The 144,179-nt window shown below is 48.4% G+C and overlaps 2 protein-coding genes across 5 annotated transcripts; both read left to right on the top strand.

The window, feature by feature from the left end:
* The first annotated feature begins 48,850 nt into the window (after nt 1-48,850).
* On the top strand, nt 48,851-121,015 carry LOC140410599 (b(0,+)-type amino acid transporter 1). 4 transcript variants are annotated; one of them, XM_072498880.1, is made up of 6 exons: nt 48,851-49,610; nt 78,951-79,084; nt 91,639-91,768; nt 111,748-111,872; nt 113,362-113,446; nt 120,461-121,015. In XM_072498880.1, exons 1-6 carry the CDS (start codon nt 48,912-48,914, stop codon nt 120,500-120,502), a joined length of 1,215 nt encoding a protein of 404 aa, XP_072354981.1. In that variant the 5' UTR covers nt 48,851-48,911; the 3' UTR covers nt 120,503-121,015. The 4 variants fall into 4 exon arrangements, with proteins under 4 accessions (XP_072354981.1, XP_072354984.1, XP_072354982.1 ...); XM_072498883.1 differs by having other exon boundaries at nt 48,852-49,610; nt 120,429-121,015; XM_072498879.1 differs by having other exon boundaries at nt 48,853-49,610; nt 120,269-121,015.
* Nucleotides 121,016-125,366: 4,351 nt separating this feature from the next.
* Nucleotides 125,367-127,169, top strand: LOC140410598 (rho-related GTP-binding protein RhoB). Its single transcript, XM_072498878.1, has one exon. It carries the CDS (start codon nt 125,482-125,484, stop codon nt 126,145-126,147), a length of 666 nt encoding a protein of 221 aa, XP_072354979.1. The 5' UTR covers nt 125,367-125,481; the 3' UTR covers nt 126,148-127,169.
* The last annotated feature ends 17,010 nt before the right edge of the window (nt 127,170-144,179 follow it).

Raw genomic sequence — 144,179 nt, 5'->3', positions numbered from 1 at the left:
GCAGGTGTTGCACCTTCTGTGATTGCAAGGGAAGATGGCTTGGGAAGAGGATTGGGCGTGATGGAGGAGTGGACCAGGGTGTCACGGTGGGAGCGGTCCCTGCAGAATGTTGATGGGATGATGAGGGGAAGCCTTTTACGGTAGCACATGCTGGAGCTGTGGAGGTTGATCCTGCGTGACAACTTCATGGAACACCTTCGCTCAGTCTGCAAGCATGACCTGTTGCTCTCTTTGGTTGGCTCTGAATATGGCGGTCAATATGGTCACCTTCCTTAATTCTAATTACGTTTGCTCTAGAGTCGCCAGGTATCTTTCGATACCGCCACAAGGTTCAAAACCGAATACTGATCAAAGACTCGATACACCAGTTAGTTAGTTCAAAGTCAATGCTTATTTATTTACATACAAAGTTAAATGTACTCATGCACGAAACTCTACAGACTAAACTATCACTATTGCTAAAGCCTATACTTAGCTTTGGGCGCCCACTCTGTCAGAGGAACAATGGCCGTTGTTCGGTTCTGAGGCTGCTGGGGTCAAACTGGTACAGGGGAACAGCTAAGGTCGTCCGTCTGGTAGCGAGCGTTGACCTTGGACTTACTTGCTTCTGGTGCAGCTGGTGGGCGGGTCCCTCCTCGGTGAGAGCCGGGTCCAAGAGAACGATTCTCTCTTGGGGGCTCCTTCTTATACCCAAAGGGGCTTCGTGCTCTTTTGGGCAGGCCTTGAACTTGGCCCCAATCAATTGGGCCATTTCTTGATCATTCCTATTGATTTCATCCAATAAAGAGGTCGGTGCCCTGATGGCTGGACGTGTCCTAGGTGGCCGTTGGCCTGCTTTGCTTTGGTCTCCTCTGGCACCGGGGTGTCTGCCTTAGTATCGGTTACTTAATAGTTACTCTTTTGTTCCCAGAGATGGGCCATTAGTATGCTAATGGGCCTACTGTTTTGGTCTTGTCTAGGAGCTGCGGCTCCAATATACAGACAAGCTCTGAACCTGCTTGTTTTCTCAGTATTGTCCATTTTCCCTGCAATCTTTGCAAAGTGTCCATTTTGTAATCAGGAAGTGGCTACACACCCTCCTTGTGATCCTCAACGCGAAGCGTGAAGGATCACATAACCGCGTCGTCTTCGTTCTCTGACCAAGCTGAGCACCCATAAGCACTTCACAGGCTCTATACTGCTTTGTCCTATGAATTGCAACTTTACCTAAAATTATTTTATATACATACATTATTATAAAACTCTACGGGGCGCTATGACATTCAGGCATGCATTACAAAATAAAAAACTAGAACCTCTAACTAGCCTCAATAATCTATCCTCACTTAACCAATCAAAAATAATCTACAACATTTTAAACTGTACGAATAGCGGCAATACAAGTCTCTCTGGCTTGGCAATCAAGCACAGAGTTTTACATTTCTTTATTAAATGAACAAAACACACACAAAAAAACGAATGCACTTTAATTCACTTAAAGGGGTTGGGGGGTTTGTTGCAGTCTGAAGATTGGGGATCTAAATGTGTATACCGGAGTGCGGTAGCAGGAGGCTCTCCTCCGCCATTTTCTGAGTCTAAGTGTCTGCACCACACTGCAGAGTATCGCCAGTACTAAGAGTGTTCCTACAATGTAAGATAGTGAATACCAGGTAATAAACTTGCCACACCAGGTCGGGGTATCGATAACTGTCTTGGGGGTAACTATCTCGGGGTTAACTATCTCGGGGTACAGTGTATGGCAGGGGTGGGAATCATTCATGGCCTGTGTGGTAGGGGTCAGGGGGGTAGTGTCCGCGCGCAACTGAAGGGATCCCGCTAAGGTTCAGGTGAAAAACATGAAGGTTGTCTTCACCTTTTCTTTTGTCGGTCTTCTTCTTTTTCTTCCTCTGGGGTTCCTGAGGTTCCGGAGTTCTGTGGACACAAGCATAATATTTGTTATTATCTTGCTTAAGATCTCGTATGTCTGTCTGTCTGTCCTTTGTTGCTAATTACCCATTATAATTGGTCACCATCTGTGACTCCCTCATTTTAATTTTTTTTAAACCGAACATTTGGACAAGACATCCGAGAAAAATACTGACACAGTGCGAGCTGTCTCACAGCCTGTGCAATCTACCATCCTAGTGTTTGAGGATGGAAATAGCATTCAGAAGCAACCCGAGGGTCGCCAGAAACAAACAAAAGAATTTAGAACTGAAAGTACCAAAATGGGGTGCGAATGGGTCGCGGCGGGTAAGAATGGGTGGAATCCCCGGGTAGGACGGTGACCAGTGCCGTTTGTGCTCTACCCAAGCGTAGCTGACCAGAGCGGGTCCTCAGGCAGGGCGGGGACCAGTGCCATTTCCCCACTACCTGAGCGGCCGTCAGGAACGGGTAAGAATGTGGTCATCGTGGGGGCTGCCTCTCGTGATTACCTTTAAATCAGGAGAGTAGTTATGATTGATGTTTGCCGACAAACTAGTTCCTCTGAACAGTTGTCTGTCGACAAACTTGTTCCATTAACTGCCAGTGGGTTTTAAAAGAGTGGTGGTGTGGGGCCATGAAAACGTTTAAATTCACAAACAACATTTAATATGTGCATTAAACGAACAAACATACGACAAACATGATGCAAGTTCCATCAGAAAGGACACCGTATCTCTCCATCGGTTGTTTTTTACCATAATGTGGACCTCATTGCTCAGTAGCGAACAGGGTCGCAAAGGGATTTGTTTGGTGGGAGTCAGACTCAATGTCATTATCTTCTCCCAGCTGCCATACTCTTGAGTGAAGTAGTTTGGCTAAAGCTGCTTGGGGCGAATTGGGGTCCATCTCATCATTCGGGATGAGCCTGAATGAATTGTCTCGGTGCCAGAATTGTGTGTCGAGTGTGGAGCTACAATGCTTCAATCTGTAATCGTCGGACGGTGGGTCTGGGTCAGGGGCTTTGATGTACGTGATTTCAAAGGGGTCACTGGAATCATGCTCGGATTCGCTGGGAGTGGGGCCTGGTGCAGGGGTGTAATCATAATGTGGTGTGCTGGGGCTGTCGTTATTGCTATCGCTATTACTATCGCTGTCGCTGGTTGAAGGAAGGGAGAGGCGGAGTCGTGCCACTGGGGGTGGAGTTGAAGATGTGTCTGAGGACGGGCTGGACTGGCTGGGGGAGGGTAGCAATGCATCATCTCTGGGCGGGGCATGCTCATCTGCTGCTGCGAGCGAGATGTGGTGTGCATGGTTGTTCTGCGAGCCATAAGCCTTAAGCTGGTTTATATGAAACCACGCAGACTTGCCTTTAGGATATGTGATCTTGTATAACGAGCGGCTGACTTTGTCCGAAATGGAGTACGGTCCGGAAAATTTTGGAGAAAGGAATGAACTGGGGTTGTACAGGGATAGCATCACTTGCTGCCCTACTACAAACTCGGTGGCGTATACCGTTTTATCGAAACAAGCCTTGCTTTGTTTCTTCCTGGTCCCAAGTCTCACAGCTGCTGCGAGCTGGGCTGCCTTTATATTCTCAATAAGCTGCTGTACAGCATTTTCATGCGTGAGGGCGGTGACTGAGGGGCTGGCCAAATCCAGTCATAATAAATACTCTGTCCCTTTCATGGGGCGTCTGGTCATGAGGGTGTGGGTGGTGTATCCTGTGGACGTGGATACCGTGTTCCTTATAAACATTAAAGCAAATGGGAGAACTGAATCCCAGGTGCTGTTGTTCTGTTGTACCATTTTCCTGAGAGTGGCTTTTAGAGTTCTGTTCATCCTCTCTACAATGCCGCTTGACTGGGGGTGGTAGGCTATGTGAAACGTCTGCCTAATTCCGAAAATTGTGAGTACGTTCTTCATTACTCGTCCTGTAAAATGGGAGCCTTGATCAGATCTATACTGCGTGGGAGGCCCCATCTTGTAAAGATGTGCTGTGTTAGGATTTTAGCCTACTGGCCGTGTTCGTTCTGGATGGAAAAGCTTCCACCCATTTTGTGAAGGTGTCGATGACCACCAACACATACTTATAACCATTTCTGCAGGGGGGTAGGGGTCCTATGTAATCTATCTGCAAATTCGTTCAGGGGCCATTTCGGGGCGGGTGTGACTAAGCTGAGCCTTTCTTGCATATCTGTCCGGATTGTTCTGGGCACAGATCAAGCAATTTTCAATGTAGTGAGTGACATCGGCTTTTAAATCAGGCCACCAGCGGAGAGGTCTGAGGTGGGTTAGAGTGGGTGCAATGCCTTGGTGTCCATGATTGTCATGGAACTGACAAATAATCTGGTTCCTGTCCTGGCTGGGAACTACATAAATACCGTCTTTCAAAATCACACCGTCGTGTGTGGTAATTGCGTTCTTAAACTTATCGTTCGGGGCTGGGAAAGATCCTTTTAAAACTACCCTGAGCTTTTCATCTTCCTTTTGGGCTTTGACTAGATCCTGAATGTTGGTCTGTGAGACCTGAACCGCGAGTACTGGGGTGCTCTCGGGGGGGGTGGGGTTCCAAAAGTAACCATGTCTGGAACCTATCTTCGCTAGGGCGTCTGCTTTAACGTTACCAGGGGGGGGAAGAACGGTGATGACTGCGAACCTTAATGATACCATATTCCCTATCTTTAACTGTCTCTAGGATATGCCGGAGTAATGGGGCTGAGGGTAGGGGCTTTCCGTCTGCAGAAACAACCCACAACATTTCTACCCACAGGGGTAGAAATTCTGTTAAACTATTGCAGACATATAAACTGTCCGAATATATGTCTGCTGGGGTCGGAAACGAGTCAGGGTGGTCTACAATGTAAGCTATGGCTGCCAGTTCTGCTGCCTGCGAGCCTAGATGTCCTGGCAACTTTAATTAAATCTCTTCTAGGGCACGTCACTGCGCGTCCTCTACATAAATGCCGGAACTGGTGATTCTCTTTCCATTCAAAACTGTGGAGGAGCCGTCCACATAAATTTTCAGGGGTGCGCACGTGTCTGTGGGCTAGGGTCTCTGGGGTGCATTACCTGCTTTCCTGGGAGCTGACTTAGGTATAAATGGGCCCGTGTTGTGCTTTGTGGTGATGATCTCACACTCATGTGGGGTACCTTCACATTGCAAATTGTCGGCTAGGAAAGTGTGGGTCTTGGTTCTTTTAACTGTAATGTCCCGTCCCTGTAAAAGAAGGGTCCAACGGGATTTGGCTGACTGTGCCATCTTTAAGTCGACCGTCTAATAATAGCTGTGTTTGGGTGTGTTCAGTGAGAATGCTGATGGAGTTGAGTCCTGTAATGTAGGCGAAGTACTGTACTGCCCCAAAAACTGCGAGCAGGTGCCTTTCGCAGGCAGAAAATCCTTGTCGACAGGACCTAACACACGTGAGGCGTATGCTACGGGGCGTAATTGGTCAAGGCCTTCCTGGAGGAGCACAGCCGAAAGGGTTTGGTCGGTGCTTGCTACTTCGGTTGCGTACGGGGAAAGTGGATCTGGGACCTGTAATGCGGGGGCTGTGCTGACGGCTCTCTTTAAAGCATCCACGGCATCCGTGTGCTGTGGAAGCCATTCCCAAAGTGCCTGTTTCTTGAGAAGGTCGGATAGGGGCGCTGCTTTTGTGGCAAAACCGTCGATATGGTTTCTGCAGTAGCCAACCGGTCCTGGAAATGACCGGATGGCTGAGACATTATGAGGAAGGGGCAATTTGAAGGGGTCTGAGGTCAGGACCTGTAATATTCACTAAGCCAGCTATCTTGCCATAGTCGTGCTTGTGCTGTGAAAATGCTGCTTTGTGTTGCTGTAAGACTTCCCTAACCTGTTTGTCCTGACTAATGGCTCAAGGGTCGAACCAGAAGTCTCCTACTGCGCTGATTCTGTTTGCATAGTCTCCAACTGTGAGCGTGGCGGGGGCTCGTGCTGCCTTTGCTATTCTCCATACACATTTATTTTCCAGATCAAATGAGAGGTTGTGGGAACTCATAAAATCGATTCCTAGGATGTGTTCAGCTGTCTGGGGCAGATCGACCAAAACTACGGGGTGTTTAGTCGTAATGTTCCCTATTTGTATCACTACAGGGGCTGTGATGTGTCCTTGTTGTAAATGATCTGTAAAGCCGCTGAGTGTGATGGTGTCTGTTGTGGGCCACGTGTCTCGTTGAAACATCATTGAGGAATTGAGTGTGGTGCGGGACCCTCCTGTGTCCCTAAGAAATTCTACGGGGTGTCCCCGGACTTTGCCTGCTACTACCGGTCTCCCGGACTTGTCCCAAAGGGTGTCGCAGACCCAAGTTGGGGAGCCCGAACACCGTCAGTCAGTGCTGTTCATGTCTGTGTTCTCTGAACAGGCGCTAACACTATGGATTGGCTTTGCCCTATTCTTATTTCGGGTACCTGTCTGTTGGTTTCTCTGCTGCTTTTGGGGCACGTTGCACTCTCGTGCATAATGTCCTAATTGTCCACAATTGTAGCATTCCTGGGATTTAGGCTGCCGTGGGCTGTTTCTGTCCTCATTTACCCATGCAGGGTTCTGGTGCGTCCTAACTGGATGCATGTCTGCCTGCTCTTCCTCTGGTTTTGCAAATGCGGTTTTGGACAGATTGTTCCCAAGGGCGGGGCGATCTTTTCAAAACCTATTTCTCGTTGTGGGCCTCGGCTGAGGGGTCGTAATTTGCGCAAGGTCTCTGTCCTGCCTCTGTCGCATGAGAGACTAGGATTCAAGTCCATTTGGCCATATTATCCGCGGACAAATGGGCGCAGGCTAACTCGCCAAATACTGCTGTGAAATGTATCCACAAGCGTCCAGCAAATGCTGTGGGGTGCTCTGTTTTCTTTTGCCTACACTTGTTTAGGCCTTCAACGGGGTCTCCTCTGTTATAGCCGATCGCATCCAGGATCGCTGTGTGCATTTCTTGGAGTGTGCCTCCTCCTACATTCTGTGGGTCGGAAAGGGCTGCCACGACTGAAGGGTCGAGGCTTGAAACTGGCCGTACATGGTAGCCTGCTGTTTAACTCTAGCGAAAAACTGGTGGGGATCTGATGTGGGAAGGAACGGTGTAATTTTTCCACAAGCGTCCCGTAATTTGGTCACAGTTAACGGGGTTGTATAAAGGAAATCTGTGTTTCCTTCTGCTGCGGCCCTGCAGTGTGTGGTTACAGGGTTCATGGGGGGGTGTTCTGCCTGTTCAGTCTGGGGTTGGGGTGCTTCCCTTTTTTGTGGTTTTTCTTGCGTACATGTCCCATGTACGTATCTGTGAGCTGTTTCATTTAACTCCTGCCAATCGGGGCCGTTTTCCTGGTCTAACTGGGGTCCAAACGTACTTTGAAACCCATTCTGGACAGAAAGCAGAGATTGCAATTCTGCAATTTGCTTCTGGCACTTTGTGTGATGTACGGAGCTCTGCCTTTGTTCAGTCGTGAAAGTGTGGAGTGCTCGGAGGGCTGTCTTTAAATCATTGCACTGTTTCTGCAATTGCTCTATCTGTTGCTCGGCTTCTTGTCTTACCAAGACCGCGCGTTGTGTGTCCTGGTAGGCCTTATCGTACTGGGTCTAAAAACTACTCAAATAGGCGAGACAAGACTGATGTGCCCGCTTGGCATCATCCACCTCTCTGTCCCTCGGTGCTAACTGTTCTCTTAAATCCTTATTCTCCTTCTCAAATTCGCTCACATCTCCCTCACTATTTCTGTCTCTCTCCTCAATCTCTCTACGGAGCGTCCTAACGACTTCCTCTGTGCCTCGCAATTGTGCCAAGCAGGACACGATTGCCATCGGCTTGCGAGCTTTCCCCAAGCTCTTCTTATGAATCTCTGACAGGTTCTCCCACCAAGTATGTCCTATACTCCCGGGACCTGTTTCATCATTGGCGCAGAATTCACTCCAAAGGGGCCATCCTTTCCCTTTGAGATATTTTCTGATCTCTTCTTCCCATACGGGACACTGTCCTACTCTACTGGTCGCTGCAACCTCGAATTGCTGGGGGTTCATAAGGCCTTCCATTGCCTTCATTGCCATTTTCTCTCTATCTCTGGGTTCTCTACTGATTTTGGAACAGGGGGTGATAAAGTGGTGACACGGGTACGGCTTACGTTATTTTCCAGCCTACAAAACTCCCGACAGTTTTACGCAACAAAATCTCTCAGATTTACCTTATATCCCTGTTATTACGCATGAATTAACACACTTCCGAATCTCGGAGGTTTGATCAGTATCGTTCTCACACTTGTGGTTTTTCTGTTTCCAATTGGATTCCAATTCAAATTTAGGTTCTCTCGGAGTGACTAGGCCACTTCTAGGTCGAGTCCCGTCAGAGGTCGCCAGTAAATGTTGCTCTCTTTGGTTGGCTCTGAATTCGGCGGTCAATATGGTCGCCTTTCTTAATTCTAATTACGTTTGCTCTAGAGTCGTTAGGTATCTTTCAATGCCGCCACAAGGTTCAAAACCGAATACTGATCAAAGACTCGATACACCAGTTAGCTAGTTCAAAGTCAATGCTTATTTATTTTCACACACACAGTTAAATATACTCATGCACGAAACTCTACAGACTAAACTATCACTATTGCTAAAACCTATACTTAGCTTCGGGCGCCCACTCAGTCAGAGGAACAATGGCCGTTGTTCGGTTCTGAGGCTGCTGGGGTCGAAGTGGTAGAGGGGAACAGCTAAGGTCGTCTGTCTGGTAGCGAGCGTTGACCTTGGACTTACTTGATTCTGGTGCAGCTGGTGGACAGGTCTCTCCTCAGTGAGAGCCGGATCCAAGAGAACGATTCTCTCTTGGGGGTTCCTTCTTATACCCAAAGGGGCTTCGCGCTCTTTTGGGCGGGCCTTGAACTTGCCCCCAATCAATTGGGCCGTTTCTTGATCATTCCGATTGATTTCATCCAATAAAGGGGTGGGTGCCCTGATGGATGGGCGTGTCCTAGGTGGCCATTGGCCTGCTTTGTTTTGGTCTCCTCTGGCGCCGGGGTGTCTGCCTTAGTATCGGTAACTTAATAGTTACTCTTTTGTTCCCGGAGATGGGCCATTAGTATGCAAATGGGCCTACAGTTTTGGTCTTGTCTGGGAGCTGCTTGTTTTCTCAGCATTGTCCATTTTCCCTGCAATCTTTGCAAAGTGTCCATTTTGTAATCGGGAAGTGGCCATCCCAGATGGCTACAGACACCAACCTTCCTGCTGCATGCCATTTCAACCCAGCACCCCTGCTCTCATGCTCACATGTCCATCCTTGGCCTGTTGCAATCCTCCAGTGAAGTCCAGCGCCAGCTGGAGGAGCAGCATCTCAACTTATGGTTGGGCATGTTGTAGCCTTCGAGACGCAACGTTGAGTTCAACAGCCTTAGATTTTGACCTTTCTCCTCCATCTTAAACTCCCCCCTTTTCATAGAATCATAGAATCCCTACAGTGCAGAAGGAGGCCATTCGACCCATCGAGTCTGCACCGCTCCTTCGAATGAGCAGTCTACCTAGGTCCACTCGCCCATCCACCCCGCCCTATCCCCGTAACCCCATAACCTAACCTGCACATCCCTAGACACTCGGGCAATTTATCATAGCCAAACCACCCAACCTGCCACATCTTTGGACTGTGGGAAGAAGCCGGAGCACCCGGAGGAAACCCACGCACAGACACGGGGAGAACGTGCAAATGTCCATAGTCCTGCAGTCACTTGAAGTGACATCATCACCAGTTTCAACTCCAGGAATTTTTAACATGTGGGTGTGGTTACTATAAACTACTCCAAGCTGGAAAATCAGCTCGAAAGTATTAAGATAATAGGGACATTACTCAATTAAAGTTACTTCATTTATTTGTAAACATTATGCTCTGGTTATATTGATGTGTAACCAATTCACTGTTACTTCAAGAAGAGCCAGCCTTCAAGTACAGCGTCAGCTATTAGCAGGCAGGAACCAGAGAGAGAGAACTTGCACTAACCACATTATAATGACCATCATCTCACAAGACGTGTGAAGAATGGTATTAATAAATCATAAAATTATAATAAATTGCAAATTCTAAATGAAGACAGTCAGGTCGGTCCATCTGACAGCATGCAATTCAGCTCCTCTAATGTCCATTCTGGCAAACAATATTTGTATGTATTTTGTACTTTTTTTCCTACTATTTAATAATAATATTTTTTATTATTGTCACAAGTAGGCTTACATTAACACTGCAATAAAGTTTCTGTGAAAATCCCCTAGTCACCACACTCCGGCGCCTAATCGGGTCACAGAGGGAGAATTCAGAATGTCCAATTCACCTAACAGCGTGTCTTTCAGGAATGGTGGGAGGAAACCAGAGCGCCCGGAGGAAACCCACGCAGACACGGGGAGAACGTGCAGATTCCGCACAGTGGCCCAAGTCAGGAACCGACTCTTTGAGGGGGCAGAGGATGTTTGTGAACGTTGCGGGGGAGGGCCCGCAAACCATGTTCATAGGTTTTGGTCCTGTCCAAAGCTGGAGGGATATAGGAAGGAGGTGTTCAGGATAATTTCGAAGGTGGTACATGTGAGGCTTGAGCCGCGTCCTCTGGAGGCCATATTTGGGGTATTGGATCGGCCCGAGTTGCTGGGTGCGGAGGCAGATGTTTTATCCTTCGCCTCGCTGATCGCCCAAAAGTGGCTGCTGTTGGGGTGGAGGTGGGGGGATCTGTTGAAGTTTTTAAACACTCGAGAAGGTGACGTTTGAGTTGAGGGGTAGGATGGAAGGATTCTACAATTCATGGGCTTTATTTATTATGCACTTTCAAGAATTAGATGACATCGAACATAAGGCGGGGTCAGGCTGGGTAGGTGGGGCTGTTGGACTGTGTATGTTGTTGATGACTATGTATGGGGTGGATGTTGGATTCCTGCTTCCTTTTCTTTGATGTTTGTATTTAAAATGTTGAAGGTTATTTGGGGGTTGGTGTGAGGGAGGAATTGTTGACCAGGGGATTGACGTTGTATTTGTTACCGTTGATTGTTTGTTGGTGGGTATAAATTTGGGTGAAAATGTGAAAAAGGTGGAGAATAAAAATATTTTTTTTGAAAATGTACTATGAGTAATGATTTTTATTTGCAGAACCAGAAATAAATCTTTTCATTGATCAAAAGAATAATATTGGCTAGAAACCATTTCACATAATAGCAAACAAACATTTAATGTGATTCTGCGACATTCACAAGTTTACTATCTGAACTATCATACTGGAAAACTTTGGTCAAGTATTTGCCCTGGGAGGTTGCCGGGTCCAAACCAAAGAAAGTTGGAGCAGAGAATATACCTGTAAACATAATTGTAAGTAACAAATCTGAAAATATATGCTTATTATTACAAGGTGTCCACAGATGACCTTAGTCCCAGTATAAAAGATCACTGTACCTTGGCAATCCTGCAATCAAACTCTGCTGGAGCAGTAATTTGGACTTTCTCCACTGATAGTGTTGGACTTTAGACAAGCTGTTTTAACCGCAATAAACAAGAGTGTGTCATTTCAAAGAAAGGCCAAGACTTAGTAACGAGATGAGGAGTTTGTGTCTTCCAACCACCGAAGATTAGACAGAATTATTAGAAATGACACGTAACACTTAATCTACTGAGATTCCTTTTCAGAGAATGAAAGAAATTTCAGTACAGCAGAAAGTTACTTACCCTATCTGTTTGTGCTGGTGCTCTGTACTCAGGTTTTTTGACTTTTGCCATGGTATTTTTTGCTTATCTGACTCCTGAAATATTGTGACTGCTGCAACTTCAAAGCACTTTCAGTAATGTGTGCCATATTGCAATAACCTTTTAATACTGTTTTATAGTCCAGCCATCCACCAGATATTTTCCTGTGTCCAGCACCAAGAGTCACTCCTTCAAATAGAAAACTCGGGGCGGCATGTGCCGCAGTGGTTAGCCCTGCTGCCTCATGGTGCCAAGCACCCGGGTTTGATCCCGGCCCTGGGTCACTGTCTGTGCGGAGTTTGCACATTCTCCCCGTGTCTGCGTGGATCTCACTCCCACAACCCAAAGATGTGCAGGGTAGGTGAGTTTGCCATGTTAAATTGCCCCTTAGTTGGAAAAAAATAATTGGGTACTCTAAATTTATAAGAAAAATAGAAACTAAGAGCAGGAAGAGGCCATTCGACCCTTTGACCCTGCTCCACCATTCATTGTGATCATGGCTGATCATCCAATTCAATAGCCTCATCCCGCTTTCCCCCCATATCGTTTGATCCTCTTCGCACTAAGTGCTATATCTAACTCCTTCTTGAAAACATACAATGCTTTGGTCTCAACAACTTCTTGTCGTAACAAATTCCACAGGTTTATCACTCTGTGGGTGAAGAAATTTCTCCTCATCTCCTAAATGGTCTACTCCGTATCCTCAGGCTGTGATGCCTTGAAGTTTTGTTCTCTACAAACCAAAATATTATGACATAATATACAGTGGCCCAGAGCTGAAGAGACTACCATTGCTACAGTCATTAGTACTGGAAAGGACACAGCAGCTTTGTGGTGGATGATCCGTCCAGCGTGCCCGAATCGCGAATTGCGATCAGGCAGAACATCAGGCATCAGCCGGAAATTGAGGTCAGTATCGGGCAACCAAAGGAGCGCCATGCTCTGGTTCCACGCACCGCCCAGGAATGGGCATGCAAAATGTACAGTAGCATTCATTAACATATCATTAACGGGCCCAACCCCGTAGTCTCCGGCCTCCTGCGATGCTCCGCCTCCACCAGGCAGAAGTGATGCTGTCACGGTTCACTTGTGGTATTTAAAAATGGGGACCGGGTGCCTTGGCTGCTGAGGGAGAGAGATAAGGTAAGAAAAATTTCCAAAGGCATAACAACTGCGCTGACAGTTGTTCCGCTGGCTGGGGTGGGGGGCTCTGCCAGGGCCAGGGGAGCGTAGCAGGGGGCAACCAGGAGAGGGGCCTTGGATCCGGAATGTCACCCCTCCCGGGACCAGGGTGTTCGGGCACGGAGCGCCATTGCCACAGCCTGCAAGGCAGCCAGCTGCTGCGCGCACCGACGACTGCCCGCTGTGACCTGTAAATGTACAGAGCGCCACCATGATCAGTGGCCTCATGGACCATGGCCTTTGCTACCCACACTGGCATACTGCCCCCTCCAGGGCTGATGCCTCATCAGCTAGCCCACCCTGCAGGACCACCAGCTTGTTGGTGGTAAGTTCACTAGTTTTGAGGAGTGGCTGAAGAAGTATAAGCTTCCAAGAGCTAACCAATTTAGGTCCTACCAGGTATGAGACCTTGCGCACAATGAGGTCCTTTCCTTTGCACCGCCCCCCCATCCTTGTTTTTTTTAACAAACAATTTTAATTCGGGATTTTTGGCATTACAAGCAACAACAGTATAAAAAGTGTACAAAGAACAATAAACATAGTGCAAACACCGACACCTGTCCCTCCAAGACCCGCCTATTTAACCTCCTATTCTACGCTAGCCTCCCCTCCCCCGTCCCCCCCTGCTGATGATTAATTCTCCGCGAAGAAGTCAATGAATGGTTGCCACCTCCAGGCGAACCCTAACACTGACCCTCTCAAGGCGAACTTAATCTTCTCCAAGCCGAGAAAGCGCGCCATGTCGGTTAACCAGGCCTCCAACTTCAGGGGCTTTGAGTCCCTCCAAACGAATAATATCCGTCTCCAGGTTACCAGGGAGGCAAAGGCCAGAACATCTGCCTCTTTCTCCTCCTGGACTCCCGGATCTTCCGACACCCCAATAATCACCACCTCTGGACTCATTGCCACCCTTGTTTTCAATACTCTGGACATGACGTCTGCAAACCCTGCCAATAGCCCCTAAGTTTTGGACACGCCCAGAACATGTGGACATGGTTCGCTGGTCCGCCCGCACATTTTACACAGCTGTCTTCCACCCCAAAGAATCTGCTCATCCGGGCCACTGTCATGTGGGCCCGATGGAACATCTTTAATTGGATCAAGCTGAGCCTTGCGCATGTAGCGGTCGTGTTGACTCTGCTCAACGCGTCTGCCCATAAGCCATCCTCCATCTCTCCCCCAAGCTCCTCCTCCCACTTACACTTCAGCTCCTCGGTCTGCATCTCCTCCGCCCCCATTAGTTCTTTGTAGATGTCCGAGACACCCCCTCCCCCACCCATCCCCTAGACACCACCCTATCCTGGAACCCCCTTAGTGGCAGGAGTGGGAAGGATGATACCTGCCTGCGCAGAAAGTCCCACACCTGTAAATATCTGAATTTGTTCCCTCTTGTCAACCCAAACTTCTCCTCCAGCGCCCTCAAGCTAGGGAAGCTCCCTTCCAGGAACAGTTCCCCCATCCTCTCAATTCCCGCCCTTCGCCATACTCAAAACCCCCCGTCCAGGCTCCCTGGTGGTTGTCACATATTGGGGACCAAACCGATGCACCCACTGCTCCAACGTACCTCCTCCACTGACCCCAGATCCTCAAGGCCGCCACCACCACGGGACTGGTGGAATATCCCGCCAGCGGGAACGGCAGAGGTGCCGTTATCAAAGCCCCCAAGCTGGTGCCCCTACATGAAGCTGCCTCCAACTGCTCCCAAACCGACCCCACCCCCACCACCCACTTCCTTATCATAGCAATGTTGGCCGCCCAGTAGTAATTACTGAAGTTTGGCAGGGCAAGCCCCCCCCTCCCCCCGATTTCTCTCGAGCATCACCTTCTTCACCCGCGGGGACTTACCCGCCCAGACAAAGCCCAAAATGATTTTGTTAATCCTCTTCAAAAAAGACCGTGGGATGAAAATTGTGAGGCTTTGGAATACAAATAAAAATCTCGGTAGGACCGTCATCTTAATCGTCTGCACCCTCCTAGCCAGCGACAGCGGTAGCGCATCCCATCTCCGGAACTCGCCCCTCATCTGCTCGACCAACCGGGACAAGGTCAACTTATGTAACCGGCCCCAGTCGCGTGCCACTTGTTTCCCTAGGTACCTAAAACTGTCCCCCACTAACCTAAATGGTAGCTCCCCCAGCCGACCCTCCTGACCTCTTGCCTGGGCTACAAACATCTCGCTCTTTGTCATGTTCAGTTTATATCCCAACAACCGGCCAAATACCCCCAAAGTCGCCATGATCTCACCCATCACGCATCCCTGCCCCTGGATCTGCTACATATAAGAGCAGGTCGTCCGCATACAGCGAGACCTTATGTTCCACTACCACCAACCACCCCCCCCCCACCCACCCCCACACCCCCAAAACCAGCCCCTTCCAGCCGCTTGAAGCTCTTAGAGCAATTGCCAGCGGCTCTTTAGCTAATGCAAACAGCAGTGGGGAGAGAGGGCATCCCTGTCTTGTCCCCCGGTGCAGTCGTGCAGTCTAAAATAGTCCGAGGTCGTCCTATTCATCCTTACACTAGCCTCCGGGGCCTGGTACAACAGCCTAATCCAGTCGATAAAGCCCCTACCGAACCCAAATCGTCCCAACACCTCCCATAGGTCTTCCCACTCCACCCGGTTGAACGCCTTCTCCTCATCCATTGCCACCACTACCCTAACCTCCCTACTCTCCGGGGGCATCATAATCACGTTGAGCAGCCTTTTTATATTGGCCACCAACTTCCTGCCCTTGACAAACCCGGTTTGATCCTCCATAATCACCTCCGGCACACAATCTTCAATCCTGGAGGCCAACACTTTGGCCAGCAGCTTGGCGTCCACATTAAGCAGTGAGATCGGCCTATAAGACCCACATAGCTCCCGGTTCTTGTCCCACTTCAATATTAACAAAATAGTGGCCTGTGACATCGTCGGGGGCAGCATCCCTCTATCCCTCGCCTCATTGAAAATCTTGACCAGCAACGGCCCTAATATACCCGAGAATTTCTTGTAGAATTCCACCAGGCACCCGTCCGGCCCCGGTGCTTTACCCGACTGCTTGCCTTCAAGCCCTCAGCTATTTCTTCGGCCCTGATCGGAGCCCCCAGCCCGTCCACCAGCCCCCTGCCCACCCTTGGGAAGGTCAGTCCGTCCAAATAGCACCTCATCCCCTCGGGCCCCGCGGGGGGTTCCGAGCGATAGAGTCTGCTTTAAAAGTCCCTGAATACCCTGTTTAGCCCAGCCGAGTCCCCTACCTGATTCCCATCCCCATTAACCACCTTTTCCATTCCCCTGGCCGCCTCCCTCTTCCTAAACTGCTGTGCCAGCATTCTGCTGGCCTTCTCCCCATGTTCATAAAATGCCCCCCTCTCCTTTCTAAGCTGCTACACTGCCTTGCCTGTGGACAACATCCCGAACTCAGCCTGCAGCCTCCGACGTTCCCTTAACAGTTCCATCCCCGGGGTCGCCGCATACCTCCTATCTCTCTGTAGGATCTCCTTAACCAGTCGGTCCGTCTCTGCCCTATCCGTCCTGTCCCTATGAGCCCGGAGCGAAATCAGCTCCCCTCTCACCACTGCTTTCAGCGCCTCCCAGACCACCGCTGCTGGGACTCCCCCCGTGTCGTTGACCTGCAGGTAGTTCTGCATGCACTTCCTCACTCTCTTGCACACCGCCTCATCCGCCAACAAGCCCACGTCCAATCTCCATTGCGGGCGCTGAAAGCTCTCCTCACTAACCTGCAGTTCTACCCAATGTGGGGCATGATCCAAAATAGTGATGGTCGAATATCCCGTGTCCACCAACCCCGCCAGTAAATCCCTGCTCAAAATGAAAAAATCAATCCGGGAGTAAACCTTATGCACATGCGAATAAAAAGAAAACTCCCTCCCCGTCGGCTGTCTAAACCTCTATGGGTCGATGCCCCCCATCTGCTCCATGAACCCTATCAGTTCCTTTGCCATTGCTGGCACCCTCCCCATTTTCGAACACGACCAGTCCAGGCCGGGGTCGATGACCGTATTAAAATCCCCTTCCATCACCAACTTGTGCGAGTCCAGGTCAGGTATCTTCCCCAGTACCCTCTTTATGAATTCTACATCGTCCCAGTTTGGCGCGTACACGTTAACCAAGGCCACCTTCCTCCACACCAGCTTACCGCTCACCATGACATAACGGCCCCTCCCGTCCGAGACTATACTGCCCATCTGGAATTGCACCCGCTTATTGATTAAAATCACCACCCCTCTGGTCTTGGTGTCCAGCCCCGAATGAAAGACCTGACTGACCCAACCCTTCCTTAGCCTAACTTGATCCGTTACTTTCAGGTGTGTCTCCTGCAACATCACCACGTCCGCCATCAGAGCCCTCAGATGCGCGAACACACGTGCCCTCTTGACTGGCCCATTCAGCTCTCTAACATTCCTGGTGATCAGCCTGGTTGGGGGGCACCGCGCCCCCCCCTCCGCCGTTCAGCCATCCCCTTTCCTGGGCCCGCCCCGCAGCCCATGCGCCGCGCCTCCATCGGCCCACCTTCTGGCAGCCCCGACCTCCTCTCTGTCCCAAAACCTAAGTCCCTCCCTCGTCAGCAGAGTAACTCCCCCCTCTCCCCCTAGCAACACCACCTTGTAACCTAACCCCTGCCCTATATTGAACATATACACCCCCCCCCACCCCCCACTGTGCTTCCGTAGACTAGCTCCCCCAGCTAGCCTGGTGACCCTCGCCTCCGGTGCCAAGAAGTCTCCCACCTATTGTTCCCTACTCTCTCTCTCTCTTCCACGCCCCCCCCCATCGAAACCACTTCCCTCATCAAACCGAGACCCAACAATCTCCCAATTACCATAGGAGACAACCCAAAACGAAAAATCCACAAAGAACCCCCCAATAGTGCAAATCAAAGTAATAAGATGTAAAAAGCCCCCACCAAAACACCGAGAACCCATAGAAACTGAATACGTTTTACTTCCCCATCTTTACCCAAACTTAAAAGCAGAAGAAAAACGACAGTCAAAACCTATAAACATCACTCAGAAAAGTTACAACTTAAAACCAAAAAGTTCTCAGTTCTGCGCCATCCCCTACTTCTTGGCGAAGTCCATCGCGTCTTCAGGCGACTCGAAATAATGGTGCTGGTCCTTGTGCGTAAACCACAGACGCGGCAGGTAAAGCAGCCCAAATTTCACCTTCTTCTTAAACAGGATATCCTTCACTTGCCTGAAGCCTGCCCTCCTTCTGGCCACCTCCACACTCAGGTTGTGATGGACAGGCAACCCATTTACAGCTTCTAGTATGCTTGGCCCACTGGAGAACACAGTCCTTATCCAAAAATCTGTGGAATCGGACTACCATCGCCCTTGGAGGGTCCCCCAGCCGTGGCTTCCTCGCCATCGCCCTGTACACCCTGTCCACCTCCAACGGTCGGGAAAAGCCCCCTTCCCAGACGCTTCTGGAACATACTCGCCACAAACGCGCCAGTATCAGCCCCCTGAGCCCCTTCAGGGAGACCGACAATTCTTAAGTTCTGCCGGCGAGCTCTGTTCTCCAGATCTTCTACCTTCTCCAGCAGCCTCTTTTGCTGATCCTTCAGCATACCCACCTCCAGCTCGACCACCGTTTGGTGCTCCTCCTGGTCCGCCAGCGCTTTCTCCAACTTCTGAATCGTCCAATCCTGGGCATCCAGCCTGCGCTCCAGCCGCTCGCTCGACTCCTTCATCGGGTCCCGTTTCTGTCTGGCAAAGCCCTCCTGGATGACCTGCATCAGCTGGTTCGTCGATGGCTGGGCCGTCGCAGCAGGGGTCCGAACATCAGCCATGTTGTCTTCAGCTGCCACCTCCACCCAGCCCTTGCTTATCCTTTTACTTCTTCCTTTTCGGTCCCTTGGGGTTCTCCGTTCCATGCACCACTGTGTGGATCCAGAGCCTCATTGTCTGCGCCTTCAAAGCCAAAACTCAAAACCACGAAAAAGTCGGGGAAAAAGGTCCAAATGTCCGGCCAGAGCGGGAACCACCAAATGTGCGACTTACTCCCTCATAGCCGCCACCGGAAGCCCCCCCCATCCTTGTTGATGGACGGAGTTCTCTGTGTTTTTTTTTCAGAAAATATTTTATTGAGGCATTTATAATTTTAATAATTTTAAAACATCAAATTTCAACAAGAACAAAAACACAACACTATAACCAACAAACCCCCCCGAACACAGACCCCAGCCAACATGGCTTTCATAAACAGTGCCACCTTTCCCATCCCCCCTCCGTTGGTTCTCTTGCCCTCACTCGTCTCTCCCATGCCTCCCCTTCACACCCCTCCCCCCCTCCCCACTGCTGACAGCTTAATTTTCCTCAAAGAAGTCGATGAACGGCTGCCACCTCCAAGCAAACCCCTGCAATGAACCCCTCAAGGCAAATTTAAGTTTCTCCCCGCCATGTCGCTAACCCACAACCCCGAATTCGGGAGTTCCGAGTCCCTCCATCCTAGTAAGATCCATCTCTCACAGTGGTTGATGTTGGAGGGAGATGGATCAAAGTTCTATGGGCAGCTGGTGAAGATGGAGCAAGTCCTGTTGGACGAGATTAAAAGGAAATGAGAGGAGGTGTTGGGCCTGGAGTTTGAAGGAGTGGTGTGGAGCGAGGCTTTGAATAGAGTCAACTCCACTTCCTCAGGTGCCAGGCTTAGCCTGATTCAATTCAAGTTGGTGCATATTGCACATTTGACTAGGGCACGAATGAGTGGGATTGTTGCGGACATATTGGCCAGGTGCGAACGGTGCTCTGGGGGCCCGGTGCATCACATACACGTGTTGAGGTCCTGCACTAAGCCTCTGAGCTTCTGGGCCTCCTTCTTCAGCACCATGTCAAGAATTCTTAGGGTTGATTGGAACCATGCCCTTTGGTGGCTATATTTGGGATCTCAGACTTACCAGAGTTGCAGACAGTGGTGAAGATGGAGGCTCTTGCCTTTGTTTCCTTAATAGCCCAAAGGCAAATTTTATTTGGTTAGAAGTTTTTGTGAGGGCTACGAAGGATCCAGCACGAGTTGTAAGATAGAAAGAAATAACATTTATTTACAATAACATGTGTGTATATATATATATACACACACAACAGCAGCAGTAACTCCCTTGCTGCTCACTCCTCTCTAGCTGGTTCCACACTGGCCAGCTCCATTTATGCAGGGACCTGCGAATGATTTCTCTGCCCACCTCATTGGGGAAGCTCATACTCCCTTAGGATTGTGGGATTGCCATTAGTCCCCAGCCAATGGTAAGCAGGCAGGTTATAACATCCCTCCACCCCCCCCCCCCCAAGTCCAAGGAATCCACCGAAGACCCTGGCGAAGGGGGGCATCGGACTCGTTGTGCTGCTGGCCGGACACCATTTGCACGAGGCGCTGGATCGGGCGGCGTGTAACGAGACGGAGAATGGCGCTTCTGTGATAAACGGTGTACCGGTTGTACATCCACAGCCCGTGGGCCCGAGAACTCCCACTCTGAGGCATCCTGTGTCTCCATCTCGGAGTCGGAGTCCACTGCCTGCATCATTTCGGCTCTCTCTCTTTAACTTCACTAAGCCAATCCAAGAGATAGACTTTTATCCCCCTCGAACCCCCAATTTGTCGTGAGCCAGGGTTTAGGGAGCCCCAAAGTGTATCATGGAGTTCACCTGACCCACAACCTTTAATAGATTGTGGTATGGGGAGCACATGGCTCACTCTACAAGTGTGGTACAGCAGAAATGGAATAGTATTTTTTAAAGCAAAGCCATTTTTATTCTATTAACTCAAGTTAACCTTTTTAAAACATCCAGTGAACATCTTAGCAACCATCAATTCAAATACAACCCACAAAGAATGCAACACTAAGTAATCCTTTAAGCTTTCCTTTTAACATCCATAAGACTTTAAAAACATTTTTAACAAAAGCACATCAGGTTAAAGTCACTACTGAGAGCAGTTATTAGTTTTAAATCACCAAAGGATCGATTTACAGTCTTTAGATTACAGAGAGAGAGACTACTACCCCTTCTGGCTGTGACTTCAGCTATCCAGCTCTGAAAACGAAACTAAAACACACCCTGCAGCAAACAGCCTAAAACGAAAGTAAAAAGCTGGCAGACAGCCCAGATCCACCCACACTCTGACATCACTGCAGTAATACACTCCCATTTCTTAAAGTTACTCTCACGTGACACTACATAGTACCTTAATCACAATCATATATCCAAGGCACTTCACAAGAGCATTATAAAACAAAATATAATACTGGGCCACATAGCTGAACAAAGGTTTGGTTAAAGGAGTAGGCTTTAAGGGGTAATGAAGGACATGGAACTGAAGCGAGCTGGAGATGTATAGGCAGGGAATTTCAGAAAATATCTGCTCAGCAAATGGAAACGATTCAGTGTGCTATGCCATACAAATTTATGCATGTCGGGAATCACAATAGATTCCATCGCGAATCACATTATCAGGCTGCCCTTTTGAGCTGCCCCCCCTTGGTAGCTGCTCGGCGATTGAAGGCGCAACACCAGTGGTGGAGTAATTAAAATCAAGGATATTCAAGGGGCCAGAACTAGATGAGGACAGAAATCAAGGAGGCTTGTAGGGCTTGAGGAGACTTCAGAGATAGGGAGGGATGAGGCCATGGAGGGAATTGAAAACAAGGATGATAATTTTAAAATCAAGACATTGCTTGACAGGGAGATAATATAGGTCAGCAAGCCTGTACATGATGAGATAAGACATAGGCAGCAGAGTTTTGGATGACCTCAAACATATGGAAGGTGGAATGTGGGAGGACAGCCAGGAGTGTATTGGAATAGTCCAGTTTAGAGATAGACACAGAAATGAGGGTTTCAACATCTAGCGGTTAAGTGCTTTCACTTCCTTTCTTTATCTGCAGAAAGCACTTAACTGCTTTTCATGCGATCATGAGGTGTCAGTCATAGCTAAATATTTATAAACATTGTGGTTAGTTTCAAAGCAAATTATTTGAGACCCATTCAAGCATGAAGAGAAATGAAATTAATCAATCCAGACATCTGGCTGCCTGAAAACTGTTAATTACAGGCTACTAAAAGCTATTTATCTCTGAAGTAAATATAGAAGCCTTGCATATCAAAAGATCTGAGAGGGTTTAAAGCCTTGTGATATAGTTTTTGACTTTCAGCTGCTGCTGTAAGGCTCCGGTGAATTAGTTTTTTTCACTGTCTCGGCCTAGACTTCTCTTTAGCTTCCAAGCAGGGGTGACTGATGTTGGGGGGTTGGGGGGGGGGGGGGGTGGAGTTCTCTGCTATGGGAGGGGCAAGGATTCTCTGCTATTGGGAGATCCCTATTATGGGGGGTTCTGCACTATGGGAGGTTCTCTGCAATGGAGGTTCTCTGTTATGGGGCATTTCCTGCTTTGGAGGATCTCTACTATGGGGATTTCTCTGTTATGGATGTTCCCTGTTACTGGGGGGTTCCGTATTATGGGGGTTCTCTGTTGGGCAGTCTCTGGTGGGAGTCTCTGATTGGGGTGTCTGATGGGGTTCTCTGATGAGCGTTCTCTGGTGGGGAGTCATGGGGGGGGCGGGGGGTCAGGTCACCCTCATACATGCTTTCTGTGGGAGAGGAGGGCATGACCCAGCAATTCCTGTGGTTGGGGGTGGGGGGGGGAATGCCGCTACTTGTCGGGGGGGGGGGGGGGGTGCAGCATTTGCATTGCGGGGGCGAGGGGGGGCAGCTCAAAATGAGGCCTGATAATGTGATTCACGATGGAATCTATTGTGATTCCCGGCATGCATAAATTTGTATGGCATAGCACACTGAATCGTTTCCATTTGCCGCTCCCAGCACCAGCACAAAACAGAAATAATTCAGCTCCAGCAGGAGAACATAGTTTCCATAATGGGGAATCCAACCCCCATGTTTTTCCAGTTTGGTGTAATCTCTACTGGATCACTCAACCAAATGGGGATTAATGTTTCCTTGTAGAACATTTCAATTTGTTAAGTGTTGCCTAGGTGTATATGATATTTCTTCTGGAGGGAAAATGAGGTAATTAGTTCCCTTCATTTAATATTTGACAGAAGTTGGGCAGCATGGTTGCGCAGTGGTTAGCACTGCTGCCTCACAACGCCAGGGACAAGTTTTTGATTCCAGACTTAGGTGACTGTGTGGAGCTTGTACTTTCTCACCGTGTCTGTGTGGGTTTTCTCCAGGTGCTCCAGTTTCCTCCTACAGTTTAACTAATTAACTAATTCCTTCTCTACAATCCCTGCTAAATTTGGTAAGGGTAGTGACAGAGAATGATAGACAATTTGGACTATATCATTTAACCATTTGGTCTGAAATCCCCTCCTCCTCGTCTGAGATGGTGATTCCTTCGCCACTTGCTGCGTTTCATACGAACATAAGAACTAGGAGCAGGAGTAGGCCGTCTGGCCCCTCGAGCCTACTCCGTCATTCAATGAGATCATGGCTGATCTTTTGTGGACTCAGCTTCACTTTCCGGCCCGAATACCATAACCCTTAATCCCTTTATTCTTCAAAAAACTAACTATCTTTATCTTAAAAACATTTAATGAAGGAGCCTCTGCTGCTTCACTGGGCAAGGAATTCCATAGATTCACAACCCTTTGGGTGAAGAAGTTCATCCTAAACTCAGTCCTAAATCTACTTCCCCTTATTTTGAGGCTATGCCCCCTAGTTCTGCTTTCACCCGCCAGTGGAAACAACCTGCCCGCATCAATCCTATCTATTCCCTTCATAATCTTATATGTTTCTATAAGATCCCCCCTCATCTTTCTAAATTCCAATGAGTACAGTCCCAGTCTACTCAACCTCTCCTCGTAATCCAACCCCTTCAGCTCTGGGACTAACCTAGTGAATCTCCTCTGCACACCTCCAGTGCCAGTACATCCTTTCTCAAGTAAGGAGACCAAAACTGAACACAATATTCCAGGTGTGGCCTCACTAACACCTTATACAATTGCAGCAGAACCTCCCTAGTCTTAAACTCCATCCCTCTAGCAATGAAGGACAAAATTCCATTTGCCTTCTTAATCACCTGTTGCACCTGTAAACCAACTTTCTGCGACTCATGCACTAGCACACCCAGGTCTCTCTGCACAGCAGCATGTTTTAATATTTTATCATTTAAATAATAATCCCTTTTGCTGTTATTCCTACCAAAATGGATAACCTCTCATTTGTCAACATTGTATTCCATCTGCCAGACCCTAGCCCATTCACTTAGCCTATCCAAATCCCTCTGCAGACTTCCAGCATCCTCGGCACTTTTTGCTTTACCACTTATCTTAGTGTCGTCTGCAAACTTGGACACATTGCCCTTGGTCCCCAACTCCAAATCATCTATGTAAATTGTGAACAGTTGTGGGCCCAACACTGATCCCTGAGGGACACCACTAGCTACTGATTGCCAACCAGAGAAACACCCATTAATCCCCACTCTTTGCTTTCTATTAATTAACCAATCCTCTATCCATGCTACTACTTTCCCCTTAATGCCATGCATCTTTATCTTATGCAACAACCTTTTGTGTGGCACCTTGTCAAAGGCTTTCTGGAAATCCAGATATACCACATCCATTGGCTCCCCGTTATCTACCGCACTGTTAATGTCCTCAAAAAATTCCACTAAATTAGTTAGGCACGACCTGCCCTTTATGAACCCATGCTGCGTCTGTCCAATGGGACAATTTCCATCCAGATGCCTCGCTATTTCTTCCTTGATGATAGATTCCAGCATCTTCCCTATTACCGAAGTTAAGCTCACTGGCCTATAATTACCCGCTTTCTGCCTATCTCCTTTTTTAAACAGTGGTGTCACGTTTGCTAATTTCCAATCCGCCGGGACCACCCCAGAGTCTAGTGAATTTTGGTAAATTATCACTAGTGCATTTGCAATTTCCCTAGCCATCTCTTTTAGCACTCTGGGATGCATTCCATCAGGGCCAGGAGACTTGTCTACCTTTAGCCCCATTAGCTTGCCCATCACTACCTCCTTGGTCTTGGTGATATCAATCCTCTCAAGGTCCTCACCTGTCATAGCCTCATTTCCATCAGTCACTGGCATGTTATTTGTGTCTTCCACTGTGAAGACCGACCCAAAAAACCTGTTCAGTTCCTCAGCCATTTCCTCATCTCCCATTATTAAATCTCCCTTCTCATCCTCGAAAGGACCAATATTTACCTTAGCCACTCTTTTTTGTTTTATGTATTTGTAGAAACTTTTACTATCTGTTTTTATATTCTGAGCAAGTTTACTCTCATAATCTATCTTACTCTTCTTTATAGCTTTTTTAGTAGCTTTCTGTTGCCCCCTAAAGATTTCCCAGTCCTCTAGTCTCCCACTGATCTTTGCTACTTTGTATGTTTTTTCCTTCAATTTGATACTCTCCCTTATTTCCTTAGATATCCACGGTCGATTTTTCCTCTTTCTACCGTCCTTCCGTTTTGTTGGTATAAACCTTTGCTGGGCACTGTGAAAAATCACTTGGAAGGTTCTCCACTGTTCCTCAACTGAATCACCATAAAGTCTTTGCTCCCAGTCTACCTTAGCTAGTTCTTCTCTCATCCCATTGTAATCTCCTTTGTTTAAGCACAAAACACTAGTGCTTTATTTTACCTTCTCACCCTCCATCTGTATTTTAAATTCCACCATATTGTGATCGCTCCTTCCGAGAGGATCCCTAACTATGAGATCCTGAATCAATCCTGTCTCATTACACAGGACCAGATCTAGGACCGCTTGTTCCCTCGTAGCTTCCGTTACATACTGTTCGAGGAAACTATCGTGGATACATTCTATAAACTCCTCCTCAAGGCTGCCTTGACCGACCTGGTTAAACCAATCAACATGTAGATTAAAATCCCCCATGATAACTGCTGTACCATTTCTACATGCATCTGTTATTTCTTTGTTTATTGCCTGCCCCACCATAATGTTACTATTTGGGGATTACTCCTATCAGTGACTTTTTCGCCTTACTATTCCTGATTTCCACCCAAATGGATTCAACCTTATCCTCCATAGCACCAATGTCATCCCTTACTGTTGCCCGGATGTCATCCTTAAATAACAGAGCTACACCACCTCCCTTACCATCCACTCTGTCCTTCCGAAAAGTTTGATACCCTCGGATATTTAACTCCCAGTCGTGACCACCCTTTAACCATGTTTCAGTAATGGGCACTAAATCATAGTCATTCACAATGATTTGCGCCATCAACTCATTTACCTTATTCCGAATACTACGAGCATTCAGGTAAAGTACACTTATGTTTGCTTTTTTACCTCTGTTCTGAATCTTAACACCTCGATCAGTAACCTCTCCTAAGTTATATTTCCTCTTAACCTTTCTCCTAATTTTCCTTGTCGTCGAACCCATATCTTCCTGTAACAACCTGCCGCGTCGCTTACCATTAATGTTTTCACGTCCCGTTTTATTACTTTTAGTATTCCTGATCCTATTCACTGAGCTCCCCTCAGTCTCTGTACCTTGTACTGTCGCCCTTTTTGATTTTTGACTATGGCTTCTCTGCCTTACACTTTCCCCCTTACTGCCTTTTATTTCTGTCCCTGTTTTACTACCTTCCAACTTCCTGCATCGGTTCCCATACCCCTGCCACATTAGTTTAAACTCTCCCCAACAGCTCGAGCAAACACCCCCCCTAGGACATCGGTTTCAGTCCTGCCCAGGTGCAGACCGTCCGGTTTGTACTGGTCCCACCTCCCCCAGAACCGGTTCCAATGTCCCAGGAATTTGAATCCCTCCCTCTTGCACCATCTCTCGAGCCACGTATTCATCCTCTCTATCCTGACATTCCTACTCTGACTAGCTCGTGGCACTGGTAGCAATCCTGAGATTACTACCTTTGAGGTCCTACTTTTTAGTTTAACTCCTAGCTCCTTAAATTCAGCTTGTAGGACCTCGTCCCGTTTTTTACCTATATCGTTGGTGCCTATGTGCACCACGACAGCTGGCTGTTCACCCTCCCCCCCCAGAATGTCCTGCAGCAGCTCCGAGACATCCTTGACCCTTGCACCAGGGAGGCAACATACCATCCTGGAGTCTCGATTGCATCCGCAGAACCGCCTGTCTATTCCCCTTACAATTGAGTCCCCTATCACTATAGCCCTGCCATTCTTCTTCCTGCCCAGCTGCGCAGCAGACCCAGCCACGGTGCCATGAACCTGGCTGCTGCCGCCTTTCCCTGGTGAGCCATCTCCCTCAACAGTATCCAAAGCGGTATATCTGTTTTGCAGGGAGATGACCGCAGAGGACACCTGCACTGCCTTCCTACTCTTGCTCTGTCTTTTGGTCACCCATTTACTATCTCCCTCAGTACCTTTCACCTGCGGTGTGACCAACTCGCTAAACGTGCTATCCACGACGTCCTCAGCATCGCGGATGCTCCAAAGTGAGTCCATCCGCAGCTCCAGAGCCGCCAAGCGGTCTAACAGGAGCTGCAACTAGACACACTTCATGCAAGTGAAGGAGCCAGGGACAGTGGACGTGTCCCTGAGCTCCCACATCGCACACGAGGAGCATGACACGGGTCTGAGATCTCCTGCCATGTCTTAAACCTTCGCTTAACTTCAACAATTTCAATTTCCTCCCCAAAAAATTTAAATAAATAAATAAACAATGAAGAAAAAAATAAATAAATATACCAATGAAAAGAAACAGAAAAACAGAAACACTACTTACCAGTCACAAAAAGCACTTCCTCCCCACCCAGCTTTGAATTCCCACCTCGATTCAAATTCCCAAACTCACTCTTTGCTGTCTCACTCCTGGCTGTCTTCTCTGTCTCACTGGGAGAACTCACTCAGATGGTTTCAGATGGTGGGAATGGGGGTCTGGATTTCCTTTGTGTCTGCTTTCAAGATGCAGATAGACCCTAGAAAGCAGGGCAGTTCTGAGGTCCACCCCACTGACTATTACTTCATAAGAGCTTGATTCCTGCTGAAGTCTACAAAACAACTCATGGCCAGACCTTTAAGACATTTCTGCCCATTCAATCTAATGGCTGCCTCTTCTGCTATTGTAGCGGCTGAGATTTTGTGCTCCAAGTAATGGCAGACTCCTCACAACCACACCAGTACGTGAGGAGTATTGAGCACCAAATGTATTTGTAATAACATATCCGTTTACCTAACCATTAATTTCAAAAACAATTAATTGGGGGAAACTTTTTGAGACCTTTGTACAGATAATGATTATATAAATGCAAGCTTATTATAAATCTCCACTTCCAGGCTATCCATTTGATTGGCTGCCAAGTGTAAGGTGGTACTACCGAGGTCCTGCCATTAAGATTGGTATCGTCTCTACTTTCCCAGCCTTCAAGGTTCTTTCCCTCCCAGCACCCATTGATATTGGAGCTACAATACACCCTACAATTGGAGGGTGGAGTTCTCAGTGATTTTAGACTCTGCTGTTACAGTGGGACCATTAGCTGGTCAGAAACTCGTTAGCTTGTGCAGGATTTACTGAACACAAGAGCTGACTACTTAGCAGCCCTCAGCCCCTGTGGTCTTAAACCCTTGGAAGGTCCGCCATTGTCTGTTGATAGTCTGATTGGCTCTTTATTTAGTGGGTCATCCCCAAAGATGGCAATGCAGGTCCATCGCCTGCTTTTTAAATGGCAGCTGTGACCCCTGTCACCTCCATAAATTCTCCCCATGGTCTTCAAAGCAATCAGTTCTGCTAATGCATGCAAGTGGGCTGTTGTTGGTTGTCAATCTGGTGTGTGCTAGTACCTGGGGTGACGTTGTTTCTCTGGGGAATGTTGCTGCGTGATGAGTGTGATTGTTAGGTGGATTTGCAATGATCAATGCATGGGGTTACGGGGATAGGGCGGGGGAGTAGGCCTAGGTGGAGTCCTCTTTTGGAGGGTCAGTGCAGTCTCAATGGGCTGAATGGCCTTGTTCTGCACTGTAGGGGCTGGTTTAGCACAGTGGGCTAAGACAGCTGGCTTGTAATGCAGAACAAGACCAGCAGCGCAGGTTCAATTCCCGTGCCAGTCTCCCCAAAAAGGCGCCGGAATGTGGCGACCAGGGGCTTTTCACAGTAACTTCATTAAAGCCTACTTGTGACAATAAGTGATTATTATTATCGGCATTATATGGATTTCTGCTGCTGCTCCATTGCATTTGTTGAAGAATGGTTGATATCTGGGCCTCGTGGTCACATGGTAGCACAGTGGTTAGTACTGTTGCTTCACAGAGCCAGGGTCCCTGGTTCGATTCCCGGTTGGGTCACTGTCTCTGCCGAGTCTGCACATTCTCCCTGTGTCTGAGTGGGATTCCTCCGGGTGCTCCGGTTTCCTCCCACAAGTCCCGAAAGACATGCTGTTAAGTAAATTGGACATTCTAAATTCTCCCTTTGTGTACCCGAACAGGTGGCGGAGTGTGGCGGCTAGGGAATTTTCACAGTAACTTTATTGCAGTATTAATGTAAGCCTAATTGTGACACTAATAAAGATTATTTAGTTTCTTGCTCAATTGGAGAAATCAAATCTCCTTCATCAGCAATCTTCTGTGAAATTGAATCACCAGTTTCACATATATATCTGCAGTTACAACATTAGATTTGGTCATTCACTTTTACCACGCATGATTGAGCTGACCAGCTTTCTACACAGGTCACAAGTTGCCAAGTGGGTTGACTTTTAGTGAGTGCTTTGCACTCAGACCGGCACTCCAACTCTTAGATCTGGCAAAGGTTTGGCAGCTTTACCAAAGTGGAATTTGTCTTCCTTTTGTTTCACTTTCATTTTGTCACTCGCTCCTGTTTCTGCCTCTGGCTTCAGTAATTTCTCAGCTGTTGGAAGAGTTGTTTGAGTGCAGCACGACATTAGTTCTTGAAGTAAACCAGTCTCCATTATTTTAGTAGATGTATTTCTCCATTCTACGATTGCCATGTACACATTTGTGCTGGATCTAATCCATTTATTGACGATCCCTTTGGAAATTTTCACCACTGCCTAAGGCTTTCTATTTGAGTGAGGATAGGGTAGAGATGTTGTGTAGTACGTAATTTCCCAATCATTCATGAAGTGCCCGATTCTTCACTCATGAACTGAGGGCCATTGTCGCTGAGTGTTATGTCGGGAATGGCATAATGACTAAAATGTACATTCAGCATTCTCCAATCTCACTGGTAGTCATTGATGTCAGCTGGTCCAATCACTGTCATCTGATTAATTGTGATGTGGTAACCAGTTCCAAAGAGAGTGAAGAGGTCTACTCCAAGCTTCATCCTTGATATCATGGGATGTCATGAATCATAAGCAGTTCTTTATCTTGCTTAGCTTGATGTTCATTACAAGCACTGCAATGGCTGATATGGTCCTTAATCTCATTCTCATGTTTTGCTAGTAGAGCACTTCTCTTACCTTCCTCAGACGAGACTCAATTCCTTGATAGCTTGCTCAGGTGAGCTTAAGCATCTCTTTTCTCATCTCCTTAGCACTGATGGCTCTAATTCCTTTATACAAGGTGCCATCTTGGGTGATTACTTTATCCCTGTATGCCCAATATGCTATTAAAGCAACAAGTGTGTCATTGTTGGTTTCAGGCCATCCATTTATCACAACTTCCTGTATCACCTTTTGGCGGGAATTCAGCTGTCGGAGTGGGCGGAGCTACAGAGTCGAGCGGTGAGTATTTAAACTAGCTGCTTCGCGGATTCGAGTCTTTTCGACGGGAATTCAGCTGTTGGAGTGGGCGGAGCTACAGAGTTGAGCGGTGAGTATTTAAACTAGCTGCTTCGCTGCTTAAACAGCGGCCACAGGGTCTTTGAGGATAAATTTGAAGAGTGACATCACAGCAAAACAGTGACCTGATTGGCTGGTAAGGAAAGTGCTCCAATTAGCAGTAGCTGGGAGAAATTTAACTCTTCGTGTGTTGGTAAGTATTGTGATTGGTAAGTAAAATCTTTATTCCTTTCATTTATTCATGATTTGATACTATATTTGTAATCAGTTAAGGTAAAGTGTAAAAATGGCAGGAGATCCCAGACCCGTGTTATGCTCCTTGTGCTCAATGTACGAGTGCAGGGACGCGACCAATGCCCCTGACTCCTTCATGTGCGGGAGGTGTGTCCAGCTGAAGCTCCTGTTAGACCGCATGACGGCTCTGGAGCTGCGAATGGACTCACTTTGGAGCATCCGCGATGCTGAGGAGGTCATGGATAGCACGTTCAGTGAGTTGGTCACACCGCAGATTAGGGTTGGTGAGGGAGACAGGGAATGGGTGACCAAAAGACAGGGAAAGAGCAGGAAGGCTGTGCAGGTGTCCCCTGCGGTCATCTCCCTCCAAAACAGGTATTCCGTTTTGGATACTGTTGGAGGAAGGTGACTCACCAGGGGAAGGCTCATAGCACCGTGGCTGGCTCTGCTGCACGGAAGGGTGGGAAAAAGACTGGCAGGGCTATAGTCACAGGGGATTCAATCGTAAGGGGAGTAGACAGGCATTTCTGTGTTCGAAAACGAGACTCCCGAATGATATGTTCCCTCCCGGGTGCACGGGCCAGGGATGTCTCAGATCGGCTGCAGGACATGCTGAAGGGGGAGGGTGAACAGCCAGTTGTCGTGCTGCATATAGGCACCAACGATATAGGTAAAAAACGGGGTGAGATCCTACAATCAGAATTTAGGGAGTTAGGAGATAAGTTAAAAAGTAGGACCTAAGGTAGTAATCTCAGGATTGCTACCAGTGCCACGAGACAGTGGGAGTAGAAATTCAAGAATAGTCAGAATGAATACGTGGTTTGAGAGATGGTACAGGAGGGAAGGGTTCAGAATTTTGGGACATTGGAACCGGTTCTGGGGGCAGTGGGACCATTACAAATCAGGTGGTCTACACCTGGGCAGGACTGGAACCAATGTCCTAGGGGGTGCTTTTGCTAACACTGTTGGGGAGGTTTTAAACTAATGTGGCAGGGGGATGGGAACCAGATTAGGAAGTTAGAGGTCAGTAAAGAGGCAGCAACTAAAGCCAGTAAGGTACTAGATAATAAACTCATTGTGACTAAGGGGAAGAGTAGACAGGGAAGAGATGATGAATGCAAAGGGACAGCTGGTCTAGGTGCATTTGTTTTAATGCGAGAAGTGTAGCAGGTAAGCCAGATGAATTTAGGGCTTGGATTAGTACCTGGGCATATGATGTTATTGGTATTACTGTGACTTGGTTGAGGGAAGGACAAGATTGGCAACTAAGTATCCCAGGGTATAGATGCTTCAGGGGGGGTAGAGAGTGTGGTAAAGGGGGTGGAGGAGTTGCATTACTGGTCAGAGATGATATCACAGCTGTGATTAAGGAGGGCACTATGGAGGATTCGAGCACTGAGGCAACATGGGTAGAGCTAAGAAATAGGAAGGGTGCAGTAACATTGTTGGGACTTTACTACAGGCCTCCCAAAAGCAAGCGTGAAGTAGAGGTACAAATATGTAGACAGATTATAGAAAAATGTAGGAGCAATAGGGTGGTCGTGATGTGAGATTTTAACTTCCCCAACATTGAATGGGACTCATGTAGTATTGGAGGCGTAGATGGAGCAGAATTTGTTAGGAGCATCCAGGAGAGTTTTTTTAGAGCAGTATGTAAATAGTCCAACTCGGGAAGGGGCCATACTGGACCTGGTATTGGGGAATGATCCCGGCCAGGTGGTTGAAGTTTCAGTCAGTGATTACTATGGGAATGGCGATCACAATTCTGTAAGTTTTAGAATACTCATGGTCCTAAAGGAAGAGTGCTAAATTGGGGAAAGTATAACAAAATTCGGCAGGAGCTAGGGAATGTGGATTGGGAGCAGGTGTTTAAGGGTAAATCCACATTTGAAATGTGGGAGTCTTTTAAGGAAAGGTTGATTAGAGTGCAGGACAGACATGTCCCTGTGAAAATGAGGGATAGAAATGGCAAGATTAGGGAACCATGGATGACGGGTGGAATTGTGAGACTAGCTAAGATGAAAAAGGAAGAATACATAAGATCTAGGCGATTTAAAACTGATGAAGCTTTGGAGGAATATCTGGAAAGTAGGACAAGTCTCAAACACGCAATAAAGAGGGCTAAAAGGGGTCATAGAGTCATAGAAAAATACAGCACAGAACAGCCCCTTCGGCCCACGATGTTGTGCCGAACCTTTGTCCTAGAATCATAGATTATCATTGAATTTACAGTGCAGAAGGAGGCCATTCGGCCCATTGCGTCTGCACCGGCTCTTGGAAAGAGCACCCTACCCAAACTCAACACCTCCACCCAACACTAAGGGCAATTTTGGACACTAATGGCAATTTATCATGGCCAATCCACCTAACCTGCACATCTTTGGACTGTGGGAGGAAACTGGAGCACCCGGAGGAAACCCACGCAGACACGGGGAGGATGTGCAGACTCCGCACAGACAGTGACCCAAGACGGAATCGAACCTGGGACCCTGGAGCTGTGAAGCAATTGTGCTATCCACACTGCTTTCGTGCTGCCCTTAGGAACAAATAAATCTACACTATATCATTTTACCGTAATCCATGTACCTATCCAATAGCTGCTTGAAGGTCCCTAATGTTTCCGACTCAACTACTTCCACAGGCAGTGCATTCCATGCCCCCACTACTCTCTGGGTAAAGAACCTACCTCTGACATCCCCCCTATATCTTCCACCATTCACCTTAAATTTATGTCCTCTTGTAATGGTTTGTTCCACCCGGGGAGAAAGTCTCTGACTGTCTACTCTATCTATTCCCCTGATCATCTTATAAACCTCTATCAAGTCGCCCCTCATCCTTCTCCGTTCTAATGAGAAAAGGCCTAGCACCCTCAACCTTTCCTCGTAAGACCTACTCTCCATTCCAGGCAACATCCTGGTAAATCTCCTTTGCACCTTTTCCAAAGCTTCCACATCCTTCCTAAAATGAGGCGACCAGAACTGTACACAGTACTCTAAATGTGACCTTACCAAAGTTTTGTACAGCTGCATCATCACCTCACGGCTCTTAAATTCAGTCCCTCTGTTAATGAAAGCTAGCACACCATAGGCCTTCTTCACAGCTCTATCCACTTGAGTGGCAACTTTCAAAGATGTATGAACATAGACCCCAAGATCTCTCTGCTCCTCCACATTGCCAAGAACTCTACCGTTACCCTGTATTCCGCATTCATATTTGTCCTTCCAAAATGGACAACCTCACACTTTTCAGGGTTAAACTCCATCTGCCACTTCTCAGCCCAGCTCTGCATCCTATCTATGTCACTTTGCAGCCGATAACAGCCTTCCTCACTATCCACAACTCCACCAATCTTCGTATCGTCTGACTTTTATTTACTGACCCACCCTTCAACTCCCTCATCCAAGTCATTAATGAAAATCATAAACAGCAGCGGACCCAGAACTGATCCCTGCGATACGCCACTGGTAACTGGGATCCAGGCTGAATATTTGCCATCCACCACCACTCTCTGACTTCTATCGGTTAGCCAGTTTGTTATCCAACTGGCCAAATTTCCCACTATCCCATGCCTCCTTACTTTCTGCAGAAGCCTACCATGGGGAACCTTATCAAATGCCTTACTAAAATCCATGTACACTACATCCACTGCTTTACCTTCATCAACATGCTTGGTCACCTCCTCAAAGAATTAAATAAGACTTGTAAGGCAAGACCTACCCCTCACAAATCCGTGCTGACTATCCCTAATCAAGCAGTGTCTTTCCAGATGCTCAGAAATCCTATCCTTCAGTACCCTTTCCATGACTTTGCCTACCACCGAAGTAAGACTAACTGGCCTGTAATTCCCAGGGTTATCCCTAGTCCCTTTTTTGAACAGGGGCACGACATTCGCCACTCTCCAATCCTCTGGTACCACCCCTGTTGACAGTGAGGACGAAAAGATCATTGCCAACGGCTCTGCAATTTCATCTCTTGCTTCCCATAGAATCCTTGGATATATCCCGTCAGGCCCGGGGGACTTGTCTATCCTCAAGTTTTTCAAAATGCCCAACACATCTTCCTTCCTAACAAGTATTTCCTCGAGCTTACCAGTCTGTTTCACACTGTCCTCTCCAACAATATGGCCCCTCTCATTTGTAAATCTAGAAGAAAAGTACTCGTTCAAGACCTCTCCTATCTCTTCAGACTCAATACACAATCTCCCGCTACTGTCCTTGATCGGACCTACCCTCGCTCGAGTCATTCTCATATTTCTCATGAAATATCTTTGGCTAACAGGGTTAAGGAAAATCCCAAAGCCTTTATTCGTATACAAGGAGCAAGAGGGTAACTAGAGAAAGGATTGGCCCACTCAAAGACAAAGAGGGAATTTATGCGTGGAGTCAGAGGAAATGGGTGAGATTCTTAATGAGTACTTTGCATCGATATTCACCAAGGAGAGGGACATGATGGATGTTGAGGTTAGGGGTGGATGTTTAAATACTCTAGGTCAAGTCGGCATAAGGATGGGGGAAGTTTTGGGTATTCTAAAAGGCATTTAGGTGGACAAGCCCCCAGGTCCGGATGGGATCTATCCCAGGTTACTGAGGGAAGCGAGGGACAAAATTGCTGGGGCCTTAACAGATATCTTTGCAGCATCCTTGAGCACGGGTAAGGTCCCGGAGGACTGGAGAATTGCTAATGTTGTCCCTTTCTTTAAGAAGGGTAGCAGGGATAATCCAGGGAATTATAGACCTGTGAGCTTGACGTCAGTGGTAGGCAAACTGTTGGAGAAGATACTGAGGGATAAGATCCATTCACATTTGGAAGAAAATAGACTTATCAGTGATAAGCAGCATGGTTTTGTGCAGGGAAGGTCTTGTCTTACAAACCTAATAGAATTCTTTGAGGAAATGACAAAGTTAATTGGTGAGGGGAGGGCTGTAGATGTCATATACATGGACAGGCGTTTGATAAAGTTTCCCATGGCAGGTTGATGGAAAAAGTGAAGTCGTATGGGGTTCAGGGTGTACTAGCTAGATGGATAAAGAACTGGCTGGGCAACAGGAGACAGAGAGTACTGGTGGAAGGGAGTGTCTCAAAATGGAGAAGGGTGACTTTTGTGAGGGCCACAAAGAATCCAGCATGAGTTTTAAGGATACAAAGTAATAACATTTATTTACAATAACATATATATATAACAGCAGCAGCAACTTTCCTTGCTGCACACTCCTTCCTGCTGGTTCCAAACTGGTCAGCTTTATTTAAACTTGGAGTTTACTAATGGTTTCTCTGCCCCCCTCATTGGGGAAGCTCATACTTCCACAGGATTGTGGGATTGTCATTAGTCCCCAGCCAATGGTAAGCAGGCAGATTATAACAGTGACTAATGGTGTTGCACAGGGATCCGTGCTCGGACCACTGTTGATTGTGATATACATAAATGATCTGGACGAAGGTATAGGTGGTCTGATTAGCCAGTTTGCAAATGATACTAAGATTGGTGGAGCTGCAGATAGCGAGGAGGACTGTCAGAGAATACAGCAAAATATAGATAGATTGGAGAGTTGGGCAGAGAAATGGCAGATGGAGTTCAATCCAGGCAAATGCGAGGTGATGCATTTTGGAAGATCCAATTCAAGAGCGGACTATACGGTCAATGGAAGAGACCTGGGGAAAATTCATGTACAGAGAGATCTGGGAGTTCAGATCCATTGTACCCTGAAGGTGGCAACACAGGTCGATAGAGTGGTGAAGAAGGCATACAGCATGCTTGCCTTCATTGGACAGGGTATTGAGTACAAGAGTCGGCAGGTCATGTTACAGTTGTATAGGACTTTGGTTAGGCCACATTTGGAATACTGCGTGCAGTTCTAGTCGCCACATTACCAGAAGGATGTGGATGCTTTAGAGAGGGTGCAGGGGAGGTTCACCAGGATGTTGCCTGGTTTGGAGGGTGCTAGCTATGAAGAAAGGTTGAGTAGATTAGGATTGTTTTCGTTGGAAAGACGGAGGTTGAGGGGGGACCTGATTGAGGTCTACAAAATTATGAGAGGTATGGACAGGGTGGATGGCAACAAAGTTTTTCCAAGAGTGGGGGTGTCAATTACAAGGGGGCACGATATCAAGGTGAGAGGGGGAAAGTTTAAGGGAGATGTGCGTGGAAAGTTTTTTACGCAGAGGGTGGTGGGTGCCTGGAATGGAGGTGGTAGAGGCGGGCACGATAGCATCATTTAAGATGCATCTAGATAGATATATGAACGGGCAGGGAACAGTGGGAAATAGGCGACAGGTTTAGATAAAGGATCTGGATCGGCGCAGGCTGGGAGGGCCGAAGGGCCTGTTCCTGTGCTGTAATTTTCTTTGTTCTTTGTTCTTTGACTTGAAGAGTTGCATCTCATTGTGCAATTTGATTGATCTGAGCAAATCTGTCAGATGTTTCTGCTGGATTGATTTCCAGCTGCTTCTAGTTGAATCTGGATTCACATAATCAACTTCCTTCATTGGGAGTGCTGCTTTCGACAGAATGTCAGCAATGTACACCTGCTTCCCTTGTTTGTACTTCACTTCCAATCTCTATAAACAAAGTAACATTATTTGCAAAGGCTTTGGGACAGTTAGAATCAGTTTGAAAAAAAATGCTTTGAAGTGGCTTGTGATCAGACTCTACTGTGACTTATTCTCTCCCAAGCAGGTTCTGGTTGAAATGCTCACAAGCAAAGACAGGCACTCCTTATCAACTGGTGTATAGAGTTGTTCTATTTGCTTTAAGTAACTCTCTGGAGGACTCCCGGTGATGTAATGTAATCAGAGGTCGCGAGTGGGGAAGCTCCTACCTGAAGTTTTGGTTTTTCGATCTTTCTGGCCCGATCCCAGGGGTGTTTTTGCATAAATTGGTGTTGGAAGGTTTTAGATAGGGGTGTGATGTCAAAGGCCCAGGGGAAGAACAGCAGAAAGAAGGGAGCGACTGAAAATCCCTCATCGAATGAGTCGTGTCTCAGGCAGAGGAAAAGATGGCGGGTGTAGGAGTACAATGTGGCTTTGTTCCCCGCATAGCGGATTCTTTGATCGAAGTGATGTCCAGTGAATTTGAAAGGCTGTTCACCAAGCATATGGAGGTTATGCGAAGGGAAATGATGGCTGTGATGAAAACATGGGTGGAGGAGGCGATGGCTCCGGTAAAGGCGGCTGTGTCAAAGAATGCGTCCGAGATAAGAGAGCAAGGAGATAATCTGAAAGGAATGGAGGAGGCTATGTCGCAGCGCAGCGACTAGATCACTTTGTTGGGTGAGGAGTTGCGGAGGCGAATAAAGAGCTCAAAGCTAAGGTGGAGGACCTGGAGAACAGGTCAAGGAGACAAAAGTTTCAGATCGTGGGTCTGCTGGAGGGGGTGGAGGGCCCACGGCCGACTGATGCTGGCGGAGTTGATGGGGGAGGGAGAAGAACCCTCCCAATATGAGTTGGCAGGGCACATCGGTCACGAAGGCCGAAGCCGAAAGCGAATGAGCCGCCAAGAGCAGTTATACTTCATTTCCACAAGTATCGTACCAAGGAAAAGGTCCTAAACTGTGCGAAGCAACGGCGAGAGGTGAAATGGGGGGATACTGATATATGAATTTACCAAGATTTGGCGATAGATTTGGTGAAAAGGCGGGGTGGCTTTCAGACAGGCGAAGGCGGCGTGGTTCAGAGCGGTCTATCCTGCGAAGTTAAGAGTGACATACAACTTGGAAGATCTCTATTTCAGAACGGTGGAGGGGGCCTGGGGCGTTCGGATTGGGATGAAACTGACAGATGGGACTGGAAATGTGATCTGGACTGAAGTGAAGGGGACTGTGCTTAGTCTTTGTTTTTCGTTTATGGTGTTTTACATTTCTGTACTGGGTGGCAGGAACGTCGGAGTTGAATGTGAAAGGGTAGTCTAGCTGTGTTTTAATTTGTTATCGGTATTTTGGATTTGAAGGATATGTGCACTAGCTTTGGTGGGGGTAGTTTTTTGGGGGGGGGTAGTTTTGGGGGGGGGGTTTATTCCTGGGATTGGGCTATGGAAGAGGGGATTGGAAGGAGTGGGTTCGGGTAGGTACCCCCGCACTAGCATGCAGAGTTTGGCTAGTGAACGGGAGTGTGGTGGGGGATGGGGCATGGCCGTCGAATTGTGGTTGAGCAGGATTTAATGGGCCTGGGAGATATGAAAGATGGGGGGAGGGAAGTCATACTGGGGTGGGGTTGATATGGGGAAGCATTTGGGGAGTTTTTTTGGGGGGGTTGGGGGGAATTCGCCGGTAGCAAAAAGATGGGGCAGTTTAGACTGAGAGGTAGGACCCAGGGCTTTGATGATGGTGGATAGGAAGGGCAGGGTGGATGAGAGACCCCCAGTCAGAATAGTAACTCAGAACGTGAGAGGGTTAACGAGATCAGTGAAGAGATCAAAGGTCTTCACTCATTTGAAGAGCTTAAAGGCTGATTTAGCAGGAGACACATCCGAGGGTGAAAGATCAGGTGAGGCTTCGGAAGGGCTGGGCTAGTCAGGTATTTCACTCGGGATTTGACAGTAGGGCTCGGGGTGTAGGCAAGAGGGTACATGAGGGATGTGGAGGCTTTGGAGAGAGTACAGAAAAGGTTTAAAAGGATGTTGCCTGGTATGGAGGATATTAGCTCTCAGGAGAGATTGAATAAACTGGGATTATTCTCCCTAGAATGACGGAGGCTGAGGGGCGACCTGATAGAAGTTTATAAAATTATTAGGGGTATAGATATGGAACAGTTGGAGGTTTTTTCCCAAGGTGGAAATGACAATTACAAGGGGCCACAAGTTCAAGGTGAGGGGGGGGAAAGGTTTAGTGGGGATGTGCGGGGGAAGATTTTTACACAAAAGGGTGGTGGTGGCCTGGAATGCACTGCCAAGTGAGGTGGTTGAGGCAGATATGTTAGCGACCTTTAAAACTTATCTAGATAGGATGGAGGGGTCTGTTATGCATTGAATTATGTTTACATTTGTATTTATATTTGTAACCATAAATGCCTTAGTAAAATGTTTGTTAAAAAAAAAGGATAGCCGCACTAAGAGTATCCCCTGAGGAATTTGAGTAACTTTGTATGTATATAAATCTGTTAGTTATCTTTCCACATGTTTGATAATAAATCATTGTTCTGGTTGAAAAAAAAGACTTATCTAGTTAGGCACATGAACAGACAGGGTATAGAAGGATACAACGTGATCGACGCAGGCTTGGAGGGCTTAAGGGCCTGTTCCTGTGCTGTACTGTTCTTTGTTCTTTGTACGGTTTCAGATGGAGAAGGTGGTGGTGGTCCAGGGGGGCAGGTATGTAGTAGTGACGGGTGCACTGGAGGGTAGGTTGGTGGGATTAGTGAACACATATGGTCCCAATTGGGACAATGCGGGGTTTGCAAGAAGGTGATGGGTACTATCCGGGATCTGGATACCTGTGAGGTGATAGTAGGAAAAGATTGGAACATGGGGTTAGATCCGAAGGTGGGCAAGACCCAGCCACGCTCGTTGTCCCAAACATGGGGTGGAGGGGGGGGGCAAAGCATTGGCTGGGCTTAGTGGGGAGCTAGGAGGAGTAGATCCATGGAAGTTCCTACGTCCAGAGGTATGGGAGTGTTCTTTTTACTCCCATACACTTTTTAAAAATAAATTTAGAGTGCCCAATTCATTTTTTTCCAATTAAGGGGCAATTAAGCATGGCCAATCCACCTACCCTGCACATCTTTGGGTTGTAGGGCGAAACCCACGCAAGCACAGGAAGAATGTGCAACCTCCAAGCGGTCAGTAATCCAGAGCCGGGATCGAACCTTGGACCTCGGTGCCGTGAGGCAGCAATGCTACCCACTGCACCACCATGCTGCCCTTCATACACAAGGTGTACTCAAGAATTGACTTATTTGTCGTGGGAAAGGCACTATTGGCTGTGATTCAGAGATCTGACGACTCAGCAATCGTGATTTTGGATAATGCCCCGCATTGGATGGATGTGGTACTGGAAAAGGGGTTAGCTCAGATGCCGGGGTGGAGAATGGGTGTGGGGTTACTAGCAGACTGGAGCTTCTGTGAGAAGATTGGGAAGGTGATCGAGGGGTATGTGATGTCTAATTGTAGGGGGGAAGGTCTCGCAATCAGTGGTCTGGGAGTCATTGAAGGCGGTAGTAAGGGGGGGGAGGTCTACCCCAGTGTCCTGACAGATCTGGATTCTATGTCCTTCCTATGTGCTTGCCTTTGTCTGTCTAGCCCACCGCAGGATCCTTTCACGGTCCTGGTATCGGTGCAGTTTTGCTATGATCGCTCTGAGCTGCTCGCCCGCTTTGGGCTTCGGTCTGAGCGGCCTATGTGTTCTGTTGAATTCTGGGGGGTTGGGGAGCTATCCCTCCCAGCTAGGTTGCCCAGCATTTGGGCGATATAATCCTCGATGCATTCCGGTTGGCCCACTATCTGTACGTTCTGCCATCGGGACCTGTTTTCCTGGTCCTCGACCTTTCCCTTCAAGCTCCCCTGGGCCACTACCAACCTTTTCACCTCTGCCTCCAGAGCGACGATCCTGTCATTCTGGTCCGTCAATCCTCTCTCTTGGTTTTGAATCATCCTCTCTTGCGCCTCCATTTTCTTTCCCAGACCGTACATCATTCGTTGTAGTGAGTCCATCGCCTCCGTCAACACCACCTTCAAAATCATCTGGATCTCAATTCTATTCACCTCCTTCATGGCAGCCAGCTCCTTCTTTAGGAAGGTCCCACATCCGTCTCCTGGTGGAGAGGGGGCTGGCCCTCGGGGCAATGGTCTTCCCCTCTTTTGGGCGGCCGGGACCTCCTCATCTCGTGGGTCCACAGGTTCATCTGCCCGTTGCTCGTGGCCCTTTCCACCACTTCTGCCCTCTCGCCGGCCCCTTGAGCTCCCATTCCCGGCATCTTTCCCTCCGCTGTTCCTTTTCGGGGCCCTGGTATTGAGGACTATTGTGGAGGATGTGTTGTTGTTCATTCTTACTGATTGTGGTCTGTTGGTCAGAAAGTCGAGGATCCAGTTGCAAAGTGGGGAGTCAAGTCCTAGGTTTTGGAGCTTTAATATGAGTTTGGCTGTGATTATGGTGTTGAAGGCAGAGCTGTAGTCAATAAATAGGAGTCTGATGTAGGAGTCCTTGTTGTCGAGATGTTCTAGGGATGAGTGTAGGGACAGGGAAATGGCGTCTGCTGTGAACCGGTTGCGGCGGTATGCGAATTGTAGTGGAGCAAGGCGTTGTAGGAGTATGGAGGTGATGCGCTTCATGACCAACGCCTCGAAGCACTTCATTACGACTGAAGCCAGGGCCACCGGACGGTAGTCATTGAGTTCTGTTTGGGAGGAGAGCCACCTGATGTGCGTCAGCTCAACATATCACCGTCACCGGAAGTCTACCACTTGTGATTTAATAAAGATCCTGGACAAATCACAAATCGTTTGGTAGATTCCTTGCTGGGCATCGAACACATTGAAAAAAAGCTTTCCCCATGCTGGATATAATTTATTTTCTTTTTGTGGTGTCCTCCACAGTATTTACATCCAGTACTTTGACTGTGATATTTCTACTGGCCTTCTGTGAGTTGTCCTTGCTTTCAATAATTGTCTTGTGCTTGAAAGGCTTAGACTGTCACTTAGATCAATGCTAAACTTTGTCAGTTCTCCCACCAATACAAAAACAGAAATTGCTGAAACGAAAGAGAAAATGCTGGAAAATCTCAGCACGTCTGGCAGCATCTGTGGGAGAGAACAGAGCTAACGTTTTGAGTCTGATTGACTCTTCGTCATAGCCAGAGAGAACTAGAAGTAGGATGATATTTATACTGGAGGGAGGGGGGACGGGGAGCAATAAGGGCTGGATCAAGGTCCAGTGATAGGCAGAGGCTAGGGAGAGATCGACAAAGATGTCGTGGACAGAAAGACAAAAGGAATGTAAATGGTGGTGATCATGACTAAGAAGGTGCTGATAGTGGCACATTGATGCACAATCAATACTCTCGAGACCACAAGGAGTCATATCGATTCAGCTTTAATCAGATAGAACTGTACCCAGCAGCGATGTTACAGAAGTGAAGGCTGATGGGACGGCATTGGTTCTTATACCCCGCCTCTCAGGGTGGGGCTATGTACATTGTCAAATGGTAGACCCCGCGGTCTAGCCAATGGTCATTCACCTCTCAGGTGCTGCAATACCTGGTATTACCACATTCACCCACTGTTAAAAAAGGACCCAGCGGTTTGATGGCCAGTGTTACTGTCGCCTTTGCATGGTAGGACCAGGTATTGCAGGTACCATGCTGTCGAGGGTAACGGAGAAAGTTCTTGTGTTTTTTTTCATGGTGCTGCAATCAGACGATCGGGCGGCCTGGTCGTCCTTCGGGTGCGTCTGAGTTTCGGCGGCGATCCTGGTGAGGGCCCCGGCGGTTGTGGCTCCGGGAATGTGGTGTCTTCCTCCCAGGCAGTTTCGTCACCCCTAGGCGGCGCTGTAGGGGCGAAAAATGGGCAGGGGGAGGGGCGCCGGTAGGGGGCGTCGGTGCCTGTTCGCCGCTGGGTAGGGGTTCCGGCAGCAATACTGACCCTCCGGTCAGGTGCTGCGGGGGCGGGGGGGGGGGGGGGGGGGGGGGGGGGCAGTGGCGCGGGTGCGCTTGGAGCTCTGGCGGGCGCCAGGTCCCGAAGGGAGACCGTACCTTGGCGTCCGTCGGGGAACACTACGTAGGCGTGCTGGGGGTTGGCATGCAGCAGGTGGACCCTCTCGACCAACGGGTCCGACTTGTGCGCCCTCGCATGTTTCCGCAGCAGGACGGGTCCGGGTGTCGCTAGCCAGGTGGGGAGCGAGGTCCCGGAGGAGGACTTCCTGGGGAAAACAAGGAGACGTTCGTGAGGTGTCTGGTTTGTGGTAGTACTTGGCAGCGACAGAATGGAGTGAAGGGCCACTGGGAGGACTTCTTGCCAGCGGGAGATTGGGAGATTCCTGGACCGAAGGGCCAGCAGGACGGTCTTCCAGACCGTTCCGTTCTCCCTTTCTACCTGCCCGTTTCCCCGGGGGTTGTAACTGGTCGTCCTGCTCGAGGCGATGCCTTTGCTAAGCAGGAACTGACGCAGCTCGTCGCTCATAAAGGAGGACCCCCTATCACTGTGGATGTATGCGGGGAAACCGAACAGTGTAAAAATACTTTGGAGGGCCTTGATGACGGTGGTTGTGGTTATGTCTGGGCAGGGGATTGCGAATGGGAACCGGGAGTACTCGTCAATCACGTTCAGGAAGTACGTGTTGCGGTCGGTGGAGGGGAGGGGGCCTTTGAAATCCATGCTGAGGCATTCAAAGGGACGGGAAGCCTTTATCAGATGCGCTCTCTCTGGCCGGTAGAAGTGCGGTTTGAACTTCGCGCAGATTCGGCAGTCCCTGGTAACTATCCTGACCTCCTCGATGGAGCAGGGCAGGTTGCGGGCCTTAACGAAATGGAAGAACCGGGTGACTCTCGGGTGGCAGAGGTCCTCGTGGAGAGCTTGGAGGCGGTCTACTTGTGCGGTGGCACAAGTGCCGCGGGACAGGGCATCAGGAGGCTCGTTCAGCTTCCCGGGACGGTACAAGATCTCGTAATTGTAGGTAGAAAGTTCTATCCTCCACCGCAAGATCTTGTCGTTTTTGATCTTGCCCCGCTGTGCATTGTCGAACATGAAGGCCACCAACCGTTGGTCCGTGAGGAGAGTGAATCTCCTGCCGGCCAGGTAATGCCTCCAGTGTCGCACAGCTTCTACTATGGCCTGGGCCTCCTTTTCGACCGAGGAGTGGCGAATTTCGGAAGCATGGAGAGTGCGGGAGAAGAAGGCCACGGGCCTGCCCGCTTGGTTGAGGGTGGCGGCCAGAGCTACGTCAGACGCGTCGCTCTCGACCTGGAAGGGGAGGGACTCGTCAATGGCGCGCATCATGGCTGTTGCGATGTCCGCTTTGATGCTGCAGAAGGCCTGGCGGGGCTCCGTCGACAGGGGGAAGGTTGTGGATTGGATCAGGGGTCGAGCCTTATCGGCGTAATTAGGGACCCATTGTGCATAGTAGCTAAAGAAGCCGAGGCAGCGCTTTAGGGCCTTGGGGCAGTGAGGGAGGGGGAACTCCATGAGGGGGCGCATGCGTTCAGGGTCGGGGCCTATGACTCCATTTCGCACTACGTAGCCTAGGATGGCTAGGCGGTCAGTGCTAAACACGCACTTCTCCTTATTGTAGGTCAGATTAAGGAGGTGCGCGGTCTGGAGAAATTTACGGAGGTTGGTGTCGTGGTCCTGCTGGTCATGGCCGCAGATGGTGACGTTGTCAAGATACGGGAACGTTGCGTGTAAGCCGTACCGGTCAACCATTCGGTCCATCTCATGCTGGAAGACCGAGACCCCGTTCGTGACACCGAAGGGAACCCTTAAAAAATGGTAGAGCCGCCCATCTGCTTCAAAGGCAGTGTACTGCCTGTCACTATTACGGAGGGGTAGCTGGTGGTAGGCGGACTTGAGATCCACCGTGGAGAAGACCTTGTATTGCGCAATCCTGTTTACCAGGTCGGCAATACGGGGAAGAGGGTACGTGTCCAGTTGCGTAAACCGATTGATGGTCTGGCTATAATCGAAGACCATCCTATGTTTCTCCCCGGTCTTTACCACCACTACTTGAGCCCTCCAGGGGCTGTTGCTTGCTTCGATGACCCCTTCCTTCAGCAGCCTTTGGACCTCGGACTTGATGAAGGTCCGGTCCTGGGCGCTGTACCGTCTGCTCCTGGTGGCGACGGGTTTGCAATCCGGGGTGAGGTTCGCAAACAGGGAAGGCGGGTCGACCTTAAGGAGTCGCGAGGCCGTAAACAGTAAGGGGGGGTTTAGGGCCGCCAAATTTAAAGGTCAGGCTTTGTAGCTGGCACTGGAAATCCAGTCCCAGAAGGGTGGCTGCGCAGAGATGTGGCAGCACGTATAGGCGGAAATTGCGGAATTCCCTGCCTTGGACGGTGAGGTTCGCGAGGCAGAACCCTTTTATCTGCACCGCGTGTGACCCGGAGGCCAGGGAGATCCTTTGTTTGACGGGATAGGTGACCAGAGAACAGCGCCTTACCGTGTCGGGGTGGACAAAACTTTCCGTGCTCCCGGAGTCGATCAGGCACGACGTCATGTGGCCGTTGATGGCGATTGTTGTGGTGGCCTTCGCTAGCGTCCGGGGCCGACTCTGATCCAGGGTCACAGAGGCCAGCTGCAGCAAGGAGTTCTGGTCGGGCAGCGCGTAGTCAGCCGTGCTGGGGGCTTGAGGCCCCATCCAAGATGGCGCAGGCCACGGGTCGCACATGGAGTCCGGGGACGGGGACTTGGAAGATGGCGGCGGCGAGGGACAAAATGGTGGCCCCCCAGACTTACCCACTCCTCCAGCGTGGTTGCCGGGGGGCAAAATGGCCAGACTGCCTGGGGGGACAAAGGCTGCGGTGCGCGTTGGGCTGGCGGGGCTTGGGAGAAGGACTGCGGCGGGCTTTGGACAGCTGGGACCTGGAGGAACGGCTGTTGGTGGTCGCCGGATACCGCGGCCACAGCGCGGGCTAGGCAGACTAGGCATAGTGGCCTTTCTTGACGCACCCTTTGCAGGTGACGGTGCGGGCCGGGCAGCGCGCACGCGGGTGATTCGCCTGGCCGCAGAAGAAGCAGCGTTGGCCGACGGCGGTATCGGGGCGCCTTGCTGGTAAGTGAGCTGGTTAGTCTGGGGGTTTAGCGAGGAAGTCTGGGGGGCTGCCGTGGCGGGGTGCCACGCAGCCCAGGGGGGCGCGGTGCGCACGGGGGCGTACGTGAGAGCATTCTTGTACGCCACGTCCATGGGCCCTGCCAGGGCCCGGGCCTCAGTGAGGCCCAGTGTGTCCATTTCGAGGAGCCTTCGGCGGCTGTCGGGGGAAACCATACCTGCCACGAAAGCATCTCGAATTAAAAGTTTGGTGTGCTCGTTCCCCGTCACCGCTGGGCAGCCGCAGTTTTGGCCCAGCACTATCAGTGCCCGGTAGAAGTCTTCGAGTGTCTCATCTGGGCTCTGCCGTCTCATTGCCAGCAGGTGACGGGCGTAGACCTGGTTCAGTGGACGAATGTAATGTCCTTCCAGCAGTTCCATGGCTTTATCATAGTTCGCCGCCCCTTCGATCAGGGGGTAGATCGCCGGGCTGACCCGCGAGCGTAGGAGGTGTATCTTCTGCTTTTCCGTGGGGGTGTCGGCAGCCGTTTCGAGGTAGCTCTCAAAACACGCCAGCCAATGCTTAAAAATTGTGGTGGAGTTTTCTGCGTGAGGGCTGAGCTGAAGGCATGCCGGCTTGATGCGGAGATCCATCCTTCAAAAGTACTAGCTGATTAAATTGATGCACAATCAATACTCTTGAGGCCACGAGGAGTCATATCGATTCAGCTTTAATCAGATAGAACTGTACCCAGCAGCGATGTTACAGAAGTGAAGGCTGCTGGGACGGCATCGGTTCTTATACCCCGCCTCTCAGGGCGGGGCTATGTACATTATCCAATGGTAGACCCCGCGGTCTAGCCAATGGTCATTCACCTCTTAGGTACTGCAATACCTGGTATTACCACACACATTAAGAGATCAGAATGCGCTAATGGCAGAACAGGGGTAAGCATGGTGTCAAAGGACCAGGTGGCCCAAGTGCGGTGGAGGGTGGGGAGACAGTAGTGAGGGAAAAATGGATTGATGGAGGAAACGAAAATAAATTGATATAAATAAAAGTGGGGTAAAGGTTGTGAAGAGAGTTCACAGTCTGAAGTTGTTGACCTCAATGTTAAGTCCCAAAGGCAGTAAGTAACATGCCTAAACGGAAGATGAGGGGCTGTTCCTCCAGTTTGCATTGGGCTTCACTGGATCATTGCAGCAGGCCAAGGACAGACATGTGGATGAGAGAGCAGGGTGGTGAATTGAAATGTCAAGGGACTGGAAGGTGTGGGTCTTTTGACCCAGTTGACCAAAGGTGTCCTTTGACACACTGCTTATCTCTGTTCTGCCATTAACACATTCTGATCTCTTAATGTGCGACTATCAGCACCCACCTCAGCCTTGATCACCACCATTTACATTCCCTTTGTTTACGACATCTTTGTCAATCACCGAATGCTGGCCCTCTATCCACCTCCTCTGCGCCAAGGGCTCCCCTTCCCCACTACAGTATGAATCTGATCCCATTTCATGTTCTCTCTAGCTCTGACAAAGAGTCATCCAGACTCAAATAGTTAGCTCCCTTCTCTCTCCACAAATGCTGTCAGACCGGCTGAGATTGTCCAGTATTTTCTATATTTGTTTCAGATTCCAGCATCTGCAGTAATTTGCATTTTTCTACCACACTCTTCAGTTGATGATTAGCCACCATGGAATTTCTATTAATAAAAGTAGCAATTGACACCGTGACCCTGCCAGGATCTCAATAATAACCCAACTGGTTCATGAATATCCTTCAGTAAAATTGTCTGCACTTACCGAATCTGGCCGATAAATGACTGCACTTCCACCCCAGTATGATTGAATCTTAATTGTCCTCTGAAATGGCAACGCCTTCTCAGGGCAGTAAGGGACTAACAATAAATGTCAGTTTTGGGGGCAGCACGGTGGCACAGTTGTTAGCACTGCTGCCTCACGGCACCAAGGTCCCAGGTTCGATACTGGCTCTGGGCCACTGTCACATTCACCCCGTGTTTGCGTGGGTTTCGCCCCCACAACCCAAAGATGTGCAGAGTAGGTGGATTGGCCACGCTAAATTGCCCCTTAAAAAAAATGTCAGTCTTGCCAGGAGTAACCAGAGAATGAAAAAATAACATAACTTTGCTTAGAATATACGTGACTCTGTAAGGCTGTGCACAGCCACAGTTCGAGCAAGGGCTCTTTATATTGATGTGCCAGATGTCTGAACAATCCTAACCTCCTCAGCACATAGAACACTTTGTGTTTTCTATTATTTCACTGTAATAGTTATACCATGAATTTTAGGACTAAAGCTTTACCTTTGCATATTGCTTTGCATGCCAGCACTTTATCTGAAGGTAGGACTGATAGTTAACATAGCAGTTAATGTTTACAAAATGCTGGTCAGGTATTGTATACTTAGAACTTTACATGTCGTAAAATATTTAAACAAGGACGTTCGGTAGTGCTAAAGGTGAGAAAAGGAGGAAAGGATCAAGCTGCATCGTTGCTAACCCACCTTGGATATGGATACAACTACAGGAAAACTACATTTAAAACGTGAAGTAGGATTAATTAGTGCGGTTTGTTTGATTGTGGGGACAATGATTGGCTCTGGCATCTACATGTCTCCGGAATGGGTGTTACGATACGTTGGGAGTCCTGGAGCCAGCCTCTTGATATGGACAGCCAGTGGGCTGATATGCACAATAGCCGCTTTCGCATATGTAGAACTTGGGACTACCATAAAAGAATCTGGCGGCGAGTACATATACATCTTTAGAAATTTTGGTCATGTCCCTGCCTTTCTGTGCTCCTGGACTTCTGTGTTTCTTGCTAGACCTGCCGGTATTGCAGCAATGTCTCTGAGTCTCGCGCAGTACGTTGCAGCTCCATTTTATGGTGAATGTCGACCACCATCAGCTGTGGTAAAATGCACGGCAGCTGCCAGCATTTTAATTCTAGGGATCATTAATGGTCTTAATGTGAAGCTGGCAACTCGTATTCAAAATGTTTTCACGTTTGCCAAACTACTATCCCTATTTATCATTGTGACCGGTGGAATAGTGTTGATCTTCAAGGGACACATACACAATTTTCAGAATGCCTTTAAAGGAACAATAGGAGAAATTGGGTCAGTGGGAATGGCATTCCAACAGGGGATGTGGTCTTATGATGGATGGAATAACTTAAATTACGTGACCGAAGAAATCAGACGCCCCCAGGTAAGTGCAAAACAAATGGTTTTTAGATAACACTTGATTCTTAAAAAACTACTGCATTACAATACTAATTATAATTACTATTAGCAACATCCTGTTTATGCTGAGCACCTAGTGCTCAGCCAGCATATAAAACCATGCAAACAATTGAATGTGACTGTTCTCTTTATAATCCTGTCTCCTATCGGGAAGCTTTTCTGTGAGTTTATTTAGTTAAGTAACTTTGGACAGTTGCTTTCTACTAAAATGGCAGATTAATTTTAACTTTTTCAAAAATCTTGAGAAGGTTTAGAAAATAGAGTGAGTGGGTGGAATTCTCCAGTCTCGTCCGTGGCGGACTCGTTGTGAGCGAGAACAGGCATTCCAGCCAAGCCTCTTGTTGCTCTGTTTCAGTCCCAACAGCGTCGCCAATACTGTGGGTATTTCTATTTATCTTCATGAACCACAAGCCTTTCCCTTATATCGATCAAATGACCACACAACCAGTTAGTTAGTTCAAAAGATGGTTTATTTACATACACAGGAGTTATCACAACATGCAACACAATATCTACGACGAGTTAAACTACACTTATCAGCTACAATAACCTATACTTAACTTCAGGGCAAACGGCACTGTGCAAATAGATAAAGGCCTTCATCTGGATTTCACTTGGCTGGTTGGAAGAAAGTGGCTCTGTCTCTGCTGGGCTCATCCGTCAGGTAGCAATCGTTGGTCTTGAACTTAGCTGGCTGTTCCTGCTGCAATTGGGTTGGCACAGGCCGGATCCAAAAGAGACAGAACATATGGCTGTGTCCTCTTTTATCCCTCTGGGATTTTGCGCTCTTTGGGGCGGTCCTTAACCTTGGACCCAATAGTTCGACAGGGCTCTGATCACTGTCTTCGATTTCGGCCAATAAAGGGGCGGGTGCTTTAGTAGCTGGGCGGGTCCTTAACGGTCATTGACCTTGGCAGTTGGGCTTTCTGAGTAAGGGGAGTGGCGCCGATCAGTCTGTGGCTGTACCGGTTGCTTGATTGGAGTTCTATTGTCCTGGGAAATGGGCCATTAAAATGCAAACCAGCGGTGGCTTCGATCAGGTCTGGTTACCTGTGTTTCAGATACAAATAGGGTCTGTATCTGTCTGAGTCCTGGGTTGGCCATAATTCCCATGGTCCTTTGCAGGTGGCCACCTTGGATGGCTACACCTCCATTCACTTTCAGCTGCACTGCAAATTCCCAGCTGTAAACGGAGGATGGAGGATTGGGTGGAACTTAATTCTGTCGAGAGAGGGAGAGAAAGAGGTAGGGTATTGAATAGTGTGGGAAACGCAGTTTCAATGCTCTATGTTGGGATGGGAGCACTGAATTGGTGGGGTGATGGGGGAGGAAGTGGGACAGCAATGCCAATGACATGCAGCGGGAAAGTAATTTTAATGGTTTAATATGCAGCGAATACTCATAAAGTCACAACGTTTAGAAATTCAGCGCTATCTTTATGATTAAGTTGGAAGCGCATATCAGGCATTTTCTTTCTTGACCAGCTAGTGCTGGTGGTGAGCAGGTAAGTAGTCTTTGAAGTGGAAGCTAATCTAATTCGAGCTGCCTGTCATCACTCTGGGATTGTTTTGGCAGAGGGGAGAGGAGGCGGGAAGATATTGCGAGTACAGTTGACTGCAACTGAAGAAAGGTTGAGAGTGAATTAAGTAAGTCTCGGGTGAGCCCCCCAAGACCGGGATGAGCAGCATTCTGCCACAGGTGCAAGGTTTTTCTTGAAACCCAGGTCTGCTTTGGAGGACGCACCCTTGCCAAGGTTCTGCCCTCTGTTATTGAATGCCTGCAGGCAAAATGGGTCTCGTACATCCAGTGTTCAGGGAGTGTCGAGCGGAGGAGGACTGGTGCAGAGGAAGAGTTGAACTTAGTGTCATTGAAGTGCAGCCAGCATGCCAACAAGGGATACCATCTGCAGCAGGACTTGATGCTGAGAGCGGTCAGGAAGGAGATAATCAAGGTAATGTCTGCGTAGAGCAATGGTGCATCCCACAGTCTACTGCTCCTACCTCAACTACATTCTGGTGTCGGAGTGGCCATTGTGATGAATGTAGGAATTTCAGCCATATTGTGTTACAGTTATTTGCTGCAGTAAGGGTTAAAAGTGTGACTGCTGCAGTCATGTTTTAAAAGAAATACTAGTTTGAAAAACAACTAAACGTTTGAGAGCCAGGGGTGCAATTAAGCCATCGTAAAAGCTTGGACTAAATGCAGTTTTGTTTGGATTAAGGGGGAGGGGGTTCCCTGTGGAATTTTCAGCTAGATAAAATGATGTCGTTACTGGGTGGAGCTAAGTTAGCAGGCATTTTGCAGAAAGCAGGTCAGTGGAGTTTTAGATGAAGCTGTGAACAGAAGTCAGGCAGTTTGCTCCCATTGCAGTTCAGTTGAAGATATTTCTGCATACAGATTTGCAGTCTTTCCATTTAGTTCCGAATGGTCTGATTAGGAGAGTTGATGTAGCTTCTGAAAGCATACAGCCAAAGTTTCTGCAGATCCATTCTTTAGACCGTGTCAGAGAACATCTCTGTAAAGCAGGTATGCCTCAGTGCTATCTATTTAAGGTGGGTTAAGAGCTGAGATGGTTCTTTTTGGGTGTTTGAGTGGGAATATAATAATAATATAATAATCGCTTATTGTCACAATTAGGCTTCAATGAAGTTACTGTGAAAGGCCCCGAGTCGCCATATTCTGGCGCCTGTTCGGGGTGGCCGGTATGGGAATTAAACCCACGCTGCTGCCTTGTTCTGCATTACAAGCCAGCTGTTTAGCCCACTGTGCTAAACCAGCCACTTGTCACTGCATTGTTTAGAATTTTCTGGTATGATGTTCAAGATATTTTAATACTGTGTTAGTAATAAAGTTTGTTTTTGATATAGCATGGGCGGGTTTCTCCATCCTGCCACATCCTTTGTCTGGTGTGGTGCACCCTCTCTGGCAGCGGGACTCTGTGTCCCAACAGCCGGCCAATGGGGTTTTCTACTGTGGGCACCCCACGCCATCGGGAAATCCACTGGCGTGAGTGCGCTGCTGCCAAAACAGAGGGTCCCGCCGACAGAGAATTCAGCTCCATATGAGCGGCATTGTCGCACAGTGGTTAGCACAGTTTCTTCACAGCTCCAGGGTCCCAGGTTCGATTCCGGGCTTGGGTCACTGTCTGTGCGGAGTGTGCACATTCTCCCCGTGCCTGCGTGGGTTTCCTCTGGGTGCTCTGGTTTCCTCCCACAGTCCAAAGACATGCAAATTAGGTGGATTGGCCATGCTAAATTGCCTTTTGTGTCCAAAACGTTTAGATGGGGTTACTGGGTTACGGGGATAGGGTAGATGTGTGGGCTTAGGTAGGGTGATGGACCGGTGCAGACTTGATGGGCCGAATGGCCTCTTTTTGCACTGTAAGTTCTATGTCTATGTCACCATATCCCTATTACTTCATGAGATCACTCCTTGAGCGAGGAATCTTTAAAGCCAGTGTCTTTAAAAGTCTTTAAAGCCAGTGGCTTTAAAAGTCATTGCGGAACCCAATTCCAGCGGCTCCTCCCTGGGCTCTACAAGGGACATGTGCGACATGTGTGACATATGTGGCACCCCGACATCACGACATAAAGAATTGATGTACTTCCTCTTTAAACAGGCCAGAGAATTGGTGCACTTTAGAACAGATCCAATGAGCTTGGTTGAAATTGTGGGCTTCAAGGCCATTGAATCTTTGGAATGGATTGGATTTGTTTTATTGTCACATGTACTGAGGTACATGGAAAGCATTGTTCTGCGTACAGTACAGGCAGATCATTCCATACATGAAAAAAAAAAGAACATACATAAATACACAATGTAAATACATAGACACAGGCATTGGGGTGAGCATACAGAGTGTTGTACTACTAAGTAGAGAAGATGTGTGAGGAGATCACTTCAGTCCATAACAGTGTCATTCGGGAGTGTGGTAACAGCGGGGAAGAAATTGTTTCTGAATCTGTTTTTGCGTGTTCTCAGTCTTTTGTATCTCCTGCCCGATGGAAGAAATTGGTAGAATGAGTAACCCGGATGGGAGGAGTCTTTGATTATGCTGCCCACTTTCCCAAGGCAGCGGGTGGTGTAGACAGGATGGGAGGCAGGTTTGTGTGATGGGCTGGGTTCTCGACTCTATAGTTTCTTATGGTCTTGGGCCGAGCAGTTGCCGTACCAGGCTGTGATGCAGCCAGATAGGATGCTTTCTATGGTGCATTTGTAAAAGTTGGTAAGAGTTAATGTGGGCATGCTGAATTTCCTTAGTTTCCTGAGGAAGTATAGACACTGTTGTGCTTTCTTGGTTATAGTATTGACGTGGGTCGACCAGGACAGATTGTTGGTGATGTGCACACCTAGGAATTTGAAGCTGTCAAATATCTCCACCTCAGCACCATTGATGCAGACAGGGGTGTGTACGATACTTCGCTTCCTGAAGTCATTGACCAGCTCTTTAGTTTTGCTGACATTGAGGGAGAGATTGTTGTCATTACACCAGTCCACTAGGTTCCCTATCTCCCTCCTGTACCCTGACTCCTCGTTGTTCGAGATCTGACCCACTACAGTCGTGCCATCAGCAAACTTGCAGATGGAGTTGGAGCCAAATTTTGCCAGACAGTCGTGTGCGTACAGGGAGTATAGCAGGGGCTAAGTACGCAACCTTGCAGGGGGTATTAAAAACTATCTTGCTTATCCTTACTGATTGTGGTCTGTGGGTCAGGAAGTCGAGGATCCAGTTGCAGAGGGAGGAGCCAAGTCCTAGGTTTTGGAGCTTTGATATGAGTTTGGCTGGGATTATGGTGTTGAAGGAGGAACTGTAGTCATTGAAGAGGAGTCTGACGTAGGAATCCTTGTTGGAGGAAAACACTCCCGTCATACCTGGATAGTTTGGAGGAGTATCTGCAGGGAGACAATGTTGAACCAGGAGGCCACACAATGTCTGCTTTGAGTCATGTGCCGTCCTTGTCTGGAGGCAAGATGACGACCCTGGGGTCTTGTATACACTCTACATATGCTGTTGCATGTCAGCAATGGAGGCAACACAGATGTTGCTTAAAAATGGTGCCTGGACCTCTGAACCAGTCAGCTGATAACGGATCTGGTGCCTTCTTGGTCACCATATTCCTCAAATAATTGGAATTGGCCAATGGTTGTATAATTGCAGTCTGCCAGCTCTTCTCACTGCAAACTGAAGTTCCGCGACTGCTATCAGTACCTGCACTGAGAAAACTAAATTCAGCCCAATTGGTATTATGGCTTTAAATCATGAATTGCACTTTGTTTTCTTCTCCCGCACTGTCACCCTGAACCCCAGTCTTTGTGAATGCACTTCCTCCCTTCGCATATTATTTGCTGGACTCATCTGATGAAAGAGCTATATTCCTAAAGCTCGTGATTCCAAATAAGACTTCTAAGACTTTTTACTGTACTCATCAACATTGTCATTTAGTACATAACTGTCTCAGAAGGAAAAAACAGTTCATTATTTTCAACCCCCCAGTTAAAATCAGTGATACTGACATCAGGTCCATTTTAAGGTATCCAAGACCAGCTTGAGCAATTTTACTGGTACCCTTCATTTCCAGGTTTTTGTTGGAACAATTGCTTCACATTGATGTCTATGAATTAAATGTCATTCTATCCTGAACTTCTTCAGAATGATCCTCAGTTCTAGCTTCTGCAACAAATTAAGAAACAAGTCATAGACCTTGAACCGGATTCTCTGTTCTTGAGACTAAGTGTTGACACCGGTCAGGATTAGTGGTCTTCTATGACAGCAAAATTGGTGTTGCACCTGGACCAATTCACCGACCATTAAGGAACTAGCAGGTGCACCACGTGGAACATGATCGATTCCTATGAGAAATGGTGCCGGATTCACTGGGCTTGGGATTGACAATGAGGAGGCTGACTAGCTGCAGCCACATATACACACTGTACTCCCCACACATACTCATCTCAGTCTATAAGATGGCAGTAAGAAGAGCAGCACCCGTTTCACGGACGCTGAACGCAAGACCCTAATGGCCACCGTAGAGGAGAGGCAGGCGACCCTGTGCCCATGTGAATAGGAAATTGCCAGCCGCTGCCGTTCACTGGACCAGGGCGCAGATGGCGTGAACAATACCGTGAGGACCGGACTGCTGTGCCGAAAGGAACTGCATGACCTCCTCGGGGCGGTCAGGGTGAGTAGGCAGCACCACTACCCCCACACAACACCCCTCCACCACCATTACACCCACACCTCCCCTCCACCTCCACCATCACCCCAACACCCCCCCACTCCACCCACACACGGGGTCACCCTCTACACCCCCCCTCCCACCCACCCCCCCCCCCCCCCACCACCCACCACCCCCCCACCCCCACAAGATAACGAGGACACCGACAAGAGCCCTCGACATGCATCTCGTGACACCGTGGAGCTTGAGTTCAGGCAAGAGTTTAGGGCAGCACGGTAGCATTGTGGATAGCACAATTGCTTCACAGCTCCAGGGTCCCAGGTTCGATTCCGGCTTGGGTCACTGTCTGTGCGGAGTCTGCACATCCTCCCCGTGTGTGCGTGGGTTTCCTTCGGGTGCTCCGGTTTCCTCCCACAGTCCAAAGATGTGCAGGTTAGGTGGATTGGCCATGATAAATTGCCCTTAGTGTCCAAAATTGCCCTTAGTGTTGGGTGGGGTTACTGGGTTATGGGGGTAGGGTGGAGGTGTTGACCTTGGGTAGGGTGCTCTTTCCAAGAGCCGGTGCAGACTTGATGGGCCGAATGGCCTCCTTCTGCACTGTAAATTCTATGAAAAAAGACACCGACTTTCCAGCACAGCTGTCTCCAACACCCCCCACCATCCCAGAGACACTCACTTCGGTTGGGCACTTTAATGAAGAGGCTCCTGGGACACTCCCTGATGTGCACCACATACATGCTGCCATGCTGCGGTACAACAGGGGGAGGATGGATGGAGGGTCATCCAAGCCCATGGACTAGCTGACAGTCCCATCAATTGAGGAAATGTAGTTACAGAGCCAGGGACTGCATGAGGAGTTGTCGGCGAGCATCCAGTACCTGTAGGTACAGGTGGGGGAGTTCAACCGCATGCAGCAGCAGGAAGTGGTGACATCGACACTGCGTGCCATTCTGGCCAACACCGGATGGGTGGCAAAGGTTTCAGCCATGGGTCATGATGTCCAAGGCCTGGGGCAATCTGTGCGGGTGGTGGCCAAGTCCCAGAACAAGGCTGCCCTCTCACAAGCTGCCATGTATCAGCCAGCTGGACATTGCAGCGGCACTCCAGAGTGTGATACAGTCACAGTGGGTCATCACTGACATAATGCCCGGGCGCTGGTCGACGTGGCTCAGACACAGAGGGCGGTGGCCCAGTCCCAGGGAAAATGGTGCAGTCACTGCCTGATGTAGCACAGACTCAGAAAGTGGTGGCACAGTCACTGGGTGATGAGGCGCAATCCCAGAATAGGTTGGCCCACTCCCTGTGCTCTTAGGCTGCGAGCATGGAGACCCTGGTCGAGGTGCAATTGGGGCTCCAGGACTGGCAGTGCCAGGTGGCGGGGCAGCCTGAGGAATTAACTCGACTCACACCCCTGTCCCATGCAGCAGGTACCCTGAGAGAGGAGGAGATGATGGGGCCCATGTTGCGGACTCCCGCAGGGAAGGTGTAGGAACATCACAACACCTCGGACTCCTCCCTCCCCCCCTCCCCCTCCTGACCCTGGCATATCATATGGGCAGCGGGCAGAACAGGGTGGCGCCATGCCACCTTGGACACCACAGCAGCAGCCGAACCCATCCAGGCCTGGTCGCCCCAGAAGACAGTTGGCAAAGGGGACCCAGGTCACAGGGCGTGAGTCGCAGCAGGCCGCCTCCACTCCTGATGTACCACTCATGGATTCACCTATGCATAGCATTAGGACCCATAAGGCTAAAAAGATAGACACCAGTTGGGTTGGCATGGATGCAGCACATAACATAGCTATAGCGGCTAGGGCACAAACTAGTATATATATGTTCACAATAAACACATGTTCACTACATTACAACCTGCCTTGGTGCTCCATCAGATGGATGTGAGGGATGGACTGGACTGGCTGCAGAAGGGGCGCTGGGGGCGAGGGGGTACTGGGCAGAGGGTTGGGGGGGGGGGGAGTGCTTGGACCACGGACCCCAGTACAGCCAGCACTGACTGCTCCCGTGCCCCACCTCCATTCCTCCTCCCCCCCCCCCCACCATGTCGCCCCTCTGCTGGAGGTCACTGCAGGCCACCATAATGAGGGAGACGCTCCATTTAAAAAATATATTTTTATTGGCATTTTTCAGTTTTTACAGAGTAACAACTCGATCTATAGTGCACCTGATATTTACATAGTGACATTCCTTACTTACAGAATTTTTAACATATATTCCCTCCATCTGCCCTCTCCGCCCCCCCCCCCCCCCCCCCCCCCGCCCCCCCGTGGGTAGTCTGTTTTTTTCCATAATACCAACTTCAACCCTGGGTGTCACACATTGTGCTCTGCTCGTTTCTGCTGTACAGTAAGAAGTCTTACAACACCAGGTTAAAGTCCAACAGGTTTGTTTCGAATCACTAGCTTTCAGAGCACTGCTACTTCCTCACGTGAATGCTGGACCTACAAGACCCGGCTGCGGAGGTGGTCCATGCGCCTGTTTGAATCTTTACCTCATACTCATACAGAGTCAAGACCAGTCCTGACTGCTTTACGACCATCCCTGGGACCCACAACACCCTGTTGGCAAAATTTTGGAAATAGACTGTGTCGCCCGCCACATTCCCAGATGGGTCTGGATTGGTGTGTTTCAGCATGTTCCTGCCAGTTGCATACACCTGGCAGGACCCATACATCTGGCAGGACAAGGCTCAGCCTCACCTACCGTTAACAATTCTGAGGGCCACTCTGGTGGTGGCATGTGGTGTGGTAAGTAATAAAAAAGGAAACAAGGCCAGTTGGGTTTCCGGGAAACCGGAGGTCTGTTTTTTTTTCATGCCGAGCTCAAATGTCTACTGCTGTGAGGTGCAGTCCGTACATGGTGGATCCCGTTTTGCTTCAGAAAGTTGGTGAACTCCACACCCTATGCTGTTGTACGATACCAGTGCTTCGGGAAGCCCATGAACACTAAAGGTTTGTCTGAGCCGCTCAGTAGTGGCCCTCAATGTCATTGTGGTCATTTGATGGACATCCATCGAATGGGCATCTACAATAATTAGACACAAGGCTCCTTGAAAGGGTCCATGTGAAGGTGGGACCATGGTCGGCCTGGCCACTCCCATCCTCGTTGCCACTACACCTCCTACTCCGCGAAGAGTCTCCTGGCGCCCGGCTCTCATTTGGGCCTGGATTAAGGCGGTGGCTCCGCTCCTTCATCTAGGTAGATCGTACTCTGGTGAGGCCGCAGAGACTCTGAGGTTACAGACACCATGGCCTCTGATTGGGTTATAACAGATACCTTACGGGCAACACGGTGGCACAGTGGTTAGCATTGCTGCCTACGGTGCTGAGGACCCGGGTTCGAATCCCGGCCCTGGGTCACTGTCCGTGTAGAGTTTGCACATTCTTCCCGTGTCTGCGTTGGTTTCACCCCCACACCCCAAAGATGTGCAGGGTAGGTGGATTGGCCACGCTAAATTGTTACTTAATTGGAAAAAATAATTGGGTATTCTAAAATTTAAAAAAATAAAAATAACAGATACCTTGGGGAAGACCCAAGAACAAGTGGGTTTGGGTCAGGTAAGAAGTGAAAACTGAAATCAAACCAGCTCCAATGCGCCCTCTTCTGGCTTTAACAGAGCTGTGTTGATTAGGATTGGTAGGCTGTTAATTAACACAGACCTTAGCAGAATAGCTTCAGAGCAATAAGAGAATTTCAATTGATTCAATTTAAATCAGCATGGATTTCCCAGGAACTGGGAAACTTGCAAGTGAAAACGAAATGAGATTGAGCCACGGCTTATGGAGATGTTTAAAGTTCAGGTTGTTTAATCTTGATAAAGGCTCTGTCCTTACAGCTTTGTCAGCTCCCTCTGAGAAACATTTCATAGATGGTTCTTGTCAGCCTAAAGGTTTCCGAGAGGTGTGGAGGCTCTCAAGCAGACACCAGCAGGATGTGAACCGACCCACCACAGATGTTTTCAATATTACAACGGCAAGGAAGTCAATCACCATACATGGCAGCGCCAACATGCTGTGGGGGATCAGTAGGTCCACTGGAGGGAGTTAAAAGGTAGGGAGGTACACAAGAAGGATAAACGCACAGGAGGGACAGACAGAGAAAGAGATGCACAGGAGGCAATAGCGAGAAGTCCAAGAGAAGTACAAGACTGCAGATGGCTCCACCCACACGAGAGATTTACAGACAGAGACTCAGATTCCTTGACCTATCTGAAATGCAGTGCTTTCACAGACTGAGACAGGCATTGTAACTGATCACCGATATCTGTGACCACCTTCAAGACGAGCTGTTCCCTGCTGGATTTCATGGCCGTGTATTGCCCATTGCTATCAAAAATCACCAACAACACACTCCAAGTTTGCTATCCGGCAAATTTAAAAATGTCACTTTGTAGTCCAATATCCAAGCCATTTATATGTATGAATGTATTTTCCAACCAGCGACTGGGCCTTCCATGCTGCTGGGAGCACAGTAGGTGCTTGGAGATGCCTCCCACGCCGCCCCCACCACCTGCCACCCACCCCCCTCTCCCTCTCGATGTATTGCAAAGTTGGACTCCCATTTAATCCCAACATCAGGACCCTGACCCAAAACATAAGGGCGATTCTCCGGAGTCATTACGCTCTCGCTCAAAGTAAACGAGGCTGGTGAATAGTGGGAGAGGCCAAAAATGAGAACCACACTGGCGCCAAACAGTTTGTGATGCAACCGACCCGCTCCCTTAGGTCGGGATCTCACTGTAGCGCAGCGAGAAACGATTTATCACCACCTAAGCCCAATTTCCATACAAGTAACGAGAGCCCCCCCATATCCAACGGCCTCCCCAGCAAGCGGTCACGCTGGCGCCGATTAGTACTCCTTTTGAATAACGGAAGGGCTTCCGCGGGAAGCTGCGGAGGTGAGTAGCCATCTTTGCTCATGTTGCTAACTTTTGGTTGGTTCACTTGGCTCTGTTTTATAACCTTTGTTCTCGAGTCGGCAGGTATCTTTATGATACCGCCACGAGGTTCAAATTTGAGTAATGACCAATAACTCAATACATCGAGTATTAGTATTAGTAAGATTTAAATCAAAGCACATTTATTATACACAGTAATCGCTACTCATGCACAAATTCTACGTCTAATCTATTTCTACCACTAACAGGCCTGTACTTAACTTCGGACTGGCCCACCAGGTCAGGGGAACAAATGGCCTTTCGTTCGGGTTTTGAGTCTGCGGGATTCGAAGTTGGTACGGATTGATAGCTAGGAGCGCCTATCTCGTAGCGAGCGTTGACTTGAGACTTACGATCTCTCGGCGGCAGTTGAACCGGTCACGGTCAATGTTGGTTCGCGTTGCTGGGTGACCCGGTCAAGAAGAACGATTTGAACTTGGGGGCTCAACTTTATAGTCCCCAGGGGCTTCCCGCCTTTCGGGGCAGACCCTGTACCTGGTTCTAGGTGATTGGGCTTCATTCCAATCGCTTGGTTCGATTTCTCCAATGCTGGAGCGGTTCCCTGATCGATGGGCGGTCTTGAGGTGTCCATTAACCTCTTTTGTGTTGGCTCCTGCTGGCGCCGGGGAGTCTGGCTTAGTTTTGTTTGTCCCAAATGTTGCTATTGTTCCCGGGGATTGCTTATTAGTATGTAGATGGTTGCTACATTATTATGCAGATGGCTGCTATTATCGATGCTGTCTGGGCCTTTGCAGAGTTAAATACACAGCAAACTTGCACCTGCTGGTTTCTGCCTGTGTTGGCTGAATTTCCCTTCAGCCTTTGCCATTCACCATTTTAAATCGGGACTTGGCCAACTCAGGTGGCTACACACCCTCCTTGTGATCCTAACGCGAAGCGTGAAGGATCACATAACTGCGTTGCTTTCCATTCCCTGACCCAGCAAGCACTCTTCTATGGCCTCTACATTGACCATAACTATGCAAGAAAATCTTAACTGACATTCTGAGGGGCGCTATGTCAAACAGGGACATGCATTACAAAACAAGGAAATGGGAACCTCTAACTATCCTTAATACACTACACTCACTCAAATATTTCATCACACTAACTTCCTAAACCATACAAACAAAATCATAGCAGTTTTATACACATTTTCCTGGCTTGGCAGTCAAGCTCAGGATTGTACAATTGCTCATGAACATTTCTTGATTTACAACAAAACGCAAATGAATGCTCTTTATTATAGATCGCGGGGGTTGGGGCTCTGGTCGTATCCGAAAATAGGGGATCTTATTCTATATACCAGGGTGCGAGCGCGGTAGGCTCTCCTTCTCCACTTTCTCAGACGAATAGTCTGCACGATGCAGCAGAGTATCGCTAATACCAATAGGGATTCTATCACGTAGGACAGGGAGTACCAGGTTATACACCTGTCACACCAAGATGGTGTGGTGTCGCTTGTGACTGGGCTCTGGGTACTGTAGGGAAGTGAATCAGTAACGGCTGGGGGGCTTGAGGTCATGGGGTTTGCGTTCGTGCGCAACCAAATGTCCATTATAATGATGAACAATCCGGAGGATGTCCTCATGGTTCTTCTTCTTTCACTTCTCTTCTCTTCTCTTCTCCGGTCCTGGAGCTTCTGGAGTTCTGTGTGATCAAGCATAGTGTCTGTTACTACGTTGTGTTAATATCTCGTATGATAGTCTGTCTGTCCTTTAGTGCCAATTACTCCCTTTATAATTGGTCACTATGTGTGACTCCCTCAATTTTTTTTTCAAAAACCGAATTTCAGGACAAGACACACTTACAGATATGAACCAGTGCGAGCCGTCTCGCAGGCTGTGCGGTTTACCATCCAAATGTTTGAGGATGTAAATAGCATAAGGTTGGCAACCTAAGGGTTACCTGAAAACAAAAGAAAACTTTTTCTGAACCAAACTTTGCCAAAATGAGGTGCGTATGGGCAGCTACGGGTAAGAGTTAGATGGAGTCCCCGGGTAGGACGGTGACCAATGCCGTGTCTCTCCTACCCGAGCGTAGTTGACCAGAGGGGGGTTCCCAGGCAGGGCGGGTCCCAAGCTGTTTCTCCACTGCCTGAGCAACCGACAAGAACGGGCAAAAAATGTAGTCATCGTGGGGGCTGCCGTATTGGTTCCTTCCTCGAACCAGAAGAGTAGTTACGAACGGGGGTCTGGGTTTCCGTCGACAGACGAGTTCCTCTGAACTGGCGTCTGGGACCTTAACATGTCTCTGTGGACAAACTAGTTCCGCTGAACTGGCGTCTGGCCAAACTAGTTTCTCTGACTGCCAGTGGGCGTCAGAAGGGTGGTGGCGTGGGGCCGTGGAAATTTTTTTTTCCGGTCGAACATACAACATTTAACAAAACACTACAAACAACATAAAACATGCTGCTGGTTCCATCAGAAAGGACACCGTTTTCTCCCAAGCGGTTCCTTTTCAAACATCATCTGGACACCTCAGTTATCAGTCGCGAACAGGGTCGCAAAGGGGTTCTCGTTTTGGGAGTCAGACTCAAGGTCGTCATCTTCTCCCGATGCCAAACTCTCGAGTGGATCAGGGCTGATAGGGCTGCATGGTGTGATTTTGGATCGCTCTCATCGTTCCGGATGAGTTTGTACGAATTATCTCGGTGCCAAAAGGTGGTGTCTAGTTCTGTGGGGATGGAATTGGGGTCGTCATTGTAGCTCGGTGGTTGGTGGTGGGGTTTGTTTGAGAAAGTGATCGTGAAGGGATCACTCGAATCGTGCTCAGAATCGCTGGGTGTCGGTCCTGTTGCATGGGGATAGTAGGGAGGTGTGCTGTGGCTATTGTCTGAGTCACAGTCGCTGTCGCTGTTGCTGCAGTCAGTGGGCATTCTGGGGCGGAGTGTATATTTCGGGGGTGGAGTCGAGGTTGAGTCCGTGGCTGGGCTGGACGTGTTGGGGGATGGTAGGGTTACGTTGGCTGTGGGCGGGGTGTGGTGTGCTGTGTCGAGCATGACATGGTGTGCGTGGTTAGACTGTGTTCCATATGCCTTCAGCTGGTTGATATGGAACCACGCAGTCTTTCCATTGGGGTACTTTATCTTGTAGACGGAAGGGCTTACTTTGTCCGCAATGGAATACAGACCCGAGTACTTTGGAGACAGGAATGCGCTGGGGTTGTATACGGAGAGCATGACTTGCTGTCCTACACTGAATTCAGTCGCATGCACTGTCTTATCGAAACAAGCCTTGCTCTGTTTCTTTCTTGTGCCCAATTTCACTGCGGCTGCTAGCTGAGCCATTTTAATGTTTTCCACTAATTGTTCGACTGTTTTCTCGTGTGTGAGGGCCGTCACTTCGGGGCTGGTCAAATCTAAACCTAATAAAAATTCTGTCCCTTTCATGGGGCGTCCGGTCATGAGGGTGTGTGGGGTGTAACCTGTAGAAGTTGAAACTGTATTTCGCAAAAACATCAGCGCAAAAGGGAGGACTGAGTCCCAAGTGGTGTTGTTTTGTTAGACCATTTTTCTGAGGGTGGATTTTAGCGTCCGATTCATGCGCTCCATGATACCACTTGACTGGGGGTGGTATGCAATGTGGAATTTTTGGGTAATGCCAAATATCGTGAGGACGTTCTTCATGACACGTCCCGTAAAATGGGAACCTTGGTCGGATTCAATGCTGCGGGGGAGTCCCCATCTCGTAAAGATGTGGTGGGTTAAAATCTTGGCTGTGGTCTTTGCCGTGTTAGTTCTGGATGGAAATGCTTCCACCCATTTGGTAAATGTGTCTATCACCACGAGTACATATTTATAACATTTCTGCAAGGGGGCAATGGTCCCATAAAATCAATCTGGAGGTTAGTCCAGGGGCCATTAACGGGTCGGGTGTGACAGATCTGAGCCTTTTTGGCGTATTTGTCCGGATTTTTCTTGGCGCAGATAAGACAATTCTCAATAGAACATAGAACATAGAACAATACAGCGCAGTACAGGCCCTTCGGCCCACGATGTTGCACCGAAACAAAAGCCATCTAACCTACACTATACCATTATCATCCATATGTTTATCCAATAAACTTTTAAATGCCCTCAATGTTGGCGAGTTCACTACTGTAGCAGGTAGGACATTCCACGGCCTCACTACTCTTTGTGTAAAGAACCTACCTCTGACCTCTGTCCTATATCTATCACCCCTCAGTTTAAAGTTATGTCCCCTCGTGCCAGCCATTTCCATCCGCGGGAGAAGGCTCTCACTGTCCACCCTATCCAACCCCCTAATCATTTTGTATGCCTCTATTAAGTCTCCTCTTAACCTTCTTCTCTCCAACGAAAACAACCTCAAGTCCATCAGCCTTTCCTCATAAGATTTTCCCTCCATACCAGGCAACATCCTGGGTAAATCTCCTCTGCACCCGCTCCAAAGCCTCCACGTCCTTCCTATAATGCGGTAACCAGAACTGTACGCAATACTCCAAATGCGGCTGTACCAGAGTTCTGTACAGCTGCAACATGACCTCCTGACTCCGGAACTCACTCCCTCTACTAATAAAGGCCAACACTCCATAGGCCTTCTTCACAACCCTATCAACCTGGGTGGCAACTTTCAGGGATCTATATACATGGACACCTAGATCCCTCTGCTCATCCACACTTTCAAGAACTTTTCCATTAGCCAAATATTCCACATTCCTGTTATTCCTTCCAAAGTGAATCACCTCACACTTCTCTACATTAAACTCCATTTGCCACCTCTCAGCCCAGCTCTGCAGCTTATCTATATCCCTCTGTAACCTGCTACTTCCTTCCACACTATCGACAACACCACCGACTTTAGTATCGTCTGCAAATTTACTCACCCACCCTTCTGCGCCTTCCTCTAGGTCATTGATAAAAATGACAAACAGCAACGGCCCCAGAACAGATCCTTGTGGTACTCCACTTGTGACTGAACTCCATTCTGAACATTTCCCATCAACCACCACCCTCTGTCTTCTTTCAGCTAGCCAATTTCTGATCCACATCTCTAAATCACCCTCAATCCCCAGCCTCCGTATTTTCTGCAATAGCCTATCGTGGGGAACCTTATCAAACGCTTTGCTGAAATCCATATACACCACATCAACTGTTCTACCCTCGTCTACCTGTTCAGTCACCTTCTCAAAGAACTCGATAAGGTTTGTGAGGCATGACCTACCCTTCACAAAGCCATGCTGACTATCCCTGATCATATTATTCCTATCTAGATGATTATAAATCTTGTCTCTTATAATCCCCTCCAAGACTTTACCCACTACAGACGTGAGGCTCACCGGTCTATAGTTGCCGGTGTTGTCTCTGCTCCTCTTTTTGAACAAAGGGACCACATTTGCTATCCTCCAGTCCTCTGGCACTATTCCTGTAGCCAATGATGACATAAAAATCAAAGCCAATGGTCCAGCAATCTCTTCCCTGGCCTCCCAGAGAATCCTAGGATAAATCCCATCAGGTCCCGGGGACTTATCTATTTTCAGCCTGTCCAGAATTGTCAACACCTCTTCCGTACGTACCTCAATGCCATCTAATCTATTTACCTGGAGCTCAGCATTCTCCTCCACAACATTATCTTTTTCCTGAGTGAATACTGACGAAAAATATTCATTTCGTATCTCGCCTATCTCTTCAGACTCTACACACAACTTTCCATCCCTGTCCTTGACTGGTCCTACTCTTTCCCTAGTCATTCGCTTATTCCTGACATACCTATAGAAAGCTTTTGGGTTTTCCTTGATCCTTCCTGCCAAATACTTCTCATGTCCCCTCCTTGCTCGTCTTAGCTCTCTCTTTAGATCCTTCCTCGCTACCTTGTAACTATCCATCGCCCCAACTGAAACTTCACACCTCATCTTCACATAGGCCTCCTTCTTCCTCTTAACAAGAGATTCCACTTCTTTGGTAAACCACGGTTCCCTCGCTCGGCACCTTCCTCCCTGCCTGACCGGTACATACTTATCAAGAACACGCAGTAGCTGATCCTTGAACAAGCTCCACTTATCCAGTGTGTCCAACACTTGCAGCCTACTTCTCCACCTTATCCCCCTCAAGTCACGTCTAATGGCATCATAATTTGCCTTCCCCCAGCTATAACTCTTGCCCTGCGGTGTATACTTATCCCTTTCCATCCTTAACGTAAACATCACCGAATTGTGGTCACTGTCCCCAAAGTGCTCACCTACCTCCAAATCCAACACCTGGCCTGGTTCATTACCCAAAACCAAATCCAATGTGGCCTCGCCTCTTGTTGGCCTGTCAACAAACTGTGTCAGGAAACCCTCCTGCACACACTGTACAAAAAACGACCCATCTAATGTACTCGAACTATATCTTTTCCAGTCAATATTTGGAAAGTTAAAGTCTCCCATAATTACTACCCTGTTACTTTCGCTCTTATCCAGGATCATCCTCGCCATCCTTTCCTCTACATCCCTAGAACTATTTGGAGGCCTATAGAAGACTCCCAACAGTGTGACCTCTCCTTTCATGTTTCTAACCTCAGCCCATACTACCTCGGAAGATGAGTCCCCATCTAGCATCCTCTCCGCCACCGTAATACTGCTCTTGACTAGCAGCGCCACACCTCCCCCTCTTTTGCCTCCTTCTCTGAGCTTACTAAAACACCTAAACCCCGGAACCTGCAACATCCATTCCTGTCCCTGCTCTATCCATGTCTCCGAAATGGCCACAACATCGAAGTCCCAGGTACCAACCCATGCTGCCAGTTCCCCTACCTTATTTTGTTTACTCCTGGCATTGAAGTAGACACACTTCAAACCACCTACCTGAACACTGGCCCCCTCCTGCGACGTCAAATCTGAGCTCCTGACCTCTATACTCTCATTCTCCCTTACCCTAAAACTACAATCCAGGTTCCCATGCCCCTGCTGCATTAGTTTAAACCCCCGCAAAGAGCACTAACAAATCTCCCCCCCAGGATATTTGTGCCCCGCAGGTTCAGATGTAGACCATCCTGTCTGTAGAGGTCCCACCTTCCCCAGAAAGAGCCCCAGTTATCCAGAAATCTGAATCCCTCCCGCCTGCACCATCCCTGTAGCCACGTGTTTAATTGCTCTCTCTCCCTATTCCTCATCTCACTATCACGTGGCACGGGCAACAACCCAGAGATAACAACTCTGTTTGTTCTAGTTCTGAGCTTCCATCCTAGCTCCCTGAAAGCCTGCCTGACATCCTTATCCCCTTTCCTACCTATGTCGTTAGTGCCAATGTGGACCACGACTTGGGGCTGCTCCCCCTCCCCCTTAAGGACCCGGAAAACACGATCCGAGACATCACGTACCCTTGCACCTGGGAGGCAACATACCAAACGTGAGTCTCTCACGCTCCCACAAAATCTCCTATCTGTGCCCCTGACTATCGAGTCCCCAATTACTAATGCTCTGCTCCTCTCCCCCCTTCCCTTCTGAGCAACAGGGACAGACTCCGTGCCAGAGGCCCATACCCCATGGCTTACCCCTGGTAAGTCCCCCCCCCCACAAGTATCCAAAGCAGTATACTTGTTTCTCAGGGGAACGACCGCAGGGGATCCCTGCACTGACTGTTTTTTCCCAGTCCCTCTTACAGTTACCCATCTATCTCCAATCTTTGGTGTAACTAATTCCCTGAAGCTGCTATCTATGACCCCCTCTGCCTCCCGAATGATCCGAAGTTCTTCCAACTCCAGCTCCAGTTCCCTAACTCGGTCTTGGAGGAGCTGGAGATGGCAGCACTTCCTGCAGGTAAAATCAGCAGGGACACTAACGGCATCCCTCACCTCAAACATCCTGCAGGAGGAACATTGCACTCCCTTCCCTGCCATCCCTCTAACTTTCTACCAAGATCTGGCTAACAACTAAATTAAATTTTTTATATAAAAAAAATATTAATAACAATAATAAAATATGGTACTTACCTCACACCAATGGGTTTTATTATTAGGTTAGAGGAGGAGGGCGGGTGGGAGACACTACACGTGTAGTGTCTCGGGTTTCCTCTCCACCAGAATTTATTGGTGAGGGTCTTCCCAGACGTCCGTGGGTCGACTTCCTGTTCCCACCTTAAACACTAAAATTAAAAAAAAATTTAAAGGAGAGACTTACCTCCCAGAAATCACTTCCGCACTGCCCCCCGTCCGCTCCTGCTGAAATCGACTTGGCCTGCAAGGTAAGTAAGTTGTTAATCAGTACTTACCTCACCCAGGCTGCGACCTTTTAAACGGTCCCCTCTGCCTCGCAGCTCCCGCGCTTTTTCAAATTCCCGCGCTGTTTCTAAGGTCCCAGCTCTCACTCCCGAACTAAACAGCTGACCTGCAAGGTAAGTAAGTTAATCAGTACTTACCTCACCCCAGGCAGCGACCTTTTAAACGGTCCCCTCTGCCTCGCAGCTCACGCGCTGTTTCTAAGGTCCCAGCTCTCACTCCCGAACTAAACAGCTGACCTGCAAGGTAAGTAAGTTAATCAGTACTTACCTCACCCCAGGCAGCGACCTTTTAAACGGTCCCCTCTGCCTCGCAGCTCCCGCGCTGTTTCTAAGGTCCCAGCTCTCACTCCCGAACTAAATAGCTGACCTGCAAGGTAAGTAAGTTAATCAGTGCAAGGTAAGTAAGTTAATCAGTGCAAGGTAAGTAAGTTAATCAGTGCAAGGTAAGTAAGTAAGTCAATGTAGTGATTTACATCGTCTTTTAAACTCGGCCACCAGCAGAGCTGCCTGAGGTGGGCTGTAGTGGGATCGATTCCCTGATGTCCATGACCGTCATGGAACAAACAAATCAGTTGATTCCTGTCCTGTTCAGGAACCACATAAAGGGTGTCTTTTAACACCACACCGTCATGTGTGGTCAGTGCATTTCTAAACCTCTCGTAGGGTGCTGGATAGTTTCCTTTCAAAATCTCCCTGAGGTTGCTGTCCTGCTTCTGGGCCTGCACTAGATCCTCGATCTTAGTCTGCGAGACATGAACTGCATTCACTGGTGCGCTTTCAGGGGGTGTCCAAAAATATCCATGCCTGGAACCTGCCTTAGCCAGTGCGTCGGCCTTTACCTTTCCAGAGAGGGAGGAACGATGGTAACTTAGAACTTTGACTATACCAAAACTCTGTTCTGTGCTCTCTCTAAGATGTGACGGAGCAATGGGGCTGAAGGGAGGGGTTTTCCGTCTGCGGAAACAAATCCTCTTGCTTTCCGCAGGGGCAGGAATTCCGTAAGGCTGTTGCAGACATAGAGGCTGTCTGAGTATATGTCTGCTGGGCTGGGGAAGGAATCTGGGTGTTCCACTATGTATGCGATGGCCGCAAGTTCTGCCGCCTGTGCGCCTAAGTGTCCTGGAAGTTTTATTGCTAGTTCTTCTCGGGCGCATCCCTGCACGTCCTCGATGTAAATACTGCATCCAGTTCTGCGCTTCCCTTCTAATATTGTGGAAGATCCATCCACATATATCTTTATGGGTTCGCACATGTCTGTGTGCTTGGGGCTCTGGGTTGAACTACCTATCTTTCTGGGGGGTGTTTTAGCAATAAAGGGGCCTGTGTCGTGGTGTGGAGAGATAATTTCACATTCGTGGGGGGTTCCGGGGTACTGTAAGCTGTCGGCTAAAAAAGTGTGGGTCTTTGTCCTTTTAACAGTGATGTCCCGTCCCTGCAAAAGAAGGGTCCATCTGGCTGCTCTTATCTGACTAACTGTACCGTCCTTGAGTCGTCCGTCCAGTAAAAGTTGGGTGGGGGTGTGTTCTGTGAGGATTGTGATGGGGTTTAGTCCGGTAATGTACGAAAAATACTGTACTGCCCAGAATACTGCGAGCAGGTGCCTTTCACAGGCTGAAAATCCCTGCTCCACAGCATCTAAAACTCTGGAGGCGTAAGCCACGGGCCTTAACTGTTCGTGCCGTTCCTGGAGGAGCACGGCTGAAAGGGTGCAGTCTGTGCTTGCTACCTCTATAGCGTAAGGGGAAAGCGGGTTGGAACATGTAGTGCGGGGGCTGCTATGAGTGCTTGCTTCAATGCATCCACAGCATCCGTATGCTGGTGAAGCCATTCCCAGGGGGCTCCTTTCTTTAGGAGGTCTGAGAGGGGTGCTGCCTTGCTGGCGAAACCGTCAATGTGGGTTCGGCAGTAGCCAACCACTCCTAAAAATGACCGGAGGGCAGAAAGGTTCTGGGGAAGGGGAAATTTAGCAATCGAGTCAATCCTTTTGTGCTCGATCTCGCGTTTACCATGTGTGATAGTTGTACCTAAATATATCACCTTATCTTCCAAACTCTGGGCCTTTTTGGGGTTAACTTTACAACCAATTGAATGTAAGAGTTACAGGAGTTCGAACAGAAGCTCAATGTGCTCTTCCTTGGTGTCTGTCTGCAGTAGTAGGTCGTCTACGTACTGGACCAGACATTCGGGGCGAGAGAATTTGGCTAAACCATTTGCCAGCTGTCGGTGGAAAATAGAGGGGGAGTTGTGGAATCCTTGTGGAAGGCATGTCCACGTGTACTGTTGATTTTTAAAGGTGAAGGCAAATTTGTACTGGCACGCCTTTGCCAATGGAATGGACCCGAATCCATTACTGATGTCCAAAACCGTAAAGAATCGGGAATTGAGTCCCTGCTTGAGCATGGTCTCGGGACTTGTGGCTATTGTGGGGGCTGCTGCGGGGGTGATTTTGTTGAGTTCCCGGTAATCGATGGTCAGTCGCCATGATCCATCGGGCTTTCTCACTGGTCAAATCAGGGCTTTATTAGTGGAGGCGACTGATCTGAGTGCGCCCTGCTCTCATAAGCTGTCGATAACTTTTGCGATTTCTCCCTCTGCCTCTTGGGGAAGTCCATACTGTTTTTGGGGTCTTGGGTCAGGTCCTGTGATTTGTACTGAACCAGTCATCCGGCCACAGTCGTGTATGTGGGTCACGAATGCTGTCCTGTTTTTCTGTAAAACTGCCCTAACCTGCTTGTCCGTGCTAAGCGTGGTCGGGTTAAACCAAAATCCGCCTCCTGCACTGATTTTGTTGGCGTATTCACCTATTGTGAGCGTTGTGGGGGCTCTTGCAGACTTTGCCTTTTTCCAGACACACTAGTTGACTGGATCAAATGATAGATTGTGGGAATTCATGAAGTCTGTTCCCAGAATGTGTTCTGCTGTGTGGGGCAGGTCAACTAAAACCACGGGGTGCTTGGTGGTGATGTGGCCGATTTGAATGGGTACAGGGGCTGTGATGTGTCCCTGCTGTGAGTGGCCTGTAAAGCCGCTGAGGGTGATAGTGGCTGTAGTGGGCCACGTGTCCTTTTGGAACATGGTGGAGGAATTTATTGTGGTGCGGGACCCTCCTGTGTCCCAGAGAAACTCGATGGGCTGTCCCCGAATTTTTGCTGCAACTACCAGTCGTCCGGACCTATCCCAAAGGGTGTCGCAGACCCAACTGGGGGAGCCCGAACACTGTCAGTCCGTTCCATTCAGGTCCGTCTGATCTGAACGGGTGCTCACACTATATGTATGGGCTCTGTCTTATTCTTACTTAGAGTGCCCGTCTGCTGGGATCTCTGTGGCTTTCGTGGGCATTGCATTCCCTTGCAAAGTGTCCCAATTGTCCACAGTTGTAACACTCCTGTGACTTTTGTGGTGGGCTGTTCTTTCCTTCATTTACCCATGCGGGGTTCTGGTGTGTTTTAACTGCCTGTATATCTGCGTCGGCCTGTTTTTCTTCGGGATTTTTAACTGCGGGTTTGTTTTGTACAAACTTCTCCCAGGCGCGGGACAATCTTTTTACGACCCATTTTTCATTATGTGCCTCCTCTGAGGGATCATAATTTGCGCAAGCTTTCTGTCCTGTTTCTGTGGCATGGGAGATAAGGGTACGGGTCCATTTGGCCATGTTGTCTGGGGACAAATGGACACGGTCTAAGTCTCCAAAAATTGCTGCAAAGTGGATCCACAGGCGTCCAGCAAATGCTGTGGGGTCCTCGGTTTTCTTTTGCCTGCATTTATTGAGGCCATCTACGGGGTCACCCCGGTTATACCCGTTCGCATCCAGGATCGCGGTATACATTTCTGCAAGGGTGCCTCCTCCTACATTCTGTGGGTTGGGAAGGGCTGCTACGACCAAAGGGTCTAAACTTAAAACTGTGAGCTTTACATGCTCTCGCTCATCCAGGTCGTATATGGTCGCCTGCTGCTTTACTCTGGCAAAGAAATGGTGGGGGCCTGAGGTGGGGAGGAACGGTGTGATTTTCTCACACGCGCCCCGTAATTGGGTCACTGTTAAGGGGGTGGTGTACAGAAATTCCGTATCGTCCGATGTGGCTGTGCGGTGGGTGGTGACTGGGTTCATTGGAGCCTGAACAGTCTGCTCTGTGGGGGGTTGGGGCGCTTTCCTCTTTTGGGGCTTTCCCTGCGCACATGTTCCCTGAACATATCTCTGCGCTGTCTCATTTAACTCTTCCCAATCAGGGCCGTCGTCCTCATCTAATTTTGCTCCAAAGGTTTCCTGGAATCCTTTTTGGACTGAAAGCAGAGATTGCAGTTCTGCAATCTGTTTCCGGCACTTTGCGTGATCTAGTGAGCTTTGTCTTTGCTCTGTAGTGGCAGCATGGAGTGCTCTTAATGCTGCCTTCAGGTCACTACACTGCCTCTGCAATGTCTCTACCTGCTTTTTGGTTTCCTCTCGTACCAGGACTGCACGTTGCGTGTCCTGATAGGCCTTTTCATACTTGGACTGGAAGCTGCTTAAGTGCGCCAGACAAAACTGGTGTGCCCACTTGGCATCATCCACCTCTCCGTCTTTTGCTGTCAACTTCCTCCTTAACTCTACATTCTCTCTTTCTATCTCACTTACATCGACCTTGCTCAGTTGATGTATGCCTTCTATCGCTTTCCGGAGCGTCCTAACAACCTTCTCTGTGCCTCGCAATTGTGCCAAGCAGGACACGATTGCCATCAGCTTGCGAGCTTTCCCTATGCTCTTCTTGTGGATCTCGCTCAGGTTCTCCCACCAAGTATGTCCTATACTCCCGGGACCGGTTTCCTCATTGCTACAGAATTCGCTCCAAAGGGGCCATCCTTTCCCTTTGAGGTACTTCCTGATTTCTTCCTCCCATACGGGACATTGTCCTACTCTACTGCTGCTGGTCGCTGCGACCGCAAATTCATCTGGGTTCATGAGGCGTTGCATTGCCTGCATTGGCATCTTTCTTGTCCGAATGCTTCTTTTAAATTTGGAACAGGTGAGCTAAGGCGGTGCTGTAAATATGGGTACGGCTTTCGCTAATTTCCGAAGTACAAGCTCCCGACAGTTTTGTCGCAACAAAAATCTATCAGTTTTACCTTATAGCCCTGTTAGTTATGCATGCATACACACATTTCCGAATTATGAGGATTGGTCAGAACTGCTTGAACACTTGTGGTTTTCTGTTCCCAATTGGATCTGTAATTCAAATTTTTGGGTTCTTCCGGAGTGGTGAAGCCACTTCTAGTTCGGGTCCCGGCGGAGTCGCCAGTAATATGTTGCTAACTTTTGGTTGGTTCACTTGGCTCTGTTTTATAACCTTTGCTCTCGAGTCGCCAGGTATCTTTATGATACTGCCACGAGGTTCAAGTTCGAGTAATGACCAGTAACTCAATACACCGATTAGTAAGATTTAAATCAAAGCACATTTATTATACACACTAATCGCTACTCATGCACAAATTCTACGTCTAAGCTACTTCTACAACTAACAGGCCTATACTTAACTTCGGACTGGCCCACCAGGTCAGGGGAACAAATGGCCTTTCGTTCGGGTCTGAATCTGCGGGATTCAAAGTTGGTACGGATTGATAGCTAGGAGCGCCTATCTCGTAGCGAGCGTTGACTTGAGACTTACGATCTCTCGGCGGCAGTTGAACCGGTCACGGTCAATGTTGGTTCGCGTTGCTAGGGGACCCGGTCAAGAAGAACGATTTGAACTTGGGGGCTTAACTTTATAGTCCCCAGGGGCTTCCCGCCTTTCGGGGCGGACCCTGTACCTGGTTCTAGGTGATTGGACTTCGTTCCAATCACTTGGTTCGATTTCTCCAATACTGGAGCGGTTCCCTGATCGATGGGCGGTCTTCAGGTGTCCGTTAACCTCTTTTGTGTTGGCTCCTGCTGGCACCGGGGAGTCTGGCGGTTTTGTTTGTCCCAAATGTTGCTATTGTTCCCGAGGATTGCTTATTAGTATGTAGATGGTTGCTACATTATTATGCAGATGGCTGCTAGTATCGATGCTGTCTGGGCTTTTGCAGATTTAAATACAGAGCAAACTTGCACCTGCTGGTTTCTGCCTGTGTTGGCTGAATTTCCCTTCAGTCTTTGCCGTTCGCCATTTTAAATCAGGACTTGGCCAACTCAGGTCGCTACAACCACAGGGAAAGAGCCCGGGAGCACTTGGCTTGCCACCCCAGTGCTCGGTGGGGGGTGAGAGACACTTGGTGGTGGGGGACTCTCCGCAGGGGTGGGCCACCATGGGAGGTTGGGGGGGGGGGGGCAGAGGGGCTGGGGAGGCAACCGTTCACAGCAGCACCATGCCAACCCCTGGATTATGTACCCGTTCCGGGGGCAATCATTGTCCCTGCCTGTCTGCCCCAATGACCACCAATAACCCCAACCGACTGCTGAGGCCTCTGGCTGCACGACTGAAGGCTATTGCTAATAGGGAATTGGCAATTATGGTTGAGTGAACACTTCACACTTGCCAAGTGGATTCCCGTGGGTGGACGGGCCATGTAGCATGTGGGAGCCATTGGCTAGTATCCCAATCACACTGATGTCTGGACACAGTACTTGAACACTGCGGGAGGCAACACCACACACGCAACAGCCAACATCCGAACACCCAGAGGATGGGACACAGTTCTGGGGACATGCCTACAGCCAGAGGGTGGGTGAGTGCCACGGGGGGGGGGGGGGGGTGGGGGGGGGGGACCCGGACATGCCTGGCATGCCTGGAGAGATGGGCAAAGGTTCGGAGGTCAGCCCACATTGTGGAAGAAAGTGACAGAGGCATCATAATGGTTGCGCAAAAAAGATGTTTAATGTGTCGCACAATACCTCACTCCCAATGGTGCTGCACCCCCACCCCCCGGGGTGGAGGGTGGGGATGACTGCTATGCCGCGACTATAACTGTTGCATCCTCGGAGCTCTCCTCCTAGGTTTTCAGCTCCGAATCAGGAGAGGGTGCTACCTGGGATGGGCCGGCACCGTCAGCTGGAGGAACTGTGGGAGAATGGACATGTGGTCTGTGGGAGGGATGGGTCAGTCTGAGGCAATACAAATCACGTTTGACAGGTCTTCCGGGTGGAGACTGGTAGTTCCTCACCGCTGCGGCATCCGCCAGCCTCTGCGTGGGTGACCGCACTCTCTTCAGCCACACCGGTCACCTCCAGGGCCCGATCCTCGAAGGAGGTGAGGATTCTTCTCCAGCACGCCTCCGCCAGTCTTGGCTTTCTCCTGACGATTACGGGAGAGCTTTTCCTGAGGAGACACAGCGAGGGATTCATTAGCCACACACATGGTGTCAGTGGTGGGGGGCGGGGGGCGTGGGTTGGTGTCTACTCACTTGTGCTGCCCAGTGTAGGTCGTTGACCTTCTTCCGGCACTGCGGCCGCATTTGGAGTATTGCGTGCAATTCTGGTCGCCGCATTTTAGGAAGGATGTGGAAGCATTGGAAAGGGTGCAGAGGAGATTTACCAGGATGTTGCTTAGTATGGAGGGAAGATCTTATGAGGAAAGGCTGAGGGACTTGAGGCTGTTTTCATTAGCGAGAAGAAGGTTAAGAGGTGACTTAATTGAGGCATACAAGATGATCAGAGGATTGGATAGGGTGGACAGTGAGAGCCTTTTTCCTCGGATGGTGATGTCTAGCATGAGGGGACATAGCTTTAAATTGAGGGGAGATAGATATAGGACAGATGTCAGAGGTAGGTTCTTTACTCAGAGAGTAGTAAGGGTGTGGAATGCCCTGCCTGCAACAGTAGTGGACTCGCCAACACTAAGGGCATTCAAATGGTCATTGGATAGACATATGGACGATAAGGGAATAGTGTAGATGGGCTTTATCGTGGTTTCACAGGTCGGTGCAACATCGAGGGCCGAAGGGCCTGTACTGCGCTGTAATGTTCTATGTTCTATGAAGGACAATCCTCCTGGTCACACTCCCCCAGCTGACAGCTGCCGCCACCTCATCCTAGGCAGCACTGGCTGCCTTGTGGCTAACTCTCCGGGACCATCGGGGGAACAGGACTTCTCTCCTGGCCTCCACAGCGTCTAGGAGCCTCCCAGGTCAGAATCCCCGAATCTTGGGACCGATCTCCTCGGCGCCATTATTGCGAGCTGGCTGGGGTTGGCTGAGCAAGTGCAGCTTAAGTGGTGCCCGACCTTGTTAGCGGGGGGGGGAGGGGGGGGGGGGGGGGCTGGCGAGCGTGGTGCCGGTAAATCAGCTTGCGAGCCGCCGTTTGCGGCGAGAAACCCATGAGGTCTAATTAAGTGTTAAGTGTGTTGTCGGCCTCGCTGGACTGAGCACCGGGAAGCTTGCGGCAATGCCCGCTCGCTACCACACGTGGAAATGTTTCCAGGAAATTGTGCCCATTTAACCCTGCCCATCATAATCTCTACGACACATCCCATTCACTTTAATTCACCGCCCCCATCCCACCCCACCGCCACCCCATCAAACCCACTGGCTTGAATCCTGCCTTTGTATTAATATTGGGGCCCGCAGTTAGACAGGCAGGCAGTAGCTGGCTGCAAGTGGGATGTACTCTTCCACATCTCTATTTCGATAATGAGTTTTGGGAGTAAAACAATAAAACTCCCTTGCAATCTGGATCAGATCTGCATGACTAATGCATGTGTATTCCTTTAATGTATCTAGAAGTGGATCAATATAACATTACCTGAGATGTTGTTTGGTTGAGTTCAGAAACATGCAACACTAGGCACACCTTCTCCAATGCAAATAGTGAAGAGGTCCTTGGGATCCCAGGATGGAGGAAGCGGGTGGGTTCTTGGAGAACTCCTGGGGCCGCCATGGAGAAAGTGCTGGTAGCAACTCTTGTAATATGCCTTTAAGGGGTGTCAGCATGACATCATTAGAAGATAAATGTGTTTCACTTTTACTTTGAGCAGAGCACATAGAAACTCTGGTGTCTTCAATTTATATCTATGCATAACTGTTATTATGTATCTTGTGGCTTGTACAGCAAACAATCCCTAAGTATCATAAAATCATAATAAGGGGCAGCACAGTGAAGCAATGGGTTAGCACTGCTGCCTCACGGTGCCGAGGTTGCAGGTTCGATCCCAGCTCTGGGTCACTGTCTGTGTGGAGTTTGCACATTCTCCCGATGTTTTCGTGGGTTTCGCCCCCACAACCCAAAGATGTGCAGGGTAGGTGGATTGGCCATGCCAAATTGCCCCTTAATTGGAAAAAATGAATTGGGTACTCTAAAATTTATTTATTTTTAAATTTAAAAAATCATAATAATACCCAACAAACTGTGGTAACATACCCGAGTACAGCTCTGTGCATCACCTTAAGCATGCCATATAAATTTTTGTTTGTATTTTCTTTGTGGAGTCAGAGTGCCTTGTAAAGGTCTCCTATCCTTCCATCCCAGGTTGCACTTACCTTCTTCTGCAGGACTCTGTATCTGCCAAGTTCTTCCTACCTTGAGAGAAAGAAGTCTATGAGCTCCAGACACTTGGCATTCATGGTACAGATGATGGGGCAGCGGAGGGAAAGTTTAAAGTGGAGATTGGTATTAGGGAAAAGAAGTTGGGGGTTATCTTTGCCTTCTTCAAAGATGAGAAAAAAGCTGAATGATGGAAATGTGGAAGTTAATTGGCCTACCAAATTTACAGCAATGTCAGTCCATTTTTCATGCGTGAACCTGAAAAGTGAGTATTGAAACATGGAAGAAATTATTGCTCAAGGCGTGTCCTCCTGCAACTAAGTTTGCAAGATCTCTGGGCAGCCAACATGATGGACGGCTTTCAACATCAAGATGTACTACAATGATTTTCCATCCATCAAAATCAATGGATGAGAAATTGTGGGTATTGAAGCTAATCATAGTGTCTCCACAGGCTGAACTAACAGACTTTACTTTGCTTTTGTTCATCAATCTAAACCTATGATCAAGCATATGCTCAATTTTCTGTTTCAGGTGAATCTGCCTCGGGCTTTATTGATTTCACTTCCACTGGTGACATTGCTGTATTTAATGGTAAATATCAGCTACCTGGCAGCCATGAGTCCAGCTGAAATGATAACATCTGGTGCTGTGGCTGTAACATGGGGGTAAGTTACTTGTGCCAACATAAATTGCGATTTTTGTTTTTAAATATATTGATTCAAAGAATATATTTGGCAAATGAACTTACCTGCAGTGGCAATCTTTAATCAGCAAATCCCATCAATTCCAGAAGAATGTCTTTTAGTCCATCTCAGTTCTGTGGGCTGTTGAAGTCATCTGAAACTAATCTCGGTAACAACACCAATACCGCCCCCCCCACCCCCCACGCCCCCATGTCTCCGTCAGCTTCCTGTACAAGATGAGGTCTTGTCTCACTCACTGCTCATTGAAAAACTTTCATTGATCTTGTTGATCTCTTGTTCTCTAACTACTCTCGTCAATCTCTCGAGCGATTATTTTCAATTGATGACCTCTTGTTGCTGACTCCCAACATGAGGTGATTTCACTATTCACTTGTACAAACCCGACTTGGGTGGTTTTCTGCACTGGAGGACTTGAAAAGGAACAGGCTTGGTGACCTTACAACAGATTTTTAAAAATGTATATTTTTATTCTCTTCCTTGTTCACATTTTCATCAAACATATACCCACCAACAAATAGTCAACAATAACAAATACAATGGCAATTCCCTGGCTAATAATCCCTTTACCCCTCCCACCCCCAAACAGCCCACAACATTTTAAACACAGATCATGAAAGAACAAGAATCCATAATCACCACATACATAATCACCAATAACCTATACATTCCAAACTCCCCCAGTAGGTGTCGCTCCCCCCCCCCCCCCCCCCCCGCCACGCCGAGGCACAGGGCGGACAAGCTGACCTCCACCCCAACAGGATCCGCCTTCGGGCGATCAGCAAGTCGAAGGCTAAGACATCTGCCTCCGCACCTGCCTCCAACCCTGGCTGGTCCGACACCCCGCATATGGCTTCTAGGGGGCCTCATGTGCACCACCCTCGAGATTACCCTGAAGACCTCCCTCCAACACCCCTCCAGTTTTGGACAGGACCAAATCATATGAACAGATTTTCAGGACTCCTGCAAATCACAAACACCCCCCACCCCCTCAAAGAGGTGGCTCAACCTCGCCCTAGTGAGGTGCAATCTATACACCACCTTCAACTGTATCAGCCCCAACCTCGTGCACGAGATGGTAGCATTCGCCCTCCGGAGCACCTCACACCACAACCCCATCTCCATGCCCTCCCGCAATTCTTCCTCCCACTTTGCCTTAATCCCCTCCAGCGATACCTTGTCCTCTCCCAGAATCACCCCATAAATCGCCGACACCACCCCCTTCTCCATTCCCCCTGTCGTCAGCACCTCCTCCAACAGTGTGGAGGTCAGCACCACTGGAAGGCTCTGCATCTCCTTCCTGGCAAAATCTCGGACCTGCATATATCTGAACATCTCCCCCTCCCCTAAACCATATTTCTCCCCCAGCTCCTCCAGCCTTGCAAACCGGTCCCCCAGAAACAGGTCCTTTAAAACCCTAACTCCCCTCTCCTCCAATCTCTAAAAAAAATCCCATCCCACGTCCCTGTCTCAAATCTATTGTTTCCCCGAATCGGCATTTCCCTTGACCTTGCCCAGAATTTAAAGTGCTGGCGCAACTGCCTCCAGATCTTCCACGTCACCACCACCACCGCACTCCCCAAATATTTTCCTGGGGCCATGGGGAGCTTGGCTGTTGCCAGCTCCCTTAACCCCAACCCCCAGTACAAACTCATCTCCATTCTAACCCACTGGGAGTCCCCCCCTCTGACCCAGCTCCTCACCTTTTCAACATTCGCCGCCCAGTAATAATACAGTAAATTCGGAAGACCCAGCCCCCCCTGACTGCCGTCCTATCTGCAACAGCACCTACCTAATCCTAACCACCGCCCCCCCCACCCCCCACACACACACACACAAATAAACAAGGTAATCGTCCTCTCCACTTCCATAAAAAACACCTTTGGCAAAAAGATCTGCAGGCACTGAAAAATAAAAAAACACGGCAACACGTTCATCTTAATTGCCTGTACCTGCTCCGTCAACGACAAGGGAAGACCATCCCACCTTGCCATGTCTGCCTTCACCTTCCCATCAGATTACGGTGACCTTACAACAGATTTGTCCAACTTTTTCATATGGGAGGCCACATTTCAATTTTTATCACCCTCAGGGGACCGATGAACAAATTTCAGAAAGTTAAGCTTTGACACAACATTAAACATGAATTTCAAAAAGAGAAACAATTTGCTGAGCAAGAAAGTCATAACAATAAATTCACAATTAAAATGAGTAATAAATAAGGACATGTGTAATTAGGGTGTGAAAGGACATGAGTGTGTATGTGTCCTGCTCATTCCCAGTCTCAATTTGCTCACTCACTCGCCCTCAGTGAGAGTGGCTATTGGTGTGTGCATGTGAGGCCACACATGTACCCCTCCCGCATACACACGCACACGTGGGTATGCACACAAACCCACACCCACGCCACATTCACACCCCTCATTCACATGCACCCCTAACACCCACTCACTGACCCCACACACACACTTCACTCCACTCACACTCAGCCATCTTTGCATCCACCTGCCTGCCCCTCACCCACCCTACCACTCACCATCACTCATCTTCCATCACTCTCACACTCAATTACCCACCCTCACTAAATTGGCTGGGGGGTGCAGGGGCCGGGGGGGGGTTGGGGGGGGGGGGTTGGGGGGGGGTGCAGGAAGAGTGGACGAGAGACCTGAAGCGAGGCCTGAGGCCTAGCGGCACCTGAATATCGAGGGAGCCAACAATCATGGGAATGCCAGGATGCCAGGAGAAGCAGGGAAGCTGCAGGGGAAGCAGGAAAATGCGGAGATGTCTGGACAAAGTGGGAACCGGAGCGATGAGACAGTATTATGGTGAGTGAAGGTCCTGCACATTGAGCGCTTATTTTTCTATCTTCACGTACACTCAGTTGCCAGTATTGACTGCTCCTTCAATCACAGTCTCCACCCATGTTTTCTGCTGATGGGCTCACTATTGTCCACATTAGCAGCAAATATGGGAGCGAAACAGGCTGTGATTGAAGGAGCAGTCGTCTGTGTGGTAGTCTGTGTTAGAAGGATTACGGTACCTGGTAATGCCGGAATACCATTGGTGGTGAATGTACTTGTTCCCATTGGTTAACCCTGTATGTTAGCTCCGCCCTGCAAGGCTGGGTATAAGAGCCCGTGCCGCCCCAGCAGCTTTCTTCTGTACCTGCGCTGCTGGGGGTAACATCTAGCGTATTAAAGCCTTAAATTGTCTCCAATCTCGCTTCTGGAGTTATTGATCGGGCATCAATTTAATACGCTAGTTTTTAAAGAATGGAGCTCCGAATCAAGCCGGAGTGTCTACAACTCAGCCCCCACGCGGCAAACACAGCGACAACCTTCAAGCACTGGCTGGCGTGTTTCAACGGATCTCTCGGGTAGGCCGAAAACACACCCACGGGAGAACAGAAACTACAAATTCTGCACTCGAGGGTGAGCCCAGAAATTTACACCCTCATCGAGGACGCGGGCGATTTCGATGCCGCAATGGAGCTGCTGAAAGGACATTATATTCGCCCTGTAAACCAGGTCTATGCCCGACATCTACTAGCGACGAGGCGACAAATCCCTGGGGAATCACTGGAAGAATTCTACCATGCGCTTGTGGTGTTGGTGAGAAACTGCAGCTGCCCGCAAGTTTCGGCGAGCGACCACACAGAACTTTTGATCCGGGACGATTTCGTTGCAGGTATGTTGTCCTCCCAAATCCGCCAGCGATTGCTGGAGAGACACTAGGCCTCAAGGAGGCACGGGCCCTTGCCGACTCCCTGGATGTGGCCTCCCAAAACACCCGCGTTTACGACCCCGACTGCGCGGCAGCCCTCTGAGCAGCGTGGAACCCCCCCACGCGGTCGACCCCGAGGCGTCTCCCATCCCCCCATAAGCTTGTGCTGCGAGATGGCCTGGCAACCCGGGGGGGCCCCCGCTGCTATTTTTGCGGGCAAGCCAAGCACCCCCGACAGCGCTGTCCGGCCCGTTCATCCATCTGCAAGGGATGCGGCAAAAAGGGCCACGTCGTGGCGGTATGCCAGGCCCGGGCGGTCGCTGCGGTCTCCGGAGGCGAATACAGACCGCCATCACAACCCTCTCCACGGACCCCATGCGGCCAGCGGGCGGCGCCATCTTCCTCCTCCAGGGCCACGTGTGGCCTCCGGGTGCCGCCATCTTGTCCCGCGGACGCCACGTGCGATGGATGGGCACCCCCCAGCCATGTGCGACCAGTGGGCGCCGCCATCTTGGATGGACTCCCAGGACCCCAGTTCCGCCCGAAGAGAACATCCAACTGCTGCCACGATTAGCCTTGGTGACCCTGGACCAGTCTCGGCCCTGAACACTCTCGACTGCTACGACGACGGTGCTTATTAATGGGAATGAAGCGTCCTGCCTAATCGACTCTGGGAGCACAGAGAGCTTCATATACCCCGACACGGTAAGGCGCTGTTCTCTCCCCGTCCACCCTGTTAATCAAAACATCTCCCTGGCCTCCAGATCTCACTCAGTAGTGATCAAGGGCTTTTGTGTAGCTAACCTCACGGTCCAGGGAAGGGAATTCAAAATCTACCGACTCTACGTCCTCCCTCACCTCTGCGCGGCCACACTCCTAGGGTTGGACTTTCAACGCAACCTCCAAAGTCTAACTTTCAAATTCGGTGGCCCTAAACCCCCCCTCACTGTCTGCATCCTCATGACCCTCAAGGTCGATCCGCCTGCCCTGTTTGCGAACCTCACCCCGGATTGCAAACCCGTCGCCACCAGGAGCAGACAGTACAGTGCCCAGGATCGGATCTTTATTAGGTCAGAGGTCCAACAGTCCCTGGAGAGCTCACGTAGTGGTGGTAAAGACCGGGGAGAAGCACAGGATGGTCATCGACTACAGTCAGACCATCAACAGGTTTACGCAGCTGGACGCGTACCCTCTCCCCGCATATCCGACCTGGTAAACAGGATCGCGCATTACAAGATCTTCTCCACGGTGGATCTTAAGTCCGCCTACCACCAGCTCCCCATCCGCACTAGTGACCGCAAATACACTGCTTTCGAAGCAGATGGGCGGCTCTACCACTTCTTAAGGGTTCCCTTCGGTGTCACTAATGGGGTCTCGGTCTTCCAACGAGAGATGGACCGAATGGTTGACCGGTACGGTTTACAGGCCACATTCCCGTACCTCGATAATGTCACCATCTGCGGTCACGACCAGCAGGACCACGACACCAACCTCCGAAAATTCTTCCAGACTGCAAAAATCCTTAACCTCACGTATAACAAGGATAAATGCGTGTTCAGCACCGACTGCCTAGCCATCCTTGGCTATGTAGTGCGTAACGGAGTTATAGGCCCCGACCCTGAATGCATGCGCCCCCTTATGGAGTTCCCACTCCCACACTGCTCCAAGGCCCTGAAGCGCTGCCTAGGTTTTTTTTCTACTATGCCCAGTGGGTCCCCAACTATGCGGACAAGGCCCGTCCACTGATCCAATCCACAGATTTTCCCCTGTCGATAGAGGCCCACCAGGCCTTCAGCCGCATCAAAGCAGACATTGCAAAGGCCACGATGCACGCCATCGACGAGTCCCTCCCCTTCCAGGTCAAAAGCGACGCCTCTGACGTAGCTCTGGCGGCCACCCTCAACCAAGCGGGCAGACCCGTGGCCTTCTTCTCACGCACCTCAACACCTCTGAAATCCGCCATTCCTCAGTCGAAATGGAGGCCCAGGCCATACTAGAAACTGTGTGACATTGGAGGCATTACCTGGCCGGCAGGAGATTCACTCTCCTCACTGACCAACGGTCGGTTGCTTTCATGTTCGATAATGCACAGCGGGGCAAGATAAAAAACGACAAGATCTTATGGTGGAGGATCGAACTCTCCACCTACAACTTCCCGGGAAGCTAAACGAGCCTCCTGATGCCCTATCCCACGGCACATGTGCCAATGCACAAGTGGACCGTCTCCGAGCCCTCCACGAGGACCTGTGCCACCCGGGGGTCACTCGATTTTTCCACTTCATCAAGACCCGCAACCTGCCCTACTCCATCGAGGAGGTCAGAACAGCCACCAGGGACTGCCAAATCTGCGTGGAGTGCAAACCGCACTTCTACAGGCCAGAGAAAGCGCACCTGATAAAGGCTTCTCGTCCCTTTGAACACCTCAGTATGGATTTCAAAGGCCCCCTCCCCTCCACCGACCACAACACGTTCTTCCTGAACATGATTGACGAGTACTCCCGGTTCCCATTTGCCATCCCCTGCCCCGAATGACCGCAACCACCGTCATAAAAGCCCTCCATAGTATCTTTACGCTATTTGGTTTCCCCGCCTACATACACAGTGATAGGGGGTCCTCCTTTATGAGCGACTAACTGCGTCAATTCCTGCTCAACAAGGGCATTGCCTCGAGCAGGACGACCAGTTACAACCCCCGGGGAAACGGACAGGTAGAGAGGGAGAACAGAACGGTCTGGAAGACCGTCCTACTGGCCCTGCGGTCCAGGAATCTCCCAGTCTCCCACTGGCAGGAAGTCCTCCCGGATGCCCTCCAGTCCATCCGGTCACTGCTCTGTACCATGATCAACCAAACACCTCACAAACGTCTCGTCTTCCCCAGGAATTCCTCCTCTGGGACCTCGCTCCCGACCTGGCTGGCAGCTCCCGGACCCATCCTGCTCCAAAAACACGTGCAGGCGCACAAATTGGACCCGTTGGCCAAGAGGGTCCTTCTCCTCCACGCTAACCCTCAGTACCCCGACGGCCGACAGGATACGGTCTCCCTACGGGACCTGGTGCCTGCTGGATCCCCACACACACCCCAGCCACCAGTACCACCCTCCCTCCCACCGGCGCACCCCACAGCCGCCCCCTTCCCAGGTGGATCGGTTCTCCCACCGGCCCCGTCTAGGCCCTCCCGCCCACCGGCGCACTCCACAGCCGCCCCCTTCCCAGGTCAGTCGGTCCTTCCACTGGCCCCGTCTAGGGATGATGAAGCTGCTACAGAAGCTGAAACCAAGCTCCCGGAGTCACAGACGCCCGAACCTCCACCAGCATCACCACCAAAGCTACGACGATCGCAGAGGTTGACCAGGGCCCCCGATCGACTAATTGCATCATTTTGAAATGTACATTACTGCTGTAAATAGTTAAGATGTAACAAGGCAAAACTCTGTACGGAGGTATTATGGTACCTTCATAACTGTAACTTCTACCACTTTCCCACGATGTAATACGAAGCCACCACCCCTGCCGGACTCTATTTTAACAGGGGGTGAATGTGGTAGTCTGTGTTAGAAGGATTACGGTACCTAGTAATGCCGGTGGAGAATGAACTTGTTCCCATTGGTTAAGCCTGTATGTTAGCTCCGCCCTGCAAGGCTGGGTATAAGAGCCCGTGCCGCCCCAGCAGCTTTCTTCTGTACTTGCGCTGCTGGGGGAAACATCTAGCGTATTAAAGCCTTCAATTGTCTTCAATCTCGCTTCTGGAGTTATTGATCATGCATCAGCCGGCAGAAATCTTCAAACACACTGAGCCATCTTACTTTGCACACGATCCACCAGCTGCGTTGTGCTTCCGCTTGAGCAGGGTGTGGCCGGTGAATGCCGGGAGAGTCCTCTCGCTGTCTTCCTGGCAGTCTTTGTGCCCTGCGGGATTCACCGAAGTCCCGTGAGGCAGAAACACGCCCACAAGATGCATGACCAACGGCGTGCGCCGAAGCATGTTTTAAACATGTACCCAGTACCCACCTGCATCGCGGGATCCACCGCTCTCCTCAGCAAGGCCACAGCAGGGCGCCATTCAGCACTGGTCCACACAAGAGTGGACCAGGCGGAAAGGCATCCGAGAGTCTCCCGGGCCATCGGAGACCCCAGGTGGTCAGGGTCAAGGCAGGGTGACCCCCCAGGCTCTCCCCCTGGAACATGGGCACCTAGGCACTGCCCAGCAGGCACCTGGCACTGCCAATGTGCCCGGATGGCACTGTCAAGCTTACTGGAACACTACCTGGGTTCCAGGGTGGCAATGCCCATGAAAGGAGGGTTGGTGGGGGGGGGTTTGAAGGGTGAACATGAGCAGGGCAGATAGGTAGGGGCCTCTGGGAGGTTGGGGAGGGTAGTGGATTGGGGTCCTGGAAGGGTGGGGTGCTGTAAGGGGGCTTGGGGGGCCTGAAGAGGGGGGACTCCCAGGGGCCCCATAACGGGGTGTCCTCACTTGGGGGGTGTGGGGTAGTGCCTCTATGCGGGGGGGTGACATTGCCTATGGGTGGGGGTGTGGGGGACCTATAAGTTCACTTTCAAATGGCAGCCCAAAAGATTCTAAGGGCGCGATTGTCCGGTTTCATTACGTTCTCGCTCAAGCGAAACGAGGCCGGAGAAAAGTGAGATAGGCCAAAAACGAGAACCGCGCCAGGCGCCAAAAAGTTTGCGATGTAACCGGCCCGCTCCCGTAGGCGAAATTGGGATCTCGCTATAGCATGTCGATAAAACAATTATCACCACTTAAGCCCAATTTCCATACAATTAATGGAAGCTAGCACATACCCAACAGCCTCCTGTCATTCAACGGATTCCCCAGCAAGTGCTCACGCTGGCGATGATTAGTACTCCTTTTGAAAATCGTGAACCAGGCGGAAGGGCTTCTGTGGGAGCTGAGGAGGTGAGTAGCCATCTTTGCTCACAAAAAGGAGCCTGGGGGCGCTGGATTTTCCACCTCAGTGCTCGATGGGGGGGGGGGGGGGGGTGAGGAAGACTCGGCTGGGGGTAGAGGACCCTCAGCAGGGCTGGGCCGTCATAGGAGGGTGGGGAGGGAGGCGCTGCGGGAGGGGGGTGGCAACCGCTCGTGGCACCGACATGCCAACCCCTGAATTGTGTACCCGTTCTGGGGTACAATCCTTGTCCCTGCTTGTCTGACCCAATGACCACCCATAACCCCCAGTGACTGCTGGGGCCTCTGGCTGTGTGGCTGAAGAATTGGCAATCACGGTTAAGTGAGCACTTCACACGATCCAAGTGGATCCCCGTGGTTGGGCAGGCCATGTAGAATGTGGGATTCATTGCGTAGCATCCCAATCAAACCTTGATGCCTGAACACTGCAGGAAGCAACAACACACACACAGCAGCAAACATCCAAACACCCAGAGGATGGGACACAGCTCCGGGGACTGTTGACGGCTGGGTGAGTGCCACAAGGAGGGGGGGTATGCCTGGAGAGATGAGCCAAGGGTTCGGAGGTCAGCCCGTATTGTGGAAGAAAGTGACAGGGGCATCATACTGGTTGTGCACAAAGGTGTTTATTCTGTTTGATAATTCCCCACCCTCCCAATGGTGGTGCCCCCTCCCCTACCCCCAGCCCCCTCACCTCCTACCTACCACACCCCCCCCACCCCTTCCCCTGGTGCCCTCAGTAATTTTCAATGTGCTTTGCCCTTCTTGCTCTCTCACTACATCTAGGTGTATCCCCAGGATGCACATCTGAGGTGGAGGCAGCCAACTTCTTACATTGTCCCGCGGCCTTTGACGCCCCTGCCAGGCGACCTCTGGGGGCTCTGAGGCAGGACGGCCCGGCTCACTGGTCAGCAGCACATGCACAGCCATGCCGCCCCGTCCCGGCTGGCTATGAGATGCAGCCTTATCAAAGGGGTGGAACACTGCGGAGCTGGTGCGCATAATGCCCCGGGGTTCACCTTGGGACAGACGGGCAGCTGGTTCGAGCCTCAGCTGTCCCTGCATCAGCTAGCTATGCCAGTCCGGGTGGTTCCCCAATGTCTGCACCATCGTGTTGATGCCCTCGGCGATGCTTCTCAGTGACTGCACCATGCTCTGCAGCACCTCGGCAATGCCCATCAGAGAGCAGGACATGTCCCGCAGAACCACATCAAAGACAACCTGATACTAGGTGACATCCCCCAGAGAGGCAGACATTCTGCTGAGACCCTCAGCCATGGCCATCACCGACTGCGTGACGCCTTGGACACCTTCACTAATGGTGCCGATATCGTGCACCAGGCTCTCCACTGCGGTCACCACGCTAGCAGTGTTGGCCTCGTGCCACGCATTACCAGGACATCTCCCGTGCACGTAGCCTCTGGGACTCCTCCAAGTGGATATGGATCTGCTGGAATGTCGCTGACACCTCCCTCTGAATGTCCCAGCCACACACCCTAACATCTCCATGAGCTCCGGGATGACCTCTTCCACAGGTTCAGCATCAGGCTGGGACCCAGCTGGGTCCTGGGATCCAGTAGATTTCTGACTGCTGTCTCACCTGGGGTTTCCTGCTTCCACATGATGTACATTAGCAGCAGTGTGGTGCTCACCAGATTGTGCCCCAGAAGCCTGTCCACTAACATGTCCCACTGAGTTGTGTGTATCTGCTCTCGTGGAGGATGGGGATGACAGCTGTCCTGCGACTATTATGGATGCATCCTCAGAACTCTCCTCCGAGGTGGTCTCCTGGGAGAGTGGAGAGGGGGATGGACATGTGGTCAGTGGGAGGGATGGGTCAGTCAGTAAGGCAATAAGACTTCACGTTTGACATGTCCTCCGGGTTGTGCCCGGTGGTTCCTCACCTATGCACCATCCGCCAGCCTCCGTGTTGGTGACCGCCCTGTCGTCGGTCACACCGGTCACCTCCAGGGCCCGCTCCTCGAACGTGATGAAGATCCTGATGTTTGGCATACCAAGGCCAGTCTGAGCCCTCTCCCGGCGATTGTGGGAGAGCTTTTCTTGAGGAGACACAGAGAGGGCATTGTTAGCCACACACAAGGTTCACAGTGGTCGGAAGGGGGGGGGGGGTGTTGAGGAGGGGCTGGGGGGCTGAAGGGAGGAGAGGGTAGAGGAAACATTGGGGGGGGGTGAAGGGGTAGGGAGGGTAGACGCTCCCCTGGTGGGGGGAGGGGGGGGAAAAGGGCGTGGAGGGAGGCATTGGTGTCTACTCATTCATGCTGCCTGGTGTAGGGCATTGACCTTCTTCTTGAACTGGCGGCCAATCCTGCTGGTCACATGAACCGAGCTCACTGCCACCGCCACCTCATCCCAGGCAACACTGGCTAACCCACCTCAACCATCGGGGGGAACAGGACATTGCCTCTGTCATGACATGCAGATAATGATATACAGACAGGCAGCTAATGAACACAGGGAATAGGACATGACCAATGAGCAGGCAAGACACTCAGGGGTGGTATCTCACTATAAAAGGCACGAGGCACTCACACTCCATCTCTTTCCACTGATGAACATCTACTGAGTGAGCCAGGGTGTATTTACAGTATCACACCTCCAGCACGTGGCTAAGAGCTAGTCTGGTTCAGTCAGACAGAGTAACAACACTTAGGTTAGCAGAGAGTCGAACTCATAGAGAACTGTGCTAACTGTGCTACTGGTTCAATAAATCAGACTGAACTAACTTCAAGGTCTGGAGTATCTTTTGGCTAAAGCTGCATCCAGTTGCAGCCTGTGTTATCCCAGAGTACATAACACATCACCCTCCTGGCCTCCTCAGTGTCTAGCAACCTCCCCAGGTCTGCGCCCCGAATCTTGGGGCCGGTCTCCTCGGCGCCATTGTTGCGAGCTGGCTGGGGTTGACTGAGCAAGTGCAGTTTAAGTGCTGAATCGACCTTGTTAGAGGGGGAGCTGGCGAGTGCGGTCCCGGCGAATCAGCTGGCGAGCTGGCATTTGGGGCGGGAAGCTCGTGGGGCCTCATTTAGTTGACCAATTATCATTGAATAGCATTGCCGGCCTCCCAGGGCCGAGCGCGGGAATCTTGCGGCAATTCCCGCTCACTACCCCACTTGGAAATGTTTCCGGAAAAATGTGTGGGCTAAACCAGTGAGAAACAGAGCAGAGCTGGCGGGAAACTCCCTGAAACTTAACTTAGAAATGTTTTGGGAGAATTGCCCCCATTCAGAGGATGCACTTCATCCATGGTCATTCGATTAGAAACTTTCCAGAGACTTGAGATATTTCTGAATCTTCACACAAATTGCAAAAGTCTCCTGACCCTTACACTTTTAATGTTCCCTTTTAAAGAAAAGGCAGTTGTCGATTACAGTCTATTTTTAAAGTTATGAATATGACATGCCTTTTCTGGACATGGCAATAGTCAGGTAGAATGTAAGATGAGCTGACAATTGCTATTGCCCATTCTGCATGCTGCCAATGCAAATTTCACTCCTTGTGCCTCTTGTTATCTATAAGCTGCATTATCAACACACACACCATGCAAAATTCAATTATAATTGCATTGAGGCCCAATCTATGTGATTGGGCCTCAGCTTGTATAGATGGATGAGGCCCAAGTCTGATTCCGGAAACATCTGGGCTCCTGAATGGAAAGCCCAGTAAAAATTATGACAGAAAGGGAATGGGGCTGCAAATTGGATGACGTTGACTTTAAACTCCATTACCATCCCATTCCGTGCCGAATGGAAGGAATTAAAATATCCCTAATAATTTGTCCAATTAACTGTGAATGACGAGGGTGAAGAATGGGTATTGTTTTACATAACTTCTTCTCAATGTTTTCTATTTTCAGAAACAAAGTGTTGGGCCGCTGGGGATGGATAATTCCACTGTCAGTTGTTCTTTCCACATTTGGGTCTGTAAATGGTACTTTCTTCACTGGAGGTCGCACTTGCTACGTAGCAGCCAGAGAAGGATCAATGGTAAGGATATAGAACTGTCACTGTGTCTCATACACCGAATATAAGTTTGGCAATTACGAACACTGTCAACTAGGAGAAATAGAACAGGGGGAAAGGGTGATACTGGCTGGATTTTGAAGGGAAAAAGTTCAGAGAATTTGAGGTAAAGAGATAATGGGTGGCAGGAGATACCCCAGCTTGCTTTTTTATACCTGTCAGAATGAGGGACAATGTTCAAATTTAATGCAAAGCTCAAACCTTTTTTTTTATACAGAACACACAAAATACATGAAACGTGATGTAAAGTCACCATAGTCCCAGATGACCAGAGGCTGCTTTCCCCTTTGAGAGAGAGAGCTGACTGGTGATGATTTAATCTGAGGATCACCACACCTCAGGCAAGGGGCAAGGTTGAGAATGCTGGGCCTTCATGGATAACCTCAGCCGGTACGGGAATTGAACCTGCACTGTTGGCCTAGCTCTGCATCGTGAACTAGCTGGCCAGTCAACTGAACTAAACCAGCCCCCAAGATGGAACCATTCATTCTATCAAGGCTATTCCTTCCACAAAACAAGCATAATAATAATAATCTTTTATTGTCACAAGTGGGCTTACATTAATACTGCAATGAAGTTACTGTGAAAAGCCCCTGGTCGCCACATTCCAGCACCTGTTTGGGTCACAGAGGGAGAATTCAGAATTCTCAGCTGGTACGGGAATTGAACCCATGCTGCTGGCCTTGTTCTGCATCACAAACCAGCTGTCTAGCCCACTGAGCTAAACTAGCTAATCTCTGGAGCCTCTCCCCAGGAAGGCTGCAGCCGAGCGCCGATCAGCACTGGTCCACACAAACGTGGACCAGGTAGAATGGTACCCAAGGCGGTCTCCCGGCCCATCGGAAACCCCTGCACGGTCAGGCTAAATGCAAGGTAGCCCTCTGGCCCTCCCCCTGGAATGAGGGTACCTTGGCACTGCCACCCTGGCATTGCCAACGTGCCTGGGTTGCACTGTCAAGCTAGCTGGAGCACTGCCTGGGTGTCAGGGTGGTAGTGCAAGGGTGCTCAGGTGCCAGGGTAGCACTGTCAAGGGTCAAGGGTCATGGCCATGAAAGGAGGTTGAAGTGGGTGTTTGAAGGATGGGGGTGTGCAGGCAGGTAAGTAGGGGCCTCTGGAGGTTCGGGGATGACAGGTGGTGTCCTCGAAGGGAGGGGGTGCTGTAAGGGGGCTTGGAAGGGCCTGAAGATGGGACCCCCCCAGGGACCTCATGGCAGGGTGTCCTCACATGGGGGAGTGTGGGGTATTGTGTATGTGGGGGGGGGGGGGGGGGGGTGACATTGCCAAAGAGTGGGGAATGTGTGGACCCCACATGCTCACTTAGAGATCAGGGCACCCTTTCAAAATGGCGGCCTGATCTCTGAATGCAGTTCCCCGGTGCTGAAAAAATTCTAAGAGCGGGATAGTGGTAAGGAACTCGAAACTCCCTGAAAAACCCGCCCCAAATGAACTTAGAATTTTTCCAGAGAATCGCGCGCATTACATCCGAAAATCCCTTCCAGAACTCCCTGAACCTCGGATGTGCCCAAAACATGTCCTCATGATTCGCCGCCATCCCCCGCACACCACCCACGCTCATTCGCCACCCGCAAGAAGAACCAACTCATGCTAGATATAGTCATGTGGGCTCTTTGAACCACCGTCACTTGGACGAGGCTTAACCTCACGCCTGCCGAGGAAGCATTCACCCTCCGCAAGGCTTCCCTCCACAGTTCAGCCTCCAACCCCTCCTGCCACTTACGCCGAACATCCTCAAGGGGAGCCCCTCCCTCTTCATCAGCTTCCCATACATATCTGCCTCTCTACCCTCCCCAATGCTACCCTCTGATAATAATTTATACCGCAGCACCGGGGGCCGCAGTGCCGGAAAGGATGATACCTCCTTCCTAACAAAGTCCCTAACCTGGAGATACCTGAACCTCTTCCCCTTGGTAACTGGTACGTCTCCTCGAACTCTTCCAGGCCTGTTAACTTTTCTTCCACAATGAAATTCCTGAAGTACTCTAGAAGAGAAAATGCTGGAAAATCTCAGCAGGTCTGGCAGCATCTGTATGGAGAGAAAATAGCTAACATTTCGAGTCCAGGTGACCCTTTGACTCGAAACATTAGCTCTTTTCTCTCCCTACAGATGCTGTCAGACCTGCTGAGGTTTTCCAGCATTTTCTCTTTTGGTTTCAGATTCCAGCATCTGCAGTAATTTGCTTTTACCGTGAAGTACTCTACCCCTATTAGGGGAATGGAGGGCCCCAGGGTGGGAGCCAACGCTGTTTGTCAGTCTAATATCCTCTCCCAATTCCTTACAGATATTGAACGCTATGGCAGGGATTTTAGACCCAACAGAACTTGCCCTAGTGCTAGGCCGGGCGGCCAGACACTGGAGACAGTGGCAGCAGCAGCATCAGCAGATGCTCGAGGCAGTGACTCAGGTGCCGGAACCAGCCCCGCACCCTGATGGCTCGGACGTTGATCAGGCCAGGGTAGGACCCAGAGGGGAGAGTCCCACAACGACTCAGGGTGCACAGGCGTCACTGGTCATGCGAACAGATGATGGACAGTGCGTGCCACAGTTGCACTGCCTCAACAAGGAGATGGTGCGACACCTGTGCCATATCCTCGCGGACGTGGTACCGCATGGAGGAGGAGGAGGGCACCCGCTCCTGGTGTCCGTCAAGGTCACCGCAGCCCTGAACGTTTATGCCTCCGGACCCTTCCAGGGCATCAGCCGGGACCTGTGTGGCATCCCACAGACCACAGCCGACAGGTGTATCCGACAGGTCATGGATGCCCTGTTTGCTCGGGTGGAAAACTACATCTACTTTGACATGGACCAAGCCCAACAGGATCACCGGCCAGCTGGTTTCTCCGCCATCGCCGCAATGCCCCATATCCAGGGGGTAGTGGATGGCACACAAGTTGCCCTGTGCTCATCGGACCACCAGAAAGAGGTTCCACTCCCTGAACATACAGCTCATGTGCAACCACCAGATGAAGATCGTGCGCGTGTGTCCACGCTTCACAGGGAGTGTGCACGGCAGCTGCATCCTGGGCAGTCGGTCATCCCTGGTCTCTTCGAGGACCACCCCAGGATGGGCGGCTGGCTCTTGGGAGATAAGTGGTACGGGGCCGGAGACCAAGGCGGAGACCCGGTACAACGAGGCCCATGCGGCTACCTGGGCTGTCAGAGAGCAGTGCATCAGACTTCTCAAGATGCGGTTACGATGCCTCGACCGCTCCGCAGGTGCCCTCCAGTACACCACCCAGAGGGTCACCCACTTTGTGGTAGTCTGCTGTATTCTCCAAAACCTCGCACAGCAGCAGGGCAACAAGATGGAGGTTGGGGATGAGAAACATGTGGCCACCTCCGAGAGGAGGAGGAGGAGGACGAGGATGATGAGGCAGTGCCAGACCAGCAGAGGCTGGAGGACGAGCCCAGGAAGGAACCGGCGTGGAGGCGCAGGACAGGCGGCAGTGGCGAGGGTCCAGCAAGCTCGGAGGGCCAGGGAGGCCTTCATACTCGCCCGATTGACTTCGGACTTGGCCTGGTCTGTCATCGCTACCTTACCCACCTGCCCACCCCCATTTCCTACCATACCATGGACTGTGTCGTATCATTCCAGGCTCCTGGGACTTAGTCGGCACTGCCAGCGGGTCACTGTCGAGGGCAGGTTTTTTTTTGATAACCCGCAGAGAGCTGAGTGCCGGTGCTCCTCCATCTATGTCATAGTCTGACCCCTGCCTGTCAGCTGAGTGCTCGCGCACACCCATCACCTGCATGTGGTTTGCCCGAGGAGGGGGGAGATGCCTGGAGAGATGGAGAAAAGGTTCGGAGGTCGACCTGCATTGCGGGGAAAGTGACAGAGGCATCATACTGGTTGTACACAATAGTGTTTAATGTGTAATACAATTCCCCACTCTTCCGATGGTGCCCCCCACAACCCCTCTCAACCCAGCCTCCCCCTCACCCCTTCCCCCCCCCCAAATGCCCTCAAATACCCTCAATGTGCTTCATCTTCCTAGATCTACCACTACATCTAGGTGTATCCCCAGGATGCATATCAGAGGTGGAGGCAGCCAGCTGTTTACCTCGTCCCATGGCCTTCGATGCCTTCGATCATGTGAGAGTACCTTTAAGAAATGAGTTTTTAAGAAATGTACCTTTAAGAAATGGGTGTTTATCAGTGATGTCAGAGTGTGGGTGGAGCTGTGCTGTCTGTCAGCTTTTTACTTTCATTTTAGGCTGTTTGCTGCAGGGTGTGTTTTAGTTTCGTTTTCAGAGCTGGATAGCTGCAGTCACAGCCAGAAGGTGTGAGACCAGAAGGTCTCTCTCTCTCTAATCTAAAGACCGTAAATCGATCCTTTGGTGATTAAAAACTAATAACTGCTCTCAGTAGTGACTTTAACCTGATGTGCTTCTGTTTTAGAGGGTTTTTAAATGTCTTATGGATGTTAAAAGGACAGCTTAAGGATTACTTAGTGTTGTATTCTTTGGGGGTTATATTTGAATTGATGGTTGCTAAGATGTTCACTGTATGTTTTAAAAAGGTCAACTTGAGTTCATAGAATAAACATTGTTTTGCTTTAAAAAATAAATTTCCATTTCTGCTGTATCACACCTGTAGAGTGGGCCATGAGCTCCCCATACCACAATCTATTAAAAGTTGTGGGTCAGGTAAACTCCGTAATACACTTTGGGGTTCTCTAAACCCTTGCCCATAACAAATTGGGGGCTCGAAGGGGATAAAACTCTATCTATTGGATTGGCTTAGTGAACTTAAAGACAGTGAGGAGTGAGCATATTGTGGGTGCTTGTCAGGTGTGGTATTCTAGTTTAAATAGGGAGTGTGTTATGGACAATGGCTCTTTCAAAGACTCTGAAGTTTTTGGGGGTGGAGAAGGTCACACGCAGTACCTTACGGACAGAGACAAAAGCAGACTGTTAGATTTGGCAAAAACATTGCAGTTAACATTACCTGACAAAATGCGAAAAAGATGAGGTAATTATGGCGGTGGCTAAGCATTTAAAGTTGCCTGAGATACAGTTTGACATTGGAAATGGCAAAAATTCAGTTACAAATTAAACAAATGGAACATGAGAAATAATTAAAGCAGCTTGAATACGAAAGAGAGGAAAAAGTAATAGAGAGAGCGGGGAAGAAAAGAGAATACGAAAGAGAGGAAATAGTAATAGAGAGAGTGGAAAAAGAAGGAGAAAGAGATAGAGAGGAAAAAGAAAGAGAGCGAGAAGAAAGCAGAAAAGAAAAAATAGCCCTAGCAGAACAAAAAGAAAGAGAAAGGAAGATACAGATCAGAGAAAAAGATAAAGAGAGAGTTTGAACTTCAGAAAATAGCCATGAAACATGACAGTCAGTTAAAATTGGCAGACGTAAAGGGAAACGTACAATTGGATGATAGTGATGAGGATAGTGAGAAAGAGCGTCAAAGTCGAAGGCATGGTGGGAATCTATTTAAATATGTCCAACCATTGCCAAGATGAGGAGGAGGTAGAAGTCTTTTTCATTTCATTTGAGAAGGTAGCTAAACAAATGAAATGGCCACAGGACATGTGGGTATTACTGATTCAAACAAAGCTGATAGGTAGGGCTAGTGAAGTGTTTGCATCACTACTGGAGGAGGTATCTGGGACGTATGCGGAGGTGAAAAAATCCATCTTGGGTGCATATGAACTAGTGCCTGAAGCCTATAGACAAAGGTTTAGAAATTTAAGGAAAGAATTTAGTCAAACATACAGGGAGTTTGAAAGGCTCATACAGAGTAATTTTGATAGGTGGATAAGGGCTTTGAAAATAGACCAAACGTATGAAGCTCTCAGAGAAAGTATACTTTTGGAGGAGTTTAAAAATTCAATTCCTGATGTAGTGAGAACTCATATGGGAGAGCAGAGGGTTAAAACTGTGAGGTTAGCAGCAGAAATGGCAGATGATTATGAATTAGTTCATAAATCAAAGCTTGGTTTCCGACATCAGTTTCAGCCTGTGAGGGATAGAAACTGGGGACATGAGAAATACTCCAGTGGTAAAAGTAAGGGTGATCTGATGGTAGATAATAAGGAGAGTGTACCTCAGACTAAAAAAGAAATCCAGGAGGGTGGAAGAGACATGAAATGTTTAAAATGTTTTCACTGTAATAAACTAGGCCATGTAAAGTCGCAGGGTTGGTGGTTGAAGAAAAGCACTGGGAAGGCTGATGTAAAGCAGGATGAGACAGTGGGGTTTGTTAATGTGGTAAAGGAAAGCCCAAGTGAAGTGAAGGAGGGGCAAAAGATTGTACAGCCTGATCAAGAGGTGATTGATAAGAAGGTGCCAGATTTCTTTAAAGAATTTACTTGTGTGTGTAAAGTTTACACATGTGTATGTGTGTGTAAAGTTTACACATGTGTATCAGGAGGAGCAGGTAAAGAATTCACAATTTTAAGAGATACGGGAGCTAGTCAATCTTTAATGGTAAGAGATGAGGAGTTATGTAGTTTGGGAAGAATGTTGCCAGAAAAGGTGGTAATATATGGAATTCAGGGTGAGAGGAGGAGTGTTCCATTATATAAGGTAGGGTTGGAAAGTCCAGTGAAGACTGGTGAAGTGGTAGTAGGAGTAACTATCTTGTCCAGGAATACAGTTTATCTTGGGTAATGATATAGCTGGATCACAGGTGGGAGTGATGCCAACTGTGGTTGATAAGCCAGTGGAAAATCAGACAACTGGAGTGTTGAAGGACGCATATCCTGGGATTTTTCCGGATTGTGTAGTAACAAGGTCGCAAAGCCACAGATTAAGACAAGAGGAGAAATCAAAGAGTGAGGATAAAGTTGAAGGGCAATTATCAGAAACGATTTTTGATCAGATGGTTGAAAAAGAACAAGAATAGGTGGAGGATCAGGCGGATATTTTTAGTTCGGGAAAATTGGCGGAGTTACAACAGAAAGATGCAGATCAGAAAGCATACATGGAAGAGGAATCTGAGTGTATACCAGAGTGTTATTACTGTAAAAGTAATGCCTTGATGAGAAAATGGAGACCTTTACATATGCAGGCGGATGAAAAGTGGGCAGAAGTTCATTAACTAGTATTTCCGGTAGGGTATAGAAAGAAGATGTTGCGAGTTGCATATGAGGTACCAGTGGGAGGTCATTTGGGAATAAGTAAAACTCGAGCTAAAATACAAAAACATTTTTATTGGCCTCGACTGCATAAAGATGTAGTTAAATTTTGTCAATCATGCCACACATGTCAAATGATAGGGAAACCTCAAGCAGTGATAAAACCAGTGCCCTCAATACCCATTCCAGCATTTGAGGAGCCTTTTACAAGGGTCCTAATTGATTGCGAAGGACCGCTTCCTAAAAACGAAAAGCGGGAATCAATATCTTTTGACTATAATGGATGTGTCTACTAGGTTTCCAGAGGCCATTCTAGTACATAATATTACAGCTAAAAAGATTGTGGAGGAGTTATTTAAATTCTTTACTTGATATGGACTTTCCACAGAAATACAATCAGATCAAGGATTAAATTTTACCTCCTGGTTATTCAAAGAAGTTATGGATAGCTTAGGAATAAAACAATTGAAATCAACTGCGTACCATCCAGAATCGCAGGGTGCATTAGAAAGGTGGCATCAGACATTAAAGACAATATTGAGGGCTTATTGTCACGACTATCCAGAGGATTGGGATAAAGGAATTCCATTCGTACTGTTTGCAATTAGGGATGCACCTAATGAGTCAACCAAATTCAGTCCTTTTGAATTAACTTTTGGGCATGAGGTAAGAGGACCACTTAAATTGATGGAGGAAAAATTGGTGAGTGAGAAAACTGAAATTACATTATTGGATTACGTTTCAAATTTTAGGGAACGATTAAATAGAGCAGGTGAATTGGCTAGACAACATTTGAAAGTTGCACAAGATGTGATGAAACGGGTCACGGACAAGAAATCCAAAGTTCGTAGTTTTGCCAGTGGAGATAAAGTTTTAGTATTGTTACCAGTGGTAGGTGAACCTTTAAAAGCAAGGATTTGTGGACCTTATCAGATTGAAAGGAAATTAAGTGAGGTGAATTATGTGGTAAAAACACCAGATAGAAGGAAGACTCACCGAGTGTGTCATGTGAATATGCTTAAAAGGTACTTTGAAAGGGAAGGAGAGAAAAAGGAGGAGGTTTTAAATATTCTAACTCAAAACTGACAAACCAAATCCAGATGACTGTGAATTTGACATACCTCAAATTAAATTGGAAAACAGGGATGTTCTTAAAAATTGGGATAAATTGTTGAGTTACCTTCCAAAGGAAAAACAAACTGACCTGAAAGAGTTATTGATATCATATGGGCAAGTTTGTAGAGATAAATTGGGAAGTACTAAAATGGCTATACATAATGTAGATGTGGGAAATGTTGTTCCAATCAAACAACATCCAAACAGACTTAACCCTTTAAAATTGGCACAGGTTAACAAAGAGATTGAGAGTATGCTTAAAAATGGCATAATTGAAGTGGGTTGTAGCCAATGGAGCTCACCCATAGTGATGGTACCTAAACCAGACGGTACCCAACGGTTGTGTGTGGACTGTAGAAAGGTTAATGCAGTTACAAGAACGGACTCTTATCCTATCCCACGTTTGGAGGATTGCATTGAGAAAGTGGGACAATCAGCTTTTATTTCCAAACTGGATTTACTTAAAGGTTACTGGCAGATACCCTTAACCGAAAGGGCGAAGGAGATTCCCGCTTTTGTGACTCCAGATGGTATATACCAATTCAAAGTTATGCCATTTGGCATGAAAAACGCCCCAGCCACATTTCAACAGTTACCTAACAAAGTTCTTTCAGGATTACCCAATTGTGTGGTAAACATCGACGATCTGGTTTTCAGCCAGACATGGAAAGAACATTTTAAACACCTGATGGAATTATTCGATCGACTTCAGGAGGCGGGTTTGGTGATAAACCTAGCCAAAAATGAATTTGGAAAAGCCCAAGTCACTTTCCTTGGCCATACAATCGGACAGGGCCGAATGGTCCCATGGAATGTGAAAACAATTATTGGGGAGTTTACGATACCCTCGACACGAAGGGAAATAATGTGATTTCTTGGTATGAGTGGATTTTACCGGAAATTTGTACCGAATTTTAGCAGTGCGGTTGCTGACGGACTTGCTCAAGAAGCGTAACAAATTCCAGTGGATAGCGGAGTGTCAACAGGCATTTGACGGCCTGAAGGCTGTGTTAACCACTACTCCTGTGTTAGTCATCCCAAATTATACGAAACCATTCAAAGTGGTGGCTGATGCGAGTGATGTGGGTGTAGGTGCGGTGCTTCTACAAGACGATGACGAAGGGCTAGAGCGGCCTGTTGGTTATTTTTCAAAGAAATTGAATTCTCACCAGAAAAAGTATTCAACGATTGAGAAGGAGACTTTGGGTTTGGTGCTAGCTTTGCAACATTTTCATATTTATGTGACCAGCAATCCATCTGATACCATTATATATACTGACCATAATCTGTTGATGTTTTTGGAGCAATTCCGGAATAACAATGCAAGGCTGTTTTGCTGGAGTTTACTGTTACAGCCATTTCAGTTAAAAATAGTACATGTGGCAGGACGAGAAAGCGTGATAGCCGATGCTTTGTCACGAATGTGATGAAGGGAATCAGGTTCAGTTGAAGGGAGAAGAACAAAAATCGACTATATTATTGTCGCTGTTCGCGTGTTGTGTTTTTTTAAACAAAAATGTATATTTACTGTATGCATTTCTTAAAGGATAGTGAAAAGGTGAAAGATGAAACCATCTTGACGTTGCTAGGTTTTTTTTTTCTTGTGGTGCGGGGGGGGGGGGGGGGGTCATGTGAGTGTTATTAAGAAATGAGTGTTTAAGAAATGGGTGTTTATCAGTGATGTCCATGTGGGTGGAGCTGGGCTGCCTGTCAGCTTTTTACTTTCGTTTTAGGCTGTTTGCTGCAGGGTGTGTTTTAGTTTCGTTTTCAGAGCTGGATAGCTGCAGTCACAGCCAGAAGGTGTATGAGCCTCTCTCTGTAATCTAAAGACTGTAAATCGATCCTTTGGTGATTTAAAACTAATATCTGCTCTCAGTAGTGACTTTAACCCTGACGTGCTTCTGTTTTAGAGTTTTGTTTTAAGCCTTATGGATGTTAAAAGGCCAGCTTAATGATTACTAAGTGTTGTATTCTTTGGGGGTTATATTTGAATTGATGGTTGCTAAGATGTTCACTGTATGTTTTAAAAAGGTCAACTTGAGTTCATAGAATAAACATTGTTTTGCTTTAAAAAATACTTTTCCATTTCTGCTGTACCACACCTGTGGAGTGGGCGGTGTGCTCCCCATACCACAATCTGTTAAAAGTTGTGGGTCAGTTGAACTCCATGTGACATTTTGGGGTTCTCTAATCCCTGGCCCATAACACCCCTGAGGGGCATCCTCTGGGGCTCTAGGGCTTGAGGGCCCGGCGCGTTTGTTAGTGGCACATGCACAGCCGTGCCGCCCTACTGGAGCTGGTTTAGCGCACTGGGCTAAATCTCTGGCTTTTAAAGCAGACCAAGGCAGGCCAGCAGCACGGTTCCATTCCCATTACAGACTCCCCGAACAGGCGCCGAAATGTGGCGACTAGGGGCTTTTCACAGTAACTTCATTGAAGCCTACTCGTGACAGTAAGTGATTTTCATTTCATTTCATTTTATTCTGGGTGCTGACTGTGAGACACAGCCTCAGCAGAGGGGTGGAACCCGGGGGAGCTGGTGGCCACCGTCGCCACCCCATGGGACAGGTCCGAGTTGCCACCCAATGCCCACTCATCCTGGTCAGTGCCCCTAGGGGCCTGGAGTTCATCTCTGGACAAAGGGGCAGCTGGCTTGAGCCCGGGCTGCCCCTGTATCATCTGGCTCTGCCTGCACCATCTTGTCGACACTCTCGGCGATGCTCCTCAGCAACTGGGACAAGTTCTGCAACACCTTGGCCATTCTCATCTGAGAGTGGGACATGTCCTGTAGCACCTCATCAAGGTCAGCCTGATACAGGGTAACATCCCCCATCGAGTCGGACATTCTGCCGAGACCCTCAGCCATGGCCGTCACCGACTGCACGACGCCTTGGACACCTTCACTAACGTTGCCGACGTCGTGCACCAGGCTCTCCACTGCGGTCGCCTCCATTGCAGTGTTGGCCTCAGTGCCATGCACTGGCAGCGACATCTCCAGCGCCCGTAGCCTCTGGGACTCCTCCAAGCAGTTATAGATCTGCTCGAGTGTCGCTGACATCTCCCTCTGAATGTCCTGACCGCTCCCTATCGTCTCCATCAGCTCTGGGATAACCTCTTCCATACGCTCAGCATGAAGCTAGGACCCAGCTGAATCCTGGGATCCAGCAGATCTCTGACTGCTGTCTGGCCTGGGGGTTCCTGCTTCCCCGTGATGTACATTAGCAGTTGTGTGCTGCTCACCAGATTGTGCCCCAGAAGCCTGTCTGCTACCTTTTCCCACCAAGGTCCGTTTATCTGTGCTGGTGCAGGATGGGAATGACAACTGTGATGCCTCGATCATTTTGTGATCGCTTGGGGGCTGGAGAGGGGGTCACCTGGGATGGGCTGGTGCCGTTGGCTGAGGACCTGCCGGAGAATGGACATGTGGTCAGTGGGGGGGATGGGTCAGTCAGTAAGGCAATAACAACTCACGTTTGACACATCCTCCGGGTGGGGCAATTTGGTTCCTCACCTCTGTGGTGTCCGCCAACTTCCACATGGGTTACCGCCCTCTGGTCACCTCCAGGGCCCACTCCTCAAAGGAGGTGAGGGAGGATTCTTAAGTCTGGCACCCTGCCTCCAGTCTGGGGCCTCTCCTGGTGATTGTGGGAGAGCTCTTCCTGACGAGAGTCAAAGAGGGCATCGTTAGCCAAATGCGTGATTTGCAGTGGTGGGAGGAGGTGTGTGAAGGGAGGGTTGGACAGCTGAAGAGAGGGGGGGGGAGGTGAAGCGAGGGTTGGATGTCACATGGAGAATTGGGGGTGGATGCTGACATGGGGCCAGAAAGATCTCAGGGTAGGCGGGGTAGTCATTGGTGTCTACTCACTCGTGATGGTTGTTGACCTTTTTCCGGCACTGGAGACCAGTCCTCCTGGTCACACTCCTGGAGTTTATAGCCACTGTCACCTCATCCATGGCAGCACTGGCTGTCCTGTGGCTGATCCTCCGGATCCCATGGGGAACAAGATATCTCACCTAGCATCCACTGCGTCTAAGAGCCTCCCCAGGTCTGCATTCCCAAATCTTGGGCGATCTCCTGGATGCCATTGTTGCGAGCTGACTGGGGTTGGCCGAGCAAGTGCTGCTTAAGTGCTGCTCGACCTGGTTAGCTGGGCGCTAACGAGCGCTGTGCCAGCGAATCGGACGGTGAGCCTTCATTTGCAGCAAGAAGCCCGTGGGGCCTCTTTAAGTGGACCAATTAACGTTGAGTTGCCTTGTCGGCCTCACTGGGTCAAGTGCCGGGAAACTCGCGACCACACCTTTGAAATCTTTCCGGAAAATCACGCCTATGAGTCATGCAGAGTGCCATTAAAAAGTCATTTTTTGGAGTAAGACAAGTAATTAGAAAAGAAAATTGAGGACAGTATATAGAACATAGATTGAAGATACGGCCTAGCATTGCAGCCCTGATTCACTGGCATATGCTGCTTTTAAGTACAGCTTCCTGCTATGAACATAAGAACACTGAATTATCTCTAACATTTGCAAGCTTGAGTGTCTGCTAAGTTAGCTGCTCTTTGCCAGGGAAGTGGTAAGGATACCACAAATAAATTCAACACCCTTGTGCCATAGATGATTTCTGCTGCTTATTGCGACCAGGTGAGACCTAAGAGAAAACGGGATGGTAAGGTAGCACAGTGGTTAGCACTGTTGCTTCACAGCTCCAGGGTCCCAGGTCCAATTCCCGGCTTGGTCACTGTCTGTGTGGAGTCTGCACGTTCTCCCCGTGTCTGGGTGGGTTTCCTTCGGGTGCTCAGGTTTCCTCCCACTGTCCGAAGATGTGCAGGTTAGGTGGATTGGCCATGCTGAATTGTCCTTAGTGTCCAAAATAGGTTGCGTGGGGTTACTGGGATAGGGTGGAGGTGTGGGCTTAAATGGGGTGCTCTTTCCAGGGACCGATGCAGATTCTTTTTTTTTAAGAAAATATTTTATTAAAGCATTTGTAATTTTCACAGTTTAAAACATTAACATTTCTTAAACAACCGCGCGGGCCGACACATGCAAAACACCTAAAATAACAAAAAACAGAAAACAATGTCCTCTACTACACCCGCCCTATTCCTTAATTACCCGTATACTAAGATCCCTGTCCTTATCTAACCCTCCCCTCCTTACTTCCTTGAAGCAATCGATGAACGGTTGTCAACTCTGGGCGAACCCCTGAATTGATCCTCTCAAGGCGAACTTGATTTTCTCCAGACTGAGAAACCCCTGCCATATCGCTGACCCACACTCCTCCCTTCGGGGGCTCCGAGTCCCTCCATCTCAGCAAAATCCATCTCCGGGCCACCAGGGAGGAGAAGGCCAGGACATCGGCTCCCCGCGCACCCCCCACCCCCCCCCCCCCCCCCCCCCCCCCCCACCCCCCACCCTCCTGGCCCCGGATCTTCCGATACCCCAAATATTGCCAATTCTGGACTCGGAGTTACTCTCCCTTCCAGGACTTCTGACATAACATCCGCAAATCCCTGCCAGAATCCTCTCAACTTCGGACATGTCCAAAATGCCGGGCTACCCCCACACCACCCACATCTGTCCTCCACCTCCTCTCATCCGGGCTGCCAACATGTGGGCCCTGTGGACCACCTTGAATTGGATCAAGCCAAGTCTGGCACACGACGAGGATGAATTGACTCTCTTCAAGGTTTTTTCCCACAGTTCAATTTCCAGCTCTCCTCCCATCTCCTCTTCCCACTTCCTCTTCACCTCTCTGATAGGTGCCCCTTCCCACTCCATCAACTTGTACGTCTCCGAAACCCCTCTCCAACCCCTGTTTTTGACATCACCTTGTCCTGTAGTCCCCTCAGGGGGAGACGCGGAAAGCTTGGAACCTGCCTCCGCACAAAGTCCCCCACCTGAAGGTAACCGAAACCCGTTCCCATCCAGCAACTCAAACTCCTCCTCTGGTGCCTCCCTAGGACGGAAAGCCCTCCTGGATGAACAGGTCCCCAAATTCTCAATCCCTGCCCGCTGCCATCTCTTAAAGCCCCCATCCAGCCCCCCCCCCCCAGGGCAAACCGGTGGTTGTCACAAATCGGTGACCACACTGACGCCCCCTCCAATATCATGTGCTGCCTCCATTGCCCCACACCCTTAGGGCTGCGATCACCACAGGGCTTGTAGAGTACCGAGCCGGCGAGAATGGCAGAGGCGCTGCTAAAGCCTCCAAACTCGTATCCTTGCAGGATGCCTCTTCCACTTGCTCCCAAACCGACACCTCCCTGACTACCCACTTCCTGACCATCGATATGTTGGCCACCCAGTAATAGTTATTAAAGCTTGGGCGGACCAAGGCCCCCTCTCTGCGACCCCGTTCCAGGAGTGCCTTCTTTACTCTTGGGGTTTCACCACACAAAACCCAATATCGCCGCGTTAATTTTCCTGAAAAAAGCCTTTGGGACAAAAATCAGAAGACATTGAAAAAAGAAGAGCAGTCTCGGAAGGACCGTCATCTTCATCTTCTGTACCCTCCCCGCCAGCATCAGCGGGAGCATATCCCATCTGCGGAAGTCCCTTTTCATTTGATCGACCGCTTTGCCCAGATTTAACTTATGAAGCTGCCCCCAATCCTTAGCCATTTGAATCCCCAGATATCTAAAACTCCTCTAAGCCATTTTAAAAGGTAACTCCTTCAGCCTCCTTTCCTGGCCCCGTGCCTGGATCACGAACATCTCGCTCTTTCCCATATTTAACTTGTAACCTGAAAATCGCCCAAATTCTCCTAGTATCTCGATGATTTTGGCCATCTCCCCCACCGGGTCTGTGACATAGAGCAGCAAGTCATCCACATAGAGCGAGACCCTGTGCTCCACTCCACCCCCCCCCACCCCCCCCCCCCCCCCCCCGCCCTCACTATCCCCCACCAGGCATTCGATGATCTAAGGGCAATTGCTAAGGGCTCTATGGCCAGGGCAAACAGTAATGGGGAGAGTGGGCATCCCTGCCTTGTCCCCCTACAGAGACTAAAGTATTCTGACCGGACTCGGTTGGTTCTTACATTTGCCACCGGAGCCTGGTACAACAGTCGGACCCACTCCACAAATCCCTGCCCGAACCCAAACCTGCCTAAAATATCCCATAGGTACTTCCACTCCACCCGGTCGAAAGCCTTCTCCGCATCCATGGCTATTGCCACCTCAACTTCACACCCCTCCACTGGTATCATTATAACATTAAAAAGCCGTCTAATATTGAACGTCAGGTGCCTGCCCTTCACAAATCCCGGCTGATCCTCCCCGATTACCTCCGAGACACAACCCTCTATTCGGGTGGCCAAGATCTTTGCCAGCAATTTAGCATCTACATTTAAAAGGGAAATTGGCCTGTACGATCCACAGCTCTCCAGGTCCTTGTCTCGCTTCAGGATGAGAGAGATTGATGCCTGTGATAGTGTCGGGGGGAGCACTCCCAGCACCCAGGACTCGTTAAAAGCCTTGACCAGAAGTGGCCTAAGTAGCCCAGAAAACGTATTATAAAATTCCACTGGGAATCCATCAGGTCTTACCTCATTGCACCGCCCCCAATCCGTCTATCACCTCCCCGAGCCCAATTGGGCCCCCCCAGGACTTCCACCAGCTCCTCATCTACCTTCGTGAACTCTAGCCTCTCCAGGAATTGATTCATACCCTCCTCCCTGACCGGGGTTTCCGACTCATATAGTCGACTATAGAATTCACAGAACGCGTTGTTAACCGCCCCCGGGTCCATCATTACATTCCCCCTCAGATCCCTTATTTTCCCTATTTCTCTCGCTGCCTCCTGCTTCCTCAGCTGATGTGCCAGCATCCTGCTAGCTTTCTGCCCATATTCATATATTGCCCATTTTACCCTCCTCAGCTGTCCCTCCGCCTTACCTGTGGAAAGGAGCCCAAATTCCATTTGGAGTCTCTGACGCTCCTTTAGGGGCTCCTCATTCGGAGACTCCCCATATCTCCTGTCCACCTGTAAGATTTCTCCTACCAACCTGTCCAGCTCCGTCCGTTCAGTCTTCTCCCTATGGGCCCGAATCAAAATTCATTCCCCTCTAACAACCGCCTTCAATGCCTCCCACACCACCCGAGCTGCGGTCTCTCCCGTGTCTTTGTTCTTTATATACCCCAGAATGGCTTCCCTCACTCGCTCACAGATCTCATCATCCGCTATCAACCCTGCATCTAATCCCCACTGCGGGTGCTGGGACTTCCCTGAGCTTACCCGCAGGTCTATCCAATGTGGCGCGTGGTCTGACGCCACAATTGCTGAGTACTCAGTGTCCTCCACCCCCGCTAACAGTGTTTTACCCAGAACAAAGACATCTATCCTGGAGTATGCTTGTGCACATGCGTAGAATGAATATTCCTTGCTCCGTGGTCTCTTGACTCTCCATGGATCAACCCCTCCCATGCGCTCCATGAACCCCCGCAGTTCTTTCCCCGTTGTTGATATCTTCCCTGACCTAGAACTCGACCGGTCCATTCTTGGATCTGGGACGGTGTTGAAGTCACCCCCCATAACCAACTGGTGCGAGTCAAGGTCCGGGATCTTTCCCAGCACCTTCCTGACAAATGCGACATCATTCCAGTTTGGGTCATATATATTTACCAACACCATTGCCATTCCCTCCAGTTTCCCGCTAACCATAATAAATCTAATCTCTAAAGTGGTGCACGTGAAACTGGACCCGGACCCTCGGGAGGCCATATTCGGGGTATGGGACCAGCCGGGGTTGGAAACGCGTGTGGAGGCAGATGTTGTAGCTTTCGCCTTATTGATCACCCAAAGGCGGATCCTGCTAGGGTAGAGATCAACCTCTCCACCCTGTGCCCTGGCGTGGTGGGGGGACCTGCTGGAATTCTCGATGCTTGAAAAGGTCAAATTTGAACTGAGGGGAAGGATGGAGGGGTTCTACAATTCATGGCGTTATTCATTGTGCACTTTCGAGAATTGGATCACATTGAACATTACGGGGGTGGGAGCTGGGAGGGTAAGGGGGAGGGGGACTGTATGTGCTAATGGTGACTATGGGTGATTCCTGATTCCTTTTTGTCATTTGTTTATGTTAACATGCGGGCCAATGTCTGGGGTTTGGTGGGAGGATGGGATCGTTGTTATTGATATGAGGATTGACATTACATTCGTTACTGATTATTGTTTATTGTTGGATGTAAATTTGGGAGAAAATGTGAAAAAGGAGGAGAATAAAAAATATATTTTTTAAAAACCCAGAATAAATCTGCCTCCCTGGTCTGCCTCTATCTTCCCAACCTCAAATGCCCCACTTTTGTTAATCAAGATGGCCACCGCCCTTGTTTTAAAGTCCAGTCCTGAATGGAATACCTGTCCGACCCATCCCTTCTTCAGCCTAGCTTGGTCTCCCAGCTCCAAGTGTGTCTCCTGTAGCATGGCCACGTTCGCTTTTAGCTGTCTCAACTGTGCGAACACACAAGCCCTTTTGATCGGCCCATTCAGTCCACGGACATTCCACGTATCCAGACTGGTTGGGTGGGGCTCTTTTCTTCCCCCCCCCCACTCCCCTGTCGATGAGCCATGACCTTTCCTAGGCCAGTCCTTAGTCCATGTCCCGCACCTCCCCTGGCCCGCCCCTCGGCAGCCACCACCATCTTGTCTCCATCTCCAACCTCCTTAAAGTCCCCTAGTCGTCATCAGTCCCCTCCCCCTCCCCTCCTCCCCATCTCTCTTCAGCTCTCCCCCCACTTTGCTCCCGTGGACCAGCTCTCCCAGCTAGCCTAGCAGCTCCCGCCCCTGGCGCCTAGCACCCTACCACCTGCTGGATCCTCCCGCCCCCTCCCCAACTCTTAACATAATTTCTCAAAACAATAGCAACAAACACAGAAAGCAAACAAACAATCCCCCAAGGTCCGGGAGCAGAGGCCCACCCCTCCTCCCTTTACAACATCTTATCAGTCCCATCACCCTCAAACAGAGCCAAAAACAATAGAAAAATCAAATAGGATTTTAAAAAATTCATGCATGCAAAAACTCAAACATCTTTTCCTCCCCCCCTCCCAGAACATTGCAACTTAAAAACATTTTTTACTGTACCTCGCTACATGCAGCAACAGATCAAAATCGAATCAATCCGCTAGATCCTTCTTGTCATGATCACCACAACTTAAGTTACAGTGAAAGGCTGAGAATTTTAAAATATAAAGCAACACAAAACTTTTAACTCACACCAATGTCAACTAGATTTTAAAGTCATTATGCCTCTACCAGCTTCTTGTCCTTCATGAAGACCGCCACGTCTTCTGGTGAGCCAAAATATAGTTCCCGGTTCTCGTAGGACACCCAAAGACGGGCCAGGTAGAGCAGTCCAAATTTTATTCCCTTCGCACACAGGGCCGCCTTAACCTTATTAAAACTTGCCCGCTTCTTTGCGAGTTCTACTCCCAAGTCTTGATACACCTGGATCTCAGCCTCTTCCCTCATGAACCGTATCGTCTGCCTGGCCCACCTCATAATGCGTTCCATGTCCAGGAACCGAAGCAGCTTCACCACCATCGCCCTAGGGGGCTCACGACCCTGGGGCTTAAGTACGAGCACCCTGTGAGACCGATCCACCTCCAACGGCCTGTCGAACGCATCTTCCCCGAGCATCTTCTCCAGCATCTACCCCACTTATGCACCGGCATCCGATCCCTCCTTTCCCCCGGCAGACCGGCGATCTGGATATTCGGCCTGCGAGAACGATTCTCCAGGCCCTCCACCTTCTCCAACAGCCGTTTCTGCTGATCCTGTAAGACATTAATTTCCATGCCATCGCAGTGGACTGCTCCTCTTGTTCCGCTGCCAGCTCCTGCAACTTTTGGATCGCCTGTCCCTGGGTCGTCACTTTCTCCTCCATCCGGTCGACCACCTCCTTAATCGAGGCCACCGCCCGGGTCAGGTCCTCCGCACACTCATGATGCCGGGTGAACTTCTCATCCAAGTATTTAACCCACTGATCCATCGTCCATTGAGCTGCCGTGGTCGAACTTTGCTTCTCTGCCATTGCATCCACCAAACTCTGAACTTCACTCCCAACCAACTTTTGATTTCTTATTTTACGATTGTTTCTTGGGCACAGCTCCATAAATTAGGGGTTGCTTTCTTCTCCTTTCGTTTTTACCCACTTATGTTGAAAAATTCCCACGGAAATCCAGCTTAAAAGCCGTTAAAAGACCACTAAGAGCGGGAGCTGGTAAATGTGCGACTGTTCACTCCATTGTCGCCACCGGAAGTCCCGGGGCTGATGCAGATTCGATGGGCCGAATGGCCTCCTCCTGCACTGTAAATTCATTAAGAGAAAATGCATGTGTATGGACATTGTGTGACAACAGCATCAGACTCAGCTGTTAACGCTATTCATAATCAAGTTGCTAACATTTTCAATTCTGATGGAATATCAGCGATCTGACATAGATTCTGCCTGACCGGCTGAATATGTTGCACATTTTCTTTTTTCATTTCAATCTAGAAAGACTGAGTGTACAGGCTCATTAATGACTAAGGACCATCCAAGCAAGGTGTTACAGAGTACCTAGCACGGACTCACTGTTTTCAACAGAGGATAGAACCTTTGAAAAGAAAACACACATTGATACATGAATTAATGGATGTTAAGATTTTTTTTTCCAACATAGAATTCATAAATCACAATGCATATACGGATTATTGGTGATTGTTTTTTTCCCCCTCTCAGCCAGGTATTCTGTCCATGGCTCATGTGCACCATCTGACACCATTGCCCGCCCTTATGTTTACAACTTCCATTGCTTTGATAATGTTAATCCTAGGGGATTTTGCATCAATTGTCAATTATTTCAGGTTTGTGCTGAAGTTGTTTTTTTAAAGTTATCTATGAATATATTTAATTCCTGAAATTCCCACATGAGTGTTCCAGTCCTCCACCATAGGGGCGATTCTCCAAAATGGAGACCAAGTGTTCGCACCGTCGTGAACGCCGCCGCGTTACACGACGGAGCGAAACGGGCCCGGGTACGACCGATTCTGTCCCCCACAGGGGGCCAGCACGGCGCTGGAGCGGTTCACGCCGCTCCAGCCTCCCTTCCCGCCGCCAAATGGGCGCAGCGCCAACCCACGCATGTGCAGTTGGGCCACGCCAACCTGCGCATGCGCGGGGGACTTCTTCAGCGCCCTGGCCCCAACTCAACATGGCATCAGTGTTCAGGGGCCGGCTGCGCAACAAAGTAGGCCGGCCCACCGATTGGTGGGCCCCGATTGCGAGCCAGACCCCATCGGAGGCCCCCCCCCCCTCCCCCTCCACAGGCTACCCCCCCCGACCCTTCGCACAGAGTTCCCGCCGGCAGCGACCAGGGGTGAACGGCGCCGGCGGGACTCTGTCGTATCGGCGTGGCCCCTCGGCCCATCCGGGCCGGAGAATCGGCGGCCCGCGGCCGGTGCCGCGTCGAACGCGCCGGCGCAAATGGCGCCGATTCTCCGCACCTCGGAGAATCGTGCGACGGCATTGGGGCATCGTGGCGCGGTTGTGGGGATTCTCCGGCCCACCGCGGGGCTCGGAGAATCGCCCCCCTATAACTTTGGTGGAATCTCCCAAAAAAGGTTTCAGACCCACTGCAATCTAACTATTGCAGTCTCCTGCTGGAGTTATGCTAAAAGATCTTGCTGTATGTGGTTCATATAAATGATTTACCCAATCTGTGATGACCCTGACTCTGAGCCTGACCCTGAGTTAAATCTGAGTCAGGAGTCCGTCACGTAACCATACCTTTGAGAATTTGCATGGACAGCCTCCCTGCATCTTCACTGTTCCATCAGCAAAAGAATTATCAACTGAACATTTGAGAAAACTTCCTGAGTTGCCAAACAAACAATTAATCTCAACTGATGATACAATATGAAACACCTTTACTAGAATAATCTCTGCATACAGCATAATTCCCAAAATAGGATGTGTGGGTCTAGTAAACGCCACACCGTCAGCTGAATTCCTAAAATGTGCTCCAGGAGAGCAAATCCCAGTGTCACGAGTGCTGAAGTTAAAAATTATCCCAAGATGTTCTGTCGACTTTAACAGAAATTGACATTGTCTAAGGCTAGTCCAAAAGATCTGTAAGGAGTACCTAGTATTTGATTAGATCCCTGAACAGCAAGTCAATTTTCCACACATATATATATATATATATATACTTCGTGGGCAAGGCACCATGATACAAGTGCATATTTGGAAGATAAGCCAAAATACATTACTTTATTAAACAATTTGTTTTTGATGTTGTACAGACTGCTAGAACCTCGGTTTATACATTAACTATGTATTCTTCTTCCCTCAAAGTTTTATAGCTTGGATTTTTTATAGTCTTACGTTTGCTGCATTGGTGAAAATGAAAATTAAAAAGTTTCGGACTCAGTCCTTCAAAGTAAGGTTTATTTTAATTAATGTACGTTCACCATTTATAAGAGCAGTTTCAATTATTTGTTACATCAAATACAATTTTCCTTTTGGCATACCGCAAACATACATCATATCTTGTGGTTATTGATTCACTATTACAGAATAGACAGATACATTTATGCATTTGTATAATGTGCACTTACGCAAACTTAAGCTGCAGAAATTTTGAAATTCTCAGATGAAGGAAAATAAAAGCCTGTATCTTTGGGCAGGATTGAATTTAATTTTAGTTTCAGTTTTGAATTCTCCCTTGGAGATCCTAAATTTACTGTGCAGTCAATTCCAATTAATTCAATGTTGAATAATATCTTTTGTCTGCTTTATCTATATTGTTTCAGTCAAACTCATAGTTTGCTTGAACTATACTGGATCTCACAGGCCCGACTGGAAGCCTGCACTAAAACAGATCAATTTATACTCTTCCAATGCAAGAATCAATTCAAAATATACTTGCCAGGCCTATCAATTCGCCAACATCACCAGGCACAACAAATGCATTGCATTACAGATTCTCTCTGCACCCTTCCCTATTGCCAGACAATGCAAACCAAAGAACACGCACGAACAGACTCAAAAACAGCTTGTTCCCCACTGTCACCAGACTCCTAAATGACCCTTTTATGGACTGACCTCATTAACACTACACCCTGTATGCTTCATCCGATGCCAGTGCTTATGTAGTTACATTGTATATGTTGTGTTGCCTTATTATGTATTTTCTTTTCTTCCCTTTTCTTCCCATGCATTTAATGATCTGTTGAGCTGCTTGCAGAAAAATACTTTTCACTGTACCTTGGTACACGTGACAATAAACAAATCCAATCCAATCCAATGTATCACAGAGCAGATGTCATCTTCTACTAGTGCATCCTAAATGGCACCAAGTCCCATTTACCCATCACGCCTGTGTTTGATGCCGTACATTGGCTCCGGACCATCAACACTTTGAAATTGTCATACTTGTTCCAATCCCTCCAGGGACTCATCTCTGCTTTTCTCAGTAAACTCCTCCAGCCTATCTCTGCACTCCTCCAATTCAATTGCTCCACCACTGGCACCCATGCATTTAACTGCTGAGGTCCTGACTTCGGGAATTCCCAACCTAAACCTCACTTTCCACCTTAGAAACTACCTCTTTGGTTAAGCTTTTGTTCTTCTCTCCTACCATCTCCTTAAGAGGTTCAGAGTCAAAATGTGTTTAATAATACACCTATGAGGGGGAAGAATGGTGGTGCAGTGGTTAGCACTGCTGCCTTAGTGCTGAGGACCCGGGTCACTGTCCGTTTGGAGTTTGCACATTCTCACCATGTCTGCGTGGGTCTCACCCCCACAACCCAAAGATGTCAGGGTAGGTGGATTGGCCATGCTAAATTACCCCTTAATTGGAAGGAAAAATAATTGGGTACTTCAAAAAAAAATTTTTTTAATGCTCCTATGAAGAAACTTTGGATCTTATACTATATAAAAGGTGCTATATTAATGAAAGTTGTTATTGTTGTAGAATGTGTCAACTATATATTTTACAAACTTGTTTTGTCTGGATTAACAAAACAAAGTTCAAGTTTTAGTCCTCACTGCAACTAATTTCATTCTTTTCAGTATCCAAAAACAATAACTTGAATTTATTAGAATCTTTAGCATTGAAAATATTCCAAGGTGCTTCACAGAATTGTGATTACCCCAAAAGAACTCAAGACTCAGCAAGTAAGGAAATATTAGAGGGGGTCACGCAAAGCTTGCTCGAAGAAGTGGGGTTCCGAGGACCCGGGTTCAATCCCGGCCCCGGGTCACTGTACATGTGGAGTTTGCACATTCTCCCCATGTCTTCGTGGGTCTCACCCCCAAAACCCAAAGATATGCAGGGTAAGTGGATTGGCCACGCTAAATTACCCCTTAATTGGAAAAAAAAGACTAAAAGAAGTGGGCTTTAAGGAGTGCCTTAGAAAAAGGGAAGGGAGGCAGAGAGATTTAATGAGTGTATTACATGGCGCATGGCTGAAGGCAGGACAACTGGTGGTGGGGATGCACAAGGGACCAGAGTTGGAGAAATGCAGAGTTCTAGGAGTGTAGACGGTTACAGAAGATGGGAGGGCTAAGACCATGAAGGGATTGAAATGAGAGGATTAGGAGTGCTGAGCGACTGACGATCAGTGTAGTCATTGAATAATAGCATTGTTGTGGCACTGAAAGCCCATCTTGGCTATGCTGGTTTTTGCAATAGCGCCTCAATTAGTCCCACACCCTGCCCCATCCCGCAGCTCTGCAAACCTTTCTCTTTTCCGTATTTATTCATGGCATTTCATTTTAATGATCTATTTATCTGGGTCCCAAGTCTCTGGGCTTCCACTGTTTGGCATTTCACCATTTAGAAAGCATTCAGTTCTAACCTTTTTAGGTCCAAAGTTGGTAACCACACAGTTACCACAGTTTTGCCAAATGATTTAATCTAGCAATATATTTTTGTAATTTGATGTTTCCAGCTGCTCTGCTAACTAATGTTGCCTATCTTTTGTCATCAGCAAATTTGGAATATAGCTTTATATCATCTAAATCATTAAGGAGAACCGTTGTGGTCCCAATACAGATTGTTAATCACATCTTGCCATTTTGAGTGCCTTTTTATTATCCACCCTCTCTGTCCCCTGCCAGTTAACCAATTCCCTAACCATGTCGATAAATTGCCTTCAATTCCATGGGCTTCAACTTTAGCCAAGTTTTTTTTGAGGGACTTTATCAAATGGCTTCTGGAAGTCCATATAAATAATATCCATATCCTGTTCACTACCTTAGTTACCTTTTCAAAAGAATCAATGTTGGCTCTCACTGATCATCTGAAAAATTTAAAGATGTTCAGTTACCACAACCTTACTTTAGACTCCAGTAATTTCCTGACAATTTTCTAATCTAAAAGGAACAGTTCCCAAATCGAGAGAACTTTGGAGGATTATGGTTAGCGCGATCAACAACATTCTGACCTACTTCCTTTAAAAGCCTGGTACTGAAACCATATGGTCTTGGGAGTTAGTGCCATTATTTCCTTCATTACTTTTATTTTGCTTACATTAATTTTGGTAAGTCCTTGTCCTCAATTCAATGGGATTTCAGCCATACTGACCTCTTCCTCTATAGTAAATACTAATGAAAAGAAATTACTCAGTATGTCTGCCATTTCCATATTTTTATCGACAATATCACCATTATCAGTTTTACAGAGCCCTCTTTTTCCTAATATAACCTTATATTGATTTCAATATTCCTTACAAATTTATTTTCAGACTCATTTTTGTTGACTTTCCTAATCTGTTTTGAAACCCTTTGCTGTTCTTTGTTCTTCCCCATTTATGGGTATCTCTTTTTCCTGAATTTTTATACGCCTTTCCATATAGTTTTCTGTTGTCTCTCCTGTCTTTAGTTGCCCGGTGCTGTTTTTTTAAGCAAGTAGAGCTCTTTCCCCTTAGAGTTATAAACAGTTTCTGCATCACAAATTATTCTTCGAATACCTCCCACTGATCATGTGTTGTGCTATCCATTAACAAACATGTTCAGTTTAAAAAAAATAAATTTGGAGTACTCAATGCTTTTTTTTCCAATTAAGGGGCAATTTAGCGTGGCCAATCCATCTACCCTGCACATCTTTTTGGGTTGTGGGGGTGAGACCCACGCAGACACGGGGAGAATATGCAAACTTCACCAGGATCAAACCCGGGTCCTCAGTGCCGTGAGGCAGTAGTGCTAACCACAGTGCCACCGTTCTGTTCAAACTTACTCAGTTTCTAACTATCGTATTGAAATTAGACTTATCTAAATTTAGTAGTTCTTTCGCATTTCTCCCTTTCAAGAACGTGATCACATTATGATCATTATTAGATTAATGTTCAGCAAGTTATGCTGGGTGAACAGCATGGTGTGGGATCGGATGTTGGATGCAGATTTTGGATTGACTGTAATTTACTGAAATTGAGGAATGGGAGGACAGACCAGAGACCATTGGAATTGTTAAGTTTGGTGGTGACAAAGATGTGAATGAGAGATTTAGGAGCTGATGTGAAGACAGGTGAGAATAATGAGATAGTGTTCTCTGTGATAAAGAGGATGTGGGGTTATAAAATCAGCTTCAGGTTAAATAGGATGTTGATGTTACAATTAGTCTGGTTCAACCTGAGACTACGAGGGGGATGGATTTAGTGTGAAGGACACTGTGTGTGTGTGTGTGGTGTGACCCAAAGACAATAGCTTCAATCTCCCCAATGTTTAACTAGAGGATATTACAAATTATCTGGGTTTGGGTGTCAGATAAGCAGTTGTAGGACTGAAAGAGATAGTGAGATGGGTCAGTTTCAGGTTGCTCCCTTGCCCATTGCTACTTGTGAGAAAGGGAGAAGGGTGCTGTCAGTCGATACAGAGTTGAAATTCACGGGAGCAAAGTAAGAGTAAAAAGGTGGCAGCAGCTTCCTTGGAAAGTACGAGTGGGTGCGAACTGAAGCTGCACAGGCAGAGATATTTTTTACTGGTAGCATGTAATTCCAGATCCAAGTCAGGTTGCAATGCTGAGGCATGTTAGAACCTCCTACAGACAATGAAAGAATTACACTGTGTTACGATCCCAGACCAGACCCCAACTAGCTAGGATACTGGACCAAAACCCCAATATTTTAATTTATTTTAGTCTGGAAAGAATGATTTGCTCCAGAAGTGCGCATGAGGAAAAGGGTTTTGGTATTTCTAAAATAAAACTTTACTATGACTACAATATTAAAATTTTAACTTCACACCCGAAAGGAACAGCGTATAATTACCTCTTAACACAACTATACAATTTCCCACTAAACAAAAAGAAAAGAAACATACCGCTCTTAATCCAGTTTAAAATTAGCAGGGCATGGAGTAATACTTGTTTTATAAACCTGATTTGTCTCCAGTTGGAACCCCTTTAGGCTCTGGCTGAACATCTTCAAAAAGCTGCTTCAAATAGATTGTTTCTGCCTCTCCCTTGTCTTCAGGCAAGAATGCTCTGCTTTCAAATATTATTACTGTTTTTTAAACTAATCTTACTTGGAAAGAATTGTGGACTCAGAGTCAGGCCGGTCATAGATACATAGAAGATAGGAGCTGGAGGAGGCCTTTTGGCCCTTTGAGCCTATTCCACCATTTATCAAGATCATGGCTGATCATCCAACTCAATAGCCTAATGCTGCTTTCTCCCCATAACCTTGATCCCATTCACCCCAAGTGCTATATCTAGCCGCCTCTTGAATATATTCAATGTTTTAGTGTCAACTACTTCCTGCGGTAATGAATTCCACAGGCTCACCACTCTTTGGGTGAAGAAATGTCTCCTCATCTCTGTCTGAAATGGTTTACCCTGAATCCTCAGACTGTGATCCCTGGTTCTGGGCACACCCACCATCGGGAACATCTTCCCTGCATCTACCCTGTCTTTCTGTTAGAATTTTAGAAGTATCTATGAGATCCCCCCCTCATTCTTCTGAACTCCAGCGAGAACAATCCTAACCTAGTCAATCTCTCCTCATATGACAGTCCTGCCATCCTGGAATCAGTCTGGTAAACCTTTGCTGCACTCCCTCAAGAGCAAGAACGTCCTTCCTCGGAAAAGGAGAGCAAAACTGCACACAATATTCTAGGTGTGGCCTCACCAAGGCCTTGTATTAATGCAACAACAGATCCCTGCTCCTGTACTTGAAATCTCTCGCAATAAATGCCAACATACCATTTGCCTTCTTTACCTCCTGCTGCACCTGCATGCTTACCTTCAGCGACTGGTGCACAAGGACACCCAGGTCCCGCTGCACACTCCCTCTGCCTTCCTGTTTTTCCTTCCAAAGTGAATAACCTCACACTTATTCAAATTATACTGCATCTGCCATTGATTTGCCCACTCGCCCAACCTGTCCAGATTATGCTACAGGATCTCGGCATCCTCGGCACAGTTCACCCTCCGGCCCAACTTGGTATCATCTGCAAACTTTGAGATGTTACATTTTGTTTCCTCATCCAAATCATTAATATATATTGTGAATAACTGGGGTTCCAGCACCAATGCCTGTGGCACCCCACTAGTTACTGCCTGCCAATTTGAAAAGGACCCATTAATTCCTACCCTTTGTTTCCTCTCTGCCTACCAGTTTTTTATCCACCTCAATACACTTCCCCCAATGCCATGCGCTTTAATCTTGCACAATAATCTCTTATGCGGGACTTTATCAAACGCCTTCTGAAAGTCCAAATATACCACATTGACTGGTTCCCCCTTGTCAATTTGTACTAGTTACATCTTCAAAGAATTCTAACAGATCAGAACTCAGACCCTCTCTTAAAGCTTCTCCAAACGCTCTGCCTTTCTGGGCTCCACCCAGCAATGACTTCATCTCCCCAAGCCAAACAAAAACTAAATATCTCTGCAGGCTGTAAAAGCACGTTACCTCTCCAGTAAAACCAGTCTGTTGGCCCAGACTGAAAAACACATTCCTTTGTCAATTTCACCTGCTATTCCCTCGAAGCAAAACAAAATCCCTTCCAAAACCATGATCACTGCAGCCACTCACTATACCCCCAGTCTTTTAACTTTTAAAGTGCTCCAATATTTAGAAGCCAACATTCCTAAAATCCTCCAATCCTCACAACTGTCGCAGAATATATATATTGTAACAGTTACTGCTTGCATTTAAAAAAAATCCTAAAATTTGCTACATGTAATGAGATGGCAGAGCAAAGAGAAAATCAAGGTCTTATATTGTATTTATTGAAAACTTTCTCTCTTCACTTCTAGGTGACGATGCTTATTCCAGTGTTCTTGCTAATTATTTCAGTCTCCCTGGTGGTGGCGCCAATCATAGGCGATCCTAGGATTGAATACTTGTTTGTTTTTTTGTTTCTGCTGAGCGGTCTCCTGGTTTATTTGCTATTGATTCACTTCAAATTATGTGCAGGCTTAATGGACCGGCCCACTGTGTTTCTGCAGTTGCTGCTGGAGGTTGCACCAACAGAGGCGAATCTAGAGTAATTGGCCAAAGCTCTAAATATTACAGATGCTGGAAATCACAAACAAAAACGGCGAACAATGGAAAGACGCCGTTCTTCAGGTTTGATTCGTGGAGAGAACAGGATGTTGCAGCACCATCTTTTTTATTAAAAGAGTTCCTCAAAGGGAGGGTTGATTTGCTGTTTGCATTATTTATGGTGAAATCGGTCATGCAGCTACAAACCACAAATGTATGATTTAGCTACAAATAGCTTGTAGAGAAACTGTTCCTTAACGAAATGCACTGATGCAAAATGAAAGCCGGTCAGTTAAAAAAAATTATGCAATCCACCTCAAGGCAGTTCATGAGAACAGCCCAGGGTGCGATTCTCCATCTATTGTTCCTTTTATCACGGCATTATTGTGCCCCTGACAAATGGTCAATTCGGGGGTAAGAATGTGAAGGCTTGGGAGTAGCTTGCACTGTAGCATTCTATGTTATAAAAATATCATTTAATTTTAAACGAATAAAAATGTTACTTTCCTGTAAGAAAACATCTTTAACACATTTGATGAGCCGGTATATGTGTTGGTGAAATACTGATTATACTAATGAAAAAAAATGATATAAATCACCCAAAGCAAAGGGAAATTGTGATGTTGGTGCTACCTCTGCCTTTCCAATGCAAATTAGGTGAGTGCGGAATGCGAGGAGAAACCCAACGTGCAAAGTGTACTTATAGACAAGATTTCACATTGCCATCAGATGTTTCATCTTCAGAACTGCCCATGTTGTCAGCATTCCCTCCGGCTTTGCTTTTGTTCATTTGTATTATTTATTTAACCATATATATTATTAACTACTGTTTGTAATTACTTGTCGACGCCAAATCTAATGTGAATGTTTCAGAGCTGATTTTTCCCAGGCGTTATCAATATGCAAGACCACACGTGTGGGGTTTCTGACGTCAACTCCATTGTGTAGCCATTGTCAAGCTCCCAGACCAATTGACCCTGTGCTGGCAGCTCTCTTGCCAGTAGGAGGAGACAGCTCCAGCCCCAAGGCTGCATTCACTATTTAAAAGGACTGCTTCATTGTTGTTGGGCAGAAAACTCAATCGGGTGATGCAGATCCTGTCTTGGAGGTATTCTGAAATGTAACAAACGGCAATTGCCCTGTTGGAAGCCCCAGTGCATTTGCTCCACAGGGTGGGTGCATCATTTGCTTGTTAAAATCTCCTTTAGTCCAAGCTCCCAATAAACAGCCCTCCCTTTTAGACTCGGACTTCATCAGCCAAGATCGTGTCTGATGCTTGACCAACTGTTGTGTGTGGGTGAATTGAACACTTCATGCTAACCCCTAAAATAAATCAGGGAATCACACCTGTTCTAATTTGCAAATTGCCGTCGATTTTCATATAAATGGAGTTATTTTAACAAGAACACTTTTGAATATCCAGAATATCAATCGCGACACATTTATAGATAAACATCTGGTCAGGCATTTTCTCAATTTCCATCGCGCTCTACCTCCTCTGAGCTTTAACTCTCTCTAACATATCTATCAAATTGGTTTTTATCTGTGGGCGGCGCTCTTGTCCAGCTTGGGTGTTTTTCCAGTAGCGAACTTTGTAAAGCAGTGTTATTTGCTGAGATAAAAACAGGAAGAATTCTACAGGTTTCACTGGTCAGAAAATCATACTTCACGTTAAAGAATTAAAGTTACGGCAAACAGAAGTGCTGTCATATGATGAGATTTTAAGGAAAGATCTGAAAACGTAAGACATTGATTTTATTTTTGTACAGAGAACATCACGGAACTGTTCGCCAGTTGTACCCCGTAGATTAGATTCAAAGCGATTTTGGTCTTGCCTAACACAAGATTGAGGAGGATGTTTTTTTATATATTCACCCTGGGATGTGTGCGTCACTGACTAATACAACATTTATTGCCCATCTGTAATGTTTCTTTAGACTCAACTTTTGCTTTACACTTGCTATAGTATACAATGAGAGGAAATTTAATACCATACTCAGTTCCTGAACATCAAACACATGCATGTCACTGTATCAAGTAACTCCAGTATATAATGTGGAGATGCTGGCGTTGGACTGGGGTGAGCACAGTAAGAAGTCTTACAACACCAGGTTAAAGTCCAACAGGTTTGTTTCGAATCACTAGCTTTTGGAGCACTGCTCCTTCTTCAGGTGATTCACCTGAGGAAGGAGCAGCGCTCCGAAAGCTAGTGATGTGAAACAAACCTGTTGGACTTTAACCTAGTGTAAGACTTCTTACTGTGCTCAAGCATATCTTACACAAACCGTTACATTGCACACAGACTATTCCTTGCTCATTGTTTAATACAAATATCAAAAATGCACTTGCTGTCTAAAAGTTAAATTTCCATTTTGTATACTTGGCAGTTTACTTCCATTATGAATTCCTGGATCCCATTTGATAGTGGGCTTTGCTCATGTAAACTCTTCCCAGTTCTTTGTATAACCAGGCCACTGAGTTCTGAATACAATGTTTTGGAAGGTTTTCTAATTGTCAGTATTTTCTAAGTGACTAAAATTCCAATGTCCACCAGAATAGTCTAAATAACATATTTAAAATGCAAAACAAAATCGTATTCCACAATAACAATTGCACTTGTGTATTGAACAGTCGTATATGTTTTTGTTGAAGTCTTTTAACTCTCATTTTGCAATCTCTTCCAAAAGCTTTGGCTTGGATTTGATCATTCTGCTAGAATGGGTGATTTCCCTGAGCTGAATTTGCATTATGGAGGGTACCTGTTTCCTTGGCTGCATGTGGACCCTTAACACTTCAGCTGCTTCCCTTTTAAATAATTTTGAAAAACAAGCTGATGCTTCTCAAGAGTTCGTGAGAAACAGAGACTGAATGTCTTTACGCAACAACAATTTGACATATATGGTGTAGCTTTGGGAGATTATCATGGTGAGAGAAATGGTGGGCAGTCTATATTCTACATCCTATACATCTTGTACTCCAGGGTTTTCCAATGTACAGATCAACATAAATAGTTTCCAATAGATTTGTCCTATTCTTTCCTGTGACTATCTAACTGATTGACAATTCAAATGTGCACTTTCTTCTCACCATATAAATAAATTGTTTACTTGTTAGGGTTTAAAAAATAACATCTTAAACAATGTTCTGCATCTTTACAAATGTTTGGTAAGAGTGTGTATTGAAGGAGGCACAGAAAGTTGTATAACATTTTCTCTTAATTCTGGCAGACAAGGAATGGTGGTGCATTTTCATATGACTTTTGCCATTGTGCCTTGTGTTTCTAGACAAAGCAAGGTTTGTTGAACCTGATCAAACCTTTTCCTTAAAAAAAAACACCTCTTTGGCCTACCCTTGAACTGAAAACTATTTTGACTACTCTACACATCTGAATAAACTGCTGACGAGTAAGATTGGGTTTCTAAAAATCAGAAATAAATGTACGGTATTTTAAAATGAGAAAAGCACTTTGAAAACTACTTCAAAAGATAAATCCAAAGAAATGTTTTAATTTTAAGTCAGTGCAACATATTATTTAAAACAAATGTGACCAACAAAATTATCAAACATTATGCAAATCAAGCAACATCAACAAGAGAGTCAACTGTGTTTTTGAAATTCTCTCACATTGAAATCATTTTGAGGTAGACCAGAGAGGAAAATTCCATTGTCTTACCAAAACAGATCCACTCATACTCAGGGCCCTATAATTTAGTACTTAACACAAGGGTGGCGCAAGTGGTTAGCACTGTAGCCTCATGGCACCGGGGTCCCAGGTTCCATCCCAACTCTGGGTCACTGTCCGCGTGGAGTTTGCACATTCTCCCAGTGTTTGCGTGTGTTTCGCCCCCACTAACCAAAAGATGTGCAGGGTAGGTGGACTGGCTATGCCAAATTGCCCCTTAATTGGAAAAAAATAATTGGGTACTCTAAATTTTTTTTTTTTAAACCCACTCTAAACTTGTTTCTCATCCCCATTTCCAAAATCTAATTTCCACCTCCAATTTTACTGACACCCAGATATCAAGTTTTCAGAAACTAAGTTTTACATGACTGAATCCACAGTTAGCAGGTGGCAGCTGTGGAGGCACACGATCAATAAGGGAGGATGGGGAATCATCATCGAAAATATTAATTTATTTGGGAAAAATGTATTTCGTTGAAACCCAATCAATTTCGATCTGCAATGAATGACTGAATCCACTGGGCACTCCGGCTAAATTGTCAACACGTTTATACAACTACATGGAGAATGAATGCTTCATTCGGGGGAAATGGCATAGGGTGGGAAGTCCACGTTTCCAATCTTCTAATTTAAGGGAATTAATAATAATCACCCTTCGTTGTTATTTAATGTTTGACCATTACATCAACGTTTCACACAGGTGGAAGCAGCTCGAAATTATTTAAATTTAGGTTGTTGTTGTAGTTGGAGTTGGACTTGAACCCCCCCCCCCCCCAAAAAAAAAGTTCAATTGTAGTTGGGAGTAGTTTGAAGAATAATTGCTCCCGGCAAACTGGTGAGCCCCGCCCAATTCATCGATAATAAAACGTCCACAACGACATCCCCAACACGAGTAGTTTGGGGTATGCTTTACGGCTGGAATGACATCGTTGACACAAAGCAGGCCGATACAGAAAAAGCAAGTGATATAGGCATTGCAAAAATTCGGGCTTTTTTTTTTTCATCCGCCTGTGTAAAAACTGCTGTAAAAAGTTTCCCCAGCCGGGGGAAACGAAAGGGTGTTGAGGCTGAGCTGGCCTCCTCGTCTGGGAGCTGACTAATCGATTGCACTTCCCAGTAACCTCGGCGCCAATCAGCAGGCGCTTGCAGCCGATGAGCTCAACCAGGAGCCTGCCATTGGTTTGCTATATTTAGGAGAAAGCACTGTCCCTTTAAAAAGCGGCGGAGGCGAGGCGATCCGGACAGTGTACACTAGCGAACGGTAGACGGATGTAGAGAAAGAGAGAGGGTGTCTCCCGCTTTATGTTCGCAAGCCTCTCGGGTGATCTAAAAAACATTAATTACAGAGGAGTGAGCAGGAGGGCGCAGTCCGGAGCCATGGCTGCTATCAGGAAGAAGCTGGTGGTGGTGGGGGACGGTGCTTGCGGGAAGACCTGTCTGTTGATCGTCTTCAGCAAGGACGAGTTCCCTGAGGTCTATGTGCCCACCGTCTTCGAAAACTACGTGGCCGACATCGAGGTGGACGGCAAGCAGGTGGAGCTGGCGCTGTGGGACACGGCGGGCCAGGAGGACTACGACCGCCTGCGGCCCCTCTCCTACCCGGACACGGACGTCATCCTGATGTGCTTCTCGGTGGACAGCCCGGACTCGCTGGAGAACATCCCGGAGAAGTGGGTGCCCGAGGTCAAGCACTTCTGCCCCAATGTGCCCATCATCCTGGTGGCCAACAAGAAGGACCTGCGCAACGACGAGAATGTCCGCAACGAGCTGGCCCGCATGAAGCAGGAGCCGGTCAGGACCGAGGACGGACGTGCCATGGCCGTGCGCATCGGCGCCTACGACTACCTGGAGTGTTCGGCCAAGACCAAGGAGGGCGTGCGGGAGGTGTTCGAGACGGCCACCCGGGCGGCCCTGCAGAAGAGAGCGCGGCCCAGCAGAGGCTGCACTAACTGCTGCTCACTCTTATGAGATGTCGCTCACCTATTTATTACTGCTTTTTAAAAAAAAAAACCTGAGCTCTTTTTTTTTTTTGTTTTATAGACGAAATGGGCACATTTTTTTTTTGGGGGGGGGACCTAAACCAATAAGGGTGTGGGAGGGCAGACTTGTTTTATTTGGCGAGGGCTGATTGATCACTCTGAGATCTACGAACTTGAAGGAAGATGAGCTTTTCACAGGGCATCACATTGACTGCCGAAGGGACTGGACTATAGTGACACCCCCCTCTTTCTCCCCCCCCCCCCCCCCCTCACTGAGAAGTGGGAGGGTCTTGCGGCAAAACAGGCTGGTTTAGAAAAAAGTTTTAAAAAAAAAGAAATAACACTTTTCAACTTGCGATCAGGACTTTTTTTTGTCATCTTTCACTCTCTTTCTCCCCCTCCCGGTAGCTGCACTTGGTACATGGGAGGATGCTGAATGGGGTGATGCTGTGTGAAGTGGGGGTGATTACGGAGGGGCTGCGGCTGACCTGACCCTAGCTTCACCTGGGAAGGTCGCCCTGAGACTACTGCCAAAGGGACAGGCACAGTTGGGCATTTGCCGCTTGGGCACACTGGTGGGACACTTTCAATTGTTTCATCCCCTCACAACACCAGTGACTGCCCATCGTCAACGTGACTTTCTAAGCAAATATTGTTCTGGCGTCGCAGACAACAAAACAACTTTGGGGACACAAAGCCGTGCTTTTGGGGAGGTGAATAAGAGAAATTGAAAATTACATTTTCAGTGTGCTGATTTTTTTTGTCTGGGGGGAAAAAAAACTACTGTTCTCTAAAAGAAGTTTCAAAGTGCATTGATATTTTTGATAAGTGGTACTGAGGTTGGTCATTGTCTCAGTTTTTAGAAAAAAGAAAACGAGGGAAAAAAATGGCGAAGTTTGGAACTGAAGCCAAGACCAGACGTGCGTTTGTTTACATGATATACTGAATTGTAAGCTGTGTTTAAAAACAAACTCGCTTTCACACAAGGTATTAAATATAATCTAAATTAGACCCCCCTTTGTAATTTTTTTTTCTTCCCGACTTAACTTCGCCGGCTGTGTCTCGCGCTGTTCCTAGACTTTAATGAAGCGGCTACTTCTTTCATCTGTCATGAAACCGATTCACTGGAGTACATAAAAATGCGAGGGCTCTCTTTTCACTTCCGTGCCCCCGATGTATAGCAATGAATGTTTCTGCTAACTGAGCCAGTCTTTGTGAAAGAATGGGTGCGGTCAGTTTTCTGCAGGACACTCGCTGGGTCCTAATGCCAACGGGGATTCTCTTTAAACTTTTTATATTGAGAGCTTTTACTCGACATGGTATTTCGATTAACTTATTAATCTTGCCCTTTCCAATTTGTCGATAAACGTTTGCAGTCCTCGTTTATCTTCGAATACAGGAGGTTGGGCTGACATCTGTGCTTAAATATGCGTTTTGTATAACGTGCAACAAACATTTCAAGATTTAAAAACCGTAACCACCCCGAGGAAACTAATACTGGCCAGAAGTTTGATTGCAGACTGCAAAATTGATGGATTAATTAATTAACGTCCCGTGGCCTGTTAACAGGAGCTTCCACTTCATTTGGGCGACACTGTTGCTATTTGGAAGGGTGTAGCAAGAATTGGTTTTTTAAAAATCTTGAACTTTCATTACTAGATTAGGTATGGAATGAGTGCATTGGAACATCTTCATGATTAAACAGTCAGAGGTCGGTCACATCCTTCACAAATATTTTTTAAAAGTCCTTCTCAAGAGGTTTAAATTTTTTTAAAAATTCTGATTCCAGTGGGGGTGACACTGGTTTCAAAAGAACCGTGCACATGGTGTTCCCAGTGGCTGTTCTGCCAAATGTTGGACAGCTGACTGGAATCCTTGCAAAAATTCTCCTACGCTGAACAAAATAACTGTACATCTATTCTAAACATGTATTCTATGACTGACTGCCCCATTCATGATTTTTTTGAACAAAAGGCGATGACTAACGGGAGTACTCAAGTAGCATTTTGAATGTGTGCTGTGTTGCCATTCAATAAGTTAGAATTCTGCTTAGCCAGTTCTTTATTTCCATGTTCACAAGCCACTATTCTTTGGATTTGTTTAACTAATGTCTATGCCACATGAAACTGAGAAACCTTGTTCTCAAAGGGGGAAATGGCTCTAAGAAAGGGTTCGTTGGTAAAATGCCTCTCATTAGTTTGGGTACCTACTTAAATGTCGCATTTCTCTTGGCATTTTCTTCGATCTGTGCCTCTGCAAAAGCAAACAACTGACTTGTGTGAAGAGTAACAGAGCATGATGAGAACTGAGCCCAGAAATACTGGGAAATTAATGTTTAAAAATACACAACTGGTCTGTCAGCCCCAGCAAAGATTTGCTGGTCTGTAATTATGAGGCTTACTGGGTGATCAAAAATGAAGCAGCATTCAGTACACCGTGCAATCCTTGCATGAAAATTCAACATGTCCTTACGAATCTGCACCTAAGTAATTATTGTTTAAGAGATCTTGCGGTGTTTGTCTACATGAGTCACTCATTTCAAAGCAATTATGTGAGGTACCTTGTGATGCTTAAGGCAAGGCACCTTTTTATGAATGCATGGTTTCTTTCTCAATCTTGTATATCGCAACTCTCTTAATTGGAAGATATTTTTCAACCACTAATCGGAGTGAATTGCTCTAGGTTGGTCCCAATCATATTGGGTGGAAGAAACCCTGTAAAAACAATGCAAATAATTTGTATGATAGTCATTGAATGAATTAATCCACAATGTTCATTTTATTAAAAAAAAAAATCTCACTTCTCATCTGACCATATGATTGGGATGATGTGCCAAATGAAATCATCTCAAGCTCTTGGGTTCCTTTGACCCACCTGCTCGTTGCACATCAACTGCTTGCCTACCCGTGACTGCTATTACGAATGGTAGGTACCATAAGGGGAGCTTGAAATAGAAATGGAGCAATTATAAACGTTTTTTAAAAAAAAAAAAAAAAACATTTCCAGAATTATTTCCTACTTGTTGGATCTCCCTCCTCACTATTCCCACCATATGCAGCAGCGATTTGATTCCTGGCATTGCTGATGTCACATTGCAACAGATTTGCTGGGATATACACGTGGTCTATTTTGCAGTCTCCACTGAAGAAGATGACCAAGGCCCACGCATCGTTCAGAATGCAGACTAAATGGTTCTCTGTCCTAACTCTATGCGACAGAACACTGGAGATATGGCCCTGCTTTATGTTGAGCACTTTGCAAATCACAAAACAATAAACTACCCAATTATACTGCATTTGTTTGGGTTACCTCAGTCATGCTTAATTAATCTCTGCAGCAGATGTGGTAAAACTCAAATAAATGACATTGTTTCCTTCAGCCAGTTTTTCTCATTTCCTCCAAGACCAGATACATTATTGATACCAGGCAGTCGGTGCTCTCTGGAATCATTTTTAAGAAGCCACTCCCCATAAGAGTTATTTCTGTCCATGAGGCAGGGAGCGTTATCAGGAAGTATCACTGGGAAAGGGTGGTCAAACAGCCTGGACGTTTCCATCTATTTAAAATGGCTGTATTATTGTAGTTCCCCGAGATGTCCCCCTGCAGGGCCGCAAAGGATTATGGAATCGCTTGGCACATGTGTACTTTTTCTGACTGCAGAAGAAAGCAAATTTTAGCTCCGGGCACAAGCTAATTATGGTTCCCTTTCTGTCCTTTCCAATAACTTGTATTGTTCAATAGATGCCGATAGTGGTCGAAAGTGAAGAGTGTTTGCTGATTTTCTTTAACGTACTCTATCCTTTGGGACATCGATCCCAAATAGAGTATGTTCACCCACTAACAGGCAAAATGCTGAAAAGCTGAAATAACCCATCTACTGCTCAGCTACGTTAGCAAATATCAAGGACCGAAGTTAAGATTTTCATCTCAAATAGCTTAACACACATGATAATATTCTGGCTGAACTATTGGAGGAACACTGGGGTTTAATTTCAACATGGTTATGTTTGTTTAATGAGCATACAATTAACACAACTATGGTTTAACGGTGCGAAAAACCATATCCAATTTGCACATGTACCTAGGCCATTGCTGAGTTTGACACGGTTTTTTATTGGATGGTCATGGTGGTTGCCTGAAGAATGATATGTTGATAAGTTGTGTCCTTAGCAGGTGTGCTCCTCCTGCCTCTATTAATACTGTAGGTGTCGCTAATCTACACCTGTTTTCTCACAATTGCTTCCCCTGCCCATGCACTCACCTGTGTGCCTTGGCTGGCATCTAGACTGGTGAGCTGCAATGGGGTACCTGATTGGCATGTGCAGGTTGCAGCAGTGATGATGATGATTCATAGAATTTACAGTGCAGAAGGAGGCCATTCGGCCCATTGAGTCTGCACCGGCTCCTGGAAAGAGCACCCTACCCAAGGTCAACACCTCCACCCTATCCCCATAACCCAGTAACCCCACCCAACACTAAGGGCAATTTTGGACACTAAGGGCAATTTATCATGGCCAATCCACCTAACCTGCACATCTTTGGACTGTGGGAGGAAACCGGAGCACCCGGAGGAAACCCACGCACCCACTGGGAGGATGTGCAGACTCCACACAGACAGTGACCCAAGCCGGAATCGAACCTGGGACCCTGGAGCTGTGAAGCAATTGTGCTATCCACAATTCTACCGTGCTGCCCCTAATGTGGCCCAAGAACATTTAGAATCGCTCCTGGACATGTCCATTCTGATGTGCTACATTCCTGTTATTGGAAGCTAATCAAGTTGGGTCTCACTACCTCCCCTTTTATAATGTGGAGATGCCGGCGTTGGACTGGAGTGAGCACAGTACGAAGTCTTACAACACCAGGTTAAAGTCCAACAGGTTTGTTTCGATGTCACTAGCTTTCGGAGGGCTGCTCCTTCCTCAGGTGAGGAATCACCTGAGGAAGGAGCAGCGCTCCGAAAGCTAGTGACATCAAAACAAACCTGTTGGACTTTAACTTGGTGTTGTAAGACTTCGTACTGTCCACTTTTATATGCAGCTCTATTGTCCTTAGCAAAAATATCGAATCATTGTTGAGTGATGAAAATCAGCACGTTGTTATGTAAATTGCCTGGAACAATTAGTAACTCCACACAGTCCATGAATCAAAACTAGAACCTTCTAATCGCTTCAACTCAGTAAAATACTGAGGTAGATTTTCATCTTGCCATCTGGCAGTGCATATCAGCCATCTGTTACAGAAAGCTGAAGCACAATGGCAGTTTCATCCCAGGCTGCAAATTTAAAATCTACCCCACTGTTTTTACCATGTGGGGATCACCAGTCGTAATGTCACTGGATTACTAAGCCAGAGGCCCAGGATAGGGTTCTGGAGACAGGGGTTCAAATCTCACCGCAGCAGCTGGTGGAACCTGAACTCAATTAATAAAATCTGGAATTGAAAGCTAGTCTCAGTAATGGTGACCATGGAACTCTCAACCCATCTGGTCCTGCGGTTAGGGAGAAAATCACCATGCTTATCTGATCTGACCTACATCCGGTCCTTAACTGAACCCTGAAATGATCTAGCAAACCACTCAGTTCAAGGGCAGCTAAGGATGGGCAACAAATGCTGGCCCAGCCAGCGATGCCTACATCTCATGAAAGAAGAAAGGAAAAAAACTCACGAGGAAATATGCTAATACTGCCCTGGCCGAGTCTGCAGTCCGTGCATTGGACTTATCAGGCATCTACAAACTCATCCCATTGGAGTGGAAGCAAGTCACCCTCGATCCTGAGGGACTGCCTAAGGAGTTCTAAGTTCTACCCTAAACACATTGTTTGAATGTTGTGTGCACATGGTTCTCATACCCTTGATTTAGATTCAGAAACTTACTGTAAGGTGGCGAATGTTGTGAATGATCTCAACGTAGGAGGCAAACATATAGGCGATCATGGCCCACCTGGGCAGCACGGTAGCACAGTGGTTGGCACTGTTGCATCACAGTGCCACGGTCCCAGGTTCGATTCCCGGCTTGGGTCACTGTCTGTGTGGAGTCTGCGTGGTTTTCCTCCACGTGCTCTGGTTTCCTCCCCCAAGCTCCGAAAGACGTGCTGTTAAGTAATTTGGACATTCTGAATTCTCCCTCTGTGTACCAAACAGGTGCTGGAATGTGGTGACTAGGGGATTTTCACAGTAACTTCATTGAAGAGTTAATGCAAGCCCACTTGTGACACTAATAAAGATTATTTATCTCTTCTAAAATTCAATCTTTGACTGCCTTCAGTTTAGCTTCTGTCCTTTTAACAACATAGAGATTGCCTTGATCGGTCTTCTTCAGTCATGCTTTGCCACTCCTTTACCCCATCAACCTCTGTAGAATCTGCTAAAGTAGCACACACTGGCCAAGCAGGTAGAAAACAAAAATGTTGGTTTATTTACAAAATACAAGATCTCCACTCCCCGAAGGGTCTCCCACCAAGACCTGCACCCAGGTCGGGGTTTTTATGCTAGCGATTTAATCCACTATTTAGGGAAGCCCTGCCCCCTCGTTACCGGGGAAGCCCGTACAGTAACTTCATACTTGTGACAATACAAGATTATTATTATTCAGTGGAGGTCACGGGGAATCTGATAGTCCAGATGCAGTGACCTACATGAGGTCCCACTGAACTCCAATTCCAAGGCTAACACCCCTCCTCACCCCCAAGTCCGGAGATACAACCATGTCCACGGGTGGATCCAAGGAACCTGTAGTCACCTTAGCCTGGGAACGGCCACCAGTGCTGTCCATGTGGCATAACTGAAGGAGTGCAGCGAACTGGGGAGCGACATTTTGTGCGGAGCGCCTTGGCAGGGTCGTTTGAACGGAGGCGGCTGTCGGCGCCACAACGGGTTCCACGGAGGCAATAGGCCCATGTCAGTCTCGGAACTGGAGTTCAGCGGGTCCCCATCTGGCACCTTGGTGTCCTCAATGTCCGAAGCCTTCTCCAAGGCAGGTGTGGCCGGGCCAATGGTGGCAGCTGGGGCAGAGGTGGTAACTCTAGCTGGAATGGGTTTTGTTCCGGAACCTCCGGAATTAGATCTGACGTCTCAGGGATACGCCCACGGTAGTGATCCACATGCCGATTTGATTTGTGCCCCTGTGCCTGCACTCTATAAGAGACCGGTCCCGTCTGGGCTAACACGACACTCAGGATCCATGTGGCGCCTTCACCAAAGTTGTGGACGTACTCCAGGTATCCTGCAGCAAAGGTGTACACTGGCCTGCGTCAGCCACGGCTCTATCCTGGCCCTGGCGGATTTTCCTACCAATGTCCGGGAGAACCAAAGTCAAACATGTATAAAGGCATGTTTGCATCAGCAATTCGGCTACAGCAACCCCAATGGTGGCATGCGGCATTGTCCTGTGGCAAAAAAGGAATTGCGCCAGACGAGTCTCCCATGACCCTGAGGTCTGCTTTCTCATTCCGCTTTTGGATGTGTGGACTGCGCGTTTTGCTAACCCATTCATCACTGGATGGTACGGGACAGTTTATCAGTGTCGTATGCCATTTGCAGTCATGAACGCCCCAAACATCGCACTCGTGTAAGCTGTCGCTTGTCCAAGACCAGCACCTCCGGCATCTGGAACTAAAACATTGCTGCAGCCTGTCTCTGGTGGCTCAAGCTGTCGTACTTTGCATCTTATGGAGCTCCGTCCACTTCGAGTGGGCATCTAAGACTATGAGGAACATTGGTCCTGCCTCCACATAGATTTTGTGGGACCTTTGCAGGGAGCAAAGACATCTCGGCCATTCCCATGGGTGGAGCGGTGCCAACGACAGCAGCTTCCAGTGCTCCTGGCACTGAATACAATGCTGGGCCACCTTCGCTATATCCGCATCAATGCTTGGCCACCATACGTAGCTGTGGTTTAGCATCTTCATTTTTGGCGCCCCCGGGTGGCCATTGTGGAGGTCCTGTGTGAGTGGGGTGCACCCACGCTCAGGAAGCACCACGTTTTCCCCACAGGATGACACCATCCTCGATGCTTATCTTGTTAGGGTACGCCTTCAACTCCCCAGGCAAGGTGCGGTGTTGGGTCCCATACTGGACTATGTGCCATACTGGGGCTACTGCAGATCCATCCGAGTCCAGCCTCGGATGTGGGAATCTGTGACTGGCAAGGAATCCATAAAATGGAGGGTAGTTATCACCTTATCGGCCGACGCTGGTACAGGCAGCCTGGTGGGAGAAGGGAGGCTGCTCAACGCATCGGCATGCAGGGTTGTGGACCCAGAGCAGTGTTTCAGTACGCACTCGTACGCTGCTAACATTAGCACCACTGCTCGATCGTGAAAGAGGCGATGGGGGAAATCACCCGGTCCTCCTTAAGCAACCCCAACAGGGGCTTGTGACCGGTAGAAACGGTGAAAGGATACCCGTAGATATACTGATGGAATTATTTTACCCCAAAACACCACGGCCAAGCTTTTCTTCTTGATCTGTGCGTAGTTTATTTCCGCGACCGTCAACGTCCGAGACGCTGTAGCCACGTAAAATGGCTGCGTTCCGATTAATCTGGCCAAAACCCAGTTTAAAATGGCTAACCCGAAAGACTGCTGGGAAAAGCAGCCAAGAAGACACAAGCAGGCAGCTGCAGACAGTATTGCATATTCGGCTCTGGGAAATTAGCCCAGATCGATACTCAGGGCTAACAACAGCCCATCAACCCAGGTATTTGCAGTTGCATTCAGGACTGTTTACACCTAATCTACTCAGACATCCACAGTTAAATCGGCGATCCCCGGGAACAATTGCAACATATTAGCAATTGAATACCGGGCCAGACCTGTCGGCGCCTGAAGTGGCCGAAACAAAGACAGGTGAGTGACCACCCCCCGATCGAGGAATCGCCTCACCATTGGACACATCAACCCCAGAGATTGGGGACAGATCCAATCACTTGGGACTCAGGGTCAAGAGCCGCCCCGGGAGGTGGGAAGCCCCTGGGCCCTATAAAAGTGAGGGTCCAAGTTCAGATCTCGCTCTCTCCTCTTCGCCTGCTCGAGACCTTCGCAAGAACAGCAACCGGCAACAGTAAGTTTGAATCCAGCGATCGCTATCCGGTAGAGACACCTAGCCACCGACCTGTAGCAGCCTTTTGAATCCCGTGGGCCAGATCTGATTGGACAAACCATTAATTTCCCTGACCTGGTGGGCTCTTCCTAAGTTAAGTATTGGCCAGTAGTGATAGGTTTATTATATAGAAAGTAGTAATAGGGGATTAATATTGCTTGTTGTATATAATAAATGACCGTTATTTTAATCCTTACTAAGCGGTGTGCTGTACTATTAATCATAACCTGAACTTGAACCACGTGGCGGTATCATAAAGATACCTGGCGACTCATGAGCAAAGGTGACGTAATCAGAGCAAATAGACTAAGGTTAAAAGGAGCAACATAATTGGCGACATCCTGACGGGACCCGACTTAGAAGTGGAAAACCACTCCGGGAGAACCCCAACATTTTGAATTAGAAGTCCAATCGGAAACAAAACAAAAAAAAAACCACAAGTGTTCAAGCGGTTCTGGTTAATAATTCACAATTCAGAAGTGTGTATATGCATGCGTAACTAACAGGGTTATAAGGCAAAACTGATAGATTTTTTGTTGCGTCAAAACTATCGGCAGTTGGTATTTCGGAAATTAGCGCAAGCCGTACCCGCATCTACCACACCACCTTAGCCCCCTGTTCCAAATTCGAACGTAACGAGCAGATAAGAGAGAGCCATGCAGGCAATGCAAGCGATGCAGCGCCTCATGAACCCTGAAGATTTTGCTGTCGCACCAGTCAGCAGCGTAGGAGTGGGACAGTGTCCTGTTTGGGAAGTGGAAATCCGCAAATTTCTGCAGGGCAAAGGATGGCCCATGTGGAAGGATTTCTGCAATAACGACGACTCAGGTCCTGGAAGTATAGGGCATACTTGGTGGGAGAACCTGAGTGAGATCCACAAAAAGAGTTTAGCAAAAGCGCGCAAGCCGATGGCAATTGTGTCCTGTCTGGCACAATTGCGAGGCACAGAGGAGGTCGTCAGGACGCTCCGCAAGGAAATAGAAGGCATACATCGGATGAGTAAAATCGATGTATGCGAAATTGAGAAAGAGAACCTGGAGTTAAAAGGGAAATTAGCAGCAAAAGACGAAGAGGTGGCTGACGCCAAACGGGGTCACCAATCTTGTCTGGCGCACTTGAGTAGTTTCCAGTCACAATATGAAAAGGCTTATCAGGACCTGCAGCGTGCAGTCCTGGTAAAGAAAGAAACAGAAAACCAGTTAGAGAAGCTCCAGAAACAATGCAGTGATCTCAAGGCAGCCTTGAGAGCGCTCCACGCCACAACAACCAAACAAAGGCAGAGTACTTTGGACCATGCAAAGTGCCGAAAGCAGATTGCAGACTTGAAAGCACTGCTTTCTGTCCAAAAGGGATTTCAAGAAACCTTTGGGGAAAGTTTAGACCAGGAAGACGGCCCTGATTGGGAAGAATTGCAAGAGACAGCGCAGAGATATGTTCAGGGAGCATGTGTGCAGGGAAAACCCCAAAGGAGGAGAGCACCCCCACCCCCCACACAACAGATAATACAGGCTCCCATGAACCCTGTAACAACCCACCGCACCGCCACAGCAGACGAGGCGGAAGTCTTATATTCCACCCCCCTCACAGTGACCCAATTACGGGACGCGTGTGCCAAAATCACACCGTTCCTCCCCGCTTCAGACCCACACCATTTCTTTGCCACCATCAAACACCAGGCGCCCATGTACGGCCTGGATGAGAAAGAGCAGGTAAAGCTCACGGTCCTCAGCTTAGACCCACAGCATAGAAGGTCGCAGCAGCCCTTCCCGACCCACAGAATGTAGGAGGAGGCACCCTTGCAGAAATGCAGGCCACCATCCTGGATGCGATCGGGTACAACCGGGGCGACCCCATAGACGGTCTGAATAAATGCAGACAGAAAAAGTCTGAACACCCCACAGCGTTCGCAGGACGCTTGTGGATTCATTTTGAAGCCGTTTTCGGCAACGTAGATCGTGCCCATTTGTCCCCAGACAATATGACCAAGTGGACCCGCACCCTTTTCTCCCATGCCACGGAAGCAGGACAGAATGCCTGTAGCAATTATGACCCCTCGGAGGAGGCTCATAATGAGAAGTGGGTGGTCAAGAGATTGTCCCTCGTTTGGGAACAAGCGGCTCACAGTAAATCAGCCACTAGAACACCCGAGGAAAACCAAGCTGCCGCAGGCGTGCAGGCAGTAAGAACCACTCTCCACAACCCCGCCTGGGTAAAGGAGGGAAAGAACAGCCCCCCAGCCAAACCGCAAGAGTGCTACAATTGCGGACAATTGGGACATTTTGCTAGAGAACGCAATGGCCCTAAAAAACCACAGAGTGCCCAACCGACAGGCACTCTCGATAAGAAAAAAGGCAGAGCCCATAGCGACCGAGAACTGAGGTGTCCACATCGTGATTTAAAGGAGACACTTGGTGAAAAGTGTTGTCCTTTCTGATGGAACCTGCAAAATGTTTTATGTTGTCTGTCTGTTTGTTAAATGTTGTTCGTCCTACAGGAGAATTTTCTCACCGCCTCACATCCATTCACCTGAACTTTTTAGCTCTTTTCTAATTGGACAAGCAAGACGCTTGTTCAGCGGTACCAACTTGTCCACAGATACCTGGTCACCAGACCAGACGCCCATTCAGAGGAACTAGCTTTTCAGCTGATACCTGGTCACCAGACCAGACGCCCGATCGTAGCTACTCTTCTGATTTGATGGTAGAATCAGAACAGTAACCCCACCATGATGACTACATTTTTGTCCGTTCTTTGGTCGCTCAGGCAGTGGAGAAACGGCGTGAGACCCGCCCTGCCTGGGGACCCCCCCGTTGGTCAAAAACGCTCGGGTAGGGAAGATACGGTATTGGTAGCCGTCCTACCCGGGGACTCCACCCAAGTCTTACCCGTCGCGGCCCACACGCACCTCATTCGACCTTTTCTTTCAAAAACAGTTTTATTTTATTTAGGCAACCTTTGGGTTGCTGCCACATGCTATTTACATCCTAGCACTGGTCCACCATTGGGAAGTGTGCCGTGTCCAAACATTTGTTTTGAAAAAAAAATGGGGGGAGAGTCACATACTGTGACCAATTATAAGGGTTTAATTGGCCCCAAGAAGGACAGACACACTAACACACCAGATATTAAACCGAAGTATTTACACACACTACGCTTGTCTTACAGAACTCCAGAAGCTCCAAGTCCGTAGAAAACCAGCAAAAACAGGAAACGGAAAGAAAGAAGACAGCCATGAGGACTCCTTTCTTCGTGCTCAACATGTTTGTTATGGACTTTTGGTTGCGCTGGAACGCGGACCCCATCACTCCAAACCCCTTTACTGTTAACACTTCACGGCCCAGTAGTACCGAGGGCCCAGTCACCAACCACACTGCATTATCCTGGTGTGCCAAGTTCATAACTTGGTACTCCCTACCGTACATCATTGAGGCACTGTTGGCATTGGCTATACTCAGTTGTGCAGTACAGACCATGATCCTCCGCAAGTGGAAAAGGAGAGCGCACCGCGCTCGAACCCCGGTCTATCGGATCCGATCCCCGATATTCGGCTATGACCAGACCCCAGACCCCCGCGACATATGAATAATAAAACATGCACTGGCGGTTTTTCCCCTGTAAATAAAAAGAAAATGTATGGAAATGTATGATCCTGAGCTTGACTGCCAAGCCAGGAAAGAATATATTAAATGTTGTGATATTGTATGTTTAGAGAGATAAGATTGTATAATGCTTGAAAAATTGTTTAGGTAAAATTAGAGGTTCCCAGTTTATTTTTTTATAGATACATGCCCCTGCCTGACATAGCACCCTCAAGAATTGTTTAGGTAAATGTTTGTGCATAGCTAGGGTCAGAGTAGTGGCCATGTAGGAGGTACCCCCCCCGCCCCCGGTCAGGGAACGAAGAGGACAAAATTTATGTGATCCTTCATGCTTTGCGTTAGGATCACAAGGCGGGAATGTAGCCACATAAAAAGGCTGCGTTCCGATTAATCTGGCCAAAACCCAGTTTAAAATGGCTAACCCAAAAGACTGCTGGGAAAAGCAGCCAAGAAGACACAAGCAGGCAGCTGCAGACAGTATTGCATATTCGGCTCTGGGAAGTTAGCCCAGATCGATACTCAGGGCTATCAACAGCCCATCAACCCAGGTATTTGCAGTTGCATTCAGGACTGTTTGCAGCCCATCTATTCAGACATCCACAGTTAAATCGGCTATCCCCGGGAACAATTGCAACATATTAGCAATTGAATACCGAGCGAACATGTCAGCGCCTGCAGTGGCCAAAACAAAGACAGGTGAGCGACCACCCCCCGATCGAGGAATCGCCTCACCATTGGACACATCGACCCCAGAGATTGGGGACAGATCCAATCACTTGGGACTCAGGGTCAAGAGCCGCCCCAGGAGGCGGGAAGCCCCTGGGCCCTATAAAAGTGAGGGTCCAAGTTCAGATCTCGCTCCCTCTCCTCTTCGCCTGCTCGAGACCTTCGCAAGAACAGCAACTGGCAACAGTAAGTTTGAATCCAGCGATCACTATCCGGTAGAGACACCTAGCCACCGACCTGTAGCAGCCTTTTGAATCCCGTGGGCCAGATCTGATTGGACAAACCATTAATTTCCCTGACCTGGTGGGCTCTTCCTAAGTTAAGTATTGGCCAGTAGTGATAGGTTTATTATATAGAAGGTAGTATTAGGGTATTAATATTGCTTGATGTATATAATAAATGGCCGTTGTTTTAATCCTTACTAAGCGGTGTGCTGTATTATTAATCATAACCTGAACTTGAACCACGTGGCGGTATCATAAAGATACCTGGCGACTCATGAGCAAAGGTGACGTAATCAGAGCAAATAGACTAAGGTTAAAAGGAGCAACAACGCAAATGTTATGGAAGCGCTCCGACCCGTCGTCCATCCTGTGGGCGAGGACAGCTCTGACTCTGTAGGGGGCTGGCATCACATGTCAACAACAGTGGCTTGGTCAGGTCAAAGTGAGTCAGTACATGCGAAGAGGACACCTGCTTGTCTACTGACACAAAAGCTTTCTCCTGGGACTGGGAGCATTCTCAACGTTGACCTTTCTTCAGCAGACAGTGGAGGGGGTGCCAAGATCATGGTGAGGTTTGGATTAAATTTACCATAGTAATTTACTAGGCCCCAAAAAAGAGTAGTTCCATCGGCCTGTTTTGTACTGGAGCCTGACGGATAGCCTGTACCTTTTCCTCCATGGGGTGTAACCCATGGTGATCCACGCGATAACCCAGGTGGGTGACCTTGGTTGCGTTGAAAAAACAATTTTCCCTGGAGGCGGAACCCCACCTCTTTGAAATGTCAGATAACCTTGGCCAAGTTGCCCAAATGCTCCTTTTCAGATGATCCCGTGGTCAGGACATCGTCAAAGTATGCCGCTATTCTCAGGACTTGCCACAGGATGTTTTTCATCACCTGCTGGAAAATAGCGCAAGTGGAAGAAACCCAGAAGGGGAGCTGGGTATTGGGCGGCACGGTGGCGCAGTGGTTAGCACTGCTGGCTCACAGCACCGACCACCCGGGTTTGATCCTGGCCCCGGGTCTCTGTCCACGTGGAGTTTGCACATCCTCCCTGTGTCTGCGTGGGTCTCATCCCCCCAACCCACAAAGGTGTGCAGGGTAGGTTGGACACGATAAATTGCCCCTTAATTTGAAAAAAAAAATTGGGCACTCTCAATTTTTTTTTTATAGGTAGCTGGTGTACACTGATAGTCCCTGTTGATAGTCACAAACCGCCTGGTATCCGGGGTCAAAGGCAGTTGGAGGAATGCATGGCTCATGTCTAATTTGGAAAATGTGCTGCCACTGTTGAGCTTGGCGTATAGGTCTTCATTACGAGGGCAGGGTAGCGATCCAGATGGGAGACACTGTTAATCGTCATCTTGTCGTCCCCACAGAGGCGGACGGAGCCGTCGGGCTTCATCACTGGCACAACTGGTTGGAGAATTGGACAGGCATATTTCATTGATTTCATAGAATTTACAGTGCAGAAGATTATCTTCAAACCTTCGAGACGATCCATCTCCGTATCCACTTTCGACCATAATGCTTACGGGACAGTCCGGGCGAGGAAATATCTCGGTTGGGCATTTGGGTCAATGCTGATGCAGGTCACAGCCCCTCTGATGGTGCATAAGCCCTCCTGAAACATGGTAGGGAACCTGGCCAGGATCCCCTCAGGGCCATGTAGGTACATTTTGCAAACTCTTTGCAAGTCCAATCAGAGATGGAGCAGACAGTCATGCCCAAGCAAACTTGGGCCGCTGCCATTTATGACCACCAATCGGATGTGTGGAACTCTTTGCTGCAGAAGGCTGTGGAGGCCAATTCACTGAGTGTCTTTATGAAAATGAAATGAAAATCACTTATTGTCACAAGTAGGCTTCAAATGAAGTTACTGTGAAAAGCCCCTAGCCACCACATTCCGGCGCCTGTTCAGGGAGGCTGGTACGGGAATTGAACCCGTGCTGCTGGCCTGCCATGGTCTGCTTTAAAAGACAGCTATTTAGCCCTGTACTAAACCAGTCCCCATAAGACAGAGATAGATAGATTCTTGATTAATAAGGGGGTCAGGGGTTATGGGGAGAAGGCAGGAGAATGGGGATGAGAAAATAATCAGCCATGATTGAATGACGGAGCAGACTCGATGGGCCAAGTGGCCTAATTTTGCTCCTGTGTCTTATGGTCTTATGTGTGCCATCTGCTGCCTGTATTCTACCAAGACCATGGTGGTACCCACGATTGCCAGCGGTTCACCAGTGCATGTAGCAAAGTGGGAGTTCGTGTCCTGGAGAGTCAGCGTCTGGAGACCGGGGTGAATATGGTCAAAGGTATGGCGGCTGACCACGGATACCATATCCAACTCCATGGAGATGGAATGGTCATTCACCTACAACAAAAGCTGAATGGGGGCGGGACGAAGTCACGCAATGCAGCCTGCGATCGGCCTCTTCTTTGTTGCCCATGTAGTGGGCCTGGTACCCGCCCCCGCTGGCGGTGATGCCTGGTGGACAGGCTGCACTCCGGTGTCATTTGAACAGCAGCCGCCAGCTGGAACCTGCCAGGTCTCCGCGGTCAGGGTAGGACGTTCTGCAGCATTCTGGGCCTTAGTAGCGGCGGTGGCCTGTGTCCCTGCGGGGGGTGGGGGAAACACCCACTGCTGGGGCTCTACTTCTGGGACAGGGCCTGGCAGTGTGTGGTTTTGCAGCCGAGGCTCAGCGCCACCATTCCCCGGAGCTCCTTGGACTCCTTGCTTTGCGTTCTCACGGGATATGGCGATTTCCAAGGTACGTGGTAAAGTCAGATCAGTCACAACCAACAGTTTTCTTTGCATGTCGGCATCACAAATTCCACATGCAAATCAGTCACATGACGATTCATTGAGTGTGGCGCCAAATTCACAGGTTTCAGCTAATTTGTTGGGGTGGGCCAGGAAGTCACTGATTGATTCTGACTGGATCGGAATCGTCAGACAATAAATAATGATTTTGGGTCAAAATGCCCCTTCACTAAGGCCACCAATGCGGCGAACGACCATGAATCCGGCGCATGCGGGTGGGTGAGGCTCTTTGAGGCTATACGTGGGCGCATCACAGGCCGTGAATAATACCGCAGTCTGCCATTCGTCCCGACAATCCCGTTGGTACAACAAATGTATTGCATGCGCTCGACGTACTGTTCCCAGTCATCGACCCCTGCTTGAACTGGTTCAACTCTTACCAACCTCTACAGATGCACCATAGAAAGCATCACAGCCTGGTATGGCAACTGCTCGGCCCAAGACCTCAAGAAACTTCAGAGAGTCGTGAACACAGCCCAGTCCATTACACAAACCTGCCTCCCATCCATTGACTATATCCACACCTCCCGCTGCCTGGGGAAAGCGGGCAGCAAAATCAAAGACCCCTCCCACCCGGCTTACTCACTCTTCCAACTTCTTCCATCGGGGAGGCGATACAAAAGTCTGAGAACATGCACGAACAGATTCAAAAACAGCTTCTTCCCCGCTGTTACCAGACTACTAAACAACCCTCTTATGGACTGACCTGATTAATACTACACTCCTGTATGCTTCACCCGATGCTGGTGTCTATGTATTTACATTGTGGATCTTGCGTTGCCCTATTATCATAGTTTATCATAGAATTTACAATGCAGAAGGAGGCCATTCGGCCCATCGTGTCTGCACCGGCTCTTGGAAAGAGCACCCTACCCAAGTTCAGCACCTCCACCCTATCCCCATAACCCAGTAACCCCACCCAACACTAAGGGCCATTTTGGACACTATAGGCAATTTATCATGACATCTTTGGACTGTGGGAGGAAACCGCAGCACCCGGAGGAAACCCACGCACACACGGGGAGGATGCGCAGACTCCGCACAGACAGTGACCCAAGCCGGAATCGAACCTGGGACCCTGGAGCTGTGAAGCAATTGTATTATGTATTTTCTTTTTCTTTTCTTTTCATGTACTTAATGATCTGTTTGAGCTGCTCGCAGAAAAATACTTTTCACTGTACTTCGATACACGTGACAATGAACAAATCCATCCATCCATTCAACCTTACCGATATGCAATATTTCGGCAGATGGCTGAGAGGCCTCTCTAGGCCTAGATGAAGTGGCTCCGGCATGTAGTACCTGGCGTAGATGGCAGTTCCACTTTATTCTCGTTGCCAGTGTAGAATCCGCTAAGGTAGCACGCATTGACCAAGCAGGTAGAAAACAACGGTTACGTTTATTTACGAGATACAAAAATCTCCACTCCCCGAAGGGTCTCCCTCCTCGGACCTGCACCCTTGTCGGGGTTTTTAAACTCGTGATTTAATCTCCTGTTCAGGGGAAGCTCCGCCCCCTCATTACCGGGAAGCCTGTATTCAGTGGAAGCT

This window comes from Scyliorhinus torazame, chromosome 4, assembly GCF_047496885.1.
Source record: "Scyliorhinus torazame isolate Kashiwa2021f chromosome 4, sScyTor2.1, whole genome shotgun sequence".
NCBI classification, from domain to species: Eukaryota; Metazoa; Chordata; class Chondrichthyes; order Carcharhiniformes; family Scyliorhinidae; genus Scyliorhinus; species Scyliorhinus torazame.
The sequence above is the reverse complement of the archived record's forward strand: the minus strand, read 5'-3'. Positions and strand labels throughout refer to the sequence as shown.

Bases quoted from the DNA above. Each gene is read 5' to 3' on its own strand.
- LOC140410598 (XM_072498878.1), top strand. From the start codon at position 125,482: ATGTTCGCAAGCCTCTCGGGTGATCTAAAAAACATTAATTACAGAGGA.
- LOC140410599 (XM_072498879.1), top strand. From the start codon at position 48,912: ATGGATACAACTACAGGAAAACTACATTTAAAACGTGAAGTAGGATTA. The intron at 79,085-91,638 runs GTAAGTTACTTG...TTCTATTTTCAG, and splicing joins GCTGTGGCTGTAACATGGGG to AAACAAAGTGTTGGGCCGCT. The intron at 113,447-120,268 runs GTAAGGTTTATT...CTTCACTTCTAG, and splicing joins TTCGGACTCAGTCCTTCAAA to GTGACGATGCTTATTCCAGT.